General features: G+C 34.3%; 3 protein-coding genes, 2 non-coding genes and 1 pseudogene across 9 annotated transcripts; 1 reads left to right on the top strand and 5 right to left on the bottom strand.

Moving 5' to 3' along the window:
- Window positions 1-54,403: 54,403 nt before the first annotated feature.
- LOC107886471 (ranBP2-type zinc finger protein At1g67325) lies at window positions 54,404-58,766 on the top strand. 2 transcript variants are annotated; one of them, XM_016810440.2, is made up of 10 exons: window positions 54,404-54,732; window positions 55,012-55,057; window positions 55,150-55,265; window positions 55,677-55,953; window positions 56,163-56,233; window positions 56,582-56,627; window positions 56,738-56,847; window positions 57,014-57,038; window positions 57,114-57,265; window positions 57,544-57,896. In XM_016810440.2, exons 1-10 carry the CDS (start codon window positions 54,724-54,726, stop codon window positions 57,544-57,546), a joined length of 855 nt encoding a protein of 284 aa, XP_016665929.1. In that variant the 5' UTR covers window positions 54,404-54,723; the 3' UTR covers window positions 57,547-57,896. The 2 variants fall into 2 exon arrangements, with proteins under 2 accessions (XP_016665929.1, XP_016665928.1); XM_016810439.2 differs by having other exon boundaries at window positions 54,616-54,732; window positions 55,677-55,959; window positions 57,544-58,766.
- A 32,271-nt stretch (window positions 58,767-91,037) lies between these two features.
- On the bottom strand, window positions 91,038-97,004 carry LOC107886472 (squamosa promoter-binding-like protein 2). 4 transcript variants are annotated; one of them, XM_016810441.2, is made up of 5 exons: window positions 96,775-97,004; window positions 94,230-94,988; window positions 93,974-94,110; window positions 92,290-92,553; window positions 91,038-91,475 (listed from the first exon to the last, which is right to left on the bottom strand). In XM_016810441.2, the coding sequence occupies exons 2-5, from the start codon at window positions 94,913-94,915 to the stop codon at window positions 91,141-91,143; spliced, it is 1,422 nt and encodes a 473-aa protein (XP_016665930.1). In that variant the 5' UTR covers window positions 94,916-94,988; window positions 96,775-97,004; the 3' UTR covers window positions 91,038-91,140. The 4 variants fall into 4 exon arrangements, with proteins under 4 accessions (XP_016665930.1, XP_016665933.1, XP_040949683.1 ...); XM_016810444.2 differs by lacking the exon at window positions 96,775-97,004 and adding an exon at window positions 96,483-96,759; XM_041093749.1 differs by lacking the exon at window positions 96,775-97,004 and adding an exon at window positions 95,171-96,463.
- A 1,193-nt stretch (window positions 97,005-98,197) lies between these two features.
- On the bottom strand, window positions 98,198-100,997 carry LOC107888070 (4-coumarate--CoA ligase-like 1). Its single transcript, XM_016812237.2, is given in 7 exon segments — window positions 98,198-98,583; window positions 99,093-99,160; window positions 99,329-99,474; window positions 99,557-99,755; window positions 99,850-100,232; window positions 100,235-100,436; window positions 100,538-100,997. Coding segments are annotated over 7 exon segments (1,665 nt in total). The 5' UTR covers window positions 100,967-100,997; the 3' UTR covers window positions 98,198-98,345.
- A 5,586-nt stretch (window positions 100,998-106,583) lies between these two features.
- Window positions 106,584-107,940, bottom strand: LOC107887667 (pentatricopeptide repeat-containing protein At5g47360-like; annotated as a pseudogene).
- A 22,499-nt stretch (window positions 107,941-130,439) lies between these two features.
- On the bottom strand, window positions 130,440-130,544 carry LOC121227804 (small nucleolar RNA R71). The gene has a single exon (XR_005925326.1). It is a non-coding gene; the product is annotated as a small nucleolar RNA R71 (small nucleolar RNA).
- A 10,924-nt stretch (window positions 130,545-141,468) lies between these two features.
- Window positions 141,469-141,575, bottom strand: LOC121226974 (small nucleolar RNA R71). Its single transcript, XR_005924670.1, has one exon. It is a non-coding gene; the product is annotated as a small nucleolar RNA R71 (small nucleolar RNA).
- Window positions 141,576-144,179: the final 2,604 nt, after the last annotated feature.

Here is a 144,179-nt window from a genome sequence, read left to right as displayed (position 1 = left end):
AACCACATTATATATGACCTTGGCACATGCATGCATATATGAATAGGTTTACAACCAAATAATCAATATGAACCATATCTCATGGCCATATACAAAATGAATCACCAAATCACTATAAGGTAACACACTTAGCCAAATTAATAATGACATAATTAATCAAAAGACGAAGTCCCTATACATGCCATAAACTTAAAATACTTGTGTTCACTTATACCCAAATGATAGCTTGATAGTGTGATGGCATCTCCGGTGGTCTCCAACCCGAGCTAGCATACAACCCTATAAGACATGGGAAAGGAAGGGGAGTAAGCTTCAAAGCTTAGTAAGTCTATATGAAAATAATGAGCAACTCATGCTAGTCATATACTATCCTTGACAATATAAGCATAAGTTAATATAAAAATAGCTATAAATCTCAAGGTTGTAATATAACCTATTCACATGCTTACTCTCTTTTGATTTATCAAAATAATTTAACATTACTCGTTTTTCAGTCTAGCAGCCATAATTTCTCCATTATAGCATGTTTCATAATTAGCAAATCATTTTAAACATCTCAGTAAAAGTACACGTTACTTATGTATATTCATGTTTTCATGCATATAGCTCAACATATTTCAAACTGTAATAATTCTTTCTTTCCATACTTTTTTAACCGTTTTAATAGGCAATTAGGCCAATATTTCCTTTCACTCATAATAGATAAATCACAATTCAAATGAACAATATTTACTATCTCACCAATCAATTAAGGCCTAACATATAGTTATCAACCATGTTTCCATGCATTTATACATCATGACCATAAATCAACAATCATAAGGCTATCTCAAAGTCACTTTCATAGTGATCATAACTCAAAATAACATGAAGTTAATACTTAAAATCTTTACGTACATACATGCACCATCTCGTAACATAACCACTTACTTTCTCATCTTTAGCATACCCATTGAAATACAATTTAAGCATATAAACATATTAGATCACATTTCAATTCAGCCCAAAAGCCTAAACGTAATCATCATCTATATTTATCATATATCCAACATCACAAGTGTGTACACTATCAATCACAGTGGATAATAAACAATTATTTCCACAATAATCATGAATTTACAATTATAGGCTTATGTAGATGCCTATTCACTCGTAGTAATTTCATTCTCATACTCATCTTTGATTTACCCTTTGAACCACATGGAATACTATTGGATACATAGAAAGCTTGCACATAGTGCTTCATATGTAGCGACATGCTACCTCATAACACATATCATACATTGCTCGCTCTCGAGCTAATCATGGGCTTGTTTACACAAGTTGACAGGTACCCGCAACACATGCTGGGTTACCCAGCCACCGGTAGGACGTAAATGATCAGTACCTGGATTCACATAGTCACATATAAACATAATATCATGATCTCATAATAACATAGTTCCTAGTGACATGTTACATTGTATTCTAAATTATTCCTAAGGTTCAAACAGGATTTTTCTCAATATCACGTATTCGTCGAACTCGTTCACAATGTCATTCTCATTGACCATAATATCATTCATACACTCATTATAAAAATTAGACATAGAAATTCATACATTAATAAAGCATTAAAACATGATACAATATTGCATTATTTACACATGAACTTACCTCGACACCAAGATGGCAAAGAGGGACCTAACCGTCAATTACTCATTTTCTCTCGCTCTAGGCCCGAATCTCATTTTCTTTGATCTATGACATCATATTTAGCCCACTTATTAGTCACATTATTCAATGAGACCCAAAAATCATACTATGGAAAAATTACGTTTTTGCCTCTAAAGTTTCACATATTTACAATTTTGCCCCTAGGCTCGTAAAATAAAATTTATTCAATTTATTTAACATAAAAGCCTAGCCAAATCATTTCATAGCTGCATAATCTAGTCCTTTTGGACATTTTCACCGAAAATCACTTAGCAAAAGTTGTTTCTTCAACCATAAAGATGCATAATCTACCATTAAACATCAAAATTCACAAATTTATAATTTGGGTCAAACCCTATACCTTCATCATAACTCAAATAAATGGTAGAAATAGGTAGATCTTGTTACGAGAATTTCAAAAACGTAAAAATCATTAAAAACGGGGCTAGAATTGACTTACAATCGAGCTTGAAAGTTTGAAAAACCCTAGCCATGGCTTCCTCTTGCAAATTTCGGCCAAGGAGAAAGATGAAATTTTTTTTGGGTTTTTATTTTTGTTTTTAATTCATTTTAATAACTAAATGACCAAAATGCCCTTAATGAAAAACTTTTGAAACGTGCCTAACCATGTCTATTTTTGTCCACCAACTTAACCAATGGTCTAATTACCATATAAGGACCTCAAATTTAAAATTTCATAACTATTGGACACCTCTAGCATGTAGAGCTCAACTTTTGCACTTTTTACAATTTAGTCCTTTTGACTAAATTGATTGCCCAAACATCGAAATTTTCGAACAAGATTTTCACGAAATCATTTTGTGAAATTGTATACCTTAAAAATATAATAAAAATAAATTTCCTTACATCAGATTTGTGGTCTCAAAACCACTGTTCTGACTAGATCCTAAATCAAGATGTTACAGATTTGGTTATCCCTATCTCAAAAATATAAAAATTACTAAAAACAGGACAAGAATACTTACCCAATTAAGCTTGATTAGTTTCTTCTCTCTCTCCTAGAGTTTCCATGTATTTTGGGGATGAAGATGATAATAATATGATGATATTTCCTATTTATTAATTTATCATCTTTTAATTATTTTAGTTTCCATTTTAGTCCTTAACCTTTTCTAATTTTTCCATGGATGAATCTCCAAAAATATCTACTAACTTTTCTTTAATGGTCTAATTTCCATATAAGGACCTTAAGCTTTGAATTCTATAGCTATTTGATCCTTCTAGCTACTAGAATCCAACTTTTACATTTTATGCAATTTGGTCATATATGTAATTAAGCATAAAATCGATAAAATTTTCTTATCAGAATTTTTCTTATGACATTCCTATCAAAATACTAACCATGCAAAAATATAAAAATAAATTTTCTTTTTGGCTCGAATTTGTGGTCCCAAAACCATTGTTCTAATTTTACTGAAAATAGGTTGTTATGTATCACCCTTTACCCGTATCCAACGCCGAAATAGGCTATGAGGCATTAACAGACTTATACACAAGCAATCATACAAACCGAGACGTAAATTTCCATCCAAAGTTCAAAATTTTTATAAACATTCATATCGTCCCTAAAACGAATCTACGAGGCCCAAAACATGCATTGGAAGCGATTCGGGACTAAACTGAGGACTTTAGAAAATTTTACAACACTTAAAAATTTTTTCAATAAATAGGAGTCCCACGCCCGTGGCTTTGGGACACGCCCATGTCCCTAACCCGTGTAACCCTCTGTTTGTCACCCAAGAACAAATTGAAGTCACTCAGCCAATGCACACGCCCGTGTGCTTAGGCCGTGTGGTCGATTTAATTTTCATAATTTTAATAAAATAAGTGCAAACTTCACACGGCCAGGGATACGCGCCCGTGTTCGGGGCCATGCCGTCCACACGGCTGATACACATGCCCGTGTCTCTACTCGTGTACTCGATACTGAGCACTCTGTTTTGCAACAATTAAGGTGCAGGGGACACACGAATGGAACATACGCCCATGGGGCAAGCCATGTGTCACACACGGCCTAAACACGCGCCCATATGTCTACCCGTGTGGACAAAAATAAGGCTATTTACCAAGCCATTTTTTCACCCTTCCATGCATAGACATACACAACAACATACAACACCAATCCAAGCATATACATACAACCAAATCAGCCACAATTAAGACATCCACACATCATTCACATGCTTCCATTTATCACATACGAATATCACATACTTATCAACTTAAACCATGCAAATTCCAGCATTTATGAAAGCATCATCATACTTATATACTTATATCAATATTAGCCAATTTTAAACGACTATTTACAAATTGAATTATCAACCAATATAGGCCAACATATTAAGCCATTTCAAATATGACACATAACAAAATGACCAAGTCCCTATACATGCCATAATTCAAAATGTCGAATTCATTGGTACCTAAAATAATCGGTTGATAGTGTGATGGAGTCTCCGACGATCCCCAAATTAGAGCTAGCTTGGTGACACTATAAGACAAGAGAAAAGAAAGGGGAGTAAGCTATATAGCTTAGTAAGTTCCTATGCAAATACTAAGCATCATATCCAACATTTAACATACAATTAACATGATGATAATTGGCATAAATATTATTAAGAATCTTATAATCATAACTTACTCAATCTTAACCTTACCGAATATTTCTCACATAACAAGCTCATTACATATGAGTTTTACAACATACCTGAGTCATCTTGAATTGGATTTGCACACAACTCATCTTTGACATACTCTTTGAACCACTTGGAATACTAAAGGATACTCGGGAGTCCAGTACACACAGTACCGTACCAATGCCATATCCTAGATATGGTCTTACATGTAATCTCGTATCGATGTCAATAGCTCAGCTATGGTCTTATACGAAGCCTTATATCGATGTCATATCCCAAATATGGTCTTCCACGTAGTCTCATATTGATTCCATATCCTAGATATGGTCTTACACGTAGTCTCATTAACCCTAATGTCATGACATTTGTATCCTATCTATTCCTAAGGTTCAACTGGGATTTCATGCTTTTCGAAACTTTTTCGAATATGTCAAAGGGTCAATCGCAATTCATACAATAATAAATCATTTAAAACATAATTAAAATAATGCATTATTTACATACGAACTTACCTCGGTACAAAAATAGTAGAAATGAGACCTAATCGTCAAACACTTTGTTTTTCCCCCGATCTATGTCTGAACCTAGTTTTTCTTGATCTATAATAACAAATTTAACTCATTTATTATTCACATTACTCAAATCAGTTCAAAAATCGTATTAGGGAAAAATTACGTTTTTACCCCTAAACTTTGACATTTTTACACTTTATTCCCTAAGCTCGTAAATTGAAATAGATTCAATTCTTTGATTCCCAAGAATATCTGAACCTCTTTCATGCTTATAACAGCCCACATTTTTTAATTTAATCATACTTCTACACACATTTTATAACCTTTTTACAAATAGGTCCTTTTTGACATTTTCATCAAAAATCACCTAGCAAAAGTTGTTTATCATATTCCAAACATACATTTTCTACCATTAGACATCAAAATACACAGATATCCAACATGGTTCAAACCCTAGACCTTAATCATTTCTCAAATTAATGGTAGAAATAAATAGATCGAGTGATAACGACTTCAAAAATGTAAAGAGCATTAAAAACGGGACAAGAACGTATTTACAATTGAGCTTGAAAAGTGGCAAAACCCTACCTATGTCTTATCCCTTCAAGTTTTGGCCAAGCAAGAAGAAGATGGACTAAAATTTTCTTTTATTTTACTTATTTTGTCTTTAATTGACAAATTACCAAAATGCCCTTTTTATAAAACATGAAATTTCACCTAATCCATGTCCATTTTTGTCCACTAACATAACAAATGGTCTAATTACCATCTAAGGACCTTCAATTTAAAATTCCATAGCAATTAGACACCTCTAGCATATAGAACTCAAGTTTTGCATTCTTTGCAATTTAGTCCTTTTAACTAAATTAACTGCTCAAACGTCAAAATTTTCAAACGAAATTTTCACAGAATCATTACATAAAACTGTAGACCATAAAAATGTAATAACACAAGTTTTTCTACGTTTGGTTCATGGTCCCAAAATCACTATTTTGACTAGGCCCAAAATCGGACTGTTACAACTTTCCCCCTTTGGGGATTTTCGTCCCCGAAAATCTTACCAGAAAATAGGTTTGGGTACTATTTTCTCATAGCCTCCTTAGTTTCCCACGTCGCCTCTTTGACCCCATGTCATTGCAATAAAATTTTCACTAGGGCTATACTTTTATTTCTCAACTGTTTAACTTCCCGAGCTAAAATATTGGTCGGTTCTTCACCATACGTCATATTCGGTCGAATCTCAATCTTTATTGGAGAAATCACATGTGATGGATCCGAACGATATCGTCGCAACATCAACACATGAAACACATTATGGATCCTTTCCAACTCTGTCGGAAGCGCTAACCGATATGTCACTGGTTCTATTCTTTCAATAACCTCATACGACCCAATGAAACGTGGACTCAACTTGCCTTTACGACCAAATCTGAGAATTTTCTTCCACGGAGATATTTTCAAAAATACCTTATCACCAACCCAAAACTCAATCTCTTTTCTTTTCAAATCCGCATACGACTTTTGTCGATTTGAAGCGGCTTTTAAACAACCACGGATTACCTTTACTTTTTCTTCAATTTCTCTATCCAAATCAACCCCGTGAATTTGTTTCTCACTAAACTCGATCTAAAACAAGCGTGTCCGGCACTTGCGGCCATACAATGCCTCATAAGGTGCCATCTTTATACTCGACTGAAAACTACTGTTATAAGTAAATTCGACCAATGGTAGATATTTTTCCAAACTACCTTCGAATTCTAGAACACAACATTGAAGCATATCTTTGAGCACTTGAATCGTTCTTTCAGACTGATCGTCGGTTTGCGGATGAAATGCGGTACTAAAGTTCAACTTTGTACCCAAAGCCTTTTGTAATTTCTTCTAAAATCTCGAAGTGAACCTCAGATCTTTATCCAAAATAATTGACATAGGCACTCCGTGCAATCTCACAATCTCCAAAATGTACAATTCGGCTAACTTATCAAGTCAGTAGTCAGTACGTACCAGAATAAAATGAGCTGATTTTGTCAATCTATCAACAACAACCCAGACAACATATTTCTTTTTTGGAGTCAAAGGCAACACAGTTACGAAGTCCAACGTAATCCTATCCCATTTCCACTCGGGCACCATCACTGGCTGAAGGAAACCCGAAGGCACTTGGTGTTCAGCTTTCACTTGTTGACAAATCAAACATCTCGAAACAAACTCTAAAATATCTCGTTTCATACCTGACCACCAATACAATTTCTTCAAATCATTATACATTTTTGTACTACCCGGATGCACAGTTAAACAACCATTATTTGCCTCATGAAGAAGTTTTTAAATAAGTTCATCATTTTTCGGTACATAAATTCTACCTCAAAACTTCAAACAATTACCGAATCTGATATGAAAGTCTGAATCACTACCCAATTCACAATGAACTCTTTTGGTTTGTAAATCACTGTCACATTTCTGAGCTTCACAAATTTGTTGAAGAAATAACGGTCTAGCTCTCAACTCAGCTAGGATCAAACCATTATCGGACAAATTCAACCGTGTATTCATCGCTCTCAAAGCAAACAAAGTATTTCTTCTCAACGTATTTGCGACTACATTTGTCTTACCCGGGTGGTAATCAATTACTAGCTCGTAATCCTTCAATAACTCAAGCCATCTTCGTTGCCTCAAGTTTAAATCTTTCTGAGTCATCAAGTATTTTAAACTCTTATAATCAGTAAAGATATGGCATTTCTCATCGTACAAATGATGTCTCCATATTTTTAAAGCGAACACAATGGCAGCTAATTCCAAATCATGCATCGGGTAATTTTTCTCGTGCGGTTTCAACTGTCTCGAGGCATAAGTTATCACTTTGCCTTCTTGCATCAACACATATCCTAATCCATTCAGTGACGCATCGCTATAAATCACAAACTCTTTTCCCGGTTCAGGTTGCACTAAAATCGGTGCCTCAATCAATAATGCTTTCAACTTCTCGAAATTTTGTTGACATTTTTCAGACCATTCAGACCTAACATCTTTTTGCAACAGCTTGGTCATAGGAGTAGCAATCATCGAAAATCCTTTGGCAAAACATCGGTAATATCCAGCTAAGTGCAAAAAGCTTCTAACTTTAGATACATTTCTTGGTGGTTTCTAATCAACAATTGCCAAAATCTTACTTGGATCAACCCGAATAGCATCACCTGAAACAATATGTCCCAAAAATCTGACTTCTTGAAGCTAAAACTCACTTTACTGAATTTAGCAAACAATTTCTTATCTCTTAAAGTCTGCAATACAGTTCTCAAGTGTTCGACATGCTCAGACTCATCTCGAGAATAAATCAGGACATCATCGATGAACACAACCACAAACTTATCTTGGTCAAAAAATTCTATTTATCAAGTCCATAAAAATAGCAGGTGCATTAGTTAGCCCGAAAGGCATAACAAGAAATTCATAGTGTCCATACCTTGTCCTGAAAGTAGTTTTCGGCACATTCGACTCTTTAACTCTCAACTGATAGTAGTCAGATCTCAAATCAATTTTTGAAAATACCGTTGCTCCTCTCAACTAATCAAACAAGTCATCAATCCTCGGCAAAGGATACTTGCTCTTTATAGTCACCTTGTTGAGTTGTCAGTAATCGATACAAAGTCTTATAGATCCATCTTTCTTCTTTACAAATAATACTAGAGCACCCAAGGAGAAAACCTCGGTCTCACAAAACCTTTATCTATCAAATCTTGCAACTGAGCCTTCAATTCTTTCAATTTAGTCATGCCATCCTATATGGAGCAATAGATATAGGCGAGGTCCCTGGTACTAAATCAATACCAAACTTGACTTCTCTAACTGGTGGTAACCCGGGCAACTCTTCTGGGAACACATCCGAATATTCACAAACTATCGGTACTGACTCAATTTTCAATTCATACATATTTGTATTCAACACATAAGCAAGACAAGCTTCACAACCTCTCTTTACATATTTTTGGGCGGACATCGAAGAAATCACAATAGGTAATTCACCTGACTCATCTGAATCAATCCGAAAAGTTTTACCATTTTCACATTTCAGTTCAATAATCTTTCTTTTACAGTTCACTACGGCATCATGCAGTGTCAACCAATCCATACCCAAAATAACATCGAATTCATCAAATGAAAACAACATTAAATTAGCCAAAAAAAAGTGACCTCGAATCATCAAGGGACAATTCTTGCAAACTCTATCAACTAATACATGTTTGCCTAAGGGGTTTGACACTCTAATCACAAACTCAGTAAACTCAACAGGCAAGCTCTTACTAGTTACCAACTTCACACAAACATAAGAATGGGTCGATCCAGGATCAATTAATGCAACTACATTAGTATTATAGAGAGAAAAAGTACCAGTGATAACATCAGGAGATGTCGCTTCTTCGTGAGCTCCGATGGCATAGGCTCTAGCAGGTGCTCGAGCTTCAGATCTCACAGTTGTATCTTTCGTCACACCTTTCCTACTAGCTCTATTTTCGGTATTTATTGGTGGCCTACCCCTGTTAGTAGTATTACTTGGGCTCGCACTCTAAAATTTTTCTTTCTCAACCATTTCAGGGCAATCTCGGATAAAATGCTCTTGAGAACCACACTTGAAACAAGCCCGGCCATTCAATCTACACTCGTTAGGATGTCTTCTTCCACAACGCTGACATCCAGGTCTATTAGACTTTACATTACCCACACTTGCCATTGAAGTAGCTTGAGATTTAAAACTCGAGTATGGTTTCTCGCTGTCTCTGTGCGAATACCTAACTAATACATTCAAACGGGAATATATTTCTTTAGATTTCTTTGACTGAGATGGAAATGACTTACTCATCGGTCTTTTTCTCGAATCTCTAGCTTCACAATCACTTTCCTTTCTTTTTATTCAACTCTTCGGCCTTACAAGCTTGCTCGACTAACACCACAAATTCTTTTAGCTCTAAGATCCCAACTAACACACGAATGTCCTCATTCAACCCATCCTCAAATATCTTACACATGATGGCCTCGTTGGAAACACACACTCGAGCATACTTATTAAGTCTGACAAATTCTCGCTCATATTCTGTCACTACATCTGACCCTATTTCAGCTTAAGAAATTCCTTACATTTCTGATCGATGAACTACTGAACTCCTCTTGAAAGAATTCTCATGTAACCCTCTCTCTTGGTGTCATCGATACCAGTGTATTCCACCAGTGATATGCAGAATCTTTCAATAGTGAGACGGTACACTTTAAACACTCATCGGTGTGCAAGATAGCTCATCAAATACCCTGATAGAGTTTTTGAGCCAAAACTTGGCTCTCTCAGGATCATCATCCACATTAGCTCTGAAGTCTTCGGCTCCCTATTTTCAGATCTTATCAACTGGGGGCTTGTTCATTCTTACCAATTCCATACCTTGTGGAGCTACGGGAACCGGTCGAGGAATAGGTGGGGGTGGAGGAGGTTGGGCATTCAGATTTGTTCGAACATACTCCGTATACCACTCGTTTATTATGTGGAGAAAGGCTTTCCTAGCCCCTTCTCCCTGACCAACCGTTGGAGGTCTACTATCTGACGGCGCTGCCCCTTGAGTGGGAGCTAACGCATTACTTTCAATGTCATTAGCCTCAGCTCGATTGGGACCCATTTACTATATGAAAACACAATTTAAAATTGTCAGGAGTCATCACACTATCACAGTTCATTTATGACATGTATAGCTAGACTCTTACACACACTACGTTAGTCTGAGAATCAACTAAACTATAGTCCTGATACCACTAAATGTAACACACCTTACCCGTATCCAACACTGGAATAGGGTACGAGGCATTACCAGACTTATACACAAGCAATCATACAAAATCGAGACGTAAATTTCCATCTAAATTTAAAACCTTTTATATACATTCATATCGTTCCTAAAACAAATCTACGAGGACCAAAACATGCATTGGAAGCGGTTCAGGACTAAATCGAGGACTTTAGAAAATTTTACAACACCAAGAAAATTTTTCACTAAACAGGGGCAACACGCCCGTGTGGCTTTGGGATACACCTCTGTGGGCAGGTCGTGTGGTCATACACGCCCGTGTCCCTAACCCATGTAACTCTCTGTTTGTCACCTAAGAACAAAATTAAGTCACACGGCCAATGCACACGCCTGTGTGCTTAGGCCGTGTGGTCGATTTAGTTTTCATAATTTTCACAAAATAGGTGCAGACTTCACACGGCCAAGGCACACGCCCGTGTTTGAGGCCGTGCTGTCCACACAGTTGAGACACATGCCCCTGTCTCTGCCTATGTACTCGACTAAGCATTCTGTTTTGCAACAATTAAGGTGCAGGGGACACACGACCAGAACAAAAACCCATAGGGCAAGCTGTGTGTCACACACGTCCTAGACACACGCCCGTGTGTCTACCGATGTGGACAAAAATTAGGCTATTTACCAAGCCATTTTGTCACCCTTCCATGCACATACCTATACAGCAACATACAACACCAATTCAAGCATATACATACAACCAAATCAGCCACAATCAAGACATCCACACATCATTCACATGCTACCATTTATCACATACGAACATCACATACTTATCAACTTAAGCTATGCAAATTCCCACATCCATGAAAAGCATCATCATACTTATATACTTATACCAATATTAGCCAATTTTAAATGGCCATTTACAAATTGAATTATCAACCAATATATGCCAATACATTAGGCCAAATCAATTATGACACATAACAAAATGACCAAGACCCTATACATGCCATAATTCAAAATGTCGAATTCATTGGTACCCAAAATAATCAGCTGATAGTGTGATGGAGTCTCTGACGATCCCCAAATTAGAGCTAGCTTGGTGACACTATAAGACAAGAGAAAAGAAAGGGGAGTAAGCTATATAGCTTAGTAAGTTCCTGTGTAAATAATAAGCATCATATCCAACATTTAACATACAATTAACATGATGATAATTGGCATAAATATTATTAAGAATCTTATAATCATAACTTACTCAATCTTAACCTTACCGAGGATTCCTCACATAACGAGCTCATTACTTATGAGTTTTAGGTACATACCTGAGTCATCTCGAATTGGATTTACACAGAACTCATCTTTGACATGAAATTACCCGTTGAACCACTTGGAATACTAAAGGATACTTGGGAGTCTCGTACACACGGTACCGTACCAATGCCATATCTCAAATATAGTCTTACATGTAATCTCGTATCGTTGCCAATAGCCCAGGTATGGTCTTGCACGAAGTCTTATATCGATGCCATATCCCAGATATGGTCTTACACATAGTCTCATACTGAAGCCATATCTCAGATATGGTCTTTGTAACAGCCGAATTTTGGGCCTCATCTGAACAGTGGTTTCGAGACCACAAATTTGACAAGGAAAATTTTATTTTTATTATATTTTATGGTCTACAATTTCACAGAATGATTTTGTGAAAATTTCGTTCGAAAATTTTGATGTTTGGGCACTCAATTTAGTTAAAAGGACTAAATCGTAAAAAGTGCAAAACTTGAGTTCTAGAAGCTAGAGGTGTCCAATTGTTATGAAATTTTAAATTGGAGGTTCGTAAACGGTAATTATACCATTGGTTAATTTTTTGGACAAAAATGGACATGAAATAGTTGAAATAGAATATTTTTAAGTTAGGGGCATTTTGGTCATTTAGTAATTAAAATGAATTAAAAACAAAATTAAAAGCCAATTTTTGTCCATCTTCAACCCCGTGGCCAAATTTCACAAGGGGAAACCATGGATAGGGTTTTTCAAGCTTCCAAGCTCTATTGTAAGTCCGTTCTAGCTCCGTTTTTATGATTTTAATGTTTTTGAAATCCTCGTAACAAGATCTATCTATTTCTACCACTAATTTGAGATATAGTTAAAGTCTAGGGTTTTGAACCACGATGAATATGTGTGTATTTTTGTGTTTAATGTTAGAAAATGCATGTCTGTAGTTAGAGAAACGACTTTTACTAAGTGATTTTCGGTGAAAATGCCTAAGAGAACTAATTTGTAAAAGTTATAAAATATGTCATAAAAGTGTGATTTAATTAAAAATGTTGATTGATATAAGTATAAAAGAGGTTCGGCTAGGCTTGGGAATCAAAGAAATTGAATAAATTTCATTTTTTTAGCTTAGGGGTAAAAATGTTATTTTTCCATAATATGATTTTTGGTTCACATTGAATAATGTGACTAATAAGTGAGCTAAATTTGATATTATAGATCAAGAAAAACGAGATTCGAGCCTAGAACGAGGGAAAAACAAGTATTTGACAGTTAAGTCCTTTTCACCATTTTTGGTATCGAGGTAAGTTTGTATGTGAATAATGCAATGCTATATTTATATTTTAAATTGCTTTAATATTATATGGTTTATATGATTGATATTATGAGCAAGTTCGATAATGCCAAGATAACGAAGAAGTCCCGGTTGAACCTTAGGAATACATAGGATACAAATGTCATGACATTAGGGTTATGTGTGATTTAGTGTAAGACCATATCTGGGGTATGGAATTGATATGTGATTTCATGTAAGACCATGTCTAAGACATGGCATCGATATGAGACATCGTGTAAGACCATAGTTGGCCTATCGGCATCGATATGTGCTCCCATGTAAGACCATATCTGGGATCTGGCATTGGCATCGTACTATGTGTATGAGGTTTCCCAGGTATCCTTTAGTATTCCAAGTGGTTCAATGGGTAATTCAAAGATTATGTCAAAGATGTGAAAAGATATGACTGTGTTACGAGTTCGTACAGTTATGTACATAAAGTTTATAAGCATTGGCTTCATGATATTATGAGTTCATGATCACTATGAAAGTGATGTTAAGTTAAACTTTTGAATAAGTATTTGTGTTGATGATGTGTAAATTCATGGTAAATTCAGTTGAGAATCATGTGTTAGGCTTTTGAGCCATATCAAATTGAGAGATAAGATGTTTAGTTCACTTGATTTGTGATTCATTGGATATGTGTAAAAAATGAAAGATTTGTATAATTTCCTATTAAAATGGTTACGAAATTATGTGAAGTTAAGAGTTTAAATCATTGAAAGATGTTAAGCTTTCGGCTTCAAAATATGAATACGCATAGTTATTGTGCATGTTACTATGAAGATTTAATGACGTTTATGTTGTGTTATGTTATGTTTGTTGAATGACAAATGTATGACTATTGTTGCTTATTATTTGCATACGAACTTACTAAGCTTTGTAGCTTACTCCCCTTCCTTTCCCATATCTTATAGGGTTGTATGCTAGCTCGAGTTAAAGATTGTCGGAGATGCTATCACACTATCAAACTATCATATTGGGTAAATGAATGAAAACACTTGAGTCTATGGCTTGTATAGGAACTTAGTCATTTTGTGTATGTTTCATTATGATATGGCCAAATGTATTGGCATGTATTGATTAAGGATTTGATTTGGTATGTAGCCACATAAATTGGCTTATATTGACTAATGAGTTGCAAGCATATTAATTACTCATATGCCTATGCCAATGTCATTGTGTGATGTGGTTTATAATGGTATGTTAACGAAATTAGACTAGATGATACATGTGGGAAGTTGTTATGTTGAAGGTGATTGGGTATGTGTGAACTTGATAAAGTATGATGTTATGAGCATGTATATAAAGGTAAGGAAATGGTATGTTTAAGTCTTTATTATTGATGTATAGGTTAAATTGGCCAATGAATGGCATGTAATTATTCGATAATGACTAGCTATTGGAATGGCTAGTTATGGATATGCTTTGGTGTTTTGTATGTCTAAATGAAAGTTAATACATTAAAATTAGCATTAAAACAGTTTTGGACAGCAGCAGTAGTATAACTTTGAAAAATCACCAAAAATTTTGGGAATCAAGTTAGAGGTTGAATAAAATATGAAATTAAAGCCTATTGTGTTTAGTTTTACATAGAAGAAACGGTGTAAGCAAAAGAATTTCATTTTATGAGATATTTGAATTTTTGTGAGACAAGGTCAGAATGATTTTGGGTTCCCCTGTTCTAAATTTGGAAAATCATTAAAACTTTTATAAAAATACTTGGGGGTTAAAATTTATATTTTTAAATTCTTAATGAGTAAATTTTCAATATAAATAAACAAGAACATCATCCAAATCCCGTACTAAGAGATAATTAATTTTTAGTGAAGAAAGGTCAAAACTGTCAAACAGCAAAATAGGGATGAATTTGAAGAATTAATTGTCTTTATTGGCTAAACCATAAATTTTGAAAATTTTATGGCAGGAAGATATACGAGTCTAGTTTCGGAAAAATCAAGAAGATCTTAATTTAGAATTCTTTATCTCAAGATATAAATAATTTAGTGACTATGACTCAAGTGGACAGTTTTATTATGAACAGTAAATAATTGTTTTAATATGTTTAAGCCTTGATTATGGTTGTGTTGGTAGCTTAATTGTGCCATATTAAGTGCCATTGAAAGTGTGTATGTGAGTGTGCAAATGAGGGTGGCAATTCTTGGCCACACGTGAAACACCCTTACCCGAGTTCGATGCCGGAACAGGATACGAGGTGTTACCAGACTTAAACACATACAAACGTACATTTACTAGTTATGAAATTTCACTCCAATTTAAAACTTTTAACAATACCCTAATGTCCCTACTATGCGCCTAGGAGGCCCCAAACACACTTTCAAGTTGATTAGGGACAAATCTGTGCACTCTAGAAAACTTTGTAAAATTTCAAGTAAACAAGGACACACACCTGTGTGGAAGGGTAACACGCCCGTGTGTCTTCTTAACATGGCCATGTTGAAGGCCCGTGGGCTCACACGGCCTGAACTTTTTGGGACATGCCTGTGTCCCTAGCCCATATGAGTTTATTTTTCAATTCGAACCTACAAGGGTTTTCACATGACTTGGCACACACCCGTGTCCATGACCCGTGTCTCTCACACGGCCATGACACGCCAGTGTCTCAGCCCATGTGAAAAAACCTTGACATTCTGTTTCTGACGTCAGGAACCCCTTAAGGGCACACGACCATGGTACATGCCCATGTACTAGGCCATGTCCTCCACACAGTTAGGACACACGGCCATGTCTCTGCCAGTGTGGTTACTACTGGGCATTCTGTTTTGTCAACTTTAGGTGAAGAGGACACACGGCCTTACCACACGCCCATGGAGAAAGCCGTGTGTCACACACGATCTAGACACACACCCGTGTGTCTGCCCATGTGGACAAAAACAAGGCTATTTACCAAGCCTTTTTGTCACCCTTACTTGCACCAACTTACACAACATCAACCAAAACCAATCCAAGCATAACACATATAACCAAAACAACCACAACCATGAGAAATTTGCATCAAACGCATTTAATAATAATCAATATTATCCAACATTAATGGCCTAAACAAAATGAATATCGCATCCATCATATGAGCCAACACTTGTGGCTAAACTAACAAGACACTAAACAAAAGATTCAAGTCCCTATACATGCCACAATCAAAATATTAAACTAGCTATACCAAAGCTTCAAACGTTAGTGTGATCGATGCCTTCGACGTCCCTTGATCCCGACACTAGCTTGGAGGCATTATAAGAAAATGGAAAGGAGAGGGAGTAAGCATAAAGCTTATTTAGTTGCATGTAAATAAGTAACAACATCAACCACGCATATTTAAAACACATAGCATATAATAAATCAACACAACATTCTTGAGTGCACAAAGGTAGATAACACCACATACATCGCAAATATAAGCCAAAGATTTCAAAATAATTTTCATAGATAGAACTTACTCATGTTATTGTTACCATTAAGACATCATAACTAGACTCATATCTCATGAGTTTTGAATAAGAACCTGTACCACTCACAGTATGATTATATCATTCCATATCATTGTCATAAGCATTAAAATAACCTGTGAAACCATTTGGAATACTAAAGGATATCTGACAAGCTTTACACAAGTGGGTGAATTGTCGATGCCATGTTCCAAACATGGTCTTACACTGGCTCACATGTCGAGGCCGATGCCATGTCCCAGACATGGTCTTACACTAGCGCACATATCAATGTAGATGCCATGTCCTAGACATGGTCTTACACTGGCTCTCATTACATTGCTGATGTCATGTTCCAAACATGATCTTACACTGGCTCTCATAATATGGTCGATGCCATGTCCCAGACATGGTCTTACACTAGCACACATATCACCCAAATGTCATGTCATGGATATCCAATCTATTCCTAGGCTCAACCGGGAATTTACCACATTAATTTCATCATACATTATTCATAATTATATTCAACCATATTATGAAAAATTGATCATTCAACACATAATAGTGATAAAGTTGCCTTACTTACATATAACTTACCTCGGTATACAAAAAGTGGGCGACTAGTTGGATTTAATCTACTTGCTTGGCCTTTCCCCGATCTAGGCCCGGATTTTGTATTTCTTGATCTAAAATGATAAAAATTGACTAATTTAATCATCATATTAATCAATTCGTTTCATAATTCATATTTTAGAAAAATGACCGTTTTACCCCTAGACTTTCACAAAAATTATGATTTTACCCCTAAGCTCGTAAATCAATTTTTTTGATCAAATTTCCTCATTAACCAAGCTTAGCCAAAACTACTTTAAGCCTGTAGCATCTCATAATTTTAATTATTTCACACATTTACCACATAATTTATAACTTATGCAAAATGGTCCCTAGTTAGGGTTTTCATGAAAACTACTTCACAAAAGTTGTTTATTTAACAACCAAGATTCATTTTCTTCCACAAAAATTCAGCAAAAAACATGAATACTCTCATGGAAAAACCCTATAATTTCAACCATTTTGCAAAATAGTCCCCTCATTAGATAGATTATGCTACAAGGGTCTCAAAAGTACAAAAATTATCAAGGAAGGCCATCAAAATCACTTACTTGCAAGATTCTAAAGTTGCTGAAAATTTCAAGCTTTCGTAGCCCTCTTTCTTGAAGAAAATTGGTGGAAAAGAGAAGAAATAAAAAAAATGATAGCTTTTCCTTATTTTATTTTATTCTAGTCAAATTGGTCACCGAATTTCACCTAATTTTGACTTTTTGATTTTCTTTGTCCCTATGGCCGGCCATGCCACTAATAAAGGCCTATTTGCTCTTTAAGATCCTTAGTTTTAGTTCTCTAGCTATTTGACACCTTTAGCTAATGAGATAAAACTTTTTTCCCTTATGCAATTTAGTCCTTTTTCGCAATTAAGCATGCAATTGCTAAAATTATTTCACCAAAATTTTCATGCACTCATATAAATATGCTAAACACATAAAATAATATTAAAAATAATTTCTCTAACCTCGAGTTAGTGGTTTCGAAACCACTGTTCTAACTAGGCCCAAAATCGGGCTGTTACAATTCTCCCCCTTAGGGATTTTCATCCCCGAAAATCTTACTGTTAAAAAGGTTTGGGTATTGGTCTCTCATGGTCTTCTCAGGCTCCCATGTGGCCTCTTCTATCCCATGTCTATGCCATAATACCTTTACAAGTGCTATACTTTTATTCCTCAATTGTTTAACCTCCTGAACTAAAATCTTAATCGGCTCTTCACCATAAGTCTTGTCTGATTGAATCTCAACCTCTGTTGGTGAAAGAACGTACGAAAGGTCAAAACAATAACGGCTAACATCGACACATGGAAAACATTGTGGATCTTCTCCAACTCAGATGGCAAGGCTAGTCGATAAGCTACCAGTCCAATTCTCTCTGTCACCTCATAAGGTCCAATAAAACGTGGACTTAATTTTCCTTTCTTACCAAATCTGAAGACTTTCTTCCATGGGGATACTTTCAAAAACACCTTATCACTGAATTGAAACTTAATTTACTTTCATTTCAAATCCACGTAAAATTTCTGTCTATTCGAATCGGCCTTCAAACAAACACGAATTACCTTAACTTTCTATTTGGTCTCTTTGACTAAATCGACCTCGTGAATCTAATTTTCTCTGAGTTCAATCCAAAATAAGGGCGTTCAGCACTTACACCCATACAGAGCCTCATAAGGCACCATTCTCAAGCTCAACTGATAGCTATTGTTGTAGGCAAACTCTACTGGCGGTAAATACTTTTCCCAACTGCCTTGGAATTCAAGGACGCAACACCGTAACATATCTTCAAGAATCTAAATTATTCTTTCCGACTAACTGTCGGTTTGCAGATGAAAAGCCATGCTAAAATTCAACTTTGTCCCCACAGCTTCTTGTAAATTTTTCCAAAACCTCGAAGTAAACGTCGGATCTCTATCTGAACTAATTGACAAAGTCACTCCATGAAGTCTCACAATCTAAAAAATATATAACTTGACTAGCTTATCGAGTGAGTAGCCGGTACGCACTGGAATAAAGTGAGGTGATTTCGTTATTCGATCAACTATGACCCAAACAACATATTTCTTCCTGGGTGACAAAGGCAATCCTATCACAAAATCCATGGTAATTCGATCCAATTTCCACTCAGGAACCATCACAGGCTAAAGTAAGCCCGAAGGTACTTGGTGTTCGGCTTTCACTTGTTGACAAATTAAACATTTCGACACAAACTCTGAGATGTCTCTTTTCATGCCCGACCACCAATACAATCTCTTCAAATCATTTTACATCTTAGTTCTACCCAGATGGATTGACATACAACTACTATGTGCCTCGTGAAGAATTTTCCTAATAAGCTTATCATCTCTAGGTACACAGACCCTTTCTCAGAACATCAAACAACCGTTGGTACTAATCAAAAAATCTGATTCGTCAACTGTCTCACACTGAGTCATCTTGGCTTGCAAATCTTTATCACTCTTTTGAGCTTCACAAATCTCTTGAAGAAACATAGGTCTAGCTCTCAACTCTTCTAGAATCAAACCATCCTCGATTATAGACAACTGAGTATTCATAGCTCTCAAGGCAAACAACGACTTCGTAATTAATGCATCAGTGACCACGTTCATCTTTCCCGGTGATAGTCAATTACTAACTCATAATCTTTAATCAACTCCAGCCACCTTAGTTGCTGTAGATTCAAATCCTTTTGAGTTATCAAGTATTTTAGGCTTTTATGGTCAGTGACTACTCGACATTTCTCGCCGTACAAGTGGTGTCTCCAAATCTTCAGTGCGAACACTATGGCTGCTAACTCTAAGTTGTGAGTCGGATAATTTTTCTTATGCGGCTTCAGTTGTCTAGAGGCATATGCTATCACCTTGCCTTCTTGCATGAGCACGCATCCTAATCCATTCAAGGATGCATTGTTATACACTACGAATTCTTTTCCCGGTTCTGGTTGCACTAAAATTAGGGCTTTAGTCAACAACGCCTTAAGTTTCTCAAGACTCTTTTGGCATTTTTTTGTCCACTCGAACTTGACATCCTTCTGTAGCAACCTCTTCATCGAAGTAGCAACATGGAGAATCCTTTATCGAATCTTTTATAGTAACCTGTTAAACCTAGAAAGCTTTTAATATTCGATACACTCCTCAGTGGTTTCCACTCAACAATAGCCGAGATCTTACTCGGGTCAACTCTAATCCCATCACCCGACACGATGTGTCCTAAAAATCTGACCTCTTGGAGCCAAAACTCACTTTTACTAAACTTAGCATACAACTGTTTATCTCTTAAAGTCTGCAAAACAGTTCTCAAATGCTCTGCATGATCACTCTCATCACGAGAATAAATTAATATATCATCAATAAAAACCACAACAAATTTATCCAAGTATGGCTGAAAAATACTGTTCAGTAAGTCCATAAACACAGCGGGAGCTTTTGTTAAGCCAAAGGGCATGACAAGGAAATCATAATTCCCATATCTCATCCGAAATGCGGTTTTCAGCACATCTTGCTCCTTAACTCTTAGCTGGTAATAACCGAATCTCAAGTCTATTCGTCTGAAACCCGACCGAGATGGACCGGCTTGAATTCAAAGCGTTACATTAGCCACTGAAGTGACTACCTAGCTAATGACCTCTTGACTCACACCTCAACCTTATAACATCTCATTTATAACTAATTAACATTCATTTATTAATACGGAAACAATTTGTGAACCATTTTTAAACTTTTTCTAAGTATTTAAACCTAAGGGTATTTTGGTTATTTTACCACCTAATGTTAAACTATCCCGATTTTATTTCTAAATAGTTACTAACCTTCTTTTAGTCAAATTGTGCAAGCCCTAAAAATTTCAACTTAATTCAAGTTCATTTACTAAGTCTAATTCAAGTTTTCTTATTAGGGACTAAATCGTAACTTCTACAAACATCTAGTAAATTTTCTAAATTAAAAATTAAGAGTGTTTCTAAAAAATATTAACAATTACAAGTCTAATCCTAAAATATTACCAAGTTTCTCTATTATTACAGGCTTTATTAATCTAATCAAATTTTAGGACTAAATTATAAATTAAGCAAATTAAAATACTAGATTACAAAAGCCAAAAATTAAACCCCCAAAAACCCACATGCCCATGTGCAAACCACTGCACCTATTTTGTCAAAAATTTGTTTTAATTACCCGATTTTACATATTTTACTTACCAATTAAACTTGAAATAGCTACAATTAATTACCATAAACATCCACACATCTTCAATTTAATTTATTTACAACATATATGTAACAATTAATCAAAATTTACATCCAGTTACATGCTTAGCAAACACCAATTAATTCACACAAACTACATACCTTAGTTGCAAGCAATCCACTCCATAGTAAGCTTCAATTAAACATTGTTAGTATAAAATACATGCTTCATACACCATGTTATCAACCACTGTACGAACACTCATCAATATACCATAAATCAAGCACCAATTTGACATAAAATCATGTATTAAAGCAATTATAAAATCACCAAAATTGAAGTCCAAAATTTAATGTCCAATGCCCATTACAAGTAAAATAACACTAGTCCCAAAAGCATCACAATGCCCCTATATAGTCTCTAAAGTAAATTTCTTAAACCATTACCGAGCCTTATTCTTGGATCGCCCTCGCACTTGCTTCTCGACTCCTTACGCCCGAAAATTCTCTGCACAAAATGTGAGGTTATGAACTTAAAAAGCTCAGTAGATAATAGTAAAAAGGTCAAGTAATTTGCACCCAATCATGCATAAATCAAAGTAATTAAGAATTAAATTTTCAATCAAAACATGTTAACATTTCACCATAACATCACATGCTATTTCAAGAATTAAGAATCAATTTTTCCATGGCATGTAAAGTCATCTTTTAACACATAAACATTCGATCATACTGGCATAATCAATCAATTATATTGGCATAATACATCCATGGCAGTAAGTAAATGTGTGATCATACATTGGAAAAATGGATCTTCGAACTTTCACAAATCAAATAAGTTCCTCTGAATTGAGCGGGCCAAAGCTATACGCTCCCTTATAGAACCTGAAATAACCAGATGAGTGGAGACTCAAGCTCAACACTCCCTTATCTACTCCAAACAAATTAGTCTACCAAGAGACATATGCTCACAATATCCCAAATAATGGTGAGTACTCACAAGTCCTATGGCATGCCAAGTATATCCAATGGATCCACCATGCAATGTTGCCAATATAGTCATACATACAACACATAAAATCTGTTGTTTAATCACTTAATTTAGGATGTTAAAATACAAGTAAAAGCATGTTACTAAGCAATTTTAACATTAATAAAATTAGGCATAGCAAATATCATTTTCCCAATATTTATATACCAATAAGAACACCTTTATCAAATGTTCAATAAATCAGCAATTCATGATCCAAATATCAATTTATTCCATACAATTTAATCATGCAAAAAACATAATAAATAACTTACCAAACCAATTGTCATTTTGCTCTTTTATAAAATAAAACCTATTTTTGCAAATCCAACCATCCAATATGAAATTAAGTCACTGATAACACCAATTAAACCTTTAATTTAACACATAACTAGGCTAATTTACCAAATTTCCCTTAATATCACTCGCCTCCACATTTAGCTCTTTAAGCAAAAAAAGTGTTCAAACAAGCAAGTTTGAGCTTCAATTCTGATTTGCACATACCTCTTCTTATGTGGAGCCTTAAAAGAGACAAAGTTTGCATTACAAACTAACAATAGCAACAAGAAACGTGAAATTTTATAAAGTATACGAATCTAAATCATTACTCTAAACTACCTTACCCATGTTACACAACTAAGCTGAAATATGGAATTCCTCAACTAAACTCCCTTTTCAGCACCTCAAACCACTTCTAATCTTCATTCCTAGTCCAATAATATGTATTCTAAGTATTAATTTCATCATTTACTCTATTTCATAATTTTCTAAAAAAATCATCCATGTTATTGATCAAATTCAAATTTCTCAAAATTGATCCATAAAACGTGTTTGATCTTTTGGTTTAAGATTAAAAACCTCTTATTAGACCTATTTTGAGCTTATAAATCCATTAATATTTGGATTTCAACTAAAAATTAAAGATCCACCATTGTTGATCCTCAAGTTCAAGAAAGAAGAAATTAAAGTTGAAAATTCATTATAATCACTTTAATTAAGAAATAATGATTGAAATAAAATTAAAAACAAGTTTAGAGATGATGATTACCTTCAATTGAACTCAAATCTTTTATTTGAAAGTTTGAATCAAAATGCTTGAAGAAATTTGATGACTTTTTTCTCAACTTTGAAAATTATTTTGAGAGATTTTAGAGAGAATTTTGGGAGAGAAAATGTTTAGCTCTATTCTTTGATATTTGGTTTATGAAAACAAGAAAAAAATGAGAAAAAAAAGCTCTCAATTCGGGTGAAAAGTGAGGTAGTTGTAGAGTTTTTAAAACTGAAAACCCCCATCTGATTTTCAAAATTTAGGGAATTTGCCATCAGGCCACTCTCCCTTTTCCCTTGTTTAATAACTTGCTCCCTTCTGTAACACCCCTATCCCGTAACCGTCGCCAGAATAGGTAAGGGGCATTACCGGACTTGTAACTCATGTCAGAACAGTAAAATTTTGAACTTTTTCTTGAAATAAAGATCGTTCATTTAAATAAGTACTAAGCACAGCCAGAGGTAAAATCTAAACTTCACTAAGTAAACATTCAAAAGATGCCATTTTCGCATGGCTTATATACATTAACCAAAAATATTCTTCCGCCACTAGTCTATTCTATACATGCCATAAAATAATTCTAAACATAACAGTAACAAGCGGTGGATAGTGATAGTGTGACTAGTTGCTGACGATCCCCGAGCCTATAGCTTCGCAATGAGATCTATAAAACAGAGGAAACAGAGTAAACGGAGTGAGCATTACAATGCTTAGTAAGTTTTAAGCAGTGTCAACAGATAACAATCAAATAATAACATAGTTGTTCGTATATTTTATTTCACTCTTCCTTCGGGCATACCATCCCTTTACCGAATATGCACATCTCATCATATACAATAGGCAGATAAACTTTCACATAAAAGTGAGCTCATGTGACATAGATATATTGTATGATTTCACATAACCTCTCACACTGATCCGATGTCACATAATCATAGGAATAGTCTCATAGATTGCTCTCGTATGCATCACATAACTACCTTATGATTTAGTTCAAATCAAGCTCACATATAAACTTGGAGTACATACCTATTTAACCTTTCGCATTGAATATATTTATAAGCAATTCTTATTACGAAGTCTTATAGCTTTAACCTCTACTTGGATTATCGGCGAGACCTTTAGCTTAGACGAAATCTCCACACGAAGTTATCGGGTCTTACCCGGACAAAATCTCCACACGTAGTCATCGGATCTTACCCGGACATAATCTCCACACGTAGTCATTGGGTCTTACCTGGAATATATTTCCAAGTTTCATGTACATTTAATCACATGTTACAACATTCACATCGACTGTCATATTTGTAATTCATTTGCCTCATCAGATATCTAATAATACACACCTTTCACATTTGGTCGTTCGGCCATAATATACGCACCTCGCCTACATAGTTCACACTAGCCATTCGGCTTTACCACATATACATATCTCATATATATATTTCACATTGACCAGTCGGCTTTACCACATATGCATATCTCATATATATATTTCACATTGACCATTCGACTTTACCACATATGCATGTTCATATTCACCACATTGGCCATTCAGCCTTATCACACATATGCATGCTCACATTCATCACATTGGCCATTCGGCCTTATCACATATATGCATGCTCACATTTATCACATTGGCCATTCGGCCTTATCACATATATGCATGTTCACATTCATCACATAAAATCCTAAATCAAAATATAAATTTTCATGTATTCACATCACAATTATCCAAATATACTTCACATACCACATATACTATCATGTATACACTTTGTCTTGGCCGAATCTACATCAATCATTTTCCAATGAATAATTCAATTTCACGCCATACTATCATTTCATATTCGAATACTCATAAACTTACAATTTCACAAATTTTAATATCAAAGATCCGTCTAACACTCATATATCGTTTTACAATATCACGATTTAGAATTCACGTATGGGTTTAATCAATAGCTTATGAGCAACTAAAACAAGTTTTATCCATGTTTACAACAAAATCACATATTCACTACGAGCTGTTTTCCTGAGCAATAGTCACTAAATTATTTATAACTGGAGATACAAAACTCCAAATCACTTGCCGTTAATTTTCCCTGAATATAGACTCGTATATCTTCCATACATAAAATTTCCAGAATTTTAGGTTTGGCCAATCAATACCAGATTTTTCTTAAAGTTTCCCCTGTTTCACTATTTGACTAATCTGACCATTCTTCACTACGAATCAAATTTTTCATTGTACAGAATTCATAATGTGTTCTATTTGATTTCATTTGAAACTAGACTCATTAAGGAGTCTAAGCATATAAATCTTATCTTATAACCATTTTTGCACAAATTATAGTGATTTTCCAAAAACAGAACAGGAGATTTCGGAGTCATTCTGACTCTGTTCCACACAACTTTAAATATCTCTTTGTAGGAAATTTCTTTGCTTCCACGGTCTCTTTTATAAGAAACTAGACTAACTAATCTTTGATTACATATTTTATTCAGCCTATAATTCCACACCAACAATTTATAGTGATTTTCTAAAATCACGTTACTGCTGCTGTCCAAAGCAAATTATTACAATTTGCTCTTAAATTTCCAAGTCCAAACACTTATGAACTTATCATTTGAGTTTAAGACATATCATGGCCACATCATATCTTATAAATCAACTCATTATGTCCTATTATGATTGAATTTACTCAACGTTTAATCACTTAAAACTTACCTCGGAAGTGGTCGACGATTAGATGTCCACGGCTATTCGTTTACTTTCTCTTTTCCCCTATCCGACTTTGATCCTCTTTGCTCTTAAGCTTAAGTAAAACAATAGATTTGCTTAAGTACTTAACTAATATTATTCACTTAACAATCACATTTGGCAATCACATATCATTTAATCTTTGATTGACCAATTTAACACATACCAAAATCCAATCATACATCTAACCTTTATCTCAATACCAAACCGAGTTATAAGATCATACATTATACTAAGCATATCATTAAACATACCTATTCAATTTAGCTAATTTCATAGCCGATTAATCACCTTACCCCACATTACTCAATGCCGAATATTAACCCAACATCACAAGCATAATCACCATGAAACTTACCTTAATACACATTTTATCCCATTGCCGAATACATATATATATCATCAAACAAATATTTATTCACATAACAACAATTCATTCACATCTCTATAAATGATCATAATCGGACATTATAAACAAATCAACTAGTTTAGCATTCAAATTCTTCTAACCATTCCTCAATCATTTACTCAATGAACAACAATCCAAGCACATCAAGGCATAGTCGAATGTATCATTCTTCTTAAATTCAAAAATAAATACATGGGCTAACTTCAAAATCTATTTAACAACTCAACTTTATAAACACATATTCGGCTAGGAAGAAAGATTGATAATTTAACAACCTTAGCTTAACATATAATTTGTTGTGACACATCTTTAAGCATTCTTTTATTCCATCAACTCAAAACACATTCATCACTCTCAATAACTAAACTCATATTCGGCAATGGCCTCCAATATAGTGACCGATTCTTCTCAACTAGCACCTAGTGTACACACATGATCATTTGTTTGATTCAAACACCTATCCACCAAAAATTCATCCAAATTAACAAGAACAACAACCACATTCTTTGTTATCTACCATGACCGAAACCCATATTCATTCACCAAATATCAAAAATTTATCATCAATTTGACATATAAGGACATAACCAAATGTTTCTTGCAACACAAACTCAAAAATTAACACATGGGTCATGTTATGAGCACCAAAACAAACTCAACTTCACAAAAATTTCAAAAGAATCACATGATATCATACCTTAATTCCCCCCCACACAAGATGGCCGAATGCCTTAGGTGTGCTTTCTTCCATTTCTTGGTTAGTTTCGGCTTGAGAGAGGTAGGAGAAGAAGATGAACATTTTTTTTTCTTTTCTTTTGTTTTCTTCCTTCAATTCACGGCAATGGAGGGGGGGCATGGATGAGACAACTTTGTTTTCATCACCCCTCTCTTTTCATTACTTTATTACTAACCTCTTATTTTATTCTTTCTAACATAACACACTAACACAACATGTTTCCAACATGTTTCACCCCATAGCATGGCCGGCCACTAGCTCTAATTTTGGGTAATTTGACATGCAAACCCATCATTTCCATAACATGCATTAATAGGCCACTTTACATTTGCCTAGCACATTTCTAAATTTTCTCACATAAGTCCTATTTAATAAAATTCACTTACAATTTACAAAATTCAAACATGAAATTTTCACACATGCATATATACATATAATAAGCATCAACTATGACGGTTAATTATTTTTATGACTCGATTTTGTGGTCCCGAAACCACTTTTCGACTAGGGTCAAATTAGGGGTGTCACACCTTTCCTCCAAAATTTTGAAAATATGGTTTATTTGCTATAAACCTCTTGCACATTTGCCTTTTTTTTTCAAATTAGTCTCATTTAATTAATATTTTAAATCACCCAATTAAACCCCAATTTTAAATTATTTTTAAATTCCAATTTAACCCAAAATATTTATTTTTTCTAAAAAATTATTTAAAACCATAAAATTAAATTTTCTAATAATATTTTTTTATTTTTTGAAATATTATTTATCGATTTTTAGATGAAATTAAGCTAACTAATTATGAATATAAATCGCTAATTAACCCGATCAATTCCCAATTTTCACTCGGAACCCAGTAAACTTACCCAAAACTACTAGACCTATTTTCGAGGCCTTACAACCTTAACTTACCCATAAGTCCCAAGTTCGAAACCCCTTGTATGCATCTAACCAAAATATTTTGTTTTTCTATTTTTACCCCATGAAAGTACCGAATTTTCAAAATAACCCAACCAAAAACCATTTTTTTTCAATTTAGTCCTTATTTTAAAGAAGTATCAATTCTACATGAATTGTTAAAACCTATTTCAATTAGGGAAAGAGAGTATTATAAATAGTGAATTTTAAGCAAAGCCTAAAATCATTACTTAGCAAATTTACAAGGAAAACACCCTCAAACTCTTTTCTTTCCAAAGCAACTTTCAAGAAAAATGAGTCAAAGTTTTTGAAACCATCCCTCTCCCTAAAGTGGATCATCAGCCTCCTCTTCCAACTATGTTTTTGTGTTTTCTCAAATCAGGTGTGAGATCTAAACCTAAATCTTTGTGTATAATTGAAAATATTAGGAATTAGAAGTAGCATAAGGCGAACCCAGGTAGAACCCCCTTAGGTGTGAGCCTGTATGTGTAAGCCCCTAGCATGTGTGAACCTCCAAGTAGGAGAACCCCATGCATGTAAACCCCCTTTTTATTTGAACACCTTGGTATACGAACCCCCTACTGTGACTCTACATGCATAAACATATAGGATTACTAATGTGAACCCTTAGTAAATCAATGCTAACCTTAATTGTTTATGACATGTAAACACTTATGATTTACATGCAGACCCTAGAATATGCCATGCAGGCCAAATTATGTGAGCCTATTAATATCATATGCGAGCCTATTAATATTACATGCGAGTCAAATTATGCGAATCAACTATTGTTTATACATATGAACCATTGTATGATAATATGCGAGCCATGGTTATGTGAACCCCATAACAGGTGTAACATGCGATCCCAAACTGCGAACCTTTAATATTCATGTACATGCAAACCCTAGGTGCAACCCTTACTTGCGTGAACCCTAAGTGCTACCCCTACTTGTGCGAACCCTTAAGTGTGCGAGAGTATGTGTGCGACCCTATATGTATAACCCCTGTAGGAGCAAACCCTACGTATGTATGGGTTACCCAAACCAAGTATGTTAAACCGCATGAAGAAAATTGTATATGTAATACTGTTTTAATGCGCACAAATTTTATGTGTATATGTGACCGCCTCCGAATGTACTAACGTCCAAAGTGTGTATACTACAATAAACTATAGAAATATGAGACGGTATCCACATGTATACAAGTCGAGTTGTAATATAGTTTTACAACGAAGTAGGAGAGTACTCCGAGGATCATACCCAGGGGAGGCGAGAGCTAGATCAGTTCTAACCTAAACACTAAAAGATCTAATTAATATTCTAAATCAGTTATAGTACGAGAACATAATAAAAGGTTTTTTAAGGGTTTTTATAATAATATTATAAAATAACATAAAAGAAATAAAATTCAAGAGAGAGAAGAGTAGAGTGAATCAAATCTTAATTATGGGTGATTAGTTCGATTCAGTAATCCCAATAAACTATCGTTTCAGGTTCTTCACCAATCAACTAGTCCCTACCCTAGCATGATCTTCCAATCTTCCACTAATATAATGAGTCAGCAAGGACTACTTATCTTTTAACCTCACAGTCCAAATTGGCTTAAGGTGAAAGTGTTCACGGATGGGCCATACCAATTTTGGGTTAATTCCCACCTTGATGACTTCCCGGGGTTGTTAGGCCTAGGGTTTGTTCTATGTTCTTCCTTTCCCAAATAGCTGATTCGTTGAGTAACCTTACAAAACAGTTAACAGATCATACATCAACTCACTAATCCCCCATAGAAGGACTAGTTCTTCATGGCTTTCATAGACAATATAGAATCAATGTAAAGAGAAAGCATGTTAATTAAATCGATAAGATAGGATGAATGAAAAAGCCTGATTGTATTGAGATTAATCGTGAATCCACACAATTTGAATGCTTCCACAATTCAGATCTCTTCAAATCAACAAGAACAACTGCAAGAAATATAAAACCTAAAAATGAAAGAAAATACTAAACTAAATTTTACATAGAGAATATGGGCTAAAGGAATGGTGTCCATAACAAGTGAAAAATGAGCCTATTTATAGCCTTGTCGATATTGTGACAAACCAAAATGAGCTTTGAGCTTTAAGTTTAATTTTCATAATAGAGTAGATGTTGTGACACACTAGGACCTGTGTCACGGCATAGCAATTAGTATACTCCTCTTCAGCTATCTTCAAGGGTATGTTGCGACACCCTCAGCTTGTTTAGCGACATTGAAGGCAGTCTTGAGCTTTCTCCATTCTGCTCCCTATGTTCCAAGATCGAGTTATCTATGTTGCGACATAGCAACAAGTATCTGTTTAGTACACCTTCTAATGGTTTCCTGCACACTTACAAAGTGTATTAGCTCACCCTTAGGCCTCATTCGGCCCTTAAAGTCAATAAAAGACTCAATTTGCACATTTTATTGAATAAAAATAAAACTAAGAAAACTTAACTAAACCATCACAAAAATGCTTGTATTCAAGCTCCTTAAATGTGAAAACTAGTTTAATCTGCTACACTGAATTACGGCAGATCAAACTCCCCCACACTTAAGTCATTGCTTGTCCTCAAGCAACATAAACAAAAATGACAAATAAAAATGACGAACCTTGAAAAAAATATGATACAAGTATTGACTTTGGAGCATATGACTTAGGCATTTCATGCTTGCTAACAACTTTAAAATGATGAATAATTGACATATCACTTTTGATCACAAACATCTAAGTTTAGTATGTTAAAAAATATACAAGCATTAAGGGTATCACCTGTAGGGGTCCATCAACAAATCGTGCAAGTATTTTGATTATCCGAGTAGAATACAAATAGTCATTTATGCGTATGTTTAGTATGATGTCCATTCATGTATAAGGATATTTAGGTCATATAGGACTTTTCAGCTTCTAACATTCTGAGGCTTAGGAAAAGTATGGAATTCAAAAACAATAAGCATCAAAAGGGTTACAAACACAAAAATCGTTTGACACATCGTATTGATCCCTATTCTTCCCCCTTACCTAGTCACCACCTCAATTCTCCTTCTCTCACCTTCCTTGTCTCTCCATGTATAGGAAATCATAGCATGACATAGTAATTATGACTAGTCTTACGAGTTTTTGTGCACTAATGAACGAGTCTCTCTTTCTTTTGTGACTTTGTGACTTTCTTTTTCAGCTTATCTCACTAAGAATGCTTTTAATTTTTTGAGAACTTTTTCTACTCATATTACTTTTGCTTTTAGGATTTTTTTTCTTTTATTTTGTACTTTTCAGGCTAACCTATAGTCCCTATATCACAGTAATCTTTCCTATTTCACTCTATTTTGACAAACTTCACCTTAATGTATCTACTTAACCCTCAATACGTATGGTCAGACGTCTATAATCGTGCAGTACAAGACTAAAAAAAGGGTAAATACAAATTAACATTTAAAGCCTAATGGTTTGTAATTAGGTTCATTAAGAAGTGGCAACAGGCTCAAAGATTGGTACTAAAGGCAAAATATAAATAGGGCAACTTTTTGGCTCTAGATGTGTTCCAAACAATACCTTAGGTCATCCCTTAACATCTCAATATGCACAAGCTTAATCAATCTGTAACAGCCCAATTTAGGGCCAAAACGGAATAGTGGTTTCAAAACCACGAATCTGAGGTTGAAAATTTTATGACTAGGTGTTTAATTTGATGTTTAGGACTAAATTGAAATAGGTGAAAAATGTGTGTTCTAGTTCATAAAGTACTTGATTGAAATGGGGGTTTTAAGTAGAGGTCCTTAAATGGTAATTAGACCATTATACTTTATATGGACAAAAATGGGCATGAATAGGACAAAATTTTAAAGAAAGGCCTTAAGGGTATTTTTGTCATTTGGTAATTAAAAGAAATAAAATGGGAAAAATAAGCCAAAATTTTGTCCATCCATCTTCTTCCTTGGCTGAACCTTGTATGTCCACAATAGCTAGGGTTTTTTCCAAGCTTTCAAGCTCAATAGTAAGTGCATTCAAGCTCCGTTTTTAATGTTCTTTACATTTTTGAAATCATCGTAGCTCGGTTTACCTATTTCTACCATTATTTTGAGTTAGGGTTTATGCTTAAAAATTTACCCATGAATTATATGCATGTATTTTGATGTTTGACGTTAGAATATGAATGTTTGAAGTTAGGAGAACAATCTTTTCTAAGCGATTTTTAGCGAAAACGAGCAAAACGGCATAATCGGTAAAAATACTTATTGTTCATAACTATGTGTTAGAGTGAGAATTTGATGTTTCCATAGAAGGGAAAATTTATCAGCATGTCATAAAACATAAGAATAAGGGCTGAAATTAAATTTCTGAGCCTAGGGGCAAAATCATAATTTTGTAAAAGTTAGGGGGCAAAAACGTAATTTTTCCATAATGTGATTTTTGGATTGAAATAGATAATATAAGTGTTAAATGAGCTAAATGTGTTGTTATAGATCAAGAAAGGCGTGGAATCGACCTCGAACGGGGGAAGGAAAAGATTTTGGACTAAATTGCAAAATTTCCATATTTTGCACCGAGGTAAGTTTGTATGTAAATAATACATTATCTTTATTTGTGTTTTTATATTTTAGCATATTTTATATATTTTAGCTGATTTTGAATTATAATTGACTATTGGAAGAATGGAAATAAGTAATAGAGAGAAAAATCCCAATTGAACCTTTGGAAAGATTGGATAATAAAGATGGTACGTAGCTAGGTCACATGTATGGTGCTGAGTGCACATCATGTGTACAAGAGAACTACGAGGTACTATATGGTAGCTAGGTCACATGTGTGATAGGGGATGTATACCATGTAGACAAGAGAGCTACGGGAGAGGATAAGTGTAGCTAGGTCACATGTGTGGTTCCAAGTGAAGGACACCATGTAGATAAGAGAGCTACAAGATAAACTGGCTAGGTCACATGAGTAGTACTAAGTGTTCACCATGTGTACAAGAGAGCCAAACTATATGAAATATGATGGGTGGAGCTATGTGCTGAAACCACCAAGTATCGAGGATTGATCCGAAGTGTTCAACGGGATGATTTTATGGTGACATTGTAATCATGGACCTATACTTGTGATGTATGAAATGTGGTGAAAATGAATTGTGATATGCATGTTAAAATGAGGTTAATACAAAGAAACTATGAAAGAGTAAATTAGCAATAAAACTGTTTTGGACAATTACAGTAACGTGAATTTTAAAAATCACCAAAAATAGTAGGAATTTAATTAGGGGCTTAATCAGATATGAAATTAAAGCTTAATGAGTCTATTTTCATGCAAAAGAAACAGAGCAAGTAAAGGGATCCTATATTTTGAGATATATATATTTTTGTGAGACTTGTTCAGAATGACTACGTGATCCCCTGTTCTGACTTTGAAAAATCATTAAAAATTGTAAAAAAATAATTAAGAAATATAGTTTATATGCCTAGATTCCTTATTGAGTATAGATTTAAAGGAAACAAATTTTATGGCTATGTTACTTTTGTAGTGGGATAAAATCAATTCGTAGTGAACAGAGGTCAGATCAGTCGAGCTGTATAACAGGGGAAACTTTAACTAATAAACTGTACTAATTTTCTGGACCAAAAATTATAGAAATTTTTTTTATTAAGAATTAATATGAGTATAGTTTCTGGAAAATTTTACGGATTTGAATTTCAAGTTTTGTAACTCGAGTTATGATTTATTCAGTGAACATGACGCAGGAGAGACAGCTTGACCAAATTGGAGTAAATAGTGAAATTAAAAATAGATATACTTGAGTTATTTTGTAAACATATTAGATTCCTTAATTATTATTTATATACTTACTTACTAAGCTATAAGCTTACTTTCTTTTCTCTCTTTTGTCTTATAGTGTCATCCAGCAAGCACAGGAGTTAGAGATCGTTGAAGATCTGCCCGCACTATCAATACTTTTGGTATTAGAACTAAACATTTTGAATTATGGCATGCATAGTAGGCTTAGTTATTTTGTTACGTGTCATAATTGCCTAGGTATAAAATATTAGTTACAGTATTTGACAGATTATTTTGTACAAAGCCATTGAAATTGGCTAATATTGTTAAAGGCATATGTTATAATGATTCATGATCTAATTGGATGCCATATTTTTGTCTCGGTTTTATCTAATGGTATGTATTATGATCTGGTAATACCTCGTACCCTGTTCCGGCGTTGGATACGGGTAAGGGGTGTTACACAACCAAACAAACTCAAATTCAACTATTTGTCATTCATACTAGCATGCTTGTTTCCTTGTATTTTCTATATCATGTGGTACAATTGATTACTTAATACCTATTTACAGTGTAACATATAGAATGTAGTAGTCTAATAGGAAAAAAATTAACATTATGCCAAATTTATTTGTAAACACAAGCAACCTATTTACATGCTCCTAACCAATCATTTGTATTTCTACAAGATCAAGCACACAAAAGACAAAAAAAAAATCAAAGAAAAATGTAAAGATTGAAAACAAAACAAATTTTCTATGTGACCCCCCACACTTTAGTTGACACATTATCTTCAATATGTAGCCTTTAAAAAGATAAAGAAAGAAGTTACCTGATTGGTCGTGGTTACTCCAACTGCTAATGGTGGGTGCTTCCTCCTTTGATCCTATAAAGCTCAAATTGCTTTGTGTCTCCTTCTATTTGATTCCAACATAGAAAACTTACACAAAATACAATATAACTAAAAATCTACTATTAATCCTACTCCTACAGAGTCTAAATCAAAATTATCCAAAAATTAATACGAGTCTTTTTTTAAATGGAATTAAGCATCGGTCAATCTCCTTCCTCAAAATCCATCTCTTAGCTTCCGTCATCCTCCTCATCCTCTCATTCCTCTTCACTTTCATGCACCTCTTCTTCTTGTTCCAAATTTGTTGGCCCAAACATATCAGGTGTATAGTTGGGGACCCGAATGTTGTTTTTCCTAGCAAATTCCTAAAAAATTGGTCTCGATTCTTGCATCCACTAAATCATCCAATTTAACTTTGATTGACTACTCTCACCAACTTCTTGTTAAGCTTGTACCAACCTTTGTGATGAAGTTGGTGTAGCTGTCGCTTCTTGCTATTGCGTGTTCCAATCTTTTATCTATTTGGCTTGTAGCTCAATGTATTGTTGGAACAAGGTATCTTCGATGATACTTCGGGAATGTTTCAGCAACTTCTCAGTAGCTGTCATAGGTACACCCACTTTTTACATAAGGTTGTCACTAGATGGGGAAAGAAAACTCCCACATTCTGCCCATTAATGCATCTCCTCATGTTCTAGTGGATCCATTTGTCAATACAGACCTATTTTTTTGCAAAATAGTATAGAGTTAAGTTGCTGTAAAAGTATTAATGTTAGAAACATTTAAAGTTGGTACGATTCGTATGCATACAAATTAAATCCACATTTTAGCCTCTGCAAACATAATGGCTTGATGAAAGGACACAGGAGCATTGGTACTTGAGTGATATTTCCATTTGCCCCTACCTTCAGTTAAAAATTTTATAATGTTATCCATATCTATGTCTCAAAAATATTCCAAATCAGTTTCATCAATAAAATCTTTTTCATAATATGGAGTATTATAAAAGTCGCAAATAATTCGAGGGTTACTCGCACTTCTTTCACTTACACAGGTACTATTTCCAACATATGGCCTTTAGTATTTCTATACTCTTGGTCCCATAAGGATGCATAAAATTCTTGAACAGCAGAGACCATAGGATTATCTTTCGGGACTGTCCAAAACCATTCCCACCTATGATATCTTACTAAAGGTTATATTTCCTTACACAAAAGCATCAACGGATCAAATCCCTTTTCTTGGATAAAAGGTTTTATTTATAGTTCAATAAAATATTTTTCAATATTTGAGTGAAAAATTAGAGGGGTTTGGAACTATCGGTAGTTATGGTTCATTAGTTTTTCTAACATTTCTAAGTGGCATGATATCTAATGTTACTAACTAATGAACTAATCAAGCAGTTTATTTCAATAGAACAGAAAAAATTAAGATAGGAACCCTTAACCTTGTATGAGCCTTTGGATTCCTAGTCACGTTTTTGTTTGCTTGTCATTCCTTGGAGTGGCTTCATTCTTTCCTTTCACAAGTAAGTTTGAAAGAAGATCCAAACAAATCAAAAAGAAAAAGGGAAGGATAAGTGTTAGGGTTTAAGGTATTTGGGGAGGTTTAAGAGATTAAAGGAGGTAAATGGTAAATAAGAGTTAATATGGTTTTAGTTTAATAAATAAGTGTTTTTAGGGTTTAAAATTGGGTAAATTAAGGGTTAGGTTGTCGGGTTGCACGAATGGGTCGGGTCAACCTTGTAGAAAATTACAGCGATTTTGCGACGTAGCGGTTCCATGTCGCGACATCCCTGGTAGCTTACCATTTTTGTGACACAGGGGTTCCGTGTTATGACACATTGTCTAGTTTGGAAATTTGGGGAGACTGTCCTCCATGTCGCGTCGTAGGAGTGTGGTGTCTGTCGCGTGTGAAATAATATGCAAATGTGCAAGTATACACGTCAAATCAAGTAATAAAGTAGTAAGTAAGATTCAAGTATTTATTGTGTAAAACAGAAATCAAAAGACAAAATTCATCATAGGGTCTATCTCCCCTAGGTATTTACAAAATTAGTTCATAATCACGAACAAAAACATCTCAAAGATAGTATAACCACAAGAAATAAAGAAACTCAAAATAAATTTAAATAAATTAAAAGGAGATCTTCAATCTTGGTGGAAATATGCTTTAGATTCAGATTTAATGGTGTTTTGCGAGTTGTTTTCTTCAATATTCTCTTACGGCTTTCACTTCTCTTCTTATATTTGGTATATATAGGTCATAGAATGCCCGAAAAACCTTAAAATTATGTTTTTTAATGTATTTGGAGTATGAATCATGAAATCCACACAGTTTGGGGCATGCTTGTGTGGCAGCCTGTGTGGCTCACATGGTTGTGTGTCTAGCCCTTGTGGGGAGGCCCAGCTCGTGTGGCTTCTAAAATCTGCTCCAATTGTTTAATTTTTTCTTCTTTTTCGCTCATTTTGCTCCTAAATGCTCTCATAAGTATAGAAACATGAATTTAAAGGATTAGGAGCATAAAATTCACCATTTTAACTCGAATAATCATCCAAAATTACATTAAGAATATGGTTAAAACATGTTACTTTTAGCACTTATCAAGTTCCTCCAACAAACAAGTCCTTTAACACCTAACTTAAGCCATCAACATTGATGTTTTCAGTGAACGAGGTATGCTCGTCTTGAACATCTGTCATCCCAAATTAGGCATTGATTCTATCTTTATCAAATGGGACTAATATTCCTTGAAGATAAATGAAGAGGTTGTCAAGGGACGTTATATGTGCATAGAATTCTTGAACAACTTTTCCCAAGACATCGTCCAGGTGTAAGCAGAAGATTTGCCAATTGTGCATTTTTGCAATAGATGTATGGACTTGTCATAACCCATGTGTGGCTCATCCTTTAAAAAAAGCCTTTCTCAAAGAAAAATAATCTCTTGGAAATGTTGTTTTCATATTTCGATGCAGCAGCATTGTTGAAGAAATTTTCGGTTGGGTGGCACCTACTTGAGAAGATTCGGCACCCTTAGAAGCTATTTTGCCTCTTACCGTTGATTAGTCTTAAAGGATCCTTGTGAGTTTTCTATAGACTAAACATGAAAATGGTTTGCGAAACTACTCAAGAGAAGTTAATGGGAGGAAGTTTAGGGTTCAAGAAAGGATGCAAGGGAGGTTAAAAAAGATGAAAAGGGAAACATTGTGTAACTGCGGGTAAATGAAAGAGTGTTGGCAATTGCAAAGACGTAAATGGGGGTAATGCGTTGGATGGTTTGTAAAAACTTATAGGGTAAGTAGTGTGAAAAATAGGGAAGAGGGAAAAGTAAAAAGGGTTTTAGAGGGAACCTTAGAATGACTTGGCTCTAAAAATTTTTGGCACTTTCTTCATGGGCTTCCTAATTAGAATAGGGTTCAGTTGTCAAAAATATTTTCCTTGGATTTTTTCTCTTTTTTCAACCCACATTTTCTCTATAATTCATGCAAAATTCGTACACTAAAAAAATATAACTAAAATTGAAAATAACATCAAGTAATTGAAAATGAAAACCGTAAAAACAAAATTAAAGTAAAACAAATAAAGAAAATAAAGATAGGAAATAGATGTTGAGCTTAAACATCTCTAAGGTCAATGGACCATTTGTCTCGATTTACATGAGCACCTTAGTAGTGCTTTAAACATTGTCCATTGAATTTAAATGTGACCCTCGTCTGCATATCCTTGAAGTCCACTGCACCATGAGGATATAATTTGGCTACTTCAAAGAGACCTAACCAGCAAGATTTCAGTTTGCCAAGGAATATTTTCAACATTAAGTTGAATAACAACCTATCGTCCTTGTTCAAATTGGCGTGGCATAATTCTATTATCATGTCAGTGCTTGGTCTTCTTCTTATAAAGTTTAGAATTCTCGTATGCTTGTGCCCTGAAATCTTCCATTTCATTTAATTCAAGCAATCTTTATTCCCAGCAGCTTTCTAATCCATGTTCAATTGCTTTACAGCCCAGTATGTCCTATGCTAACTCAACCGACAAATGGCATGGTTTTCTGTAAGTGAGTCTGAATGGTGACATTCCTAACAGGGTTTTGTAAGCAGTGCGATATGCCCATAAAGCTTTGTCCAGTCTTAAGGACCAATCCTTATGATTTGGATTAACAACTTTCTCCAAAATTTGGTTAATTTCCCTGTTGGAAATTTTAGCTTGCCCGTTCGTTTGCGGATGATATGTCATGGCAATCTTTTGTTTTACTCTGTACCTTTGCAAGTGATATCCCTCATCACTAATGATGGTTCAAGGTGTATCAAATCTCGTGAAGATGTTCTTGTGCAAGAATTTCATCATTAACCTGGCATCATTGGTAGGTAGAGCTATGGCTTCTACCTATTTAAAGAAATAATCTACTGCTACAAGTATGTATAAATTATCGAACAAGGGTGGAAATAGACCCATAAAGTCTAACCTCTAAACATCGAACAACTCGATTTCCAAAATATTTTGCAGTGGCGTTTCGTGTGAGCATTCTGATTCACAGTTCGTGTGAGCATACATGTACAAGATTTGAAGGATTACAGTATATGAGTTAGCACACTATGTGTGAGCTATCCCAGGTATACAACGGTATTCTAAATGGTTCAACGGGCATGATTATGAGTTCGATATGAACTAATACATGAACATATGTGAATTTCATTGAAATGGTAATACTTGGTATATTGAGAGTTGAGATGGATGATATATGTATATGATACATGATTAAATGTTGTGCTTATCCATGATTATGATGTCTTTGTTATATGTGTAAATGGCTAACATGTTTTGTGTACATGCTTAGGCTTTGGCCAAATTGTGGTTGGATTATGCCATGTTAACTTACCTATTATGTGATTAAATGGTAACTTTTGTTTTATATTATACGAACTTACTAAGCATTTATGCTTACTCTGTATTATTTTCCATGTTTTATAGTGAATCAGAAGCTCGTTTTGGTTGGAAGCTTGTTGGAGTTATATCACACTATCCATCGGCTATATCGGTACTTTTGGATGTTTTAAGTTTGGTTATAATGGCATGTATAAGAATTTTCATTGTTGAAATAGCCATTTGGTTTGGCTTGTGTTATGGCATTTTTGTGGTGTAATGGAATTTGTTTTGGCATGTATATAGATGGCCTTAAAATGGTTGATATTTGGCTTGTTATGTTGAATGATGGAAGATGGAATGATAGTCTAAAAATGCATATTGTAAATGGTCTTGTGATAGTTTCAATGTGGTGTTTTAATACTTTTATTTTGGATGATATTTATGTGGTTATTTGGTGCTAGTTTTTGAATGGCATATTTGGCACTATTTTGGTGTGTTTTGGTAAATAAATAATGGTTTGTGTTGATACAAACTTAGTTAGAAGTTGGTGTATTATTTGGCCAATTTTAGTATATGATTATACATGTTAAATGTTTCCATTTGGGGTGCCTTTGGGCATATTGGTTGTATGCTTCTATACCATAATTAGATAGTTTGATTATTCATGATTTTGGTGCCTTTTGATGGCTGGTATGTTGAGAAAAAGTGATTGTAGGTATATGTTTAAATGGGTGAGAAAAATGACTTGAAAATGGCCTATTTTTCCTCCATACAGACAGAGACACAGGCATATGTGTCAGCCATGTGTAGCTTTCAAAGGGTTGCAAGTGAGGCTTTTACATGGCCTAGCACACGGCCTGGCACACGGGCGTGTAGGTTGTCCCTGTGACCCAAGTCAGTGAGTTACATGAGCACGGATACAGGCTGGGACACGACTGTGTGTCCCTATTTCGAATGCCCACACAGTCTGGCCATATGGCCGTATAACCCCTACAGTTTTGAAAATTTTTATTGTTTTCTGAAAAATTCTATGAGTTTCCAATTTAGTCCCGACTTGTTTCTAATATGTTTTTAGAGCCTAAAGAGCTCGTATAAGGGACAATATGTATGATTTGGACTGGTTTTAATACAATTATTGATATGATTTGAAATGTTTAAAATTATATTCGTTTGAAGTGAAATTTCTAATAATGCTCTGTAACCTTGTTCCGGTGACGGATATGGGTTAGGGGTGCTACATTCATAGGAAGTGGATTATTACTGTATTGATTCATTACTCTTTGTTCTATTCTCCTTCTTAGCAAGGTCCTTTCAATTTCTGGATCTAAGGGATAGAGTCCTTTAGCAGGAGTGTCTCTACGCATACAACTAGTAACAGACATGTTGAGATCATGAAACAAACAAATTAGCAACTAAAACTATAAAACTTGCAATAACAAAAACTAAAGTTACCAATCGCCAATCCCTGGCAACGGCGTCAAAAACTTGTCGCATGTGAATATGATGTGTGAATTGTGCAAGTGTACACATTGAATCAAGTAATAAAGTGATGAGTGAGAATCATTCCCACGAGGATTGAATGAGTGCTCTTTGTCTAAGTTATCACAATTGAGCAAAAAAGATAAATTTAGCGAATGATGTTTAATGAAATTAAAATGGGATTAACACTTTAGAAGCGAGAGTAATGAAGTATACTAGCAAAGATTACCATTGCAACAAATCAAACAAGAGTACTAAGGACTTTAGCAATGTTGGAATATTGGTCATAAAGGTCGGGATTACTAAGGGATCTATTCTAACCCGTGAACAATGCTATGGCAAAACTACGGCGAACTTATAGTTCGATTAGGTACCAATGTGGTTTACATCTATCGAAAGCAAGACCTAGGGTTACTCACTGCTAAGGCTTTGTATGTCTATAGGTTTGGGATGAGAAACTACTACTAAAGCTCATCCCTCTAAATTGTATAAGGTAAGGCTCTATGTCTAGAGTTTACAAGAGTATTTCACTCAACACTCACTTATATTACCCAATTTTAGTCCAGGTAACCTAATCATGTTGGTGTCAATTTACCTTAAGACTTATTGAGCATTCATCAACACTAACTTAGGCATTTAAACAAGAACAACCATTGGGTAAAGCAATAATATGAACCATATTAAGCCATAAACATTAATCAAAGTTAAAACATTATCCAAAGTAAACCCTAGCTGTATTAAGTTATATCATGGTTGGGCTACACAAATACAAGTTGTTTTCGTATCATTAATATCCCAAAATATTAGTTTAGAATAAAAGAATTAAAACAAAATGTTGAGGAAGAAATCTGGGTTTCAAAACTACAATCCCCCCAACTCGGCGTCTTGTTGCTCGTCTTCACCAAAGTTCACAGTCAGCTTAACTTACCTTTCTTGCCATCATGAGACCTCTGTCTAAGCTTAGAAAAATAGTCTTTTTTCTCTCTCTCTCTTTTTCTCCCCCTTTTTATTGCCTTTTATACTTGGGCTTTAACACCCCTTACCCATATTCGACGCCGGAATAGGGTACGAGGCATTACCGAACTTAAACACAAGCAAACATACATTTTCGAGCCATAAATTTGGCATCAAATTAAAACTTTCTGCATTTAATCACAAAGTCCCTAATACGAGCCTACGAGGCCCAAAACATGCTTTAGGAGTGGTTCAAGAGTAAAAAAGAACTCAAGGAAATTTTACAAAACTTAGAAATTTTTTTGCTAAAACAGGGGTCACACGCTCGTGTGGCTTAGGACATGCCTGTATGGGCAGGTCGTGTGATCACACACACCCATGTCCCTAACACATGTAACTCTCTATTTGTCACCCAAGAACAAATTGAAGTCACACGGCCAAGACACACGCCCGTGTCTTAAGGTCGTGTCCTTTATATGGCTGAGACACACGGTCGTGTCTCATACCCGTGTGCTCGATACTAAGCATTCTATTTTGCAACAATTTATGTGTAAGGGACACACAGTCGGATCACACGCCCATGGGGCTGACCGTATGTCACTCATGACCTAGACACACGCCCTTGTGTCTACTCGTGTGGACAATAATAAGGCTATTTACCAAGCCATTTTCCACCCTTATTCACACATACACTTACCCCAATTCAAAGGCACAAAACAATACATACTTAGGCAAGCAAAACATCCACATTTATGGTTAAAACATATCAACTTTATATCTTTATCTAACATATTCACTAAATCTATTAAGCCCTAAATCAAACATACAAATCTTACATTCATTAGGCTTCATTCAATTACTATCTAGTTACCAAATTATACTCAAATTCTTCATCTCATCAATAGGTCACAATTCCAAATATTACACAATCATGCCATAAATCACCTTTCCAAATATTTCACATTCACCAAGCATACCATGATCATATCACCATAGACATTGACACATATATGAATATAATTAGGCTTACAACCATGTTGCCAATATATGCCAACTTACATGGCCAAATAGCAAAACAAGCATTTGACGATTACAAGCCATTACATTGGCTAAAATCATATGACGCATATAACAAAATGACCAAGTCCCTATACATGCCATAACTCAAAATACTTGAATTTATCAATACCTAAAATGATAACTTGATAGTGTAATAGAATCTCTGGCGATCTCCAACTCGAGCTAGCTTCACGGCATTATAAAACATGGGAAAGGAAGGGGGTAAGCTATATAGCTTAGTAAGTCCGTATGAACATAATAAGAAACTCTTACCAATCATTTACCAAGTCTACAATATAAACACAAAACATAATGTATAAATTGCTATAAACCTCATAGTTATAAATTATTCAGTCACATTGTTTGCTATATCAATTAGCGAGCATAATTTAACATGTCTTGACTTTAGCCTAACAACCGTAATCTCTCCATTATAATCGATTACCATAATCAACCAATTATTTCAAACCTCATAATAAACATACACATTAATTATGAGTATTCACTTTTCAAGCATATATTTTAACGTCTTTCAATTGTTAAAACACATATCTTCCCATACTTCTATAGTCATTTTAATAGGCAATTATGCCAATCATTCCTTTTTCTCATATCTGATAAATCACAATTTGTGTGAACAAAACATGCTATATCATAACTCAATTTGGCCCTGAAGCCAACCACATGTTCCTCAACCAAATTTATCATGAATTTCATATGTCACAAGTATAGGCCAAAAGTCACAAGGTTTTCACAAAATCATTCTTGTGGAAATCATGAACTCACAATTTCATGAAGTCAATGCATATAGTCTTTACGTACATACCTGTACCAATTCGTAATACTTACATACTTTTTCTCTTATTTGACATACCCGTTGAATTTTCTATTGAACCACTTGGAATACTAAAGGATACTCGGGAATCTCATACACACGGTACCATACTAATGCCATATCCCAGATATGGTCTTACATGTAATCTAGTATCTATGCCAATAGCCTAGCTATGGTCTTACACGAAGTCTCATATCGATGCCATATCCCAGATATGGTCTTACATGTAATCTCAGAAACCCTAATGTCATGACATTTGTATCCTATCTATTCCTATGGTTCAATCGAGACTTTTGCTGTATCAAATCTCTGTCGGTCATTTACGTAGTATCGTACTTAATAGCATTCACATTTTATTTCAATAGTATAGCATTTACCACAATTATATCAATTAGGCATTTATACATATATAATTTAATACTTATTAAGCATACGAACTTACCTCAGCATAAAAATGGCGAATAGGACCTAACCGTCAAATACTCGTTTTTTCCCGTTCTAATTTCGAACCTTGTTTTTCTTGATCTATAATATCACATTTAACTTATTTAATCATTATACTATTCAAATCAGCCCAAAATCACATTATGGTAAAAATTATGTTTTTTCCCCTAAAGTTTAACATTTTTACAATTTAGTCCCTAGGCTTGTAAAATGAAATGTACTCAATTTCTTCAACACCCATGCCTAGCCGAACCTTATACATGCATATACCAGCCCACAATTTTCTTTTATTTGCATTTTAACACCCATTTTACAACTTTTTACAAATAAGTCTTTTTTAGGCATTTTCATCGAAAATCACTTAGCAAAAGTCGTTTATCAAACAACTAACATGCATTTTCTACCATTAAACATAAAAAATACACAAATACCCATCATAGGTAAAATTTTAGACTTTGATTATGCCTTAAATTAGTGGTAGAAATAGATAGATCATGTTACAAGGAATTCAAAAACATAAAAATCATTAAAAATGAGGCTAGAACGGACTTACAATCGAGCTTGGAAGCTTGAAAAACCCTAGCCATGGTTTCTTCTTGTAAAATTCGACCGTATGAGGAAGATGGACAAAAATTGGTTTTTAATTTGGCTTTTTAATTCATTTAATTACCAAATTACTAAAATGTCCTTAATGAAAAACTTTAGAAACATACCTAACGATGTCCATTTTTTCCATCAGCGTAACCAATGGTCTAGTTACCATTTAAAGACCTCCAATTTAAAATTTCATAGCAATTAGACATCTCTAGCATGTAGAACTCAACTTTTTCACTTTTTACAATTTAGTCCTTTTGACCAAATTGAGTGCCCAAATGTCAAAAATTTTGAACAAAATTTTCAGGAAATCATTCCATAAAATTGTATACCATAAAAATATAATAAAAATAATTTTTTCTGCATCAGATTTGTAGTCCTGAAACCACTGTTCCGACCAAACCCAAAATCGGGTGTTACATGGGTTTTCTTCTAGGGTAAAATCCATCAGCCAATGATTACTTTTGCCTTAATTTTAAGGTGAATATTCTCCATTACATGTAATAGTCCGGTTAGACCCTAGTCGGAATAGTGGTTTCGGGACCACATATCTGAGTCAGAAAAAATATTTAAATATAATTTTCTGTGTTTATGATGTGTGAATTAGCATGTGTGAAAGTTTCATCTGAAAATTTGATCGTTTGTGTATTTAATTTTGAAAAAGGACCTAATCGCGTAAAATGTAAAAGTTGTATGCTATTTGTTAAAAGTACTTAATTGATTTGTCTTTATGATTGTGAGGTCCTTATGAGGTTATTTAACCATTGAAGGAATTAAATGACATAAAAGGGTATGTGTTAGGTGAATGAATAATTTTATAACAAAGGGTAAATTTGGAAACTAGTTAATGATATGTTTTATAATAAAACAAAAGCATAAATTAAGTCATTTTTTTTCATCTTTGCCGAAATTGAAGAGAAAAGTATAGGTTTTATGTGTTTGAAGCATTCAGCCAACACCTAGCTTGATTAAAGGTCCGTATTGTTCAGTTTTTGATAATTTCTACGTTTTTGCAATTGTTGCTTCGTATATTATCAAACCCATGCCTTAATTTCTGATTTTGTTAATTATTTTGAAATGTGCAATGGATGAATTCATGAGCTATATGTTGTTAATTGATGAAATATGAAAGTTTGATGTTGGGTTTTTATGTTTTGTCTATGGATTTTTGATAATTTTGAGTAATTTGAGCTAAATTGTAAAAATGTTATTTTGAGGGACTAAAATATGAAATAAATGAAATGTGTGGACTTGTATGAGAGCTATGAATATTCGGCCAAGCATGAGTATGCAAATTATGTGTATTTTGTGATTTTGTGAATTAGGGACTAAAGTGTCAAAATGTGAAAATGTGAGGGCTAATTTGGAAATTTCCCTAAATGTGTGTTTGTAGATTTTTTTGAGTGAATTTGTGATTGAAATGGTTAATTTTGAATTGAATTAGATCGAGAATTAAAGAATACAGATTTAGATCAGAGAAAGTCGAAAGTCGTCGAATAGCCAATTCAATTTATCCGAATCCGTATGAGGTAAGTCGATATACAAATAAGCTTGTTTAAATTGAACTATTATTATTCATTTGACATGAAATTGTGATGAATGAATGTCCGAGCTAAATATATGCTATCAGAGAAAGTATCGACAAAGTTCTGACGTCTAAAAAGCCTCATACGAACCATAAGAATAGGTAGGATACATACGTCATGACATAGGATTTCCGATATCTGTTTTGCATGTAAGACCACGTCTGGCATCGACTTCTGTTTTACGTATAAGACCATGTTTGGGACATTGGCTTCGTATATGATTTCGTGTAAGACTCTGTCTGGGACAGTGGCATCGATGTTTAATTACATGTAAGACCACGTCTGGGACATTGGCATTGTATTTATTTTCTGATCTATCTGTGTATCTTTATGTTTTCGAACGGTTCAAACGGGCATTCCGAGGAAATGGACAACTTTGTAAAATCATATTAGATTCAAGTATGTTTACTTTGTATAACCTAGTTGAGAATGGAAGGTAAGTAATTGAATATGATATTTGTGTTAACATTGATATACAAAGTATAAATGATTTGATGATACTTATTTGCTTTGAATGATATGTTTATTTGTATATGGCTTACTAAGCTTTTGAAAGCTTACTTTGTGTGTGTTTGCTTTGGTTTATAGATATCAAAGCTACTGTGAGCTCAGGGATAGTCAAGGATCATCACCACACTATCGAACCTTACTTTGGTACTTTGAAAATGTATATATTAAAGTATGGCATGTATAAGCTAGAAGTTGTGGGATTATGTTTTGTGATGTATATATATTTAGCCATGTGATATGGCTAGTTTGTGTTTGAACTTATAATTTGATAATGGTATATGATATGAGATGATAATGTGCAATTGTGGTATGTTTTTTGGTTGGCTAAAAGAAATGGTAAATGATGAGAATTTTGGTAAGTTTTAAGTATGAGATTACATGATTTATTGATTATACGTTTAGGTATGATTTTTGTTAAGTTTTGGTATGAATTGATTGATGAATTGAGATTGGAATTTGTTAATTATGTTAAGTTATGAATAAGGTATGTTTTGGTATTGAGATTGGCTGAAATTAGTATGCAAATATGCTTAGTTTGGTGTTTGTAGTTTTGACCCAATTGGGGTGGCAAGTTGGCTATTCAAATGGCCTATTTTTGTCCACACGAGCGTGTGTCTCAGCCATATACAACACATGGTCATGTTACATGGTCGTGTGTCCCCTAGGGTACCCTACGAATTTAAGTCAGTATACCCTCCAATTTTGACACTGCCTAGACACACAGGCGTGTCTACAGGTCGTGTGTGGCACATGGGCTGGCACACAGGCGTGTGGTCGGCCGTGTGGTCGGCCGTGTGGCCAAGTCAGTAGCATCCTCAATTTTCACACGGCTTGGAGCACAAGTGTGTCTTGTGGCCATGTGGATAAGTCAGTATGTATGCCTTGTTTTGCCACAGCTTAGACACACAAGCGTGTCTAAGGTTGTGTGAGGCACATGGCCTATTCACACGGGCGTGTGACCTTTTAAAAGTTGAAAATTTTCTCAGTTTCCAAAACTTTTATATGTTATCAGATTGGTCTCGAATGCATGAGTTAGGCTTTGTATGCTCGATATAAGTTCTTATTGAAAGTGAATGAATGACATTTACAGTAATGATATGATTATTTGATAATGATTGTTCTGAATGTTATTGTAAGTCTGGTAATGCCTCTTAACCTATTCCGGCGACGGTTACGGGTTAGGGGTGTTACACGTGCATGTGGGGGACCAAATGCTGAGTGCTCTCATTATTGACCGGGTGTTTGTTGTTTTATTCGCCAACATTACCATGGAAACCTCTCATAATCCCTCGGTAAACCTCCATCCTCTTCGGTACCACAAATCTGCATCAGAGAAATGTTTAAATATTATTTCCTGTGTTTATGATGTGTGAATTAGCATGTGTGAAAGTCTCGTACGAAAATTCGAATGTTTGTGTGCTTAATTTAATAAAAAGGACCTAATCGCGTAAAATGTAAAAAATGTGTGCTAGATGTTAAAAGTGTCTAATTGATTTGGCCTTTTAAATATGAGGTCCTTATTATGTTAATAGACCATTGAAAGCATGAGTAGACATAAATGGCCTTATGTTTAATGATTTAATAGTTTTATAACAAAGGGTAAAATAGGAATTTAGTTAATATGTTAATAATAATAAAACAAATGCATGAAAATGGATCATTTTATGTTCATCCTTGGCCAAAAATACAAGAAAATAAAAGAGAAAAGTTTGTTTAGGGTTCGGCACTTGTGATCTTTGATTAAGGTATGTGTTTTGATCTGTTTTTGATAATTTCTACGTTTTTGTAATCGTTGCTTCGAATACTATCAAACCCATGCCTCAATTTCTAATTTTGATGATGATTTTGAAATGTGCTATTGATGAAATTATGAGCTTTTTAAAGTTAGTTGTTGATAAATAGAAGTTTGATGTTGGGTTTACATGTTTTGTCTTTGGATTTTTTATGATTTTGAGTAAAATGGACTAAATTGTGAAAATGAGAAATTAAGGGACTAAAATTTGAAATAAATGAAATGTGTGGACTAATATGAGTACTAGGAGAATTTTTCTAAGCTTGTGTACAAGCAAATTATGTGTATTTTATGATTTTGTGATTTAGGGACTAAAGTGTCGAAATGTGGAAATGTGATGGTTAGTTTGCAAAATACCCTATTTGTGTGTATATGGATTGGTTTGAATGATTTAGTGAATAAAAGGATTAATTTTGAATACATATAGATCAAGAAAAGAGGAATTCGAACTTAGACCAAGGGAAGTCGAAGATTATAGAGTAAACAGTCCGAGTCGGCAATTCCGAGTACGAGGTAAGTTCGTACGTAAAACATGATGTTACAAATATATTTTTGATTCTTGGATTATACATAGATTGTATATATAATTGATTATGGTTGAACACGATGATAAATTAATGGTATTTAGCACTAAGTGTGCGATTCAAAATAGCTTCAGCTATATGAGGCACTAAGTGTGCGATACTGAGATAGCTTCAGTTAATTGATATGCACTAAGTGTGGGGAATTATTATAGCTATGACTAATCTTTAAAACACTAAGTGTGCGGATGTTTAAAGCATTGGTAATCTTCAGAAAGTCTTAAAATATCCGAACAAGAGGTAAGAATGAAAATGAATGAATTAGGGAAGATTCAGGTACGTATGATACCTATGTGGTAGATGGTATTATTCTTATAAAGTTCATTGAATTGGTAAGAACATATGGATGGTATCAGCATAAAATTGATAGATGAATTGAGAATTTATAAGTACTTATGTGTTGTTGTTTTATATTTTATATACTGTTGATGATTTTTGGTACGAGCTTACTAAGCTTTTGGAAGCTTACTTTGTGTGTGCTTGCATTGTTTTATAGATATCGAAGGTACTGTGAGATTAGGGATCGCCAAGGATCATCACCACACTATCGAACCTCATTTTGGTACTTTGAAAATGTATATATTGAAGTATGGCATGTATAGGCTAGAAGTGTTTAGATTATGTTTTGTGATTGTAAATATATTTAGCCATGTGATATGGCTTAGTATGGATGTGATTATGATATGGTTTTGGTATATAAATTATGAGGCAATATTATATATTTGGTGTGTTTATGTATGAATATAAGAAATGGTAAGATTGGTAAACTTTTGGCATGTGTTAGCTATGGTGATTCATAAGTTTTGGTCATAAAATGTTGTGCAAATATGTTTGGTTTGGTGCTTGTAGGTTTGACCCAATTGGGGTGGCAAGTTGGCTATTCAAATGGCCTATTTTTGTCTACATAGGCAGAGACAAGGGCATGTGTCTCAGCCGTGTGTGACACACGGCTATGTTGCACAACTGTGTGTCCTTTGGGGTACCCTACAATTGTAAGTTAGGCTCGAGCACGGCCAAGGCACATGGACATGTGGCTAGCCGTGTGGCCCAAGTTAGATTCAACCACGGCTAATGCACACGGGCATGTCTTGTGGCCGTGTGAGCTAGTCAGTAGGTATGCCTTGTTTTGACACGGTCTAGACACACGGGCATGTCTAATGCCGTGCAAGGCACACGGCTTGTTCACACGGGCATGTGACCTGTACTTGTTTGAAAAATGTTTAAATTTTGGAGAAAATTTGTATGTGTTCGGTTTAGTCCTGACCCCTTTCTAATACATGTTTAAGGTCTCGATGATCTATATAAGGGACTCTATATTGATGATTGATCTTTAATACTTCGATGAGTATGAAATGAATGTTAATGTTCAAATTTTGTCTGGTAATGCCTTTAATCTTAGCCCGGCGACGGATACGGATTAGGGGTGTTACAGCACTACTCGATTAACTAGAAATGATCATGCAATTACCTCAAATAAAGTTAATTTTACTTAAATACAAGTTATTAATTAATTCTAAAAGTATGAATTATAACTCTTTTCAAGAGTTATCACACACACGGTCACAATTTGTTACACGATCTAGAGACACGGTCGTGTGCCTCCTCACGTACGGCTTAGGTCCCTACACACGATCAGTCAACATGACCATGCCCTATGGCTTCACACAACTTTGGGCTATCATACAGCCTGATCACACGATCGTGTGACCCCTATTTAGCATTTTAACCCCACTTTTCTCAAATGTTTCAATTAAGACCTTACTTTATTTTAAATTTTTTTGTAGCTTCAATATGTTCGATTTAACATCGTTAGGATATGAATGGTATGATTTTAATTGTGTTTAATATAATTAATAATTTTATAGGAATATTTTGATCTTATATAGTATGATTCTGTTCTATTTTGTACAGTAGCATTTTGTAACCCTAATCTGGTGATAGTGATGAGTGAGGTGTGTTACAGTGCTCGTCCAATGACCTTGTCATAAGTGTGTTCCCCTCATAGGATATCTTTAATCTCTTTGGGATAAATCCATTCTCCCAATATGATCCTATTTTATCTCAGGGTAACCATTACATCTTCTTTCATGAAAAGTCAATTACTATCAAATAGTAATCAAGTCATTAATCACAAAGACGAATGACCTACAACTACGTTTACTTTTCATCAACCATGTAATGCTAATGGGTGAATATCATTTGAGCTATAAATTCCACTATTGTGAATGATGCTACATACTATAAAATTCCTATACCCAATGCACCAGATTTCAGTTCTTTATCTATTTGAACTTAGACTTTTACTTACATCAAAGTATACGAGTCACGAATACATAATTTGTCATCCACTCGAGATTAAGGTATGCCACACTTTGAACATTACAAGTGAATAAATCCATAAACGAATTCAGGATCTATTCTTCTTGGTCCAGTCCTATGTACTGTCAGTCCAATCAGTTACATCTATGTCTCTATTTTCTAGGATTCATCTGCTTTGATGCCCAAGGCAAGACATCTCCCTATTTGGACTTGATAGACGACGTATTAGCTTTCAATTAGTTTACTCATTTCCAATTAGACTAAGGACATGTTTAGGTTCGTATACTAATATAAGTTTCCTTTTTGTATTACGATCCAACTACATAATATTGTTTAGTATTAGTTTAAAAATTAGACAACATGTAAGCCAATGTCTGCTTCTATTTTTTTTTTTGCATGCAAAAACCACATAAGGACAATTATACGGAGTATATTAATGTAATACATGAATTATTTTATTAATCAATCTATTTGACAAAATTATAAGTTTACAAACAAATATAATACACTTAGGACATCATATCCAACATTAACACCAACAAATCTGTTCTAATTTTTTTTAACATGATTTTAAAGTTTTAAATTTGATTTTATCTATTTTTTATGTTTTTATAAAAATGTTTAAAAGTTTAATTTCTTAATTAAAATAGGGGTTTTGTCATGGAAACGTTTCGATAGCACCTCTCTTTCGTACCATATGTTGGGAGGGGTGAGGGACGTTACATTTAGTTTATTCCTGGCTATCAACCAACATGATTTTCTCTGTTTTTCTTGAACCCTTGGTTTGCTTAGAGAGTGAGATTTAATTCACGAACCGAACATACAATGAAAACTTTAGCTTTCTAGTTGGGAAAGTAAATTCCCTATATAGGTAAGAAACAAACTCGAGTTGTAACACCCCTTACCTATCCTGATGACTAGTACGGATGAGAGAAGCCACGAGAACATATATGAGAAAAACATTTTTACACATCATTTATTCAAGTTTCAGATGTTTAAGAGGCTTTAGAAAAAAATTTAAAATCATTTACAAATGGTTAGAAGTTGATCGAAGGTGTTTGGACCTTAAAATGCCAAAAGGGCTCACAACAATGCAATAGCCAAAGCCTTGCATCATGGTATTGGTACAATTAAGGAGAAGTGTAGATACTTCTCCCAATTGTGATAGAACTTGTCATTTTGCCACACTTGTTGCAATACCGCAAGGGTCAGATATCAATACCTCTACCCCTGGAGCCAAACATTGACTTGAAAACCACTTGTTTTGATACCCAAAGGCTTATTACCAAAACTTGGGTTTAAAAAAAAAATACCAAAACGCCTTTAAACATAGTAACATAAAACATGCTTTGGCCATACTTCAAAGATATCATGAAAAGCAAATTTGATATCAATCTAAGCATTGATTAAATGAAAATTTGGCTTCATGAATGCCAACTTACTTGGAACTTCAATTTAATAAGCTCAAACATAACCACCAGAGCTTCTAACATATCAATTAAATATTAGGCTACTCAAGATAACAAATGGCCATTGAAACTAGCATGATCATACATATCGACATTCTAGATACATGCCACAAGTCATAAATACACTAAGTTTCATACTATAGATAAGTTTGTTGCTAGTGTGATGATTTCAAGTTGAGACGACTTCAAGGATTTGAAAGCGATAATCTACAAGCAAAAACAATAACACGTAAGCATGAAATACTTAGTAAACTTAAATAGAAAAATACTATACTAGAAAGAACTCAATAAGCTTTACACATACATGTTAGCAATGGCATATAAATAAGGTAACTGCATAAGAATCCATATAAATGTGATGGAATACAATATTCAGTAAGTGTTCATAATCTTTTTTTTTCCTTTGCTTACGTACATGCACTTAATTCATGACATTGTAATATTCAATTACCATTTCTCAAGTTGATCAAAATTGTCAAATTCATGCATTTTATAACCATAAATTCTTTTCCTTAATCATTTCTAGTTCTTTTTCACCCAATGTAGCCTTAGTGAATTATATATGCTCTCTCTTTTATGTGACAATATTATTTATGAATTTGTTTTATGATTTTAAGAAAAATATTTTACTGTTGACAATATAATATCGTACATGTAAATTAAAAATAATACATTTTAATAATTATGATTTTTATTTTAAAAAACCTTGCAATCAAACTATACAAAACAATTTTTTAAATATTTTAAATAATTAACCTAATATATTTTAATTCATACTAAATTAATTAATGTATCACATATGTAAACCTATATATTAGATTGAGATCAATAAGATTATTTAAAAGCAATTGAACCTTGACCAACAAATTCGAGGCATGCTAATTGAAGAGTACATGGACCGTCCAAAATAGGCAAAGGTCACACCGAAGTCCAAACACCGGCCCCCATCCAAATCACAATAACGGCGTCAGAAATTCAGAGGGGCAGCAGCGAGCAACCGTTTATACTTATTTTAAACCAAATTTTCAACTACATCCCTCACATCACGCATAAAAGTTCCCTGGTTATTCTGTTTAAAGTCCGTTAGTTTGTCGCCGCCCTTTTATCGCAGGTAGGGCAAATTCCCAATTCCCTCTCTCTTGTTTCGAATCTTCACACCGAAACAGTCATAACTCCCTCTATTGCCGCCGCCTCAATGTCTCAGGTATTATTCCCTTCCAATTCTCTGAATTTGCCCTCTTATAGATTCGAGCATCCAACTTAATAGATCTAATAATAGATTTGTCTTGAAAATCAATTCCCCTTTGTCAAACTAGGATTCTCTTTTTTCTTTCGATTTTTTTTATGTGCTTTTCTGTTGCTGCTTAATTCTCCAATTTATTATTGAAAAGTGGAAATTAATTTCGTAATTATTGCGTAGTATCGATTTATGCACATAGTTTCGGTGATTAACCTTCTTTCTTGGGGGTGGCAATTGGTTCAGGTTGATAATAGAAACTCTTCTGCAGCGAAGCGAGCTAGAACCGATGGTATGCCGCTTAATTTTATTTTTATTTCATTCTGTGTACTTTTTAACATGTTCAATTTTGGCAATTTTGAATTTTTATGGTTAAATTTGTAGGTAGTCGTAGGGAAGATGATTGGACATGCCCTAGTTGCGGGAATGCCAATTTTTCATTTAGAACTACTTGCAATATGCGCAATTGCACTCAACCCAGGCCAGCTGTTCATAACTCAGTAAGTCTTCATATTTATTAGCCAATGGCGTTCAAAATATTCCTGAGTTTTTGAATATTGTTGAAATTTTAATTGCTTTAGTTTTGGCTCGTAGGTTTCGATTTTCTGTTCAGATTGGAATTGTTTTTCAACAGAATTAGTAATAGAAGAGCGGATTCTTCAAAATATGTGGCTTAGCCAGTTATTTTGTTAATACCTGGTTCTGTGCTGAAAGACCAGAGTATATTATGTGATACCCAATGCTTGCTTCGTTCTAGTCCGTTTATGTCCTATTTTTTTTCATAACTCTGTTTATTATAAAATCGTAAATCTTTTCTACTGTTTGTTTCTCCCTTTAGAAACTGACCCTTTGCATTTTCTTTCTCCCATTATTTATTTTTAAAGCTTGAGTTGGTAATTTTCCCCTTTCAGAAATCTGCAGGCAAGCCTCTCCAGGTGCCACAGAGTTATTCATCGTCTGCTCCATATGTAGGTTCTGGAGCACCATCTTCTATGTATCTCAGTGTACCACCTTATGGTTCTTCCCTCTTCAATGGTTCCTCTATTCCTCCATATGAAGCACCTTTTTCTGGAGGATCGGCTTATCATTACAATTATGGCAGTCGTCTTTCTGGTGGCAGTCCCTTTCGGCCGCTCCATATGCCTTCTGGACCACCCCCTTATTCTAGTGGGCCTATGATAGGGAATGGTATTGGTAATCTGCCTTCCCGTTTATAATTGCTATTACTTTTCATATTTATTCACTCTTGCAAGTTAAATTGTTGACCAAGAAAACCCGTTGATCATAGTTATTTCTTGTCTGCAACCCAACCACCCATTTACGTATATGATTGACCTTAAGCATGATATTAATATCATATTAGTAAGTTATGGGCTTTTTTTTTCTTTTTTACCTAGGTGGAATGTATGGTGTGCCCCCTTTGATGGACCGGTATGGCTTGAGGTTGCCCATGGCCCCTCCTCCAATGGTATGTTGAGATGTTTAATGCTAATTTGAGATCATTCTTTGTTAGGTTTGTGAAACTAAGATTGCAAGCTTAATATTTTGTATCATTTCTCCATCATGTAGTTGCACATTTTCTAGGTTTGGGTTTGTGTACTGGATTTATTCAATGCTTGGCAGTTATCAATTTGTATTAAGCTTGCATCCCTCATTCAGCAAAGGCACGGATTTCTCCCTTATAGGAATACTGTGGATTGGTTCTTAAATTTGACTATTCTCTTTTGACCATCTAATATTTTATAAGTTGTAGTGGAACTAGAGTGTCTTATGCATGAGTCACAGTTTATGATATAATTACATTTTCAAACTACAGGGACCAAGGCCAGGATTTTTTCCGGATGATAAATTACAGAAAAAAGGTGCAGGCATGACATATCTCTACTGTTGTTTTTCAAAGAAGCCATTATCTTGTGCATTACAGAAAATTTTTTGCAATAAGTTAATTATTTTCTCTTCGAATCTTTGTCAGATACTACTCGTGATGATGATTGGACATGCCCAAAATGTGGGAATATTAACTTCTCTTTCAGAACTGTCTGTAACATGCGGAAATGCAATACGCCTAAGCCCGGATCTCAGGTTCTTGTGAACTTACATATTTAATAATGATGCAATGTAGCTGTTCTTTTGTCACATAATTTGCCTTTGGTACTTCGAAAACTGTAGAGTATATGAAATACTGCATTCCTTTTCTTTTGTTATGAACTATTTCTTGACTTATAACAATTTTTTCTTGTAAATGCAGACTCCAAAATCTGATAAAAGTTCAAGTAAGTGCTTTTAAATTTGCAAACATCATAATGTCATGTCTGAAATTTGATGGATATGTATTTCATGCTTTTCAGAACAAAAGATGCCAGAAGGAAGTTGGAAGTGTGAGAAATGTAGCAATATTAACTATCCTTTTAGGACGAAGTGCAACAGACAAAATTGTGGGGCTGAGAAACCAGCTGAATCAAAGAAGTCACCCTCACCAACAGCGAATGAAAATGATCAGGTTTGTGATCTGATCCAGTTTCTTTTTCATGTAGTTTGTTACCTGAAGTTATTGTTTTTGCTGCCCACATTTGTACACATTACGAATTCAGTTAGCGTTCTATACTTCAAACTATTCCTAGTTAAAGAATTATATGGGTTATCTGATTGTGTTTTAAAATGTCATTATTACTATATTTTCCTACATTTCTATGGTGAAGACACTGTTGAATTTTACGGTTTTACTGAAGTTTTTATTTGTCTTTCTTTCCATTGATTTGCAATTGTCTACTGTTCCAGTGAGTACTAGGACATGTTTGAGGGTTGAGAAGGTCCAGAGTTATCATCCAGCATTGCTCAATCTGGGTGTCTGAAAGTCAGTCTTGTCGTCCTCATTTTGCAGCGGTTGTCAAGTTACTCTTCCTTCTCATTGATCAGTGTCCAGTTTTTGTATTAATGCTATGGTACTTCTGGTCTTTATGGATCGTTGGTGCATTATGTGTCAACCATCTTAATCCAGAAAATATTTACAGGTTGGTTCTGGTTTCGGTGAGGTTGATTTTGTAATTTGGAATCAACTTAGCTATTCTAGTGAGCATGTTACTGTGAACTTAGATATATTGCTAGTGGGTAAAGACACTGCAAGTTTCACATTTCTGGTTTTCATTCAGTTTCCTTTTTTGTCTGTGTTGGGGTTGTCATTTTGTCTAGCCAAAGATTCTATTAGAAGCATAAGAAGTTCACAGCTTCTAATATTTTATTAGATCTATTGTCAGGTATTACTGGGGGTAGGAAATTTATAACTGTTTTCGTACTCGACTATAGGAGGTAGCGGCCAATTTTTGTATCATGTGTTTTGCTTATGGCATGGTTTAAACACAGGTCCGGTGTTGTGATTTTTAAAGTTTTTTTTCCTGGATCTTTCAGAAACATCATACCGTTGCACCATAATATGTTAAACTTAGACCCCTGTTTCGCACATTATAATTGTATTATCGGTGTTAAGATACAATGGTCGACTGAGCTGTGTGCAGTATGCTTTGGAGGGTGGTTGTATTTGATTTGAGAAGTCAGTGGCGTCTTGTCGGTGTTGGATGTTGCATCAATTCCAGTCTTTATGTTATCAAGGTTTCTAGAAGCCATGTATGTAATTTTGGTCATTCGGGATTGAAGTTGTTGTCAGTAAAGTCTAGTGAGATGATGTGAACTGGACTCCTGTGTCTGTCTAGAACTTAGGGAGGTTTTCAAAGAAAGATAAGACTGGATAGTGAGCACAACATCAAGTTACAGTGGCGCGAGGAAATGAGAGTATCTGATCGTGACATTGATATGGTTTTGATCGAGGACCACCCTTTTGATAGTTTTTAGCATTTTATATTTAAGTCTCATGGTCCTAGAAAGAAGCCATAAATCCCGATAGAAGAATTATGAATCCGACAGAAAAGCACCTTGTTCAATAATATCTTTCCTGGTGTAAGTTATGACACTAAGCTCGTGTAAAGTAAAATTATAACTTAGAAATATGATTCTTTCCACGCTTGAACTGCAACTGGTAAGAAGAGGGCAAGATCATAATGGGTTCGGAATCTTGCAAGATGCTTATTTGTAAAAAAAAAAAAAAAAAAACTGTCTCTTCAACTGCTGTACGTATTCCAGTATCTCTAACGGCTGTTTTTTTTTTTTTTTTGCTCAAAGTTTATTAACTACAATTCGTACAAGCCGTTAAATCAGAACGTATTTCAATTAATTTCGTATTTTAGTTGATAAACTGTCTGAGCTTAAAAGATTTAACGTTTTGATCTGAGCAAGAAAAATTAAGAAAATAAAATTTTGATTTAAATCGTACTTATTTTGTTTTGAGCCATGCAATTATTAATTTAGGGTTGATATATAAATGTCAGCGAAATTAAAATTTACCACTATATTACACTGATTGATATTTGTCTGTCTTATAAATTAAAGATAAATTTACTATTATATTCAACTCTATTTTAACTTTTGTTGCTTCACTTTTGTTTGATTGAATTTTTCTATTCAACTTTAATTTAAAATAATTTGAAGACAAACTTAATAAAGATCATTTTATGTTTTATTTTAATTAAATTAAATAATAAGTTAATTAATACAATATTAAAATCAAATGAAAATGGTTATTTTATAAAAGTAAACTTGTTTTTTTATGATATATGTATTTTAATTTTTGAGCTTTTTACTTCATTAAATAAAAATTCTAATTTAATTAATTTATTTTTAGTATAAGTTAAATCTTTGCCAACTATTAAAATAAAATATTTGAAAGATTTTTTTATTAGATTATATTTTCAAATAATCAAAATTAATAATAGGTGGTAAATTTAATTAAAATATCAAAATTGGTTGTAAAATTTAATAAAAAAATTTTAGTAGTAAAATTAAATCATATAAGAGTTAGAATATGAATTTTACTTATATTTTCAAAATATAATGATAAATATCAACGAAATAAAGTATCTCCCTGAATGGTGAATTTGCACTTGAATCCACTAATTTATTATTGTGGCAAATTCAATTTTTTGTTCAAATGTCTAAAGAATAGCAAGTATTCTAAAGAATTTTGAAAAAAATTATTTAATTTTAATTACCTTTTATTTGGTAAAAAAACCTTTTCAGATCCTTTTAATTTCTAAATTGAGCAAATTAATCTTTTTCAAAAAATTCAATGCAATTTAATATATTTCAATTTTGAACATGAACAACTAAGGATAATTAATTACAATATTAATTTTTTTGGCAATTGTACCTGATTTTTGAATGTTATAATAATAAGTTTAGCCCTTAAAGCTTATACAATTTAGTCTTAATTTAACAAATTTATCTTGCAGTATTTGTGTAAATGTTGAGGTTAAATTTGTTGAGTTTTTTTAGAATTAAGACTGAAATGACAAAATATATAAACATTAAAGGCTAAATTTGATACTATCCCAATCAAAATTATGTATAATTGACGAAAGACATTAATGTCATGATTAATTATCCTTAGTAGTTCACGTTCGAAATCGACATGGATTAAATTGCTTCAATTTTTTTTAAGAGAATCATTTTTTCAATTTCAAAATTGAGAGGGGTTGGAAAGGTCCTTTTACCATATATTTTTCTAATTTGTTAGAAAGGACTTGGAAGTGACATTTAAAGTTCAAAAACTCAATGATTAGAACCCCAACAGTCAAGAGTGTTCACCATATCCCTAAGGTCGTGGGATCAATCCACAAGTTGTGCTTGTGTGGTAGTCTAAATGGGTGTGTGTGTGGGTGTGTGAGTTTGAGATTTTATTATATTAAATTATAAACTTAATAAGTGAATCAATCCGATATGACATGATTTAGGTTAATTAGATTATCTGCATATTCAAATCTACTTTGGTTTGATTGTTATAAGAGGTAAAATACAATTTCACCATTGACTTATATCTTTATGGTTTTCAAAAAGATTAAATTGAAATTCTAAAAAAAAAAGATTAAATTGAAATTCTAACATTTTGGGGGACTATAATTTTATTACATATTAACTTGTGATTTTATAAATTTTGGGACCTAAAAAAGCAATTTCCCATTTTAGGGGGCCAATGCTCTCTCTAGCCCTCTTCCATATGCCCTATTTGAAAGGATTGATTAGAATGGCAAATAGTCATCTCTCCTATTTTCTTTCTTCTCACTTTTCTTTCTAACGAAGCATTCTCACAATTGATTTTCTTTTCATTTTCCCACTCTTTCCTCCTATCTCCTCCACTTTTTCACTCAACCAAACATATCCTTAAACTCGTTCTTTGAAGGCATTTGTGGTCGAAACCCTTGCAATTAAATTGTGTTATAATACATCGCAATATATGACGTGGAATAATTATTGAATCTAATTTGTCAAAAGCTGTTTAAATATTAAAAGTATGCCTCAAATTCCCTAGCGATGTTGTCTGTCCTGGGCGATATTATTAATCAAACCACTTTTTTAGAGTCTAAATGTTTTAGCCATGTTGCTAGATTTAAGAACAAAGTAGCAGACTGATTGGAAAAAAAATCTGCTACTAGAAGTGAGACCTGCCCACCATCCTGACAGTTTGCCATTCTTGTTGAACTTAAAAATCTCTTTCATACTTGTCTTTCATGAAAAGAATTTTTATTGATCCACCCAAAAAAATTAAATTAGTAAATTAAAAATTTTACTTGACCAAATGCAAGTTTTTTTCTTATAAAAATAATACAAAAAGAAAAATTACCAAAATGATATAAAGGAAAGATTAATTACGAGATTGGGTTGAAATCTATAGTGAACATGGGTCCCACCACACTAAACTTTGCCACCATTCTTCACCTAATAACGATGTAGGGAAAACATGATTTTTTAAGTGGTGTTGTTTGATACATTGGTGGTATCGGTATAAATTTTTTAAAAATATCAAAAAATGAGATATGGGATAAATATATATATTTTTGGTGTCGTCTGACATATTGGCGACATCGATGTTAATTTATTTTTTAAAAATAAATTGACAAAAAGAAAAAAAAACTAAAAAGAGAAAAAAAGCTGAAAAAAGGGGTTGGTCAAGCAACACCGAGCTGACAAATTGCCATTCAATGTGACCAATCAATCACGGGCTCAACCCCGACCCTTCTTTTTCAACCTTTTTTTTTTTTCCTTTTTCCTTCTCTTATACAAGCAACTGGTCCACCATCCCCCAACTCAGATTTTCAATTGTGTTGGAATTTTGAAGGAAATTTTATTTATGTTGGAGTTTTATATAGAATTTGTGATAGTTTTAAGGTATGTTTTTTATGATTTGTAACAATAATTTGTATATTATATGTATGTTTATATTTTAATTTATTATTTATTTTTAGATTTAATATTTAAGATTATATTTTTGTTTGTAAAAATTGTATTTGTGTTAAAGTTTTAGAGATAGATTATGATAGTTTTAATGTATGTGTTAAAGTTTTAGAGATAGATTATGATGGTTTTAATGTATGTTCTTTTTAGTTTGTAATAATAATTTGTATTTTATTTATAATATTTAGTTTTAATGTTTAAGATTATATTTTAGTTTGTAAAACAAATTGTTTTGTTGTTTGTGTTGGAGTTTTTTTATTTTTTATTAATATTTTATGTTTGTAATTTATATTTTACTAGATTAATTATGTTTATATATATTTTAGTAAAGGTACTTAAATTTCAGTTGCAAACATCCGAATTAAGGTAATTTATTTTAATAATTTTTTTGTTTAGTTGGTGATTAATATTATTATGTGGAAATTTTATTTAAATAAAAAACTTTAAAATTATTTACGAAAATGAGTTTTGCTAAATATCATTAGGTAAAAACAATATTGTTTTAAAGTGATATGTTTATTCAATTTTGTTGGCGTAGATATCAAGATGGGTTCATTTATTAGAGAAACCGACCACACTAACATGATAATTATTGTATTGGTAAAAGAAAATTGCTACTTGCTATTCAAGGGTATTTTATAAATTTGCACGTCATTATTTTTTTAATTGGCATATTTAACTAATATGGTAATTTGTTATGAATATAGGGTGAGTAATGCGTCTTAACAGTGCAAGTCCATTGTCTGAGCAACCAGTCAAACGAATATATTTTCCCATATTCGGCTGTCATGGGATTTGGAACGGCAACATTGATTAGGATGTTTGAGCTTAGGGCTAACTTGATATCCGCCTTGGTTGAGAGGTGGCGCCTAGAGACCTACACATTTCATTTATCGTGTGGAGAGTGCATCATCACCTTAGAAGATGTTGCATTGCAACTTGGGCTCCAAGTTGACGATGTTGCGATCACAGGTTCAAGTAAAGTGATCGAACCTACGTAACCTTGTTATCAGTTGCTTGGATGATCGTCGGGTGATGGTGGTGCTAAGTTTATCAATTTGAAATTTTCTTGGTTAAAATGAAATATCGAAACTTTACCGAGTAATGCCTTTGAGTGGGAGAAGATGTGTGCTGCTCGGGTGTATATGCTGAAGCTAATAAGGGGTACTCATGCTAAACACATGTAATAATAAAGTCCACTTGATGTACTTGCCTTTGTTGGTTGCTTTTCAAGTTGCCAGTTCGTATAGTTGGGGTTCAACAGTATTAGTAACGTTGTACCATGAGCTTTGTCACATGATACACAATGCATAAGCAGGCGCCTGCTACTACTGCAATCCTGGGCGTTGTACAAGATGTCATTTCTGCCATAACTAAGTCACAACAATATGTTTTCGCCCTTGTAAATAGGTAAAAAAAAATTTTAAAACATCAGTGAAGAACTATTTTTTATGAAAATGTTATCTAGCAAGTTTGCTATCTTTTCATATGGTTTACTTGTTAGGGGATCGAAAAATCCAAAACCCTTGTTGTGCACAGACAAATGATTAAGGCATACATTGAGGACGAGGTAATATTTTTTCAAAATAAAATTATATTCATGTCACGCAATTATTTTAGTTATATTATTTTACCCATGTCACTATAACCATGTTATTAACTGTGCAATTCGTGTGGATGTCATATCTTGCATTAGATGCTACGAGTATAATTCCCCAATTGGCTTACCACCATTCATACTTGTGGTGCATTAACACACTCGTGTTTAATTTTTCAATTGTTGAGTGGTACAACGAGGACCGAGTTTTGGGACAATTTGAGAGTAAACTTCGACAATGTCCATGATATTAATAAGAGGGGAAAATATGCAAAAAAAAATTGGACATTGGAGCACCAACAATGGATTGTAATGTGGAACGCTTGGATGGATAGGAAGGTTTAGTTGGAATTTTGTATGGGGGATTTCACGCCCTCGATCCATTACCAGTGTCGGTACATGGAAAACGGGTTGTTGTATTTGTTTGGTGGCCAATTGATAATAGTCCCTAGACACATGCACCGATGAGGGCATTAGTAAAGTGGGCCTACTCGATCCCATCATCGTCGAAGACATCCATTTCTTTCTTCTGAGCCTGAGCTCGAGCTTGAATCGGCGAGGAAACACAATCGGAGGGTAGTTTTTATTATCCAAAATTGCGAAATGACAGTTGTACACTGAAGCTCCAAAGCTACGCCTCTTATCCGGATATGCCTTGTTTCGGTTCTGATTATCAACAACCGAGACCATCAACGATGGTTGATATGTTTAGCTCCACACCTTCTGATCAAATCTTTTGGATATATGATTTTTTGAGTTACTTTGATACACCCCAAAGTTCATCAATGGATGATGAGAATGCAGGTTCGGATGAGGAAAACATTAAGCTCCCAATTGACCGTTGTGAGCAACCCAGACGTCAATGAAGGGCACCACAATGTTTCACCCTACAGACAACTCCATCCAACCATCAATTTTGATACATGTAAATTGTGAAGTAATTGTACCATCATTTTTTTCTAATAAACTTTATTTGTAATTATTTACAAAGTTTCATTTTTTCCCTTTCATTTTTGAAAATTATTTTTGTGCTTATTTTTCAAAAAAATATAATTAACAAATTGTTAAATTAAAAAATTTAATTTAAAAATTTTCTTACCATAAATTTTTAATTAACTTATGGAATTTTTTCAATGTTATTGTTTGAATTAATGTTAAATAGGAAATTAAATATTTTTCATGCCATATATTTTTCTTATCGTGATTTTAACTTATTATCATATATGAATTTAATGCATATTGTTTCAATTTTGTAATAAAGGCAAGCTTGCTCAAAATTATGAAGAATCATAACAATAGCATAGAAATAAATTTAATTCAGTCTGTGAAAATGATTAAAATATATTTGAATATCATATACATAAATTTATATTTGCCTCAAGTGTGACGATTGTCCAAGATGGAAGTTCCGATGGGGGCCCTTGTTTTGACTATGGCCAACAATTCTACATAGACCACAACGTTTGGGTTTGCCCTGCTCCCTCAAGTCCATGTCACTCCGAATCCTACTAGGTAACGGCTAATATTGGGTACCCTACGTAGCCTCGAGTTTGGGAGCAACTTGAATGAAAGTGGAGGCACTTCCTATGTCGAGATATCCCCAAAAGTGGGGAACTCATTTTCCCAGATACGTAATGTGCATTCTAGCGTGTACACCTTATCGATATATTGGTCACAATTGACATTGGCCCATGCACATGCTGCAACTATTGGAAAAAAATTTGGTTTGAAAATAGATTTCTTGTAGAACGGAAAAATAAAAATTTTGAAAACTGAGCCTGTTTATAATATTTATAGCAATAAATTTTTCCTCGAAATAGTACCTGTGCTTTGAGCGAGATGGATCCTAGACGTTCCAATTTTCAATCGAATAATCTTCTCTGCTATTCTCATCCCACGAACTCCCTCAAGTCTGGGTTCAAACAATTTCGAATCAAACATAGAATTAGAAACAATTTTCTTACTTTTAGTTGGAAATTAAATCTCTCTTTTATAGAAATCGATAGTATTGTTATTCCCAGAAAATAGAATTTATACTAAAAATAAATTCTGACTTATTTCTAGGCAAAATAAAAATATCTCAAAGTTATGTGTTTTTAGCCCTAACAGTGTCATCTATTTATAGGGAAAGGTAGTGGAACCCTAGTCGAATTAGTAAAATCCAAACAATATCCATTTAATAGAAAAATAGTCCCCTAGTTGAAGTAAGAGAGAGAAGGGCGGCTAACCTTAGTTACTAGGGTTAGTCTCCCCTCATACTTGTTATGAGAGGTTTTGGGCCTCTCTTGTATCGGATCCAAGTATATGTACTTCTTAGACTTTTAACCCAGCACTTTATAGTTTAATCCAACCCAATACATATTTTTCTATTTCCCAAAATAAATATTATTTATTAAATTAATTTTAAATAATTTAAATTTTCAATTAAATAGTTTTCTAAACCTAATTCTAATTCTATTAAAATCATTGCAATTTTAACGAAAAATAATTTATGAAAAAATATATTTAATTTCTACTTGTAACAGATTCACAATGACCAATTAATTTAATTTAATTTTAAAACTTCAATTAATTAAAAATTAATTCAAAAAACTTAAATTAATTCTCAGGTCATTTCCATACTTAGCGAGAAACCACATTTATTTCGAAATGTAACTGATTTTTCTAAGTTTATCATTCCTATTCGTTTCTGTTCATTTGATTCAACATGCAATTCATTTCTGGTTTCAACGAGCTAACGGAGGGACCGATTGGACATATGCAATTAGGGCTCAAATGATTTACAATTAAGTTCCAGCTTTTTGCCTATAAATTATAAACTCATTTAGTCATTAAGTCATTCCATTATAGTATCATGACTAAGCTCTGCATAATAACATATCATTACGAAAACTACTTGATCAATACTCGTCCGATGACCTTGCCATAAGCGTGTAACCCTCAAAGGATATCATTAATCTCTTTCGGATAAACCAGTTCTCCTAATATGATCCCATTTTTATCTGATGGTAACCATTACATTTGCCTTCATAAAAAGTCAATTACTATCAAATAGCAATTAAGTCATTCATCACAAAGACAAGCAACCTATGACTAGTTTTAGTTTTCATCTATCATGTATTGCCAATGAGAGGATATCATTTATCCATGTTTTGGGCTATGAATTCCACTATTTTGAATAATTCTACATACTGCAGAAATCGTATACCCAACACACCAACTTTCGGTTCCTTATCTATTTGAACTCAAGCTTTTACTTACATCAAAGCATATGAATCACGCATACATATGTTGGAAAAAAATTGGTTCAAAAATAGTTTTCTTGTATTGCGAAAAATTAAAATTTTAAAAATGGAATCGGTTTGTGATATTTATAGTAATAAACTTTTCCCGAAATCGCACTAGCGTTTTGGCTAGACGGATCCTCGTCGTTCTCAGCTTTAAACTGAACGACCTTCTTTGCTATTATTGTATCATGAACTACTTCAGGTGGGGGCTCGAATGAATTTGAATCAAATATAGAACTAGAAATTATTTACTTTACTTTTAGAGGGAAAGCAAAAATCTCTCTTTAATAAAGTCTGGTAGAATTGTTATTCCAGAAAATAGAATTTCTACTTAGAAATAAATTCTCACTATTTTTAGGCAAAATAACAATATCTCAAAGTTGTGTATAACTTATTTTCTATTTAGCCTTACTAGTGTCATCTATTTATAGGGAGAAAAATCAAAACCCTTATTGAATTAGTAGAAGTCTATTTAATAGAAAAACAACTTCCTAGCTAAACTAGGAGAGAGAGAGAGGCGGCAACCCTAGTTAAATATACCAAGTTTTTCATTCCAAATATTTAACATGAGAGGCTTTTGGGTCTCTCTCGTATCGGGTACAATTATAAGTGTTTCTTGAACTTTTAACCCAACACGTTATAATTCAATCTAACCCAATACATGATTTTCTATTTTCCAAAATAAACATCATAAATTAATTTAAATTAATTAAATAAAGTTTTTAACCCTTTAACACCCCTAACCCGTATCCGTCTTTGAAATAGGGTTACGGAGCATTACCAAAAAATTCACTTCAAACGAATACAATTTATAAAAATTTTAAATCATATTGATAATCATATTAAAATCAATACAAATCATACACATTGTCCTTTATACGAGCCCTCGAGGCTCTAAAAACATAATAGAAATAAGTCAGGACTAAATTAGAAACTCATAGAATTTTTCAGAAAATAGTGAAAATTTTAAACACTACAGGGGTCACACGACCATGTGACTCACATGGCTAAGAGACACGCTCGTGTCTTAGGCTGTGTGGACATTCAAAATAGGGATACAAGGTCGTGTCCTAGCCTGTGTTCATACTTGTGTGACTCACTGACTTGGGTCACACGGTTAAGCCACACCCCCGTGTGTCAGGCCGTGTACCCTTTGAAGTAACCCCATACGCCTGTGTGTCAGGCCGTGTGCTAGGCTGTGTAACAGCCTGACTTGTAACCTTTTGAAAGCTACAAGGGACACACAGCCGTGTCGCCTAGTCCTGTGTCACATACGGCTAAGACACTTGCTCGTGTGGACAAAAATAGACAATTTTACAAGCCATTTTTCTCACCCATCTTGGTATGTACCAACACCTAAAATTACACATATATACAAGCCATAACAAGGCACCATAATTATGCAAAATCAAGCTGTATAAATAAGATATAATAACAAACAACCAATATGCCCTTAGGCACCTCAAATGACAACATGTAAACATGTATAACCATGTACTCAATTTGGTTAAAATGATCAACTAACTTCCAACTAGATTTGCAACAATACATACCATAAAATTTACTTACCAAAACACAAATCATTTGGTACCAAAATGTCATTCTATAACTAGTATCAAGTAACCATATAAATCATACATAATAAGGTATCAATTTACCACTTATTCAACTTATCACAAGGCACATATACAATATACATATTTAGGCTTTTGTTCCATCTTCCTATATTCTGTAACATCCTAAAATAGGGCCTAGTCTGAATAGTGGTTTTGGGACCACAAATCTGACATTAAAATATTTATTTTATGATTATTATAAGTTTTAGGATATGAAAATAAGCATGTGTTAAAGTTTCATGAAGAAATTCTAAGTATAAGGTGTCCAATTGGAAATTAGGGACCAAATAGAATAAATTGCAAAACTTGGGTTCTAGAAGCAATTTACATGAAATTTCTTTGAATTATAAATTAGAAGGTATTAAATAGCAATTTTTCCAATTTTTAAGTTTTTAGACAAAAATCAGCATGCATAGAAAAATTTGGAAGTTTCGTAAGGAGGGGTATTTTGGTCATTTAGTAATAAACTTAATAAAAAGGGGAAAAGAAAGCCAAAATCAGCCATCTTCTTCCCCATAACTATCAAAATTCATAGAGCTCCATAAGCTAGGGTTTTCAACATTTCAAGCTCAATAATAAGTGCTCTCTAGTAATGTTCTTTGTAATTTTGAGATCCTCTTAACATGCTTTATCCATTTCTACCCATATCTCAAGCTAGGCTTCATGTTTGGAAATTTACCCATGCATGAGATGCTTGTGTTTTGATGATTTATGGAGGAATATGAGAGTTTAAAGGATGGTAAACAACTTTTACTAGGTAGGTTTTCATGGAAATGGCTTAAAGGACCATTTTTGTAAAAAAAGTATATAATATGTGGTAGAAATGTGAAATAGAGGAAAATATGGGCTGGTATGAACTTAGGATAAATTCGACTAGGCATGGGTAACCAAGGAATTTCATGCATTCCATTATACGAGCCTAGGGACTAATTTGTAAAAATGCGAAATGTTGGGGGAAAAATGGTCATTTTTGTTCAGGGTAAAAATTTAGGTCCGAAATGAATAGAATGAGGTATTAATAATTTATTTTTACTTATATAGAGCCCGAGGAACCAATTTTGGAGGTCAACCATGGAAAACGAAAGGTTTCGGAATAACCAAAATACGAAACCGAAGCAATTACCAAGTAAGTTCGTGTAACTCGAAGTAAACTTTAAATATACTTGAAAATGCATATTCTTAAATGTATGTTAACTTAGATATTGATTGCATGACAATCCATGAAATGTGATAGTGTAAAATGAAAAAGATGATAATTGTCCCGGTTGAATGATAAAGGAAGACTCGGTGGGTAAATTCTTGTTTACATGACATGAGATCCTGCATGTGTTACAGAAAGGGATTTAGTCCGGATGGGTAATCCGATGATCTCAGTATAGTAAGGATCCAACCTGGACGGGTGTTCCTTAAGTGATCAATCCTCCCGATGAATATATGTGCATTGTGGATTTAGCCCGGATGGGTAATACGATTAAGGAGTGAAATTAGCCTGGACTGGCATTTTAGATCCGAGCGTATTGGAGTAATTGTCGTTGTAAGGGATTTAGCCTGGAATGGTAATCCCAACAACACTCATTGAATTTATGTTATAAGGGATTTAACCTGGATTGGTAATCTTGCCGTAAGAGTGAGGTTCACGGGAGTGTATATTTAAAATGGTCACTAGCATGACTTGACGGTAAATGGGATACCCATCGAGATTTCTGAGAAATTCAACGGGACTATAATAAGACACGAGAATGGAAATGTTTGAATTGATGAGCTCACCAAAATTAATGCTATATTGCTTGAGAGGAAACTAACTTGAGGATTGAGTGTATATGATAGGGAATTTATACTATGCATGTTTGGCATGAATATCTTTTATGGTTGTATGCAAAATAACTGGTAAGTTTACCTTCCTGTTATTCGAACTTACTAAGCATGTTAATGCTTACCCTCTTTTTTTTCCCTGTTTTACAGAGCTCGTGGACTCGTGAATATTAAAAGACGATTAGAGTATTGTCAACACTATCAGCTCATTTTGATGTAGGTTGTAACTTACTAATTGTGCATGTTGGTGTTTAAATGTTCATGAGATGGTTAAATGTGGTATATCATGAATGGACATGTGGAATATGGCCAACTCATTTGAAGATGGCTAGGTCATAATTGGCAATGAGTTATAAAATGAGCCAAGTCTAAATGTGTTTGATGATATGGTAATCCTTAATACAAAGAAGATGATCTAGCATGTGTAAAAGCAATGAGATGAGGTTAACATGCAATAGACCATTGAAGGTAGTCATTGGGCATATTTAGGACCTATTAAATGCCATAGAAGTTCACAGATGTGTGTGGATGTTGAGGGTGACCATTGGCTTAGATTGTAGCCTCTAAAAAGGTCCACACGAGTAGACACACAGACGTGTGTCTAGGCCGTGTGACCCCTACACCTAAAATTTTTAGGTCAGCATGTATGGTAGTAAACACACGGGCAGAGACACGGCCGTGTGTCTCAACCGTGTGGAGGACATGGCCTAGCACACGGGCATTTGTCTTGACCGTGAGCCCCTAAATGTATGATGACGTCATAAATAGAATGCTCAGGTTTTTGGACACGGGCGACGACACGGGCGTGTCTAGGCCTTGTGAAGGACACGGGCGTGTGCTCGGCGGTGTGAAAACCCCTGTAGGTTCGAAATGGAAAATAAATTCAATTAATTCCCCACGAGTAAGGGATATGGGCGTGTCCCAAGCACACACGCGTGTGCATTGCCTCCACATGGGTATGTGAGGCTTAAACCTAAAATTTTTTCTACGATTTTCTTAAGCTCTCGGTTTAGTCCTAAACCATTCTTTACGCATGTTTTAGGTCTCGTAGGCCCATAATAGGGACACTATGAATATGTTTGAATGATTTTAATTTGGAACGAAATTTTATAGCTTGTGATTTTTCAGAAATGTCATGTTTGTGTATGGTAATGCCCCGTACCTTGTCCCAATCTCTGGTATGGGTAAGGGGTGTTACATTTAGTGGTATCAGAGCTACAGTTTAGTCAGTTCTAGGACTAATGTAGCATGTATTGAGTATAGTTATACATGCTATTGTATAAGTTATGATAGTATGACATCTCGTAACCATTTTTAATTATATTTGAATATAGTAAATGTCTTCCAATCAAGCTCAAGATGAGTCCGAGGGAGCTAAGAGCCATGCTCCAGCTTCTGTTCAGCAAGCTACTACTAGTAGTAGTAGACGGCCTATGTCTGAAAGCTGAGAAGAGGCAAGTGTTGCCTTCTTTGAGATGGTGGATGAATGGTTTGGGGATTACTTGAAAAACTGGCCCAATATACCATGACCTCTTTCGTCCCTTGCTCGAATTGAGGGAGAAGTGCCATAAGGTATGGCACCCGTGAGAATTGGTAAAGCCCAGTCAACAAACTTAGAAAATATGGGGCTGAAGAGTTTAGAGCTAAGGTTGGTGATGATGTTGAATGAGCCGAGTTCTGGCTCGAGAACACTACGCGAGTTTTGGACGAGTTGTCATGTACACCTGAGGAGTGTTTAAAGTGTAGTGTATCTCTTCTAAAAGATACTGCATATCACTGGTGGAAGACTATATCTTCAGTGGTACTGAAGGAAGATATTACATGAGACTTCTTCGTTTAAAAAGAAATATATTAGTCAAAGATTTTTAGACTCGAAACGAAAAGAATCACTAGAACTCAGGCAAGGAAATAAGACCGTGTCAAAATATGAGAGGGAATTCGTAAGGTTAAGTCAATATGCCACAGAATGGGTCTAATCAAATATGAAAATGTGTAAGTACTTCGAGGAAGGCTTGAATATGGAAATTAAGTTGTTGATCGGGATCCTTGAGATAGGAGAATTTACAGCACTGGCTGATCGGGCTAAGAAGGCTGAAGAGCTAAACAATGAAAGAAATAAAGCAAAGAGAGAGGCTCAAATTTCGAATAAGAGATCTAGTGGCAGAACACACTCTTTTCCCTCAAAGAAATCGAAGAGTCAACAAGAGCGCTCCACTGCATCGGTGGGATATTCGGGCAGAACAAGAAGCTCTAAGCGTCACAACCCGAAGTCTTCCTCTCCCAAGGTAACTAGTGTGGGAAGTGCAGATGATCAAAAGTCGAGGTGTGAAAGCTGTAACAAATTCCACTTTGATGAGTGTTGAAAGAGGAGTGGTGCATGCTATAGATGTGGTTCTCTTGACCACTTCCTTAAAGAATGCTTGAAATGAGTTGATAAAGAGGTGGATCTAGCCCCAAAGTCTAATGCTCCTAATTCCCGAGGTAGACCACCCCGACATTTTGGAAGTGAAAATGGCAGTCAAAATGTTGCCAATGACACAATAGCAAAATTAGAGACTCGGGCCCCAGTGAGAACTTACACGATACACGCTAGAGAGGAAGCTTCTGCTCCTGATGTCATTACGGGTACATTCTCTCTTCATGATGTATATGTTATTGCCTTGATTGACCCAGGATCGACCCATTCGTATATTTGCATGAAATTGGCGTCTAGTATGAATATGTCAATAGAACCTACGGAGTTTGTGATTAAGGTGTCAAACCCTCTAGGCAAGTCTGTCTTAGTATATAAGGTTTGTAAGAATTATCCTTTAACGATCTAAGGTCATTGTTTTCCAGCTAATCTTATGCTTTTGCCCTTCAATGAATTTGACGTAATAGTTGGCATGAATTGGTTGACCCTCCACGATGTGATAGTAAATTATGGTAATAAGTATATTGAATTGAAATGTTCAAATGGTCAAGATCTCCGAGTTGATTCAAGCAAGTTGAATACCGGATGTGATTTCTTCAATGAAGGCTCAAAGGTATATGAGAAAACGATATGAAGCCTACCTTGCTTTCGTGTTGAATACTAAAGAATTTGAGTTGAAGTTGGAATCAGTACCGATAATCCGGATGTGTCTCCAGAAGAATTGCCCGGATTACCTCCTGTCAGAGAGGTAGAATTTGGTATTGAAATAGTACCGGGAATAGCACCCATTTCTATTGCCCTGTATAGGATGACACAACTGAGATGAAAGAGTTAAAAGCACAGTTGCAAGAATTGACCGATAAAGGGTTCACAAGACCAAGCTTTTCTCCCTGGGGTGCTTCCGTATTATTTGTTAAGAAGAAAGATGGTTCGATGAGACTATGTATAGATTACTGACAACTCAACAAGGTAACCATCGAGAACAAGTATCAGTTGCCAAGAATTGATAACTTGTTTGATCAATTGAAGGGAGCCACTGTGTTTTCTAAGATAGATCTAAGATCCAGCTACTACCACTTGCGAGTAAAAGAGTCAGATGTACCTAAGACTGCTTTCAGAACGAGGTATAGCCATTATGAATTTCTTGTAATGCCTTTTGGGTTGACAAATGCACCGGCTATATTTATGGACTTGATGATTAGGATATTCCGGCCATACTTAGACAATTTTGTTGTTGTGTTTATTGATGACATCCTGATTTATTCCAAGGATGAGACTGAGCATGCGAAACATCTGAGAACGGTTTTACAGATCTTACGAGACAAAAGTTGTATGCTAAATTTAACAAGAGTGAGTTTTGGCTCCTATAGGTTGGATTCCTCGGTCACATTGTGTTTGGTGATGGCATCTGAGTTGATCCAAATAAGATATTTGCTATCATTGAGTGGAAGCTGTCAAAGAACATAACCGAAGTTAGAAGCTTTTTGGGCTTAGCCGGTTACTATCGATGCTTCGTAAAAGGGTTTTTAATGATTGCGACTCCTCTGACGAGATTGCTGCAAAAAGATGTTTGTTTGAGTGGTCAGAGAAGTGTCAGTAGAGTTTTGAGAAATTGAAGACATTACTGACCGAAGCTCCAATTTTAGTGCAACCCAAACCGGGAAAAGAATTCGTGGTCTATAGTGACACGCCCTTAAATGGACTGGGTTACGTGCTTATACAGGAGGGCAAAGTGGTAGCATATGCTTCGAGGCAACTAAAGCCACACGAGAAAAATTATCCAACACACGACTTGGAGCTAGCTACCATTGTATTTGCCTTGAAGATTTGGAGAAACCATTTGTATGGTGAAACTTGCCGTATATTCACAGATCACAAGAGTTTGAAGTATTTTCTAACTTAAAAGGAATTAAATCTGCGACAACGTAGATGGTTAGAATTAATTAAAGATTATGAGCTGATAATTGATTACCACCCGGGAAAGGCAAACGTAGTCGCCGATGCCTTGAGTGGGAAGTCCTTGTTTGCATTAAGGGCTATGAATACGCATTTGGCGTTATCTAATGATGGTTCAGTTTTGGCTGAGTTAAGAGCCAGACCGACATTTCTCCAAGAAGTTTGCGCAGCTTAGATCAATGATAGTGACTTGCAGGCCAAGAGAGCACAATGTGAGACAGGCGTTGAATCAGATTTCTGGGTTGATCCTAATGGTTGTTTGATGTTTTGAGATTGGGTCTGTGTACCTAAAGATGATGAACTGGTTCGAAAAATTTTGCAAGAGGCACACGATAGTCGATTGTCTATTCATCTGATAAGTACCAAGATGTATAATGAATTGAAGAAAATGTACTGGTGGAATGGCATGAAAAGAGATATCTCTGAATTTGTGTCGAAATACTTGATATGTCAACAGGTCAAGGCTGAACATCAAGTGCCTTTGGGTTTATTACAGCTTGTGATGGTTCCCGGATGGAAATGGGACAGGATTACTATGGATTTTGTGACAGGATTGCCGTTAACACCGAAAAAGAAAGATGTCATTTGGTTTATAGTTGATAAACTAACAAATTCGGCTCATTTTATTCCTGTACGGACATATTTCTCACTTGACTAACTGGCGGACTTGTACATATCTGAGATTGTGAGACTACATGGGGTATGATTGTCGATCATTTTAGATAGGGATCCAAGATTCACTTCGAGATTTTGGAAGAAGTTGCAGGAAGCCTTGGGTACAAAGTTGAGTTTTAGTACGGCATTCTACCTACAGACTGATGGTCAGTCTGAGCGGATGATTCAAACTCTCGAGGACATGTTAAGGTGTTATGTCCTTGAATTTCAAGGCAATTGGGAAAAATATTTACCATTGGTGGAATTCGCCTATAACAATAGTTTCCAGAAGAGTTTAAAGATGGCACTTTACAAGGCATTGTATGGCCGGAAGTGCCGAACTCCACTGAATTGGAAAGAGATCAAGGAAAGCCAGATTCACAGAGTTGATTTAGTCAGGGAAACTAAAGAAAATGTTAAAGTGATACGCGACTGTTTGAAAGCGGCGTCAGATAGAAAGAAGTCATCTGTTGATTTGAAAAGAAAGTCGTCGGATAAAGTGTTCTTAAAAGTATCTCTATGGAAAAAGGTTTTGAGATTCGACTGGAAAGGAAAATTGAGCTCGCGATTTATTGGACCATATGAGATTATCGAAAGAGTTGGACCATTAGCCTATCGGTTAGCGTTGCCATCCGAATTGGAAAAGATTCACGATGTATTCCATGTGTCCATGTTGCGTAGATATAGATCTGACCCCTCTCATGTGATTTCACCGACAGAAATCGAGATTAGACCAGATATGACTTATGGTGAAAGCTTTATGGCATAAACAAGGAGAAGAAGAGGCCACATGGGAACTTGAAGAAACCATGAGAATTCAATATCCGAACTTGTTTACTGGTAAGACTTTCGAGGACGAAAGTCCTAAAGGGGGAGAAATGTAACATCCTGAAATAGGGTGTAACAGCCGATTTTGGGCCTAGTCGGAACAGTGGTTTCGAGACCACTAATCTGAGGTTGGAGAAAGTATTTTATTATTATTTTAAGATTATAACATGTTTATATTAGTGCATGAAAAATTTGGTGAAGAAATTTTACCGTTTATAAGCTTAATTACGAAAAATAAATCACATAAAGTGCAAAAGTCCTATTTTGATAGGTAAGGGTGTCAAATAGCTAGAGAGCCTTAATTAGAGGTCTTTAAAGGGAAATTAGACCCTTTGGAATTGCATGACTGGCCAAGGGACAAGGAAATAGAAAAGTTAAAGAAATTAGGTGGGTTGGTGACTTAAGTGAATAGATTGAACAAAATAAAATTTACCTTCATCCTCTTTACTCTTTCTTTATTCCCACCGAAATATCAGCCATTAGAGGGGTTTGGGAAGTTGGAAAGTTTCAGCAACTTATCCCTTTCTCAAGTACGTGATTTTGATAGTTTTCTTAATGATTTTTACATTTTTGGACCCCTTGAAGCATGAGCTTTCAAATGAGGGGGCCATTTTGCAAAATGGTTGAAAGTTTAGGGTTTTACCATGAAATTTTTCATGTAATTTTCTAAAATTTTATGAAAGAATATGAGTATTAGATGTGTAATAAACAACTTTTGTAAAGAAGTTTTCATGGAAACCCTAACTAGGACCATTTTACATAAGTTGTAAAATAAGTGATAAATGTGTGAAGTAGTGGAAATTTTGGATTGCTATAAGAGTAAAAAGGGTTCGGGTAGGCTTATGATCTGAAGAAATTCGATAAAAATTGATTTTTGGGCATAGGGGTAAAATGGTCATTTTGTGAAAGTCTAGGGGCAAAATGGTCATTTTGCCCAATATTGAATTTTCGAGTGTCTAGATTAAGGTGCTAACAAAATGAGTTAATTTTATTATATTAAGAAATTCAAAATCTGAACTTAGACAGGGGGAAGGCCAAACAAGTAGATTAGATCGACTAATCTCCATATTTTATAATCCAAGGTAAGTTGTATGTAAATAATACAACTACATTGTTATTATATGTTTTTGGATTGCTATAGCATGAATTGCTTGATTATGGAATTGAGAATGTATGATGATAATTGAGACAGTAGAATCTCTCATTTAAACCATAGGAAATAAATTGGATATTCATGCCATGACGTATGGGTTATTATGAGCCAGTGTAAGACCATGTCTAGGACATGGCATCGACATTGAGACGAGAGCTAGTGTAAGACATGTCTGGGACATGCATCGGCTTCGAGACGTAAGCCAGTGTAAGACATGCTTAGGACATGTATTAGCTACAAGATGTGTCAGTGTAAGACCATGTCTGGGACATGGCATCGACTTGAGATATGAGCCAGTGTAAGACCATGTCTGAGACATAGCATCAGCATTCGACCCCATGTTTAAGGCTTATTGATTATCTGGTAGTGTTCCAAATGGTTCAATGGTGAGAGTTATGGTTTAAGTTAATGAAAGAAGTACAACTTTGTTGTGAGTAGTACAGGTACCGATTTAGTATATATGAGATGTGAGCTCAAAATATGCTATATGATTTGTAATGGATAGTGATGAGTAAGTTGTGCTTATGCCTTATCTTGTATTATGAGCATGATGATGAATGGTAGAATTATTGTTATATTTATTTGCATGCAACTTACTAAGCCTTGTGCTTATTTCCTCTCCTTTCCATTTTCTTATAGTGCCACCTAAATAGCTCGAGGACCAACGGACATTAGAGCCAACGATCATACTATCAGCCGAAGCACTCGGTATAGTTAGATTACTTATTTTGAGTATGGCATGTATAGGGCTTAGGCTTTAATGTTTTGTGTCATTGGGAATTGGCCAAATGTGTTGGCTTGTGGTAAAACCCTTTATTTTGTATAAAGCCTTGAATCAAGGCTAATATTCATTTTGTTATATATACATAAAAGATGCTATTTTCATGGATGAGTATATTGCATATGAGAAATGTTGTCTATTGTGGTTGTTTTAGTTATGTGAATCATTCTTGTATTGGTGTTGATTGATTTTGTGTAGGTTATGTGAGTAAGACTGACAAAGAGGCTTGGTAGATAGCCTTATTTTTGCCCATGCAGGTAGACACACAAGCATATTTCTAGGCCGTATGTGACACACGGTATGCCCCACAGGCGTGCGATACGGCCGTATGTCTCTTGCACATAAAATTTGCAAGTCAGTATGTATGGTAGTAAATATACGGGCAGAGACACAGCCGTGTGTCTCAGCCGTGTGAAGGACACAGCCACACGAGCGTGTGCCTTGGCCGTGTGACCCTTAAGAATTGCTGACATCAGAAACAGAATGTCCAGGTCTTTGCACAAGGGCTAAGACAAGGGCGTGTCATGGTCGTGTGAGGTACATGGGCCATGGACACAGGCGTGTGCCAGGCCGTGTGAAAACCCTTGTAGGTTCGAAATTGAAATTAATTCCACACAGGTAAAGGACACGGGCGTGTCCCTATATGCTTAGGCCGTGTGAGCCACACGGGCCAACAGCACGACCATGTCGAATTGGCCACACAGGGGTGTTGCCCCTCCCATACGGGCGTGTACCCCTGTGTCTAGTGTTATTTTTCAGAGTTCGTTGAAGGACCCGAATTGATTCCTGTTGGTTTTTAAATGAATGTTTGGAGTCTCCTAGGCCATATTGAAGAAGATTAGACAAAGTTTTAAATTTGACCAGATCTTAATGATTCAGAAACGTAGGAATGCATGTGTTTAAGGTAGGTAACGCATCGTATTTCGTGTCAGTGTAGGGTACGGGTGTAGGGTGTTACACAGGGCCTAGTCGGAATAGTGGTTTTGAGATAAAAAATCTGACATTAAAATATTTGTTTTATGATTATTATGAGTTCTAGGGTATGAAAATAAACACATGTTAAAGTTTCATGAAGAAATTCTAAGTATAAGGTGTCCAATTGGAAATTAGGGACCAAATTGAATAAATTGAAAAACTAGGGTTCTAGAAGCAATTTGCATGAAATTTCTTTGAATTATAAATTAGAAGGTCTTAAATAGCAATTTTCCCAATTTCTAAGTTTTTTGGACAAAAATGGGCATGCATAGAAAAATTTAGAAGTTTTGTAAGGAGGGGCATTTGGTTATTTGGTAATAAACTTAATAAACTAGGAAAAAGAAAGCCAAAATCAGTCATCTTCTTCCCCATAGCTGCCAAAATTCCTAGAGCTCAATAAGCTAGGGTTTTCAACATTTCAAGCTCAATAGTAAGTGCTCCCTAACCCCGTTTTTAAGGTTCTTTGTAATTTTGAGATCCTCGTAACATGCTCTATCCATTTCTACCCATACCTCAATCTAGGGTTCATGTTTGGAAATTTACCCATGCATGAGATGCTTGTGTTTTGATGATTTATGAAGGAATATGAGAGTTTAAAGGATGGTAAACAACTTTTACTAGGTAGGTTTTCATGGAAATGGCTTAAAGGACCATTTTGTAAAAAGTATATAATATGCAGTAGAAAAGTGAAATAGAGGAAAATATGGGCTGGTATGAACTTAGGATAAATTCAGCTAGGCATGGGTAACCAAGGAATTTTATGCATTCCATGATACGAGCCCAGGGACTAATTTGTAAAAATGTAAAATGTTAGGGGTGAAATGGTTGTTTTGGCCAGGGGTAAAAATTTAGGTCCAAAATGAATAGAATGATGTATTAATAATTTATTTTTACTGAGATAGACCCCGAGGAACCAATTCTGAAGTTCGACCGTGGAAAACGAAAGGTTTCAGAATAACCGAAATACGAAACCGAAGTAATTACCAAATAAGTTCGTGTAACTCGAAGTAAACTTTGTGTAACTCGAAGAAAACTTTAAATATACTTGAAAATACATATTTTTAAATGAATGTTAACTTAGATATTGATTGCATGACAATCCATGAAATGTGATAGTGCAAAATAAAAAAGATGACAATTGTCCCGGTTGAATGATAAAGGGAGACTCGATGGGTAAATTCTTGTTTACATGACATGAGATCTTGCATGTATTGTAGAAAGGGATTTAGTCCACACGAGTAATCCAATGATCTCAGTATAGTAAGGATCCAGCCCGGACGGGTGTTCCTTAAGTGATCAATCCTCCCGATGAATATATGTGCATTGTGGATTTATCCCGGATGGGTAATACGATTAAGGATTGAAGTTAGCCTGGACTGGCATTTCAGATCCGAGTGTATTGGAGTAATTATTGTTGTAAGGGATTTAGCCTAGAATGGTAATCCCGACAATACTCCTTGAATTTATGTTATGAGGGATTTAATTTGGATTGGTAATCCTGCCGTAAGAGTGAAGTTCATAGGAGTGTATATTTAAAATGGTCACTAGCATGACTTGACGGTAAATGGGATACTCATCGAGATTTTTTAGAAATTCAATGGGACTATAATAAGACACGAGAATGGAAATGTTTGGATTGATGAGCTCACCAAAATTAATGCTATATTGCTTGAGAGGAAACTAACTTGAGGATTGAGTGTATGTGATAGTTAATTTATACTATGCATGTTTGGCATGAATATCTTTTATGGTTGTATGCAAAATAACCAACAAGTTTATCTTCCTGTTATCCGAACTTACTAAGCATGTTAATGCTTACCCCCTTTCTTTTCCCTGTTTTACAGAGCTCGTGGACTCGTGAAGATTGGAAGACGATTGGAGTATTGTCAACACTATTAGCTTATCTTGCTTTGGTATATAGACACCTTTACTTTGTTACAATGGCATGTATAAGCTTTTGGTTATTTTGTTATATGTGTCATTGGTTAGCTAATGTAAGGGCTTGAATGATATACCTATTCATTTTGTATATGGTCATAAGACATGACTCATTTTGATATAGGTTGTAACTTACTAATTGTGCTTGTTGGTGTTTAAATGTTCATGAGATGGTTAAATGTGGTATATTAGGAATGGACATGTGAAATGTGGCCAAATCATTTGAAGATGGCTAGGTCATAATTGGCAATGAGTTATAAAATGAGCCAAGTCTAAATGTGTTTGATGATATGGTAATCCTTAATACAAAGAAGATGATCTAGCATGTGTAAAAGCAATGAGATGAGGTTAACATGCAATAGACCATTGAAAGTAGTCATTGGGCATATTTAGGCCCTGTTAAATGCCATAGAAGTTCACAAATGTGTGTGGATGTTGAGGGTGACCATTGGCCTGGATTGTAGCCTCCAAAAAGGTCCACACGAGTAGACACACGGGCGTTTGTCTAGGCCGTAGGTGACACACGGTTATTTCCATAGACGTGTGGTACGGCCGTGTGTCCCCTGCTCTTAAAATTTTTAGATCAGTATGCATGGTAATAAACACACGGGCAGAGACACGGGCGTGTGTCTCAACCATGTGGAGGACGCAGCCTAGCACACAGGCGTGTGTCTTGGCCGTGAACCCCTAAATGCATGATGACATCATAAATAGAATGCTCAGGTTTTTGGACACGGGCGACGACACGGGCATGTCTAGGCCGTGTGAAAGACACAGGCCAAGGACACGGGCGTGTGGTCGGCCGTGTGAAAACCCCTGTAGGTTTGAAATGAAAAATAAATTCAATTAATTCCACACGGGTAAGGGACACGGGCGTGTGCATTGCCTCCACACGGGCATGTGAGGCTTAAACTTAGAAATTTTCCTAAGATTTTCTTAAGCTCTCGGTTTAGTCCTGAACCATTCTTTTCTCGTAGGCCCATAATAGAGACACTATGAATATGTTTGATTGGTTTTAATTTGGAACGAAATTTTATAGCTTGTGATTTTCCAGAAATGTCATGTTTGTGTATGGTAATGCCCCGTACCTTGTCTCGGTCTCTGGTACATGTAAGGGGTGTTACATATTCAAACAAAACAAGCCAAATATCAATAATATTAAGGCTAATATTTACATGCAAAAAACTAAATTCAATTGAACACCAAAATACCATAATACGAGCCAAACTAAATGGCCATTTCAACAATCGAACATATAGGCCAACATTAGCCAAAATACCTATACATGCCATTATAACCAAAATCAAAACAACTGAAAGTACCAAAAGAGCTGATGGATAGTGTGGTATAGCTCCGAGAAGCTTCCAACCCGAACGAGCTTTTGATGCACTATAAGACACGGAAAAATAACATAGAGTAAGCATTTATACTTAGTAAGTTCGTATAACTTAAAACATAAATTACCATTTAATCACATAATAGTTAAGTAAACATAGCATATTCCAACATAATTTTTCCAAAGCCTATGCAAATACATCAAACATGTTAGCCATGAAAACATATACATAAACAAATAAACATGGATGAACACATCATTTGATTAAGTTTCATATACATGTATCATCTATTTCAATTCTCAATATGCCTTGTATCAACATTTCAAAGTAATACTCATGTGTATCTATAATAGTTCGTATCGAACTCTTACCATCTCGTATCAGAATAATGCCCATTGAACTATTTAGAATACCGTCAAATACCTAGGATAGCTCAACATAGTGTGCTAAATCATATAACTGTAATCCGTCAAATCTTGTACATGTATGCTCATATGAGCTGTGAATCAGAATGCTCACACAAGCTGTAGGTCGAGACATAGCTACACGATGCTGCTCACACGAGTTGTGAAGTATCCGCGACACATGTCAGACCTCATACATTGGTAAGACATTCAGGACTATCACCCGAATCATGTAAACCCTAATGACATGTCATTTGTATCCCACAAATTCCTAAGGTTCAAACGGGGCTTGGTAGTCATTGTACGTCGTTGGATATGCAACTGATATATACGTATAGTAATTAAAAACACAAGTATATTTCTTTCAATAGTATATATACACAATTCGATTACACGAACTTAACTTGACGAGTAAATATAGATACGGAGACGACTAATCCGAGACTTTGTCCTTTCCCCAATCTAAAGCCGTACGAGGTCTATCTTGATCTATACGGATAAATTTAGCTCAATTCAATATGTATTTTATTCAATTTAGTCTCTAGTTCATAAAAATGGAAATTCATGCAATTCCACCATAACCCACTATAGCCAAATATCAATTAGGTCCCTATCAAGCCTTATATTTCATTTATTTCACAATTTCACCATGTAAATTTTTTTATTTTTCAATATAATCCCTATTTGGCAATTTCATCAAAAATCACTTAACAAAAGTTTTTTTATCTATTAACAACTAAACAATTTCTTCCATAAATCATCAAAACTTATACACATTCATTAATGGAAAAACCCTAATAGTTTAACAGTTTCACAAATTAGTCTCTAGGCTAGCTAGATTAAGCTACAACGATCCCGAAAATATATAAATCAATAAAAACGTAGCAAAAATCACTCACATGTAATAGGAATTAGTCTAGCTAAAACTTTCAAGCTTCCATGGCTTCCCACTCGTTTAATTTTGGTTGAATAAAGGTTAAAGATGCTAACTTTTTCTTTTGTTTTATTTAATTTTTACTTTATTTACTAATTACCAAAATAACCTTAAGAAATAATCAAAATTTTAATAATGTCAAATCATGTTCATCCACTAACATCATTTATGATATATTTACCAAATAAGGGCTCATACTTTAAGTTTCTATAGCTATTTAATACATTTAGCTACTAAAACTCAACTTTTGCACTTTACGTGATTTATTCCTTTTAATCAAATTGAGCATGTAAACGGTAAAATTTCTTAATGAAATTTTTATACGGTACTACTAGCATGCTGTAAGCAATAAAATAATAATAAAATAATTTTTTTGACTTCAGATTTGTGGTCCCGAAACCACTGTTCTTATTTCACTGAAAGCGAGCTGTTACAAACCTGGTTCTGATTTCGTTAAGATCAATGGCAACTTTATCGTAAAAGAATCTATGAGAAAATATATGTAATATTTATACTTTAAACAGATTCATAATGGCCAAATAATTTAATTCCATTTTTAAACTTCAATTAATTAATTAATTGAAAAATCATAAATTAATTTTCAGGTCATTTCCATACTTAGTGAGAAAACCACATTTATTTTCAAATGTTTCTCATTTCTATCATTTCTATCCATTTTTGTTCATTTGATTCAACATGCAATTCTTTTCTAGTTTCAACGAGCTAGCAGAGGGATCAATTGGACATATGTGATTAGGGCTCAAATGATTTCTAATTAAGTTTTAGTTTTTCTCATGTTAATTATAAAATCATTTAGTCACGAACTCATTCCACCATAGTATCTTCGTGACTGAGCTTTCCTTAATGACATATCATTACAAAAGCAACTTGATCAATGCTCGTACAATGAGTGTGTTACCCTCATAAGATATCCTTAATCTCTTTGGGATAAACTCGCTCTTTCAATATGATCCTATTTTATCTCATGGTAGCCATTACATCTTTCGTAATGAAAAGTCAATTACTATTAAATAGTAATTAAGTCATTCATCACAAAGATGAACGACTTGTGGCCACATTTATTTTTCATCTATCATGTAATACCAATGAGAGGATATCATTTACACATGTCTCGAGCTACGGATTCTACTATTTTGAATGATTCTACATACTGCAGAAGTCATATACCCAATGCACCAACTTTCGATTCCTTATCTATTCGAACTCAGGCTTTTACTTACATCAAATTATATTATTCAAGCATACATAATCCATCATCCACTTAGGATTAAGGTATGCCACACTATGAACGTCACAAGTGAATAAATCCAAAAATGGATTCAAGATCTATTTTGCTTGGGTCCAATCTGATCACCATTAGTCCAGCCAGTCACATTTATGTATCTATCTTCTCAGAGTCATCCTCTCTGATGCCCAACACAAAGCATGTCCCTGATTGGACTTGATAGATGACATATTAGTCTTGCAATCAGTTTTCTCATTTCCAGTTAGACTAAGGACAAGTTTAGGTTCGTCTAATAGTATAAGTCATGTTTCCGTATTATGATCTACCACATAATACCGCTTAGTATTAGTTTAAACATTAGACAACTAGTGAGATAATATTTGCTTCTATTTTTCTTTGCATACAAAAACCACATTAGGATATTATACAAAGAATATTAATGTAATCCATTAATCATTTTATTAACCAATCTGTTTGAAAAAAAAATTACAAGTTTACAAATGAATATACTATACTTAGGGCACTAGATCCAACAACATAGTTCATCATCCACTCAAGATTAAGGTATGTCACACTATGAACGTCACAAGTGAGTACATCTACAAATATTCTACTTAGAACATGTCCGATGTATTGTCAATCAAGTCGATCATATCTATTTCTCTATCTTCTAAAAGTCATCAGCTTCGATGCTCAAGACAAAGCATATTCCCAATTGGACTTGATAGACAATGAACATATTCCCAATTGGACTTGATAGACAATATATTAATCTTTCAATCAATTTGTTCATTTTTTATTAGACAAAGTTTTCTACTAATATAAGTTATCTTTCTGTGTTATAATCCGACTATATACTACCGCTTAATATTAATTAAATATTAGATAACCAATGAGCTAATATTTGCTTTCATTTTACTTTGCGTACAAAAATCATTGAGGACAATATACAAAAGGTATTAATGTAATTTTTTAAATCAATCTATTCGAAAAAAATACAAGCATATATAGACGACAATACACTTAAGGCACCAAATCCAATAGCAATGACGTGTGAACACAAGTATCAAAGAGTCTAGAATCTCTCACAATCACACTGCTTGTTTCGGAGATTAACTCCGTAGGACCTAGCCAGGATACCCGCTCGATGGCTGACAGACTCTATCACCTGGAAAGTTTCCAGTGCCGAGAATATAGCTGTACATTCATCGACCTCACTCTCAGTGTTGTCATTTCCTTTTTAACCTCCTTGCAGTGAATGTGTCCCACCTCCATCTGATTTGCTTATTTCTCCCCCACTATTAACATCAAGGTTGTCAACCTACAGAACATACCTGAAAAAATAGTTGAAACGGGAAGATGTCATGTATGCTCCAAGACGACATTAATGAACTCTACGATGTTGGTGGTCATATGTCCATATCGAGTGTAACACCCCTAACCCGTCTTTGTCGCCAGATTAGGGTTACAAACCATTGTCGTATAAATCAGAACAATTAACTTCAAAACATATCAATAATGCCATTTAATATTAATTACCAAACACTCATTACAAACCTAGCAAACATACACATTTGGGCCTTAAATCAAGCCTTCAAAGCCCTAGAAACAGTTCGAGACTAATTTAAAACAAAAAAAAAATTTGAGAAAAAGTTAAAATTTTTGGAAACAGAGGTCACGCGGCCATGTGGCCAAGCCATGTGACATAGCCCTGATCGTGTTGACATTCGAAGTAGGGCTACACGGCTGTGTCCCAACCTATGTGTCCACTCATGTGTATATTCAAAATAGGGCCCCACGGCCGTGTCACAGGCCGTGTGACAGACCGTGTAGCTCACTGACTTGATACACACGGTCATGTCTCAAATCGCGTACCAGACCGTGTGCAACCTACACTTAAAAATAAAAATGACATTCCATCGTATAAACACAAAATTTAAACGAACTTACTTCGATTCCTATAATTGCAAAAAACGGAGTTGAAGACTAATCCAAGACTTTAGCTTTTCCCCGATTTAAGTCTGGTTGGTTCTTTTCTTGATCTAACATATAATTTAACTCAATTAAGAATTCCAAACATTCAAAAATCATCAATTCTAGCTCAAACTCATTTAAATGTAAAATTACCAAATTACCCCTAGTATTTTAGCTTTTAAACAATCTAGTTCTCAAATCCTAAACTTGAAATTTAACCATTTTTAAAATAATCTCATTATAACTGATTCTTCCCTACACTTAAATAAGTCTACATATTTTATTATTTCACACATTATACATGAAATTTCACTATTTTAGCAATTGAATCTCGAAACCCTAAATTCATTAAAAATCATTTAACAAAACATATTCACTTAATAACTAACTTTATTTATCTAACAAATAACTTCACAACAACATCAATTTCAGTCATGATACATCCCTCATCCTTTAACAATTTTGCAAATTAACCCCTGGGCTAAGTAAATTAAGCTAAAACGAGTTCAAAAACATAAAAATTATTAAAATGAGGCTTAAACACATACCATGAATAAGAAAATTAGCTTGGCTGAACCTAGCTCCTCCTTTGTTATGGTTTCACGGTTTAAAAACAAAAAAGAAGAAGAAAAAGAAAGGAAGATGATGATACAATTTTTATCATATTTTCTTAATGTTTAATTTACTTAATTACAAAATTTTCAAAATAACACCAAAACCTATCCAACATCATCCACTAACTTACATTGTGGTCTAATTACTATCCAAGTTGATGAATTTACCTTTTTAAAGCTATTTAGTTCAATTAACTAATTGAAACCAACTTTTGAAGCTTTTACAAATTAGTCCTTTTTACTTAATTAACTATTTAAATATTAAAATTTCTTAACGAAAATTTAGCACGACCCCAATATAACCATATAAACATTAAATAAACATTATAATATTTACTCACTCGTCAAAACCATGGTCTCGAAACCACTATTTCTGACACCACTAAAATTTGGTTGTCATAGCGAGATTGTCATCAAAACATTGAGCCCATTGATACAGCTCTATGCTATTGAACCATTAGTATACATCACGATTCATTTAAGCTTGAAGCCTTGTTATCCTCTGTCCAAAACAGTGTTATTCCAACTTGTACCTTGCATACATATTTCTATAAGACATGTTTTCATTTGTTTTAATTTCTAAATGTATTCAAAAGATAAAAAGAAAATATGACTATTGAATTACCTATGTTCACGACTTCTATACGCCAATGTACATTTTTAAATTCCCTGTGAAAGTTAACAACAATGTGGTGGATGTATTAGACGGATCTCCACAGAATACTAAAACACCTAATCACTAGAATTAGCCCCTTTAATCGATCAAAAATAATACAAATGTTGTCTTGTCTAACAACATGCCTTTGCAAGTTCGTCAATAAAAATTGTCACAATTTCATGTTCTCAGCCTCCACAATGGTAAAGGCTATCCGTAGTATATTTTAGTTACCTTCTTGTGCAACTATAATAATGAGGATTTTCATGTATTTCTCATACAACCAGGATCCATGAACTTGCACAAGCAGCTTACATTAGAGAAAGACCCTAATACATGGATCGAATGTCCAAAACAACTATGTAGTTCATTGTACGATGCATCTCAATGTCCATATTGTGTTGTCGCCATTTGTTTAGCCCACCATGCTTTCATGTATAGGCACTCTGTACTGAAATTGGGATTGCATGTCGACAATCAGGACGGATACAAGAATGGTGGGCATGTCTTTCACCAGTGGCATGATGCAGTTACAAATTGCTTTCGTATCAAGTTTTCAATAGTCTTCTGTCATTCGTGCATCCATACATGTACGAGGCCCTACATATTTTCCAATCTCCTCCAGTTGCGACCTCTACATCAATGCAACTCGTACCCACTAGTTGTGACCTTCTGCAGACCTCCAACACTCCCTAATATATAATGCCGGTTTAGATATAACAACTTTGTAGTCCACTGACACTTTCATGTTATACTTTTTTATGGTAAATACATATTCTTCCTTATTTGTAAATTGTTAACATACAGCCAACTCTTCTAATTTAAAATCTGTTTTCAACTTGTGACAAGGTATTATATCTAGGTATTTAAGGAACTCAGATGTATGCGCAACATTGGGATCTAAGCTCAACATGTAGGCTAAAGGGTCATTCTGTATGACAATGCCACGAGTCAAGTTCCCAAGCGGAAGGGCATATACATTATCATCACTATCTGGACCTTCTTTGTCGATATCATTTGAGACCTCATTGAGTTCGGGGCCACTAAAATCTTCACTCTAGTGATCAGAACCACCATCATTATTATCAGGTCCTTCTCACCATTTGCATCGATACCAATCATCAATGGGTGTATCTGTAAATAGGGACCTAAATTAGGGTTATTATACACATTAGGAGCATTATGTGGATTGTCGCCCCATGTTGATGTCGCTCCATAATCGCACAGTTCTACCCACCCAACATTCAAATCAAAGTCAAATCTGTGTGCAGAAAATTGCCTATTGGCAGACACTCTCAAAACCTCTGTATACGGCTCATGAACTTCATATTATTGATTTAATGGAGTGGCATTTTGAACGGGCTCAGCATCCGCTAACTCAATGGACAACTCATCTGGTTCAACGTTACCAGACGAACAATATAGTGCGATCATGGTCTCCATGTCATCATCCTCTACAAGTTTCATCTTTCTATATTTGCACGAATTTGAAAAAAATAGAAATTTGTAGAGTAGTCTGGACATCCTCCTCCCACAACTTCGAGCGATTTTTGCACTAATCTTTTGTTTCATTTCATCAAGTTTTACACTGTTGTTAAACCTCAATCTTATTTGATGGCACAATTCAAATATACAACCAACTTTTGTTTGAAAAATTACCCATCAAAATGGATGTATATGAAAAATTGGTTATTCATCTTCAATACTAAATATGTAAAATAAATTAAAAATTAATATATATATTAGTTCCTATTAAATCAACTAATACTATTTTAAAGCAACAAAAAAAATTTTATCAAACAATTTGTATCTCATACTACTAATTATCAATATAAAATAAAATTACATAAAAATAATTACAAACTAATCTTATCAACTCAAACATGATTTTTGAAGTCTAAAATGAAAAGCAAATATGTTGATCTTTAATTTTGATTTCTAACAGCTTTTTTTTTTCTCGTTTTGTTAAACAAACTCTTTTTTCTATCTCGTTTTGTTAAACAAGCTTTTTTTTCTTTTGTTCTATTAAACAATAGAAATTGTTTTTTGACCGAGGAAGGGGGCAATTTATAAGGTGATGGTGCCACCTTGAAACATGGCGGCACCCATTTTAACTGTAAACTTTTTCAAAATTTTCAAACTAGTACTGCCTAACATGTCGATAGCACTATCTTATGTAAGCTAATTTTCTTCGCTCTTAGTTTTTTTTTTGTCAGGCTTTTTTTTAAAAAAACTTTTAACACTAATATTACCGATATATCAGGCGGCGTCAAAAAAATATTTTTTATTCCATATCCCATCTTTTGCTGTTTTTAAAAAGGTTATACATGTGCCACCAATGTTTCCAGCAACGCAACTTAAAAAATCATTTTTCATTTTTTTCCCATGAAATTATTAAGTAATGATTGATGGTAGAGTTTAAATAGTTCTGCCTGCTAGTGTGATAACACCCACGTTCACTATAAAATTAACTCATTCTCGTAATTAATCTTTGCTTCATACCCTTTTTGTATTTTTTTTGTATTATTTTTATAACCCCCCCCCACTCAATGCATTAAATAATAACAAAATCAAAATCAAATGAGACGAATAAATTTTTTATTTTCTTAAGTTCCCTGCTCAGCCCTACTAAATCATTGTTAGTCCATCCCATAACATTACATGACATTTTTAAGCAAAAAAATAAAAATAAAAAGAAAGAAAAACAAAGGAAATGAAGCATATGGCTTTTACACCCGTGAATTCCAGCTGCACGCAATATTTAAAAGATTAAATTTGACTAAAATAGGATCAGGAAAAGTTACATTATCTTCAACGTGTGAACCTTACCAAGTTAAAAATTAAAGTTTAAGATTTGTGGCAATCAATTCATCTGATTGGAATAAAAGCTATTATCATATGGAGCCTTGAGAAGCTGAAACTCTTGAAGATGGTTGTCACCCTCAACTTGGGATTGAGTTGTCTGCTCTTGTTCCATCTGCCAGTTTTCAGACAAGGCATATGGAATAGGGAAACTCTGCGAAATCACATTCATCGTGGGCTGAGACATGCTGCTACCACTAACTTGCACAGGGTACGCAAGTGAACCATGTTGTTTTGGCTCACAAGAAACCCAAGACTCATTTGACAGAAGAGAGAGAGCACGATGAAAATCTTGCGTCGTACCCATATTTGAAGCAACTGTGGATTCTTCTACACCTACAAGATTTCACAAAACTTGATTAAGCTTGTAAATCAGTTTAGTTACGAGACCATATCATCTTTAACAAGCATGAGACTTATCAAGGATCAATAACACACGTCTCTTAGACTACAATATTTGTTTTATCATATGTCTTCGTTTATAACTTATGTAATCACATTCCAGAAAGGTTTTCATAAAAGCCAAAGACCTCAAGTAGCATTACCCCAATTTCCCATGGAGGGCAGCCATGGCACTTTAATGTTCATGGACCACTCCATAAAGAACAATATTTTTCATCATCAAACACATCTAAAGGGCTACGAGGATTGGTGGTTCAGGGGTATACTTCAGCAGTAAAGATATCATATAACCATTTACATCCTTTAGCTCAAAGAAGCCGGACAAGAAAGGTAATTTCTAGTTCTAATAGTTGTCACCTTGCACTGTCACAACAAACCTTTAGAGAAAAAGAAAAGGCACCCTTATTTTTCCCTCCACTGTTTTATGAAAAATGAATGATATATGAATATATATATGTTCCAAGGAAAATGGACAGCACAATTTTCCATGGATAAAATCTAGAATGTGATAGCATAAATCTGCATAATGCAGACGATTCAAGGTTACACGAACAATCTCACCTCATCAGTCTCAATGGACATCCACTTCTATTCATGTTCTCCTATAAAGGAAGAATTCTTGAGGGCATTTTGTCACATTACTAGGTGCATTTAAAAAGCAAATTTGTGTAGAAGTACATTTGTAACAATAAAAAACCAACTGCATATGAGATATATCTTATTTCCTAGTAAGAAAAACAAAACGAACCTTGGTTGAGAACCTCAACTGTGTTTTGTTTGCCCTTTACAGGGAATCTGTTGGAATCGTAACACCGAGATGTCATGGAATTCAACAGCTGGTTGCCTGGCAGTTGCAGCTGTCCATTTACATTTCCAGCTTTTGTAAGTGCATAACCTTTCGTTTCAGAGGACTTGGAGACAAATGTGCCTTCCCATGAAAAATTTTCATTGGGCCTAGCATTATGAAGAAATGGCACTTTATTCCAGACAAAACTCATCAGTTGTTTCCCATCTGCACAAGCATGAGCACAAGATGGTACCTTTAAGAGATGCTAACAAACAATATTGCATATGACTTCTAACTTTAAGGGTGGAACAGCGACTATATTAAAAGCATAACATCCAACAAAGTATAGTGCTGAGCTTTCCCAAAACTATTTGATCGTGTTAAATTAAAGGAAAAAAATAAAAACACAATATGCATGATTTCCCATTATATCTTGGTGGAAATCTAAATTAGGACACAGCAAAAAAAGAAAAAAATTGAGAAAACCAAAAATCAATTTGAATCATAGTGTTCAGTTCAGGTATTATTTAAATATATTCAGTTTGGTTTGGTTCGGTTCAGTTTTCATTTTACAAGATAAAAAACCACTATCCTGCTTTCATCCAAATCGAACCGAATTCTATTTTTATTTAATTCATAATTAGTTTCTAATTTTTTGGATGAGTATGTGGTACAATGGCAGTGTACCTTTTTTATTCCACAAGCAACCTTAAAAAATTGACATGCATCTCTTTTTTTAAATATATATATTTTAAATATTTTACCATACCCCTATAAGACACTTATCAACCCCTATCCCTGCTTGTGGGGTCTAAAAACTCCAGTAGCAGTGTACCAAATATTTTCCCATTTTTTATACACTATTAAAAACATCATATCTAAATTAGTGAAAGTAAGTTCAAAAAAGTATATAAAAATAATTTTTAAAAAATTTTAAAAACCAAAGATCCGAACTGATTACATCTGATATTAGGTTTGGTTTTGGTTTAGTTTTTAAAAACCAAAATACGACAAGGTAACCGCAATTATTTTCCAAGACCCATTCAAACCAGACCATCATCACCTTTAATCTAAATGGCATACAAATATCAAGAACTGCATGATAGGAATTCAAGAAGCATATGCATAATAGACATTTTGGACACTGTAGACTTTATAACTAAGGCAATTTCAGGTATGTAAATTGCCAAATTTTGCATAAACGATGCCTTTTCTATTATATATAATTAGCTGCGAATTCAATAATGTCTATTATAGATTTACAGATTAAAGTGGAAAAAGAACACAGAAAAGCTTGAGGATGCCCCTGATGGTATTATTGTTTTAAAAGAGATAAACATGTCAAGATAAAACTCAGTTAAGGAATCAGTCAAGATATTATTGACATCATTTTTTCAACCAAATGCAGCATATATTAAGATATTGTATTACCATAGAGACCCAAGTACCATTTATTAAAGAACATCTTGATTAAATAAAACAAAAAAAATCCTGATCTGACTTGGTTAATAAAATAACTCAACTCCATAATTTGAGAGGTAAAAGAGAAGGGAAAAAAAAGTGTCTTAGTCTATTCTTGAGATAGTAGCAAATAGCAAAAGTTTTATGAACAAAAACATATCAAACTTGGGTCTGAAACCATTACCATATGCTGCTGGTGAAGGCCTTGCAGCACTGAAGTGGATTGCATCTGTCTGTGGTTTGCGGCGCCTTGCATTGTGGTGAGAAAGACGCCGGCGGCAGCTTCGCTTCTTTTCATCAAACTCTGACAGAGCATGGAACCTTTGACATCATGAATGAGAATTATGATTTCAACATTCATAATGAGATAGAATCAAATCACTACCATCAACTAAGAAATTCAAGTCTTCAATACTAAGATCATTAAAACAATATTTTACCTGCTACACTGCTGGCAGAACCGGAGCTCCAGACCACCTATAATAACCTTAGGGCTCTTTGAGTGACTTTCACAAACTCTGTGTTTCCGATGGTAATCCTTAGCTGAAGAAAGGTCAAGGTTACAGCCTTCGACTTGGCAACGCAGAATATGTTTTGTCTGACAATTGGGTTTGGATCTCTTTGCAGGGGAAGGGGATGGTGCAGGAGTGGCAGAATAAGGTGAAGTCTTTGAATTGCTTCCTGTACAAACATCTTCAAAGTATGTTTGCTTGCCAAGCTTTAAACTGAGCAATGGCTCACCAGAGCCAACTGAAGCCTCAAATATTGGGGAACTACCGGTGTGCTCAACCTTGGAAACCTTTTTCTTGTTGCTAATTTCATGTGGTATAGCTTCAAAAGCCTCCAAAGTAAATGTGGTCGCTTTTACCTCTCCCGCAGATGAAGAATTAAAGGATGCCGATTTCGAACTTTTAGACAAAGAAACAAGGCCCAAATCTGATCCAGAACCACCACTACCTCCAGCAGCAGCACCAGAAGAATATAGAGACCCAGAGTCCAGCTCTTCCTTGCCCTCAATATCCCACTCTACCGATCTTAGCTTCCTTGGAATTTCAGTTGGTGTCGCATTTAACATCATAAGGTTCTCCCACTCCCATTGCAACGGGGTTTTGGCACTCCAGTCCATGAGAGAGATAGAACTCACAGAACAGTTCAAACAATCTTCTTCATATAAAAGCCAAGCCACTTGTCAACAGATCCTAAAATATAACCTCAAGGTTTGCTCAATTCATAAAGGAAATAAATGAAAACAATTTCAATCATCCTAAATTCAGTAACCTTATATATGAAGCAGACCATTCAAAGAATCCATATAGACACGTAGCACGCAAAACAACTGATAAACAAAAATTAATCCCTGCATATCAAGTTCAAAACTTAACTCTAAATCTAACAGCATCAAAGTCCAACCCTCTCTGTTTCTCAGATCTAGAGTGGTACAAGTTAGAAAATTTTCTATCCACTTCAACGAAACAATATTTAGTCCACCCCTTCCCCAAGTTTAAACTAAAAAAGGTTTGTTGATGCCACTTCAAATCCACTTAGCAAAACAATCGCAACCAGAGTAGTAGAGAGGTTCGACTAAACAAAGCAATCACTTCTCAAGCCGAGCATTTTTTTATGCAGATATCAATATCCAACAGAAAAGAGAGCTTAAGCAAAGACAAAAAGTATGTTATATTGGACCTTGCAGATTCGAACTAGAATAATAGTAGAGCTTTTTTTCTCATCCATTCATTATTGCTAACGCAAACAAACTGACACCATAATTCCAAACTGTCTCTCTATACGAGTCTTGTACGAATGTAAGCTGATCTTCAACCCCAAGTAAAAGCATAGTAGTGTTCCATAAACCTTCAACATCAGCAGTAAATTCCACCACCAAAACTCTAGAAGAATTTACCTTATCTATCAACCCATCCAACAAAAACTACCCGGTCTAGCCTCTTTAACAAAGCAGCTCCCTCCCTCTCTCTCTGCACGCCCCACTATCTTCAATAATTCTAAGAAGCAGTAATAACGTCCAAGTAGAGGAACCCAAAAATTAAATAAATAAAAGGATTCACTTTTTAATCAAGTAACCTAGTCTAAAAACACTAACACTTTCAATAATTCCCATTCGATTATCTGGGAAATCTTGCAAAGTAGGTCCCTGAATCAGACCCACAACTACTGTACAAAACAAAATTCAATGAAACCCTAATCTACCATAAATTCTTGTACCGAAAAATATCTACCATAAATTCAACAATTTACTGATGTATAAAAAGCCATCCCAACAACCATTTTTACTCAAACCCCCACGAGAACCATTAAAATCAATCAACAAATACTATATATGTCAACCAAAAAAATACACAAAAAAGAAATTCTACTCATAATTTTTTTTCTCCATACAATATATATGAAGTTTTGCATTGAAACAGAAACAGAACAAACATATAAACTAAAATATTCATTTTTACTAAAAAAAAAATAGAAAGTATTTGGTCCCCTTCTTAGATATCATTCGTCATATCGTTTTTCCTTTTAATGTTTTAATAAATTCTACTCAGCTTTCAGCCAGAAATACAAGGTAAAAATTAATAAAAAGGAACCCTTTCAACAAACACAAACGCAGTCGTTTCCATTGATTTTCCCCAGAAAACAAGAAAAGAAAAGGAACCATAACGATAAAAAAAAACGCACTTTACCTTTTTTTTTTCCTTTCTAAAGTTAAAACAAGTTCACATAATAAAGGTAGAAGATAGGAAGAAAATGATGTTTCAATTGAGCCGCAAAAACAAGAGATGTTTCCCCATTTTTAGAAACTCTAGTACCTCGTTATTGCTTTCTTTATTAATCCAAAATGAAATCTCTGTTTTATCTTTCCTATTTATTAACGGCGTTTAGTAAAAACAAAGTGAAAACATATATAAAAAAAAAAGAAGAAAGAAAGAAAGAAAAGGCAAGGCAAATGCTTTCTGGTGAGATTGAGTTACTTACCGATGCGTACTTCAATGTTGGGCAGAAAGAATAGAAAAAGAAAGAGCAGAAGGATTAAAGATCTTGAAAAAGAAAGGAGATAAGGCACAGCAAGGCACAGCAAAGCACAGCCCACAGCCGAGTCTGAGTCTGAGACCGAGTCAGGGTCTCTTTCACAGACTGAAAATGGAAGGACAAACAACGAAAGAGGTGCTGAGTGGGGCAAAAAATAATTAAAGCCTAGCTTTTTTGGAAGAAATTATTTCCTTTTATTATTATTTATTTATTTGTTGTATTATTACTGCTGCAGTAACTTTTTTTTTAATGCAGAAATCAAATTAGGTAGAATTTATTTAAAATAATGACACGTGCCAGTACAAAAGCTGATTGCATTGCAACTTTTGCAGGTTATGGAGTATGGACTATAGAGTAGTAGTTTTTTGGACGGTAATGAAAGGGTTGCCTTTTTCTTGTCAGTTACAAGTAGCCAGCCCAACTAATATTAGGTCTATTTTTTATATTATCCGATGTTGTATTTTTAATCTCTTAATTGTTAATTAAAATTTTACCTATAAAAAAGCTACGTATTAATAAATAAATTTAATGTTGATCTTATAATAAAATTCCAAATTTTAAAAAATACAAAAATTAGAAAATAAGAATTTAAGCATAGTACAAAATTAACACCCATTTAAATTAAAATTTAAAAAAAATATAAAAATTAAAATACATAAAAAAATTTTGATTAATAATAAAACAATGCAGATTATTGGAAAGGTGGGGTCAGAATTCAAAATATTAAAAAGAATAAATCATCCCTACAATCCCTGAGTTAAGAATTTGTGCTGCAAAATCTACTTAACATTAATTATTTTAAGTTAATGAAACCTTTTTCTATTTTTTGTTTTAAAATATATCAACTAACTCGAAAGGTACCTTATTAGATTGAGGTATTTGATTATTCTATATTCTGTCATATTATAATTAAGGAAGTCCAATTTTTTGGATTATGATAATCATACTAGCATCAAAACATTAAAATAATTCACCTATCAAAGGGACCACAATTTGTGTTTAGATGGTGGATCTTTCTCACTTTAAACTCAGTATTAAAATATAATGTCATGGTGATTTTCTATTACAATTATGTCATTTATATATGTTATTAACTCTGGTACTTTATCATATTTTATAATTTTTAAATTACTATATGAGCAAATTTGTCAACCTAGAGCTTACACCGTACGTACAATCAAATATGGGTGTCAACCTATCCCTCAAAACCCGCTTTTGTCATTCTAATCTTTTAGGATCCTTTTAACAATTATTCGAAACAAATTTTGACATTTTTATTTTTATTTTTATTTCTAAACCCTAATATACAATTATTGACATTGACACTTTGTCCCCTCTTAACTACCAAATCAAGTTGCAGAAACAGAGATAGTAACATATTGCTATTATTAATATTATTATATATAAGGAGACTGCAAGCATTTTCATTTTTCATTTTAAACATAAGATCATAACAATGAGATGGATTACTTTGAGTAATTCAAAAGAAAGGGATTTTATTGAAGGAAATGTTGGAATTAGGAATAGGAAGGGGGTTTGGGCATATTTTCCATCATCTTATCTTTCAAAAGCCTTCGCATGATTTTGCCAGATGGGGATTTGGGAATGGTGTCCACAAATTGCAGAACCCTCACTTTCTTGTAGTGTGCAACATTGGAGGCTACATACTCCATTATGTCCCTTTCGTTTTCTTTGGCATTTGGGTTCATCACAACGCATGCCGCCGGGATTTCCCCTGCTTCTTCGTCAGGCAGCCTGTATTTCAGTTCCACTCTTCATTAAGTTTGAGTGTAACATATAGGTACATGTTTAATACAAGTATGATTAAATCTATTCAATTCTTAAATATATTCGATAAAATAGTAAAATATTGTCTCATACTTAAATGAGATTAGACAAAAATATATAAATTCCAAAATAAAAATATCCTTTTAAAATATGTATCAAGTTTTAAGTTTAATCCATTTCTTAATGTTATAATATATTATAATTTAAATCATATAAAAATTTTATATATAACCATTATACATAGTGTAATTATTAAAATTATATTAATTTATTTATATTTGAAAGTTTCATAAAACAAAATTATATATAAAATTAGAAAATATTAAATATAAAAAAAGTAACATATTTGAAAAAAAATAAAAATAACTTGGACGGATCTAAATAAAAGAATTTGGATAATACTTAACGCTTTTATGTGTTTAGAGCATCATTATATTGTATAGGATATAGTGGCAAACATAGTTGCTAATACTTACGGCACCACTGCTGCATCTTCAACTGAGGAATGAGTAAGGAGGATGGCTTCTAGTTCCGCTGGAGCTACCTGTGAAAGTACCAAACACTTCCAAATTTTAGCCAATTCAATTCAACTGCTTTGAAATATGACAAGGTTATTGTTGTTTATGAGATCAAGGTAAAAAAGTATATGGGTTGGTTTTTTCTTTAGAAAGGAAAAAAGCTAGAAAAATGTCATAATGTTGAGCGAGCTTACTTGAAAACCCTTATACTTGATTAACTCCTTTATGCGATCCACAATGAAAATATCTCCATCATCATCTATATAAGCAATGTCACCAGTATGGAGCCATCCATTCTTGTCAATGGTTCGATTTGTCTCCTCCTTGTTTTTATAGTAACCTATAAGGTTCAAAAACCTTTTTACATTCCAATATTATTTCAAATGACCTTATGATATATAGCTATTACTATTGTTTTGCACCTTGCATTACACATTGGCTCCTGACACACAATTCGCCCGGGGTATTCTTCGGAAGGGATCGACCGGTATCAGGATCGATGAACTTGATCTCTAGATTAGGAAGGATAAACCCAACTGAGTTTTTCTTTGCAGTGTCATGGCCTTTCATGGGGTTTCCATGGGTGAGTGTGATGCAGCTATGCTCAGTTAGTCCATATGCCTAGTATCAAAAAGAATATCAAACAGATAAAGTATCCAGTACTATAAAGACAAAGCATGAGATTCAAGTGACTTTAAAAAGGGTCATTGCTTACCTCTTGGACTTGGACACCAGGAAACTTGTTTTCGAACAAAGCAAGAACCTCAGGGGCTAATGGAGCTGCTGCAGTCATTATAGCCCTGAGTTTGAGCTTACTAAGATCAAATTCCTCAACTATGGGGTTCTTAACCAGGGCCAGAATTATCGGTGGCACAATGGGGGCAAATGTGACCTCTTGTGTGATCAGTGAATTGAGGAATGTCCGAAGATCGAACCTATTCATGACCACCACTTTCCCTTTGTTCCTAAGTGTGGCACAACATATTCCGGTGATACCATAAATGTGGAAGAAAGGAATTAGGCCTAATGTGGTGACTTCACCGATCATCTCCGATCCAACACTAAAGAGCGAGGAGCATAAGTTAGCCACTAAGTTTTATGGGTCAGCATTACACCCTTTGAAATTCCTGTGGTGCCTGATGAGAATGGGAGGGCACATAGATCACTCTGGAGAACTTCTTCCTTAGTAAACCGAGTGCCTGTACCTGCACGGTCCCCGGCTTCCAGCAACTCGTCCCAATTCGTGGCGCCTTCAATGTGCTCCTCGCCTATCACAACGACGGGTTGCTCGAGATTCTTCACCTGCTTTTTCAATTAGCATATATTATGTGCCATTACATTTCCTAGGTTTCAAGAACAAAAAGACAAGTATCATATAGAGCCTAGAGGATTAATTTCATCACCTTTTCATAGTTTGGGCCATTTGTTACTATCAACTTAGCATTTGCAGCATCAGCTTGTTTCTTTATTTCCGATGGGTGCGATGCGGGGTTTGCACCTGAGAAAACACCGCCGGCAGCCATGATTCCAAGAGCAACAATGCCATACTCAGCAATATTTGGGAGTAATACCAGAACTACATGGCCTTTCCTAAGGCCAAGCGACCTCAAGGCCTTGGCAAACCTCCTCGTGTCCCTAACCACATCACGGTACGTATATGATTTCCCGGACACTGCTTCAACGAATGCTACCTTGTCAGCATATAACTCAGCATCCTGGAGAACAAATTCCGGCAACGTCAAGTTATCCGGCACTGAAACCGGTGGGTATTTGCTACGGAAAATATGTTCTTCTTCATCTTCAAAATGTTGCACTTGGGTTGGATTTTCCATAGTTATTTGCAATGAATGAATTGAAGGGATATAGCCTTGCCCTGCCCTTTGCTTTATAATGGAATGTGAAATTGTAGAAAAAGTATTGGTAATCATGAACTGTGCATGGGATTATGAGTAAGAATGAAACAAGTAAAATGTAAAGAATATTGCAGTTAAATTTGTATTTTGGCTTTTGGTGAGAGTTTGCTGTTTCATATTAGAACCCATGCTATTGAAGCGTTGCACCAAACTTTTACTTTAAAAATGAAAATTAAGACATTGTCTATTTTAAATTCTGTATCATTTCTTGCATGTGAGGTACTCAACACCTAGTAACTTGCTCATAAACATAAACAAATTAGAAATCTCGACAACAACAAATTAATGCATGGCTTTAAAAGCCACATTTTAGGTAAAATATTAAAAAAATACATAATATATAATTTTTTAAGTCACCTTTTCTTTAACCAAAATTAAATAAAAAATATTAAAAAATATATTTTTTTCAATCTTTTCGTATAATCAAATTAAAAAGATACTAAAGTTATCGTTTGTGGAAAAATAGAATTTTCTGAACAACAATCTTTATTTAATTAACAATCCTATTACAAAAACTCAAAAGAAAAAGCTTTTATTTCATAACCAAAAAGCTAGCATTCATCAACTAATGGCGTAATTGATTCATTGAAATGAAATAGAGGAAGAATTAAATAGTTATTACGAGGGAATAGAAATAAGATGTAATTAGTATTATGTTATTTAATTAGTTGAATGAAGTATATGAGTAATAGTATTACTTTATTTCGCGCGGTGGGATAATATGAAAGAATATGTAAATAATATATTTAAATTACAATTTTACTTTTATAAAAAATATTTTATTGATGTTATTGTTAATATCTTGTAAAAATTTTAAATTATATTGTATCTTTTAGGCTTAATATAAGATTTGGTACTTGAATTAGGCATATTTTTTTTCCTAACTCGGTACTTAAACTTTTTTTGTGCAATTTAGTACTTAAACTTGCTAACCGTTACACAAAATATTCCAAAACGCTAATGTTGTTAATTTTTTTTATGAGGTGGCACATAAAGCTAATGTATGACTGACACATGACATATGAAACCATCACATTTTCAGATGTGGAAAATTAAAAATTAATCTCCTTGTTTGGGAAATTCTTTACTAAAACTTAATCCAAATTTCTTTCAAAAGTTAAACCCTAAACCATACAACAACTAAATTATTCATCTTCTTCAGAGTTCTTTGCAGTCAAAGAAAGAAATCAATATTAAGTAAGATTTGTATTTTATCTTGAGTGGGTCTACTAATTTTTTTTTTGAAAATCTCTTTTTCTTTTTTTTTCTTTTTATAAACTCTTTTTCTAATTTTTATTTATGATTTTTTTCGTTAAAAATTGAAGGAATAAATTGTGTTTTGCTATTGAAATATTAGGTTTTCAATATTTGAAATCGGAGATATGTTGTTATTTTAAACTATGTTTTGTATTTGAGTTAGTTTTTTTTTTGCTTTAATGAATTTGATAATCGATTAAGAGTTCTTTTGGGATTTTCCTTGAAATTTGTTTTTATGATAATTCAAAATTGATTTGAGGGTTCAAAATAAGTATCTAACTTGGGAAATCAAGTTGAGAGATTTCGAATTTGAGTTCATGCTCTGATAGGTTTTCCTTGATATGGTTCCGAGTTATAATATGATTTGAAACTCATTTTGATTTTGAATAATTAATATTTTTTAATTTCTTTGACAACACACATTTTTTGGTGGAGTGAAAGTGAATTGAGATTATTGACGATGATTATAGACAGGTCAGAGAACAATGTTTTTTTTTTATTTGAAATTTAATATACACATGTACTGCATATATTGTTATCGTTTTATGGAGCTCATGTTATTGTTGTTTGAAATTTTTTAGTATTAAGTGTAGGCTTGTAAATGGTTGTTTTTGCAGAGTAAAGCATGGATTTGATTAGGGCACCAATATATGTAGACTCTAAGGAGATAAGTGATTTAAGCCAAAGGCGAAGGAGCAATAAAGGGACAGGTGGGGTTGGTGGGTCTAATTATGTTAGTGATATAAGGGTAATGAAGATAATATAATTTAGTCCTAATGAAAAGGAGGCCTCAAGTGGTACAGAGGAGTTAGAGGGTGGGCCTGATGCTGAGGATGAAGAAATAAGAGAGATTATGGAAAAATATGAAGCATTTATAGCAAAAAAAAAAAGAACTATTACGGTAGATGACCTTTAACCTGAACTAAATTTTGAAGACCTCACTAGTGAAATTGAGAGGAAGAAAACAAATTGTCGGAAAGTAAATAATGTAGAAGCATATTCTGATTGGTCTAGATGACATTAAGTATTTGGGGTCTTTTGATTTAGGTAGTTAAGAAACTGATTCAGATAGTGAGTTAGCTTATAAGAAAGGGAGAAATGTCTTATTTGATATATCAGCCACAACACCTAGATTCCAGCATGGAATGAGTTTTACTAATAAGACTTAATTCAAGAATGCTTTAACAGCTTATGCTATAGCTAAGAGATTTGATATTAAGTACATTAGGAACGAAAAGTTTAGGACAAGAGCTAAGGGTAAATCTACTGGTTGTCCTTTTCTTATATATGCTGCTAAGGATAGTATTGATGGATTTTTCAAGATTAAGACCTTTGTGAATAAGCACAAATGTTCTGTGACATTTTAAAATAGTCGAGCCAACTACAAGTTTGTTGGAAGGCATTTTCTTAGTAATTTGAGAGTGTTACCTCAATTAAAGCTACTTCAGATGCAAAGACTTGCAAAAGAGGAGTTGAAGGTAGACTTGTAAATAAGTGTATGTGATAGAGCTAAGGCATGGGCCTTAGAACAAATTAAAGGTAGAGTGAAGTTTGAGTTTAGTCATTTTTATGATTACATTTTTGCTTTAAGAAAGACAGACCCAACTGCCAATATAGAGCTAATGGTTGAGCGACCTACTATTAATCACACCCCAAAATTTAAGAGAATGTATGTTTACTTTACAGCTTTAAAAAATGGGTTTAAGCAATTTTGTAGGCCTATTATATATTTAGATGAATGTTTCTTGAAAGGGTCTTATAAAGGTGAGATTCTATTACATGTGGGCATATATGGGAATGATCAAATATACCCTATTGCATGGGCTGTTGTTGAGGTAGATAATAGGGAAACACGAAGGTAGTTCCTTGAAAATTTGCGACCGGATTGGTAGTTGGGTAATGGTGATGGATTCACCATAATAGTGATATGCAAAAGGTTTGTATATTTTCTTTAATTTTTATTTAGTTGGTTTTTCATACAAATTAAACCATATTTATGCTATTAAGTTTGATGTGTCTATTTTGGAAGGGTTTGGAATAAGAGATTGCATACATTTTGCCAAGAGTGAAGCATCAATTTTATGCAAGGCATATTATGCTAATTAGAAGAAGGAGCACATTGGTGGTGACTTACAACATGCATTCTAGGCTAGTTATAAATCAACAACTGAGGTTGAATATGAAAACAATATACAGAAGGTAGGTGCATCAAGCATGAAGCCATGGTAAGTCTTCAAAGTTCTAAAATGAAACATTATTGTTGAGCATTCTTCCAAACTAGATGTCAGTCTAATGTGGTTGATAAGAACTTTGCTAACGCCTTTAATTCAGCATAGTAAGGGCTAGATTTATGGCCATCATTTCATTATTTGAGGAAGTCAAATAGTATGTAATGGGTAGGATAGTGAATAATATGGCTAAATGTGCTAAATGGGATAGTCTTTTTTTTCCTAATATATGTAGGAAATTAGAGAGAAACAAAAAACTTAGTGCTTTTTTTTCATGTAAGATGGAATGGATCTGAAGGATTTGAAATGGCTTGTGGAAATGATGTTTATGTGATTGACCTTGTTAAATAGAAATTCACTTGTAGGGCTTGGGATCTTACTAATATCCCATACCCTCATTCTGTGGGAGAAAAAAAATATTGCAAACAATGTCTTTGCTGGATATAATATAGATTTATATAAAAAAAACTACATAAATGTGTATTATCTCCTCTACCAAGTGAAAAATTCTAGAAAAAAACAAACATAGGACCAATTGATCCACCTATCCCAAGAAAAATGCCTGGAAGACCCAAGAGATGCAAAGTGAAGGAGGCAGGTGAATCAAGTTGTGGCACTTAATTATTAAGAAGGGGAAGGAAAATGCGATGCCAAAAGTGTTTCAAGATCGGACACAATGCAAAAAGTTGTATGAGAATTTCTTGATTTATTTTTCTTATTCAATTTTATCGTGCATGCATCTATAAAAATTTATGTGGTCGTTATTGTTGCAGGGCACTTCGGCACCTATCAGTAATGGTCCAACCCTTATCACTAACAACTCAGTCCCTACTAGTGGCATTTCAAATCAGGTAACCATTCATGTATTAATATTACAATATTTTTAATTCTATGATATTTAACTTACATTTGTTATACTTTTGTAGGACAATGAAATTTTCTACCGACTTAGATCAAGAGATGTAGTAAATCTTGATACAAGAGCACCAACTATTGCAACTCCACCATCACAAGCAATAGTTGAGATAAACTTCTTACATAATTATTATGAATTTTTATATAAACTGAATAACTTTATGATTTCTTATAGGGTTAAAGAATTTTTACTGTTTATTCCAATGTTTCAAAAGCACATTCAACCCCTACAATTGGTGGTCCATCAATACCACCTTCAACTTTCATGCCAAATTTTGGTCGACTTGGGAGAAAGGAAAAACAAATCTTGCAAGGGATTGGTTTATACATATATGATAGAACGGGCATGCAAATTTTGAATGTAAGTAATTTGCTTTTTAAGTTTTATTTATGGTTTATTGTATAAGTTTAATTCTATTGATGTTATGTTTGTTTTTTATGAAGCTTGGGTTTCAAGGTGAAATATAAATCTCTTTACCCAAGAGAAAGAAAACTAGCAAAAGGAAGGAAATTAACATTGATGCAACAATAGGTACAAAAGAGAGTAGAATCACAAATGTCAAAGTTCAAAAATAGCAATATTTAGAAACTTTGCCTACTAAGATTTAATTACTAAATGTAGTTAGTTGTTGCCTATTATAATCTAGATGTTGGCTATGAAAATAGAATGTTATGAATGTTAGAACTATTTGGGAATGTTTTGCAAATATTTTGGAATTTTTTTGCTATAAACAATGACAATTTATTTCCAATTTCATTTGATGTTATATTTCGTCATTTGAAATTTCAAATGTTTGCAACTATTTGAAACTTTTGATTCCAATGCATATAGTCTCATTTGTTTTCAATTTTATTTGATGTTATATTTCATCATTTGATGTTATATTTCAGTTTCAAATATAATCAATAATATTTAGTTTGAGATATGAAGGGAGAACAATATATTTTTAATCAATTTAATTTTTAATCAAACAATTCAAACCATAATTTAATAGTACTGGCATAATAAAACAATAACCTAAGAATAACATAATCAAATTAACTATTATGCACAATCGAAATGAATAATGCTTGGAAATTGAGACAATTTTTATTTAGTTTAAAACATAATCTATTTATTGTTAATTCATGGGAATTTTTAACATGGTTATAATGTGGTTAGTACATTGGCTTCCATAATGATTTCATCATATGGAGCTTCCAAGTGAATCCTTTTTCTAAGCAAACCTGCAAGCTTCGCAGCTTCAACCGAATGGCTTTGTTGACACAAGCCAACCAAAAGAATAGAATAGATCTCAGTGTCGATGGATGAAAAGTATTGCATCCGCTCGATTTCATTGTATAAGCAAAAACCATCTAGCATTCGTCCCTCACCACAGATCTCCCTAATCATGGTACTACAAGCAATGGCACTAGGTTTAGCCCCACTTACTAACATTTTCCTAAAGAGCTTTTCTGCCTCATCGAGTCTATTAATCCTAATCAAAGCCAATACAAGAGAACTGTAGCAATCACTATTGGAAACACCACGTCCGATAACTTTATCGATCAACTTACATGCTTCTTTTACATGCCTCTCGACGCAAAGACCCTTGATCAAAGTAATAATGATTATACAGTTAGGCACACACGAGCAAGCTTCCATTCTATTCAAAATTCTCAATGGCTTTATTGTTTGACCCTTCTCACAAGAGACTTTTAATCACAGATGTATATGTGATTACATTCGGACTACAATTCCTACCTGCTTTCTCCATTCCCCTAATAATTCTAATGCTTTTCTCGTACTCATGTACTTACAAATACCCTCGAGAAGCACGGAATAAGCCACGACCTTTAGATAAAACCCTTGCCCTAATTCATAGCTTGGAACAACTCACAAGCCTCCTCCAATCTACCAGCATTACAGAACCCCTTGATCATTGCAAAATAAGTCATCATATCGGGATAAAGATCAATCAAGCCAATCTTTATCATCAATTTATGAGCCATATCCATATCCCCTTTCTTACAAAGCAGCCTGATAACCACATTATAAGCAATAGTATCCAGAAGTAAATTAAATTCTGCCATTATAAGTAGTATCACAATATGTCCTCACCACATGAATATATTTATATTTACTCTGCCCTCGATATTGACTCGAAAACAAAATCGCAACAGCCTAAACTCCAAATAAGTAATTTGGTTAAAACATTACCTTTTTTTGTTTCAAAATGTCAATTCCATGTGATATTTTCTGTGCTAACAACAATGGCATAACTATTGATTTTCAAATTCCTTAAAACAAATAAAAAAACTTAACCCAAACATAAAATATGATTTAAAATTTGGCTATTGATTTTCTACCAAGACTTGCATATGATAATCTGATCAACTTCAGTTGGTTGGAGAACTCACCAAACGTGTTGAAGCATATCATTTGCTTGGATAGTACAAGGACCTCCTGTGATAGGCTGCATGGAGCCTAACCCTCTTTAGCTTCCTATTTTAGTCTACCAAAAAAATATATTAAAAAGCTAATATTTGAATAGCAAATTAACAAAATAAAAAAAAATTAGAAAAAAAATCAAATAAAAAAAACTTTGTTCCCTAACTTATCTACCATCATAGTCAATAATCTCAATTCATTTAGTTCACCCTTAGAAAAGTAGGTTCCTTAAAGATGTGTTATAAAAAAATTAATTATTCAAAATCAAAATGAGTTTCAAATCATATTATAACTCTGAACCATATCAAGGAGAACCTATCAGAGCATGAACTCAAATTCGAAATCTCTCAAGTTAATTTCCCAAGTTAGATACTTATTTTGAAACCTTAAAAAGAACTCTTAATTGATTATCAAACTCCTTAAAGCAAATAAAAGAATTTAATCCAAATGCAAAACATAGTTTAAAATAACAACATATTTCAGGTTTCGAATATTGAAAACCTGATATTTCAACAGCAAAACACAATTTATTCCTTCAATGGTTAACAAAAAAATCATAAATAAAAATTAGAAAAAGAGTTTATAAAAAAAAGTAGACCCACTCAAGCTTCGTACGGCCGCTAGCCCCGCCACGTACGACCTCCGTACGCCCCACACCAAGTGCCATGTCGTAGCTCCAGTTGGCCCTGTACCTGCAAATCAGACGACAACAACAGCAGCAACAAATGCAGCAGAAGAAAAAAAAACAAAAAAAAGAGACTATAATCATCCGGCTATAAAGCCATGAACATTTTTCATTGTAATTTTTTACGGATACAAGCAAATCAAATCGAAAAATAGAGAATCGAAAATTCAAAGGTGGTTCTTTATATTTTCTCTCTCTTCTTCTCATGCATTTATTTATATATATATATAGAAGAAAATAAAAGAAAAAGAGAAAAATCTTACTCTGTTCATAATATTTGTGCCGCCATAGACGGTTGAGGTCTGCCGATTCCGATGAAAATCAACATCTAATAGGTTCGGGAAGTTAAAAGCTTTAAAAAATGGGCCTTTTGGGTTTTCCAGCCACCATGTACAATGGCTACCACGGCGGAGGCGTGGCGGTCTGATGACCAAAGCAACGCCGGACCGATGGCCGAAAATCGGGAAAAGGGAGAGCTTCTTTTGAAAGTTTTAAAGTTTTTTTTTAAGAAAAGGGGAAATGAATTTTTTTTAACAAAATTTTAGTTTATATAATACCCCCATACGGCGTCGTTTTGGAGCAAGCCCTAGACGTCCAAAACAGCGTCGTTTTAGTCTATAACCTGAATTTTGACCCGACCCTGGCAAGGATCCGCATGTTTTTGGACCTGATGGTCTATTTGCCTTATGGGTCCTTCCGCTTTCTCGGCCTATTTCAATTTAGTCCCTTTTTTATACTTCCTTTATTTTACGAATCGGACCGCTGAATTTGTTGTGTGATTCAAATTGATTCTTGGCACGCTGATCTCTTGGAGAAAGCACGCGTATCTGACCTAGGGATAATTGCCTGATAAGTCCCCCTCCTTTTTGCGCATTACAATTTGGGTCTGTTATTTTATCCTATTTCTTTTTTTCTCCTAAAATTCTGTTTAGTTTTCAAACAAGCCCTTGTTTTGATTTCTTTTTATTTTTATTTCAATCTTTATTTTTGTTTTTATTTTACACTCATATTTTTTAATTAAAATTTCATTTACTTATTTAATTCAATTTTCTTTAAATCAAACTTATATTGGTTCCCTATTTATTTTTCCATTGGCTTGTTTTATTTCTTATATTCTTGCCCTTTGTTTGATTGCTTTCTTTTTATTATTATCTATTCGTTTATTACTTTGCTTCCAGGCCTTAAATTATTCCTATTAATGTTTATGCATGTTTACATTAGGATTCGATAATAGTAATGCTATATGGGTTAAGTTCTATTATGCATATTATGTTATCGTTATTCCAAATGTGTTACATTATCTTTATTAGATATGCATGACTCTTTTAAATTGCAAACTATTTCTAAACTATACATGTATCATTTTAAATATTTCATTCATATTTTACCCAAATTCATAAGAGGAGGAAATTTTAAAATTCGGAAATATTTCGAGTTTAGGAAGTTTGAGAAATCATACCCTAACTTACGGGGTTTCGATTTTCTCGTTAAACCTAAATAGCCAAATATTCTTTTAATTTTTTTAAATACATGAGTTGTAAATAAAAATAAAAGTGATATTCCGCATTTAGAAACTCGAGAAGGTCGTGCCCTAACTTATAGGTTTTCGATCTTTCTCATTGGACCTAAATAGTCGAATATCCTTTTAAAATCAAAATACATTTTTTAATAAAACAATTAGAAGGCAAGCTTATTCTCGAAGGTTCGAATGTTGTGTCCTTACTTACAGGGTGTGACATCCTGTTATCTCGAGACAAGAGAGCCTTTGATGCCCGTTTTAATTTATTCAAGTGTTTTCTCTTTTAAATGACATTAACACAAAAGGATCGTATTTGAAATTCTTTTCGAGCTTTCAACTTTCGACGTTAAGACATTAATTAATCAATTAGGTACCAATTTTGGGCGTTACGCGGGTGTTAATCCTTCTTCGTACGTAACTGACTCCCGAACCTATTTTCTAGTATTTCGTAGACCAAAATTGTTGTTTTAGTAAATCAAAACATTTTATTGAAACATCAATCATAAGGTGATCTGATCACACCTCGAAAAAGGATTGGTGACAACTCCTATGTTCGTTTTCATTTTCAAAATTAAAGTCGACCCCGTTTTCCGAACAAAAAAAAATTGGTTTCAACATATATGATTTCAAATTTATAACTCTAAAATGAAATTAGCTATACTGTAACAAGATTTTAATTTGACATATTTAATTTTTTAATTTAACTCGAACTGTTTCACTCAATTAGACTCAACTCAAATTTCATTTCACTTTACTCAATTTGAAAAAAATTCAAATTGAGTTAAGATGATAAAATAAAACTTTTCAACTCGATTAACTAGAAATTTTTCCACTCAATTTGGTCGAACATTCATCCTTAATATCCATGGGAAGACAAAACATTTCAAGATCAAGTACCATTTTGTGAAGGAAGTTGAAAAAAGTAAGGAAGTAACTTAGGTTCATTGCAGTTCAGAAGTTCAGCAAGTAGATATTCTGACCAAGCCTCTTAGAAAGGTAAGGTTCGAAAAATTAAGGAATGAAATTGGTGTTTGCAGCATGGTAGCTAATGAGGAGTGTTACGAGATAGCCAACCATGCATCGGCGAACACATATGGCAAACAACATAAATGGAAAACAATCCAAATGTCGAACAAACATAGTGGACAGTCCAAGCATGAGTCATGTGGCACATAGTCAAAATATGAGAAAGTTGGCAAACTGTCATGTGAGTGATGCATTGATGATTGACTTCTCGTTGAAAATATGTTTAAATGCTAATTTTTTCATGTTAGCCTTTATGTACAAGTTATGTTTTCTCAGTTTTTTAGGAGATTAGATGTTTTTGGTAGAGTACGAGGAAAGAAATATTGTTATAAATTGTAATGCTTTTTCTTGTTGAAAATTAATGAAAAATATTAGCAGATCATTTTATACCACTATCGTACTCGTTTCTTCTCCATTTTACTTTCTTTCTTAGTTCATATCTCAAACAAGCGACTTTAAAAGTAGGGTTTTACCAAGGGAAGCTACAAAATGAGGTAAACTCATTCCTAATTATTTTTCCCTAAGAAATAGAATGCATTTTGTCTGTTAAGAAGATCCTTTATGGTCGACCTTTATATGCTTGGAATGCTTTTGAAGGCACTGAATAAAGTTTAGGTAAAAATTTTAAAAAACACATATAAGAATATGACACCTGTAAGATTTTAAATAGTGATCAATCTATTATTGGTTTTCATGATTGAGGCAACTTGGTGGTTGTTGGGCCCTGGAAGAGGGAAAGTCTAAGTGGATGTAGATATATATACATACATACATATTATTCTTCATAGCCTGTATGTATTTGTCAAATAGTTTAGATTATATGTTTAGCATGATATGAGCGCATTTGATGTCTTTGGTTATATTAATAGTCTTACCAAAAGGCTCAATACATGTGTTTTTAAACGTTTGTAAGGTGTTCTATCATTTTCCGTAGGGATATTCAGTATTTAATAATTGATTAGAAATTCTAGTTCCTATAAAGAAGTTCGTTGAAATGTCCCTTTTCTTTTACTTTTTTTGTTTTTGATTAAATTCTTTAAGATTTTCTTAACTGAAAACTTCTAAACCTATATGATAGTATTACCAGTTTAACCATACTAACAATTTAGAAAACTTTTACTACTTATTTAGTTATTTTATATGTATGCACACAAGGATTTGAGGTTGTGCTTCCAGCTAAAGTAACCTTGGAGCACACTGTAGTTCTTGCATTTGATGCTATAAATAGAAAAGGCTTGCAAAGAGTGCAAAATTTACTGAGAATCGCTCTCCAGGTCCTCTTGGTGAAGGTAGTTAACATTGTTATCCTTGTGATAAGTGTTAAAAATAACATATTTTAATCCTATTTTTAATACATTTTGGATGATTATTCAATGTAAATTGTGAAGTTTTGCTCTTAATCCCTTAAATTTATGTTTTTATATTTAAAAAAGCATCTAGGAGAAAAAAGAGCGAAAAACGAGTGAAAACTAGAAAATTGGAACAAGGTACAAGGTCTACAAATTCCAGACCATTCCATACGACCTAGACACATGGCTGTGTGAGCCACACGGCCATGTGGCAAGCCTTATTGATTTCACGAACTGGCATTCTGAATAGTAGAATAACGTGAAATTTAGGTTTTTCGGGCATTCTAAGACCTATATGTGAAAAAAATAAGAATATAGGAGTGAGTCGTCATAGAATATTCAATAAAACAACTTAAAAAATACCATTGAAGCTGATTCTGAAGCAAATCTCCGTCAAGATTGAAGACTCCCAATTGATTTCTTGGGAGATTATCATGAGTTTCTTTATTTCTTTTGGTTGTATTGTCTTTTAGATATTTTTATTTTCAAGCATGAATTGATTTTTTAAATACCTAGGGGAGATGAACCCTATGATGAATTATGTCTTTTGATTCTTTATTTTACGCAATAAACACTTAGATCTTGTTCTCAATTATGTGTGCTTAATTCTTGATTATATTTTTAGACAATTGATCAAGATACTAAGTAAGAAATTGCATGATTTAGATTGATAATGACAAATGAAATCTATGTGAATTTTTCCAGGGTACTTGTAACACTCTTAACCCGTAGGGTTGCGGAGCATTACCGTACAAACGAAACATTTAAACATACTTTTCATATACTATCATAAACATATTAGAAACTAATCATTCACATACATGTCGTCCCCAAATCGAGCCCTTTAGGCCCTAAAAAATACCTTAAAAACAATTTGGGACTAAATCTAAAATATTTAGAAAGTCTAAGAAAAAGTTATAAAAATTTAGAAACAGGGGTTAAACGACTGTGTGGCCAGGTTATGTGCCTAAACAGCTAAGACACACGCCCGTGTCTTAGGCCTTGTAACCTTTGAACTAGGGACACACGACCGTGTCCCAGCCCGTGTCCTCACCTATGTAACTTTATGAGTAGGGTCATGTGGACATGTCACACACCTGTGTGTCTGGCTATGTAACTCACTGACTTGCATACAAAGTGTAACAACCCGTTTTTAGTCAAATCAGAATAGTGGTTTTCGGACCCCAAATATGAGGTCAAAATATTTATTTTGTTATTATTTTAATTTTTATAGCATGATTGAATGATTGTGTGAAAGTTTAGTGAAGAAATTTTATCGTTTGGTTGGTTAAATAGGTAAAAAGGACTAAATCGTGTAAAGTGAAAAAGTGATGTTCTAATAGCTAAAGGTGTTTAATAGTTATAGAACCTTAAATTTAAGGTGCTTAAGTAGAAATTAGACCATTATTATGATAGTGGATGATAATGGCATGGCATAAATGAAATTTTGAATTAATTTAAAGGTTAACTTTGGTATTTGATTATTAAAGGTTATTTTAATTAAAACAAAACACAAAAATTTAAGGCATTCATCTTCTTGTGTCGATTTTTGAGGAGGAAGAAAGCCATTTCTTTAGGGTTCATTCAGCCAAGCTTTCCTAGCTCATTAAGGTACGGTTTTATCCTATTTTTAATGATTTCTACATTTTTGATATCGTTGCTGCTAGTACTAGCTAGCCCAGGGACTAATTTGCAAAAAATTTTAGATATTTTGAATGATGCAATTGATGAATACATGAGTATTTGATGTTTGATAGATTTTGAATAGTTGTTGATAGTTAAACGAGATTTGTTAAGTGATTTTTAGTGAAAATGCAAAATAGGGATTAAATTATTAAATGTGTAAAGTTAGTGGTTAAAATGTGAAATAAATGAAAAATATGGGCTACTAGGGGCATAATAGTAATTTGGCTAGCAAGGGTATATTTTGAATTTCATTAATTTGTGACTTTATGAAGTGAGGACTAAATTGTGAAAAATGTGAAATATTAGGGGCAAAAGTGAATGTATTTTAAAGTGTGTTTTGGAATAAATTGAATGAATAGATGATTGAATAAGTCAATTTTGAATATATCTAGATCAAAAAAAGGAGAAATACGAACTTAGATTGGGAAAAGAATAAAGTTACAGAATAGTTGACTTGATTCGCCGTTTTAGAATTCGAGGTAAGTTCATATGTTATAATTTCATTTTCAATGTATTCTATATGCTTTGATATAGCATAAATTGTGATTATGTGACTACGGACAAGTTTGGAAATGATTCGACGATAATTAGACAGTTGGAATCCCAGTTAAACCTTAGGAATAATTTAGGATACTAGTGACATGTCATTAAGGGATACAGTGAGTTGGCTTCGGGCCATGATATAGCACTTCGAGTGTGAGATAAATCTATTTGGCTTTGGCCTCTGCATATCGGCTGATTTGGCTTCGGGCCATGATATTAATATTTCTGGAATAAGTTACCTTGATTTGGCTACGGGCCATGTTATAGGTACTTATCAAGTGAGATCCTTGAGTATCTGAATTCTATTCTGAATGGTTCAACGGATAAATGAAAGAAAAGAATGTGTACGAGATTAGTATGAAATGATATAGGTATGTGCATAAACCATATTAGCTTTGAATTGAAGAAATGGTGAAGAAAGTATATAGTTTAGTGAATGAGTTATTGAAAGGTTTGTTAGTTGATATGAATTCTTATACTTATGATCAATGGTTGAATTATGTGTTATGATTATATTGAACTTATGTCATATGAGCTTACTAAGCTTTATAACTTACTCTATTTATTTTTTCTATGTTTTATACTGAATTCAAAGCTAGCTCGGATTCAGGGATCGTCGGAGACATCGCCACACTATCCATCTATCTCTCAGTACCTATGAACTTGGTATTTTAAGTATATGGCATGTATAGGGATTTTGGTTATTTTGGTTATGACTTGATAATGATTTTGGCCAAATGAATTGGATTGTAAATGTATATGCGTTGGTATGTATAAATAGCCATGAGTGATGGCTTATTTTGGTATATTTGGTATGTTTGAATCATGTACATATATGTATGAATATGACTTGTGAATTGAGTTGGTTGATAGTTATGTGATGATTGATGATAATAGGTATTATGAATGTTCAACTGATGATTTGTGGATGTTGGTATGCTTGTGAAATTAGTCCAAATAATGCATATTTGAGTTTGGTCATTTTGATGTTTGAAGTAGTTGATATTAGGTATGAACTAAATGGTAAATTGGAATATTGTATGTCTTGTATATTGTTGGCATTGAAATGGTTTAAATGATACTTGGTTGAGGTGGATTTAATGCCTATTATGCTATGAGTTAATGCTTTGACTTGTGGAGTAGGTGTGTAACAATTTGGGTGGCAAAATGGCTTGGTAAATACCTATTTTTGTCCACACGGATTGAGACACGGGCGTGTGTCTCAACCGTGTGTGACACACAGTCAAGTACACAGCCATGTATCCCTTGGTGTTGAAATTGAAATCAAGTCAGTATGATCCACACGGCCTCACATATGGGCGTGTGACTTGGCCGTGTGGCATAAGTTAGTATACCCTATAGGTTTGGCACGGCCTAGTACACGGCCCGGCACACAGGAGCGTGTGGCCATTTTTAGGGCACACGGGCGTGTATGTTGGTCGTGTGACCCAAGTCAGAGAGTTACACGGGGTCAGACACGGGCTGGGATACAGCCATGTGTTCCCATTTCGAATGTTTACACGACCTTTGGCACAAGTGTGTCTGGCCACACGGGCGTGTGTCCCTGTTTTGAGGAAAATTTTTTAAGTTTCATAAAAGTTTTATAAGTTATCAGTTTAGTCCTGAACCACTCCCAATGCATGTTTAAGGCTTCGTAGGTTCGTATTAAGGACAAATTGATTGAGATTGAATGATGTATGGATGAATTAAGAAAATGTATGCTAAATGAATGTTTAATTGTAATATGAGTTTGGTAATGCTCCGTAACACTATTCTGGTGGTGAATACGGGTGAGGGGCGTTACACAATGAAACCCTCAAATGACACACAGCCTTGTCGCCAGGCCATGTGCCATACACAGCTAAGTCACACACCTGTGTTGTAACAGTCCGATTTTAGCTTAAATAGGAATAGTGGTTTCGGAACCACAAATTCGAGATCGTAAAATTGTTTTAATGTTATTTTATGTGTTTAGAACATGTAAATATGGATGTGTGATAATTTTGTGAGCTAATTTTATAGTTTAATAGCTCAATTTGAGAAAAGGACTTAATCGCATAAAATGTAAAAGTTGTATTCTATTTGATAAAGGTGTCTAATTGCTATCGCTTATTAAATGTGAAGTCCTTATGTTGATATTAGACCATTGAAAGTGGATTTTTTCATAAATGGACATTTATTAAAGTGTTTTAATGAATTAATAATAAGGTTAAATTAGTAAATTGGTTATTAATGAATTAATAAACAAAACAAAAGCCATTTCATCTTTAATTTCTCTTCATATTAACCGAATAGAAAAATAAAATAAAGCTTCCATGCTTATTTAGGGTTTGGCACTTTGAGGGATCAATTGGTAAGTGTTTGTAGCTCAGTTTTTGATGATTTTTATGTTTTTGTGATCATTGTTTAGTGTTCTAGCTAGCCCATGCCTCAATTTTTGAATTGGTTGATGAATTTGTGAGTTTCCATTGATGATAGCTTGATGTTTTTGAGTGTTGATGATGGAAAACGAATAATTGTTGATAGATTAATATGTTTTGTTAAGTGATTTTTGGTAAAAATACAAATTAGGGATTAAATTGTGAAAAGATGAAAATGTGGGGTTAAAAGTGTGAATAAATGTGAAACTTGGGCTGCTAGGGGTATTATGGTAATTCAGCTAAGCATGGATTAAATTGAATTGTGTGAATTTGATATATTTGATAAATAAGGACTAAATTGATAAAATTTGAAAGTCTAGGGGCTAATGTGTAAAAATACCAAAATGTGTATTGGGGACTAAATTGAAAGATTATTTGATTAAATGAGTTTAATTTGTTATAATATAGATCAAGAAAAGAGGAACTCAGACTTAGATCGAAGCAATAACAAAATACTCGACTAATCTACTAATTTCATCATTTTTACGTCCTAGGTAAGTTCATACGTGATAAACATTGTTACAATTATGTTTTTAATGCTTTAATATTGCATAAATTATATATATGAAATGATGGATGTGTACGGCGATGAATCAGATATGTTTTGCACTTAGTGTGCGTATCGAGATAGCTTCGACTATATAAAGCACTTAATGTGCGAATTGGAATAGCTTCGGCTATATATATGACACTTAATGTGTGAGACTGAGATAGCTTTAGCTATGAAAGGCTCTTAGTGTGCGAGATTATAGTAGCTTCAGCTATGCTTTGGCACTTAGTGTGTGAGATATCGAGTATTCGACAGTATCACGTAAAGGTATGAGTTCGATATGAATTTGTATAGGTATGTACATATAAAGCATCAAATCAAAATAGAAGAAGTTATGAACTTATTCATAAACAATTGAATAGGTATGAGAAAGTTTGTTGGTCACCATGATTTAAATATTAATTAGTTCGAATTGATGATTTGTATATTATGAACTGTTGAGTATATTTAGTACGAACTTACTATGCTATGAATCTTATTGTGTGTTATTTGTTTATGTTTTATAGAGAATCAAAGCTAACTTGGACTCGGTGATCGTCGAGAAGTGTCATCACACTATCGGTCATTTTTTTGGTACTTTTGAAACTTTGTATGTATGGTATATGACATGTATAGGCTAGTGTTATTTTGGTATATTTTGAGTTATGATATTAGCCATGAGATTTGGCTTGTAAATGTTGGTGTATATGGTCATAAGTTGGCTTGAATTATGTGTTTGATAAGTGATATATGAGATGTATATAATGCCTTATATGTTGGCTTGTTTTGGTATGTTTGCTATAATTGTTGATATAGCCAAATGGTTGTTCATTTGGTTAGTTATTAGTTAATGTGTTAATGCTTAGAAGTTGGCATATTTTGGTTTGGCCTTGAGATGATATTATGTTGTGTTTTGTGAGATGACATAGATGATAGATGATGAATTAAGGCATTTGGAACTTATGTAAGTTTTGATAACTTTGGCATGATGATTTGGTATATTTTGAATATGGAATTGAGTAGTTGGAATGGCTGAGGATAGATGGCATGATATGTGTATAAATTGACATGTTTTGGCTGCTTATATAGGTGTTGAAATGGTACCAATTTGGTTACTTTGTGAGCACGAGTAAAGGGTGGCAAATTGGCTTTATATATGGCCTATTTTTGTCCACACGAGCAGGACATGGGCGTGTGTCTCAGCTGTGTGCGACACACGATCATGTTGCACGGTCGTGTGTCCCTTGGGGTACCCTTTCGAATTAAGGCAGTATAACCTACTGGTTTGACACGGTCTAGACACACAGGCATGTCTACTGGCCGTGTGTGACACATGGGCAAGCACATGGGTGTGTGGCCAGCCGTGTGACCCAAGTCAGTAAGCCCTCAAATTTTCCCACGGCCATGGCACACAGGCGTGTCCTTGGCCGCGTGGTGCAAGTCAGTATGTATGCCCTATTTTCACACGGCCTGTGACATGGGTGTTTATGGTGGCTGTGTGAGACACACAGCCTGTTCACACAAGTGTGTGACCCTTAAATGTCTAAAAATTTTCTAAGATTCCCAAAGTTTACAAATGTTAACGGTTTAGTCTCGGACGACTTCTGATCATGTTTTAAGGTCTAGTAGAACCTTAAAAGGAATGATGTGAATGATTTGATTGGATTTTGATTATGAATGTTTTATTGTATGTGAATAATTTGTATTATTCGATAATGCCTCGTAATCTTATTCCTGCGACGGATATGAGTTAGGGGTGTTACATTTAATTGGTATCAGAGCTATGGTTTAATCGATTCTAGGACGAACGTAGCGTGTGAGAGTCTAGATATATGCGATATATATTTATAAACTACGATAGTGTGATGATTCTTGAGATGATTCCTGATAGTTAAAATGTAAATTTACATAGTAAATGGATCCCGATCGAGCCTTAGCTGACATTGTTGAAAGTAATGCACCCACTCCCACTCAAGGGGCAGTGCAGTCTGATTCTAGACTCGTAACTAGTAGCCATGAGGGAGAGGCTAAACAAGCCTTTTTCCACATGATAAGTGAGTGGTTCTTGGAGTTCATTCGAACAAATTCAGCTGCTCAACAACCTCCACCCCCACCTGTTCCACAGCAAGTACCAGTTGTGCCGCAAGTGATAGATCCGATTCATTTGAATAAGCCACCTATTGATAAGATTCAGAAACACGGGTCTGAGGTGTTCCGAGCTACAAATGATGATGATGCTGAAAGAGTTGAGTTTTGGCTCAAAAATACTATTCGGGTATTCGAGAAATTGTCCTGTACTCCAGAAGAATGTATCAAATGTGTGGTATCTTTACTTAGAGATAATGCATATCATTGGTGGAAAACATTTACATCTGTAGTTCCTAAAGAACGAGTTACCTAGGAATTCTTTCAGATCGAGTTCCGGGAAAAGTACATAAGTCAACGATTTTTGGATCAAAAGCATAAAGAGTTTTTAGAATTGAAACAAGGCCGCATGACTGTAACCTAGTACGAGAGGGAATTTGTACGGTTGAGCAAGTATGCTCAAGAGTATGCTTCAAGTGAAGAAATAATGTGTAAGCGGTTTATTGATGGGCTGAATAAAGATATTAAACTTCTGGTCGGGATATTAGATTTGAAAGAATTCGTTGTGCTAGTTGAACTGGCATGCAAAGTTGAAGATTTTACCCTAGAAAAGGGAAAGGTTGATTCAGAGGTAAGAGATTCGAGGAAGAGATTGATAAGTTAATCTTATCATTCCTCGTCTAAGAAATCTAGAGACTATTTTAACTGATCGATAACTTCAGTGAGATATCAGAATAGAGGTCGCGGAAAGCAATACACTAACCCTAAAGCTCAAGCCATATCGGTATCGAGTGTTGGTAATGTAAAAGATGTTAAACCCGAGTGTCAACAATGTGGAAGATGGCATTTTGGATATTTTTGGGTGAAAAATAAGAGTAGAACTTGTTACAGTTATGGTTCACGAGATCATTTTATGAGAGATTGTCATGAGTTAATTGAAAAAGCTAAATCTCAAAATGTAAATTGAAACACACAGCTACTCGAGGGAGACTGCCAAGAAATAGGGAAATGCAAGCGGTAACCATGGTACAACGAGAGATTCTGCTGCAAGATCTGATGCTAGAGCACCTGTGCTACACTATTCGTGCTCGCGAAGAAGCGTCATCTCCAGATGTTATTACCGGTACTTTTACTCTCTATGATACCAAAGTTATTGCATTGATAGATCCAGGATCAACTCATTAGTTTATATGTGTGAATTTAATATCCAGTAAGACTTTGCCTATAGAGTCTACTGAATTTGTGATTAGAGTATCGAACCCCTTAGGCAAGTGTTTGTTGGTTGATAAACTGTGCAAGAACTGTCCGTTGATGATTCGAGATATTTGTTTTCCGGCTGACCTAATGTTGTTACCATTTGATGAATTTGATATAATACTGGGTATGGATTGGTTAACGCTGCATGATGCTGTTGTGAATTGCAAATGAAAGATAATTGACCTGAGATGTCAGAATAATGAGATTATTCGGATTGAATCAGATGATCTGAATGGCTTGCCAATAGTGATTTCATCGATGTTAGCTCAGAAATATGCGAGGAAGGGTTATGAAGCTCACTTTGCTTATATGCTAGATACGAAAGTGACTGAAAAGAAGATCGAATCAGTACCAGTTGTGTGAGAATGTCTAGATCTATTTTTTGAAGAGTTTTAGGGTTTACCACCGATCCGAGAGGTTGACTTTAGCATTGAGTTAATAGCGGGTACAACACCGATATCTATAGCTCCGTACAGAGTGGCTCTGACAGAGTTAAAAGAATTGAAAGCTCAGTTCCAAGAATTGATGGATAGAGGTTTTGCAAGACCGAATTTCTCGCCTTGGGGTGCTCCTGTGTTATTTGTGAAAAAGAAAGATGGCACGATGAGAATGTGTATTGACTACAGACAGCAGAATAAAGTGACAATCAAGAACAAATATCCTCTACCGTGGATTGATGATTTGTTTGATCAATTAAAAGGGGCTACAGTGTTTTCAAAGATAGATTTGAGATCGGGTTATTATCAGTTGCGAGTTAGAGACTCTAATGTGTCGAAGACTGCATTCAGGATGATGTGTGGTGACTATGCATTTTTAGTTATCTCTTTTGGACTAACGAATGCACCGCTATTTTTATGGACATAATGAATCGAATTTTTAGATCGTACCTAGATCGATTTTTTGTTGTGTTCATAGATGATATTTTGATATATTCACGAGATGAAATTGAGCATGTTGAGAATTGTAATGCAGACTCTACGTGATAAGCAGTTATATGCAAAGTTCAGTAATGTGAATTCTGGTTGCGTGAGGTTGGTTTCCTAGGGCATATTGCGTCAGCATTGGGTATTAAAGTCGATTCAAGCAAGATTTCTGCAATAATGGATTGGAAACCTACGAGAAATGTATCTAAAGTCCGCAGTTTTTTGGGACTAGCTGACTATTATAAAAGGCTTTTCGATGATTGCAACTTCGTTGACGAGATTGCTTCAGAAAGATGTAAAATTTGAATGGTTCAAGAAATGTCAAAAAAGTTTTGATCAGCTGAAAGTTCTTTTAACTGAAGCTCCACTATTAGTACAACCAGAATCAGGTAAAGAATTTGTGATCTATAGTGATGCATCGATGAAAGGTTTGGGCTGTCTTTTGATGCAGGAATGCAAAGCCATAGCTTATGCCTCGAGACAGTTGAAACCACATGAAAAGAATCACCCGATGCACGATTTAAAGTTAGTAGCCATTGTGTTTGCGTTGAAGATTTGGCGCCATTATTTGTTTGGTGAGAAATGCTATGTTTATTCAGATCACAAGAGTTTGAAATATCTGATGACTCAGAAAGATTTGAATTTACGACGACAGAGATGGCTAGAATTGCTAAAAGATTACGAGCTAATGATTGATTATCATCCCGGAAAAGAAAATGTTGTTGCAGATGCATTAAGCCGAAAATCTTTGTTTACTCTACGTACAATGAATAATCGATTGGATCTATCTGATGACGGTTTAGTTGCAGCTAAATTGAAAGCGAGACCATTGTTTTTACAATAGATCTATGAAGCTCAAAAAGTGGATAATGAAATGTTAGCAAAACGAGCTCAACGTGATTCGAACCCTGATTCAGAGTTTCAAGTTGATTCCGATGATTGTTTAAGATTCAGAGGTCAAATATGTGTTCCGAGAAATTCAGCCTTGATTCAGATGATTTTGAAAGACACACATAGCTGTCGTTTATTTGTTCATCCGGGAAGCACGAAAATATATAACGATTCGAAACAACTTTATTGGTGACATGGCATGAAATGGGATATATCAAAGTTCATTTCTAAATGTTTGATTTGTCAGCAAGTTAAAGCTGAACATCAGGTATCGTCTAGTTTATTGCAACTGATTATGACTCTCGAGTGGAAATGGGATAGAGTGACTATAGATTTTGTGTCGCAATTGCCTCTATCTCCGAAAAAGAAAGATGCGATCCGGGTTATAGTTGACAGATTAACAAAATCAGCTTATTTCATTCTAGTACGAATGAATTATTCGCTTGAAAACTTAGCTGAGCTGTATATCTCCGAGGTTGTGAGATTAGATGGAGTACCTGTTTCTATTGTTTTGGATAGAGATCCGAGATTCACATCGAGGTTTTGGAAGAAACTGCTAGATGCATTAGGTAGAAAACTACATTTTAGTACCGCATTTCACCCGTAGACGGATGGTCAATCTGAGCGAGTTATTCAAATACCTGAGGATATGTTGAGATGTTGCATTCTTAAGTTTGAAGGTACGTGGGAAAAGTATTTGCCATTGATTGAATTTACGTATAACAATAGTTTTCAATCTAGTATTAAAATGGCACCTTACTAAGCTTTATATAGTCGAAAGTGTCGAACACCGTTGTACTGGAGTAAACTTAGCGAGAATAAGATTCATGGGGTTCATCTGATTAGAGAAATAGAAGATAAAGTGAAATTTATTTCTGATAGTCTGAAAGCAACATCAGATCGTCAGAAATCCTACGCAAATTTGAAACGGAAAGATATTGAGTTTCAGATTGGGGATAAAGTGTTTTTGAAAGTATCTCCATGTAAGAAAATACTTCGATTTGGTTGTAAATGAAAATTAAGTCCGAGAGTCATTAGACCATATGAAATTATCGAGCGAATTGGACCAGTGGCTTATCAATTAGCATCATCGTCTGAGTTAGAAAAGATTCATAATGTATTTCATGTATCGATGCTTCGATGATACCGATCCAATCCTTCGCATGTTATTTCCCTAACAGAAGTTGAGATTCAGTCAGACTTATCATACAGTAAAGAACCGATTCGAATTCTAGCTTATGAGATCGAAGAGCTGATAAATAAGAAAATTTCATTAGTGAAAGAATTATGGCATCGACACAGGGTAGAAGAAGCTACGTGGGAACTCGAGGATGCTATGAGAAAGCAATATCCAAATCTATTCACTAGTAAGATTTTCGGGGTCGAAAATCCCTGAGGGGTGAGAGTTGTAACAGCTCGGTTTTAGCTTCAATCGGAACAGTGGTTTTGGAACCAAAAATCTAAGATCTGTAAAATTATTTTAATACAATTTTATGTGTTTACAGCATGTGAATATGTATGTGCGAAAATTTCGTGAGCTAATTTTATAGTTTAATAGCTCAATTTGAGAAAATGACTCAATCGCGTAAAATGCAAAAGTTGCATTCTATTTGATAAATGTGTCTAATTGCTATGGCTTATTAAACGTGAAGTCCTTATGTTGAAATTAGACCATTGAAAGGGGAGTTTTTCATGAATGGACATTTATTAAAGTGTTTTAATGAATTAATAGTAAGGTTAAATTAACAAATTGGTTATTAATAAATTAATAAACAAAACAAAAGCCATTTAATCTTTAATTTCTATTCATCTTAACCGAATAGCAAAAGAAAATAAAGCTTCCATGCCTATTTAGGATTCAAAAATTTGAGGAATCAATTGGTAAGTGTTTCTAGCTCGGTTTTTGATGATTTCTATGTTTTTGTGATCATTGTTTACTGTTCTAGCTAGCCCATGCCTCAATTTTTGAATTGGTTGATGAATTCGTGAGTTTTCATTGATGATAGCTTGATGTTTGTGAGTGTTGATGATGGAAAATGAATAATTTTTTATTGATTAATATGTTTTGTTAAGTGATTTTTGGTAAAAATACAAATTAGGGATTAAATTGTGAAAAGATGAAAATGTGGGGTTAAAAGTGTGAATAAATGTGAAATATGGGCTTCTAGGGGTATTATGGTAATTCATCTAAGCATGGATTAAATTGAATTGTGTGAATTTGATGTATTTGAGAAATAAGGACTAAATTGATTAGGGGCTAATGTGTAAAAATACCGAAAAGTGTATTGTGGACTAAATTGAAACATTATGTGATTAAATGAGTTTAATTTGCTATAATATAGATCAAGAAAAGAGGAACTCGGACTTAGATTGAGGCAAGAACAAAATACTTGACTAATCTACTAATTTCGTCGTTTTTATGTCCAAGGTAAGTTCATACGTGATAAACATTGTTACAATTATGTTTTTAATGCTTTAATATTGCATAGATTATATATATGAGATGATGGATGTGTACGACGATGAACCGGATATGTTTTGCACTTAGTGTGCGTATCGAGATAGCTTCGGCTATATAAAGCACTTAGTGCGCGAATTGGAATAGCTTCGGCTATATATATGGCACTTAGTGTGCGAGATTGAGACAGCTTCGGCTACGAAAGGCACTTAGTGTACGAGATTATAATAGCTTCAGCTATGCTTTGGCACTTAGTGTGTGAGATATCGAGTATTCGACAGTATCACGTAAAGGTATGAGTTCGATATGAATTTGTACAGGTATGTACATATAAAGCATGAAATCAAAATAGAAGAAATTATGAACTTATTCATAAACAATTGAATAAGTATGAGCAAGTTTGTTGGTCATCATGATTTAAATATTAATTAGTTCGAATTGATGATTTATATATTATGAACTGTTGAGTATATTTAGTAGGAACTTACTAAGCTATGAAGCTCACTGTGTGTTATTTGTTTATGTTTTATAGAGAATCAAAGCTAACTTGGACTTAGGGATCGTTAGTAAGCGTTATCACATTATCGATCATTTTTTTGGTACTTTTGAAGCTTTGTATATATGGTATATGGCATGTATAGGCTTCTGTCATTTTTGTATATTTTGAGTTATGATATTAGCTATGAGATTTGGCTTGTAAATGTTGGTGTATATGGTCATAAGTTGGCTTGAATTATGTGTTTGATAAGTGATATATGAGATGTATATAATGCCTTATATGTTGGCTTGTTTTGGTATGTTTGCTATAATTGTTGATATAGCCAAATGGTTGTTCATTTGGTCAGTTATTAGTTGATGTATTAATGCTTAGAAGTTGGAATTATTATTGTGTGTTTTGTGAGATGAAATAGATGATAGATGATGAATTAAGGCATTTCGAACTTATGTAAGTTTTGATTACTTTGGCATGATGATTTGGTATATTTTGAATATGGAATTGAGTAATTGTAATGGTTGAGGATAGATGGCATGATATGTGTATAAATTCTTATGTTTTGGCTGCTTATATAGGTGTTGAAGTGGTACTAATTTGTTTTTTTTTGTGTGCATGAGTAAAGGGTGGCAAATTTACTTTTTAAATGGCCTAATTTTGTCCACACGGGTAGAGACACAGGTGTGTGTCTCAGCTGTGTGCGACACATGGTCATGCTAACGGTCGTGTCTTCCCTGGGTTACCCTTTCAAATTAAAGCAGTATACCCTACAGGTTTGACATGGTCTCGATATACGGGCGTGTCTGCTAGCCGTGTGTGACACACGGGCTAGCACATGGGCGTGTGGCTGGCCATGTGATCCAAGTCAGTAAACCCTCCAGTTTTCCCACGGCCATGGCACACAGGCGTGTCCTCGGCCGTGTGGTGTAAGTCAGTATGTATGCCCTGTTTTCACACGGCTTGTGACACGAGCATGTATGTTGGCTGTGTGAAACACATGGCCTGTTCACACGGGTGTGTGACCCTTAAATGTTTGAAAATTTTCTAAGATTCCCAAAGTTTGCAAATTTAATCGGTTTAGTCCTAAACCACTTCTAATCATGTTTTAAGGTCTAGTATAACCTTAAAAGGCGCAATATGAATGATTTGATTGGATTTTGATTATGAATGCTTAATTGAATGTGAATAATGTGTATTATTTGGTAATGCCTCGTAACTTTATTCCAGCGACAGATACGGGTTAGGGGTGTTACAAGTGTCTCAGGCTGTGTGGACATAAATTTGCCTAAAATCAAGCCATTTCCTATACCATTTCATGCATCATCAATTAGGTCTTTTGTGCACATTTTCAAGGCAGCAAAACCACATCCAAAACATACATTTGTTTGCCATTCCAAAGTCCTAATTCAACTAACCAATATGCCATTCAAAGGGAGCTCAAATGCAATCATCAAGACTTACCTAAACATGCATATTTTACCACTTTTCATTTATCAATTAATAGTTTCAAAACTTACCAAACATGTCGCAACTTGACCATTACTATTCCATCACAAAGCATACCATAACTTGACCATATTCTTACCATTTCAAATATACCATAGAACTCATTCCAAACATGCATCATAAGTTAACCAAAATGACACCATCAAGCAAGGTATCAAATGGTACCAAACCAAGACAACATCTCTAACTTATACAAACCAATTCACCAACTAACCATTCATCAAACTGACATTACAATTCAACCTATACATTCCATTATAACCTTAGCCAAAACATTTGAAACTACTGATATTTATGTTGGATAGTGTGATAGATCTTCGACGAGCTTCCAAACCAATCAAGCTTCCGATAATTTATAAAACATTGGAGAGAAACTATGTAAGCAAATAATGTTTTGTAAGTTTGTAGAAAATAAGACATAACTTACCATTTCATTCACATAATCACAGGTATAAGCATAATGTAACTCAAACAACAAGCTTGGCACAAGCCTAAGCATCATCATCAATACACAAGTTACTGCATTTATACATAACTCATTTGCATTAACCATATGATAAGTCATTTTCATACGAAAATACATCTTTGGTTCATACATTCTTTTCATGAGCATATGCAAAATTCCACTAGGAAAATTATCGTTTAAATCCCTTTTCTTGCCCGTTGAACCATCTAAAATATCATTGGATACTTGGGAAAGCTCACACGAAGTGTGCTTAAACAAATGACCGTAAGTTTTCCTTTACATCATTACTCACACGAGCTCTGAAATGGGCCTGCTCACACGAGCTATGAGTCAGAATTTAAGCTACACAATGTTGCTCACATGAGCTGTGGAGCATCCGTAACAAATGCAAAAACACAACCAACGGTAGGACATTCAAAACTAGCACCTGAAACATGAAATCCCTAATGACATGTCATTTGTATCTTACGAATTCCTAAGGTTCAACTAGGACTCAACATTTGTCAAATTATCACGTCTTTGGTACAGTTTTACATTGATCCATTTACATTGAAATAACATAATAAACATTCAAATTAACAACATTAAGCCAATAATCATTCATACAAATTTACCTCGACAACTAGGGCGTAAAAGTTAAACGAGCTATTCCGAAGCTTTTGTTTTGCCTCGATCTAAATCCGTACGTGGTCTATTTTGATCTAAATAGACAAATTTCAATCCATTTAATACCTCTAGTATTCAATTTAGTCCACATTTCATATTTATAAAAAATTACTATTTTACCCCTAACATTTTAAATTTTTTACAACTTAGTCATTAAGTTCATAAATTGAATTCTAAGCATTTTAATCCCCCATTCAAGCTAACAAAATTCATTAGGGACTTAAATCAACTCATATAAACCATCATTTCATAAATTTAACATGAATTTTTACCATTTTTACAAATGAATCCCTAAATGTAAATTTCATAAAAATTCACTTTACAAAACTTGTTCATTTGTCAATAAGGATTCATAATCTACCATTTAACATCAAGAATCATTCAAAAACATTCATGGCATAACCCTCAATCTTAACGGTTTTACAACTTGACCCTCGGCCAGCTAGATTAAGCTAAAACAACCTCAAAAACATAAAAATAATTAAAAATGAAATTCAAAATCATACCATGCAAGAGAAGCAAGTTAGCCGAAACCTTCTCTCCTTTAATGGCTAAAAATCTTTTAGGTTTGATGAATGAAGAAGATGAAAACTTTTGTTTTATTTAATTTAACCTTAATTTACTTAATTATAATTACCATTTTAACATTTAAAAATGTTTAAATTTCAATAAAACCTTGCCATGAATATCCACTAACTATTAAAATGGTCTAATTACCATCTAAGTCCATTCACTTTAAAGTTTCATAGCCATTTGACTTTTTTAACTAATGGAAACCTACTTTTAAACTTTTTACGAGCCATGAATATCCACTAACTATTAAAATGGTCTAATTACCATCTAAGTCCATTCACTTTAAAGTTTCATAGCCATTTGACTTTTTTAACTAATGGAAACCTACTTTTACACTTTTTACGATTTTGTCCTTTTCACTGAATTAATCATACAAACATCAAAATTTCTTAACGAAATTTTATTACGACCTTACTAATATTCCATAGAAACTAAAATAATAATAAAATAAAATTTTACTTGTCAGATTTGTTGTCCTAAAACCACTGTTTTAATTTCACTAAAAACGGGTTGTTACAGTATTGTTTCGCTTCTTGGTTCTTTACTCGATTATTTTCATGTTTTGTTCTTTATTGTGTTTGTAGTTAATTAATTTGGTTAAATTTTTTCTAATCAATCACTCGATTTTATCGGTTAAATAATAGAAAACGGTAATTACTAGTATGTTTAGTCCTCGTGGAAAGAATATATTTGCTCACCGTAGCTATACTATTAATTGATAAGTGCACTTACCTTAGTTAGATTTTTATTTAGCTTACAACTACAATCAATTTTTTGGCACTGTTGTCGAGGACTAAAATATTAGGAAAACTTTATTTCTATTAATTTAGCCATTTTTTTTATTTTTATTTTCATATTTTTGTTTTTAATTTAATTTTTTCATTCTAATTTTTTGTTTGTTTGATTCTGATAGATTCTTTTGGTTTATGACTATAGGAAACTCATTGGAATTGTCAATTTATAATAGTGAGATCAAAAAAATTGCTCATAGAAATCAGAGAGAAGTTCAAGAAGCAAGAGAAGATTAACATATTTTAGTAGACGATCAAGAGCAAAAGGATATTACTGTGGACATGGAAAATAATCAAAATAATCAACAACCTCTTAAACATCTTGCTCCTCGGACTATGTATGATTATGCTAAGCTACTCTAATTAGGGTTGAACCAAGTATTGTCAGACCAACAATTGCTGCAAATAATTTTGAGATCAAGCCGATTACAATTCAAATGGTTCAGCAATATGTTTAATTTGATGGGCTGCAATATGAAGATCTGAATGCTCATTTGGCTAACTTTCTATAGCTCTATGGCACATTGAAGATTAACGGTGTTACTAATAATTCCATTTGCTTACAGTTTTTCCCATTCTCTTTGAGGAACAAGGAAAAATATTGGTTGAATTCACTTCCACAGGGTCCTATCATTACTTGGGCGCAAATGATTGAAAAATTTTTGTTGAAGTATTTTCCACCGGCTAAAACTGCTAAGTTGAGGAACGACATCTCTTCCTTTACTCAAATTGAGTTGGACATTGTATGATGCACAGAAGAGATTTCAGGATATGTTGAGAAGGTGCCCTCATCATGAGTTACCTTTGTGGTTACAAGTTCAAACCTTTTATAATGGTTTGAATCCCTCGACTAGATAGATGATGATGTAGCAGCTGACAGAACCTTGAATAATAAGACACCTGAGGAAGCGTAAGAACTTATTGAGGAGATAACATTGAATAACTATTAGTGTCAAGTCATAAGGACATAAGGACAAAACCGATCAAGGCAACCGGTGTTTTTAATATGGATGCAGTTGCTATGTTGGCATGTCAGGTAGAAGCATTGAATAAAAAAATTGATGGTTTGAGTTGCAATAATACGATGAATCCAGTAATGCAATGTGATGCAACTGGACCAGGGATGATCAATCCAGAATGTTTTCCCTTCGATTCTAACATGGAGCATGAGCAAGTCAACTTTATGGGTAATAATTCTAGATCGCAAAATAACCCTTATATGGATGCAGTTGTTATGTTGGCAAGTCAGGTAAAGGTACTAAAGAAAAAAATTGATGGTTTGAGTTGCAATAATACGATGAATCCAATAATGCAATGTGACGCAACTGGAGCGGGGATGATCAATCCCGAAGGTTTACCCTTCAGTTCTAACATGGAGTATGAACAAGTCAACTTTATGGATAATAATTCTAGACCTCAAAATAACCCCTATAGCAATAACTATAATCTAGGATGTAGGAATCATCTAAATTTCTTTTGGAGTTGTCAAGGAAATCAAAGGTCGCAACCCCTTTCAGGTTTTCAACAACCTTATCAACAAGAAAAGAAACTAAACCTAAAGAAGATGTTAGCTAAATTTATTTGGGTGTCCAAAACTCAATTTTAGCACACTGAGACAACTTTGAAAAATCAGAAGGTATCGATTTAAGGGCTTGAAAATTAGATTGGATAGCTTGCTAAATTAGTTTCAGAGAGACAATAAGGTATCTTACCTAGAAACACTGAAACTAATCCAACTGAGCAAGTTCGTGCAATCATTGTTCGAAGCGTGGAAGGGTTAGTCGAGCTTGAACAACAGTCGAAATTAGAAACTGTTGTGAAAAATAATGAGGTTGAAGAAGGCAAGAAAGAGCATAAGATGGTGGTCAGAGAATACAAACCTTGAATTTCATATCCAACAGCATTGAAGAAAGACCACATAAAATAACAATATGGTAAATTTTTTGAGCTCTTAAAAAAATTGCATATTAACTTACCTTTTGTTGAAGCCCTTTCGCAGACACCAAAGTATGCAAAATTCTTAAATGAGCTGATAACGAATAAAAGGAAGTTAGACAACTTGTCAACTGTGGAGCTTAATGAGGATTGTTCGATCATTCTCCAAAATAAACTACCTAACAAGTTTAAAGATCTAGGGAGTTTTACTATTCCTTGTCTTATTGGTAGTTTAAATGTTGAAAAAGCATTGGCTGATTTGGAGGCTAGTATAAATGTTATGCCTTATAGAATGTTCAAATAACTTGGTCTTGGGGAACCCAAACCCACTAGGATAAGTATCCAATTAGCTAATAGATCAATTAGGTATCTTCGGGGTATTATTGAGGTTGTACTTGTAAAAGTGGACAAATTTATATTCCCTATTAATTTTGTTGTACTAGGCATGGATGAGGATATTGGCGTTCCAATGATATTATGTCCACCCTTTTTAGCCACTACTAGAGCTGTTATTGATGTGGGTAATGGTAAACTTGTGCTAAATGTAGGTGATGAAAATGTTATTCTTCAAGCACGTGATTTTGTTAAAGTCCCTAGTAAGGGAGCTTATGCTAATTATTGTACTAAAGTTAGTAATCATGCGACTCAACGTTCTTTGCAGGAAATCACTCATGAAATTGTGTTGGAATCATATCATATTCAAAGTTATAGAACTCGAGGGACAAGTGAAAAGTGAATGGTGCAGCTCGATGAACTAGATGAACGACGAGTAAAGGTTGATGAGAAACTGAGAAAGTGTAAAGAAGTAACAAAGCAATGCCATGATATGAGTGAAAAGGGAATAAACCAATTCAAAGTTGGGGACAAAGTGTTGTTAGACAAATCATATCCACGAATTTTTCCTTTAGAGTTTAAGTCAAGAGGGTCCGACTCATGTGTGGTAAAAACCATTTTTCCATATAGTATAATTGAGGTAACAGATCCTGAACACGACACATTCAAGGTAAACAGCTATCATCTCAAATTTTATTATTGTGGTAATACTAATAATGAGATAGAGGAGTTTTGACTTTAAGATCTGCTTTAACCGTTTGGGCAAAAGGGAAAGTTGAGCTTAGGCTTTAAATAAGCGCTTCTCGAGAGGTAACCTGAGCATTTTTATTTCATTTACTTTTAGTTTGTTTATTTTACTTAAAAAATAAAAATAAAAAAAGGGTCACACAACTTGGGGTGGTCCACACGGCCTGGGCACACGGCGTGTCTTAGACCATGTGCATATTAGAGCTAATTTATTTTAATTTTCTTTCGACACACATGACATCAATTAGTTACACAGCCTGAAGACATGGCCATGTGGGACACACGGCTCGACACAAGAGCGTGTAATGGACTATGTGACCTACATGGCCTTACACACAAGCATGGGAGAAGTGAAGGATAATCGCACACGGTCTGGACACACGGGCGTGTCCATGGCCATGTGGAAACTTGGTTTATTTTATTTTAATTTTTAAATTTCATGCGGGTGAGAAGTGCACACACACGCATGGGACTCTACTATGTGGCCCAACACAGGCCTATACAAGATTGTGTCTCCTTAAAATAATTTGAAACCCTAATTTTTCCCTTTCCCTTCTCCTCACACCGTTGCAGCCGAGTCCCCCTTCCCTCCCTTTCAATCTACTTCCACTAAGCCCCAACCCTAGCTGCAGACACACCCATGACCACTTCCACCATGCAACGAACCCTTCCCTCGTCCCTTCGAGCCTCATCATTATAGACCTTTTCCCTCCTTTCCACTGTTCCTTGACCCTTTTTCCCCAACGTCTCCCCTAGCCTCGATTGAACCTTTCTCTTCCCTTTTCCTATTTAACTCGGCCTCCGTCCTCATAGCCACTATTTCCCCTACCTTTTTTCACTCTCAACTACCCTAGTCGAAGTCCTCTTCACAACTAAACACGATCTCGCCGGCCCATTCACTCACACCGGCCACCGCGCACTGTCGACCATCACCTGCGCCCCACCATTGCCACTGTTAACCACCCTTACCACTATTTTGTCCCTCCCTAGCCTTATCTTTATTTTATTTTATTTTTCTATTTCTATTTCTTGTTTTTTTATCATTAACTTTTTTTATTAGTGTTGTTACTGTTTTTATTAGTGTTGTTATTCTCATTATTAGGTTTATTATTAGTATTATTAGTATAGTTGTGTTATATTAATGTTAACTTTATCTTTATTAGGTGTAGTTATATTTTTATTATTCGTATTGTTCTTATTGTTTTTCATTTGTTACATGTGTGCTAAATTATTATTAGATTTGTTGATAGGTGTTTTAGTCTAGATTTTAGTTTAGATTCAGTGTTTGTTGTGTGGTTTATTGGACTAGGACCTTTGTGTTAATTCATACATTTGATTCATTTTATGTTCATATTTGATTTTAATATTTTATTTCACATACATTATGACTAAAACTCATGGTAAATCTAAGGTCACTATCCCCACCTTGAAAAAACAAGAGACACCAAGTGCGACATCGCCTTCAAGCCCCACCTCCATCGCGAGACATCCATGTCACCAATTTCCTCAGGGTCAACACGAGGACCAGTATCAGCACCTACAACAATGACCCTTGGGATTGGGTCGTTTTAATGACTAGGAGGCCTTACAGGATATACATTTGGCTAACAGAGTGCGAGCACTGATGACAACAACTCTGTGGGACCAATTTTCTCTATTGTCGAGCCTACCTACTCGAAGCTGACATTGGAGTTTTGTTTGACATTTTTTCTGCAACATGCTATGTCATGATACAATGATTCATGCATTGTTTCTTTCTGACTAGGTGGTATGACGCGTTATCTGAGTGTCCCAGATTTTGAACCCGTCATTGGACTTTATTCTGAGGTGTTTATGAGTACTCTAAAGTTTCCCACATTATCTCGGCGCATCCATCATTTAGTGCCTCTCTATTGGTCTAGATAGCTGAAATAGTGACGTTGTACAACCCGAGCCAACTGATGGCCAGCTGTCTACCTCTGGCCCTTCGTTATATCCATGCCCTTCTAGCACACACATTAATCGATCGTAGGGAGAGCAGTGGCATTGTTGGTATGATTGATGCGTATTTCTTGTGGTGTATGTCATACGACACCCCATCGATGTTGCTTACTTTGTGGCCCTCTTTTTGTCACTACCAATCTGACCGAAGTAGGAATGGTCAATCTATTTGGGCCCTTTTATGACTCGATTGGAGAGATATTATGGATTGCTTGACACTCTGGAGCAGACTTCCTCATTCACATTTGTTCGACAAATGATCCGGCAGGGATTATCTATTATAAGTCATATGAGGATGATTGAATACCTACACGAAGTGGATCCCCGTCGATTCACCCTATCTCATTCGAATCCTTAAGATGAGCACGAGCTTTCGGATGATGATCTTCCTCAACACAAGGACCCAATTCACTCCTCTCCTCCTCCGAGTCACCCTACTACTGCACATTCTATGTTGCACGATGATGTCTCTGAGCGTTTTAACCACTTTGAGTAGCGATACTTTGATCAGATTGACCTTTTCCAATGACGATATTCAGAGTGGATTGATCACATGGAGGCATATTTGCAGCAGATATGCCAAAATTTACATATCTCTCCTCCCGATCATCGCCTTGTGATCCCGACACCTTACACGATGCCGATCATTGACCTGATTTTGTTTTCTTTTTTTTTCGGCTGTACTTTTATTTTTATTGTTAGTTTTTTTTATTTTATCTGTGAGACGTCTTTGTTTTATTTTATTTTTATTCTACACTTTATTTTTATTATTTTGTTGGTTGTTTTTTCTAATTTATTTTCTCTTTATCTTATTTAATTTTGTCTCTTTTCTTATTATTTTGCTCGAAAACATGTACTTCTTATAGAACCACCAACAATTTTGGTTTTCAATAATCTGGCAAATTCATCCAAATTCAAGGAAATTTCAGTTCTCTCGCTCCCTTATGATATTGTGTTTATTCTGTGATTATAATTGTTTGTACATTAAGGGCAATGTACATATTAAGTTTGGGGAGCTTGTTTATATGTTTATGAGATAAAATCTCTGAACTGTTGTTTGTTTTCAAGTAATTTTCTCACGCCTACCATTAGAGTTATCTTCTTTAATTTGGAGTTTTTATTGATTTTGTTTTGGTATAATTTGTGGATTTATCTGTGTTGTTTGATTTATACTTTAAGATATGAGAGAGTCAAGCATGATAAGTTATTTTCCAGAAAATATTATTTTAGGTTATCTTCCTAAATTGAAGCATTATCTAGAAATTTAAATTTGCAAGTTTGACATCAAAACCATGATTTTTTGTAAGTTTTTGAGCCTATAGAGTATATATATATTTATGCTCATTTTATTTTTGATTGTGAGTATGTCGACTTGATTTTTTATTCTAGAACTTGCTTTAGTTATACATGTCGAGACCACATTATTGATTTGATATATTAAGATGATAGAGACACTTAGGATTTAACCCATTTAACCTTTAAACAGCTTACTCGTTGAATTAACCTCTAGTAAACCCTGTTGGTCCTAACACATTTTTTTTCTAACCCGTTAATGTTAACCCTAACCCAAATTACTGTTGTAAAATTATCCTTTTATTACTCCCTTTTTGTCAAGATTTGATTTGGTTAGTTCCCTAACTATGTTCCATCATTGTATTACTGAATTCTATTCTTGTTCTAAAAAAAAGAAGAAAGAACAAGAAAGAAAAAAAAAGAAAGGAAAAAAATTGATTGAGCTTGAATTGTTAGTTTCATATTCTGTTGAAAAGCTTGTTTTCATTATTTATTTCTTCTTGATGTGAAATCTATTGAGCAATTGATTTCTTTTCTAGTTTGGCAACTTATCAACTCAATTCTCGATTTTAACCAATTTTTCTGGCCTTTTCCATACCCTTAAACTAAGCCCCTTTACAACCTTGTAAAGACCTCTTGATTGGTGTGTAATTTCATTTTATAGTGGTGGAGACTTGATTTTCAATCAAGCATATGGTAATAACATTTTCCGTTTGACTGTTGAGTGTACATTATTTAAACCTTAAATATTTTGAGTGCTTTCAGTGCTTTCAGTGAATCCTTAGTGAGGATGTTAATTCTAGTTGAGTTTGAATTTCAGGTAATTGTTGAAATAGGGAGATGCTTATTTTTTGTGCTTTAAAAATTTTGGCTTGGAGTGTTTATGCTTTTTAGTGTAATTTTCGTGTGAATTTCCAGTGCATAATTATCTATGGATTGTCCTAAGGCATTATCGATGAAAACAATGAATTAAGGGAAGTTAACTTGAATTTGGGTTTTTGCTTGAGGACAAACAAATGCTCAATTGTGGGGATATTTGATAAATGCTAAAAGTAACATATTTTCATCTCATTCTTAATACGTTTTGGATGATTATTCGATGTAAATTGTGAATTTATGCTCCTAATCCCTTAAATTCATGTTTTTATACTTAGGAGAACATTTGGGAGCAAAAAGAGTGAAAAACGAGCAAAAACAGAAAAATCGAAGCAAGGTACAAGGTCACACTAGCTGGATCATTCCACACAGCCTGGACACACAATTGTGTTAGCCACATGAGCTACCACATGGCCATGTGGAAGGCGTATCGATTTCATGAACTGGTACTCTGAACAATGAAAAACACAAATTTTAGGTTTTTCGGGCATTCTAAGACCTATATATCACAAAAATAATAAGAAAGGAGTGATTTGTCATAGAATATTCAAGAAAACAACTCGAAAAACACCATTAAAGTCGATTCTGAAGTAGATCTCTGTCAAGATTGAAGACTTCCAGTTTATTTCCTAGGAGATTATCATGAGTTTCTTTATTTCTTTCGGTTATACTATGTTTTGGATGTTTTTATTATAAGCATGAAGTGATTTTCTGAATACCTAGAGGAGATGAACCCTATGATTGATACTATCATTTGATTGTTTATTTTATGCAATAAATACTTAGATCTTATTCTATATTATGTGTGTTTAATTCTTGGTTTGAAATTTTTTGTAACACCCCTAACTCGTATCCTATGCCGAGAAAGGGTACGAGGCATTACCAGACTTAAACACATGCATACAAATATTTTCGGGTCATAACATTCCGCTCAAATTTAAAACTTTCAAAATTCCTTTTAACGTCTCTATATGGACCTACGAGGCCTAAAACACGCTTTGGAAACAGTTCGAGCATAAACCGAACACTTTAGAAAACTTTGAAAAATTTCAATGCAAATGGGGGCATTTTGTTTCTCAATTAGAACCTACAAGGGTTTTCACACGGCCTGGCACACGCTCGTGTCCATAGCCCGTGTCCCTCACACAGCCATGACACGCCCGTGTCTCAGCCTATGTATTAAAACCTTGACATTTTGTTTCTAATGTCATCAACCATTTAGGGGTACATAACCAAGGCACATGCCCGTGTGCTAGGCCGTGTTGTGAATTTAATGTTGCATTTAAGACGCAGACTTCACACGGCCTGGGCACATGCCCATGTACTATGGCCGTATCCTCTACATAGTTGAGACACACGGTCGTGTCTCCGCCCGTGTGGTTACTACTGGGCATTCTGTTTTGCCCAATTTTGGTGCAGGGAACACACAACCTGACTACACGCCCATGGGGCAGACCATGTGTCATACATAGCCTAAACATATGTCCATGTGTCTGCCCATGTGGACAAAAACAAGGCTATCTACCAAGCCTTTTAGCCACCCTTACTTGCACTAACCTACACCACATCAAGCATCTTCAATCCAAGCATAAACACATAACCAAAACAGCCACAACCAAACATCCACACATCGATTCTCAACTATTTTCTATCACATACGACATCTTCTACTTATCAATACAAACCATGCAATAATCACATCCATGGAAATCCTCATCAAATGCATTTAGCAATAATAAATATTTCCCATCATCTATGGCCTTATACAAAATGAATCAACCTTCATGACAAGCCAACATATTTGGCTAAAATAATATGACACTTAGAAAAAGTCCAAGTCCTTATACATGCCATACTCAAAATGATAAATCTAACTATGCCAAATATTCTGATTGATAGTGTGATCGAGCCTCTGACGTCTTTTGATCCCCGAGTTAGCTTGGCTATGAGGAAAGGAAAAGGAGTAAGCATAAAGCTTAGTAAGTTGCATATAAATAAGTAATAACATCAACCATACATCTTTAAACACATAGCATATTATAAACCAGCAAAACATTCTTGATTTAACAATGGTATATTTACTACATATTTACACATCACAAGTATAAGCCAAAGATTTTAAGATCGTCCCAAAAATAATTCTCGTAGATAGAACTTACTCAATTTCATCCTTACCATTAAGGCATCATAACTAAGCTCATATCTCATGAGTTTCGAGTAAGAACCTGTACCACTCACAACATGATTATATTCTTTCATATGTATATCACAAGTTTAAAATAACCCGTGGAACCATTTGGAATACTAAAGGATACCCGATAAGCCTCACACAATAGGGTAAATTGCCGATGCCATATCCCAGATATTTTAACAGCCCTCACCCGTATCTGACTCCGAGACAGGGTTTGAGGCGTTACCAGACTTAAACATTCACAAACATACAAAACTGGGTCACCAAATTTCGCCCAAAATTAAAACTTTTCAAACATGATAAACCGTAATTTATACATATTTTTACCCCATGCTTAACGTATTTATGGATCGTTTCTCCTTAGAATTGGTGAATTTGATGCTCTTAATCCTTTAATTTCATGTTTTATACTTAGGTGAGCATGGAAGAATAAAAAGAGCGAGAAACGGGTCAAAAACGGAGAAAATGGACCCATATGGGAAAACAACACGGCCTAGACTTCCTCACATGGTCGTGTCCCTTTGGCAAGGGCAAAGCACGATTTACACGGGTAGATCATACGCCCTTGCCCATTTAACAGCCTTGACCACAGCCTTAAGTAATCGCACACGGGCGTGTCCCTACCGAGCCCAAGTTGAGTCCAATTTGGAAAAGGCTAATTTTGAGGGTTCTTAGGCATTCTAAAGCCTATAAATACACCTTAGAGGAGGAGGAAAAGGGGGCCACAGAGGAGGAAGTAGGGAACTGCTCAAGAAAATCCGATTGATCCATCTCAGAAGCCGAATTCATTATAAAGACTGAATATCTCCCCTCAATTTCCCTTCAAGAGTTTTGGGTTTTTCTTTATGTTTTGTATTCATTATTCTTATGAGATGTTTACCTTTTTAGTTACGAACTAAAACTGCTAAATACCTAAGGGAAATGAAACCTAAGACAAATCCTGTTATTATTATCTGAATTGTATGATAAATATTTGACTTGTTCTCAATTATGTGTTCTTAATTCTTGTTTTGATATTCCATGATATAGATTCAAGTTAAGCTCTTATTCAAGGGAGGAATAGACCCTGTCTAAGAGTACATTTGTCATAATTAAGTGGAGTTTATTGCGCGCCTAGAGATAGGGTGATAAGATTTTGCTGGATTAGGTTGAAACCTAATAAGGGTATCCATAGATCGAGTTAATGCAACCTTAGGGAGTTAATTAGAAAGAGATTTCAATTATTCAACCTAGGGTTTGACGTTGTTAGTCTCGAGAGGGATAATAATATAACTTAGGGATTTCTACAGATCAAGTCAAATGAATAAATCATTCGATTCAGAGTCAAATAACAAGTGAAGTCTAGGTGGATTTTTCCTTAGGTATTGTCTTAACTCAATCGTTTTTCCAAACGTAATTCCCCAATTCTATTTTCTGTGAATTCTTAGTTTAGTTAATTAGTTAGTTAAAACAAACCCCATTATTCTCAGGCTAGATAATAAAAAGACAGTCATTACTAGTACTTTTAGTTCCTTTGGGTTCGACAAACCGGTCTTGCTAAAGCTATACTACTGTTCGATAGGAACACTTGACTTCATCGTGATAATAGTTAGTTTCAAGAACGATTCATTATAAACATTTAAAACCTGTCAAGAATATCACGTATCAAGTTTTTGCACTGTTTCCGGGGAACTAAGATATTAGGAACACTCAATTTTTATTACTTTAGCCATTTACTTTTAGTGCAATTTAAATTTTATTCTAACTTTTATTACAAATTCTTCTTTTCCCCTTTTTTTGGCAGGCTTTTATAGTTTATGACTAGAAGAAACCTGTTAGGACCATTACTTTTTGACAGTGAGATCCATCGCACAGTTTGTAAAAACCAAAGAAAAATAAGGCGCAGCTTAAGATATACAGAGAATGAGCAAGAGGACGATACTTCAACCACAACCGAGGAGATGGCTGAAAACCAAGAAAATCCGCTACCTCCTGCAATTGCTGTTAATCAAAATCCTGCTCTGCGCACTATGTATGATTATGCTAAACCTAATTTAATAGGAACTGAGTCAAGTATAGTTAGACCTACTATTGTTGCAAATAATTTTGAACTGAAACCTAACACAATTCAAATGATACAACAGTTTGTTCAGTTTGATGGTTTGCAGGACAAGGATCCCAATGCTCACTTCGCAAATTTCCTAGAATTTTGTGATACCTTTAAAATTAATGGCATTTTTTATGACGCCATTCACCTTCGGTTGTTTCCCTTTTTGTTAAGGAATAAGGCTAAACAATGGCTGAACTCGTTACCACGAGGGTCAATCACTACTTGGGAACAAATGACTAAAAAATTTTTATTAAAATATTTTCCACCAGCTAAAACAACCAAATTACGTAATGATATCTCTTCTTTTGTGTAGATGGATTTAGAAACACTCTACGATGCATGGGAGAGATACAAGGACCTTTTGAGAAGGTGCCCTCACCATGGGTTACCACTCTGGCTACAGGTTCAAACTTTCCATAATGGCCTGAATCCTTCGACTCGGCAAATGATTGATGCAGCCGCTGAAGGAACTATCAATAATAAGACACCTGAGGCGGCTTACGAATTTATAGAGAAGATGTCACTGAATAACTATCAGTGGAAAGTCATGAGGACAAAGCCAACGAAAATAGCCAGTGTTTATAACGTCGATTCGGTCACCATGCTCTCGAATCAGGTAGAACTCTTGAATAAGAAAATTGATGGTTTTCTTAGTTCTTCACAGGTTCACCCAGTAATGCAGTGTGAAACAAATAGAGGTGGATCGAGCAATTCAGAATACTCACCTTATGCCACAACATGGAAAACGAACAGTCAAATTACATGGGTAATAATCCTCGATCTTAAAACAATCATTATAGCACTATTTCCAATGCAGGTTGGAGGAATCACCCAAATTTTTCATGAGGAGGCCAAGGAAATCAGAAACCACCACTGTAACACCCCTTACCTGTATCCAAGGCCGGAACAGAGTACGAGGCATTACCAGACTTAACAATACACATAGACGAAAACCGAGCCATAAAATTTCATTTAATTCAAAACATTTCGAACACATGCATAACAAACAAAGCTAACTATATCATCACATCAAAACATAGGACATGGCACGATTAATTAAACTTATAAACCATAATGGATAAGGACCACATCTCATGATTTTATACGATAACTCAATGCAGACTGATACTTATGGTCAAAATCATAATAAAAATACATATCACAAACCAACTTCCTATACATGCCACTCACTTGATATTTCTAATATTTGAATTAATTTTCCCAAAAATGACAGTTTGATAGTGTGATTTTACCTCCGACGATCTCCAACCCCGAGCCGACCTGCCAATACTAAAGAATTGGAGAGGATGGGTAAGCTTTACGCTTAGTAAGTTCATATGAAAATAATAAGCAATTACTACCATGCTTTTCAAGATAAAACACTATAATTGTACAATTACACATATTCAGGATAGGCTATTTTCTGGAGTCCCAGTGTAAAAAAAATCATATCTCAAGTTACAAAACTCGAAATCCAGTTCTGTAAATTTTATATGAAACTAGACTCATATGTATACTTACTAATTGTTTTCTAGAATTTTTTGTTGGGCCATTTAATACATTTTATTAGTTAAAGTCTCCCCTATTTCAGGGTATGACTACTCTGACCCCTGTGCACTACGAACCGAATTTCTCCCTGTACAGAATTCCAACAACCATGCTGTTTATTTCCCTTAAAATTAGATTCAATAAGGAATCTATGAATGTAAATTATGACTCTCAATAAGTTTTGTACAATTTATGGTGAATTTCTAAAGTCAGAACAAGGGATCTCGAATTCATTCAGACCCTATTTCACAAGAATTCAAATATCACACAATATAGAATTCTTTTTCTGCCCCTGTTTCTTTCATGTGAAAATATACTCATTAAGATTTATTTCCATAATTTTTTTTAAATTTAATTCAACTTACACAATTTTTGGTGAATTTTAAAAGTCATGCACTGTTGCTGTCTAATATTGTTTTACTACTAAAGTTCACTTTTACACAATTTCACTTAATCCATTCCATTTTACCAAGGTTCGCTCAAATATTGAGCATATTGCTCATAAATTCAAATAAACATATACTTGCACTTGTTCATCACATAATCACTTTCACATGTATTTTCATTTAATCGATTTCCCGTTGAACTCATCGGAATAATAACAGATATACAATTGCCTGCACATTTTCCCATTTCCACACTTGTAGCCGAAACTATCTGGTATGCATAGTAGCCTGCACTTAGTACTACACATGCGACCAACAGTCTGGTACACGTAGTAGCTTGCACTTAGTACTACACACGTGACCTCACCATCTAATACACGTAGTAGCCTGCACTTAGTACTCCACACATGATCACAGTTTTCGGGTACGCATAGTAGCCTGCACTTAGTACTACACATGCGACCTCACAATAAATCATTCGTATCGTTTTTATTCCGAAGGTTCAATCGGGAAATTCCTCATTTTTCAACATTTTACTAAATTGTTCATAATCAATTTAAATTCATAATTTACATCAAATAACCATTTGACATAAAAAAATCGATAGATTATTTATGTACGAATTTACTCGAAGTGTCGATCTCACTATCCATAGTACCAATTGTCCATTCATAGTATAATAAGACACAACTCAAATATCAAATCAGCTTTTAAGAATTTACATAACATATATCACATATTTCATATATCACTTGTCATGTATCTTCATTTTCTTGCATTTCATGTAACATTCTTTCATGTCATATTTCCACATCATAAACACCATTCCATCAACTTTTCCAATATATTAAATCATAAAATATATGAAATAATAGTAAGAAATATAATTCAAACATAACATTGCATTATTATTATCATACGAACTTACCTCGATCCAGACACAACAATTTACCATTTTAGTCCATAACCTTGTATTTTCCCGATTTAAGCCCGAATCTCGATTTCCTTCATCTATAATATCACATTTAGCCTAATAATTAGTCACACTATTCATACA

Source organism: Gossypium hirsutum, chromosome A03 (assembly GCF_007990345.1).
Source record: "Gossypium hirsutum isolate 1008001.06 chromosome A03, Gossypium_hirsutum_v2.1, whole genome shotgun sequence".
NCBI lineage: Eukaryota > Viridiplantae > Streptophyta > Magnoliopsida > Malvales > Malvaceae > Gossypium > Gossypium hirsutum.
Note: the sequence above shows the minus strand (reverse complement) of the source record. Positions and strands in the feature narration are given on the sequence as shown.

Bases quoted from the DNA above. Each gene is read 5' to 3' on its own strand.
- LOC107886472 (XM_016810441.2), bottom strand. From the start codon at position 94,915: ATGGACTGGAGTGCCAAAACCCCGTTGCAATGGGAGTGGGAGAACCTT. The intron at 94,111-94,229 runs GTAAAATATTGT...ATGATGTCAAAG, and splicing joins TTCTGCCAGCAGTGTAGCAG to GTTCCATGCTCTGTCAGAGT. The intron at 92,554-93,973 runs GTAATGGTTTCA...ATGCTTGTGCAG, and splicing joins GCCTTCACCAGCAGCATATG to ATGGGAAACAACTGATGAGT.
- LOC107886471 (XM_016810439.2), top strand. The intron at 55,266-55,676 runs GTAAGTCTTCAT...TTCCCCTTTCAG, and splicing joins GGCCAGCTGTTCATAACTCA to AAATCTGCAGGCAAGCCTCT. The intron at 56,234-56,581 runs GTATGTTGAGAT...TTCAAACTACAG, and splicing joins CCATGGCCCCTCCTCCAATG to GGACCAAGGCCAGGATTTTT.